Raw genomic sequence first — 127,909 nt, forward strand, 5'->3', positions numbered from 1 at the left:
TTTTCTCTAGTTGGGTAAGCAGAGGATACTCTCTAGCTGTGGTGCATGAGCTTCTCATTGCAGTGGCTTCTCTTGTTGCCAAGCATGGGTTCTAGAGCACACAGACTTCAGTAGTTGCAGCTCGTGGGCTCAGTAGTTGTGGCTCCCAAGGTCTAGAGCACAGGCTCAAAAGCTGTGGTGCAGAAGCTTAGGTGCTCCGGAGCATGTGCAATCTTCCTGGATCAGGGATCGAACCCGTGTCTTCTGCACTGGCAGATGGATTCTTCACCACTGAGCCGCCAGAAAAGCCCATCGTTATAATTTCTGATGCTTAAATTTCCCCATCTTTGGCCCCTTGTAACAGTTCAACAGCTTGTTTGCTCTCTAACACACATTCCCAGCTCATCCTGTACATTACTTGCCCTCAGACTGGGATTAGTCATTTCTTCAAGGAATTCTATGATCTGTTAGCAGAAAATTATATTTAGAAACCACTGTTGGGGCTCCTCAGTAATTACATTTAATAGACCTCTTTAGTCAACAGAATTGGGCAACACATTTTCTGTTTGAAAAAGAAAAATAAATTGTGTTCTTATTAATATTTCTAATTTAAATTTAAGATTACAATGTTTTACTTAATCCTTTTGATTTTAGATCTATATATTTCTCTTTCACCAAAAATGTTGGTTCTCCTGCAGTGGCAGACAGATTCTTTACTACTGCACCACCTGGGAAGCCATAAATCTTGGTTCTAAGGCATAATATAACCACTCTTTTTTGCTCTATCTACAGGAAGATATGCTATTGTTGTTGTTCAGTCGCCAAGTCATGTACAACTCTTTTGTGACCCCATGCACTGTAGCCCACCAGGCGTCTCTGTTCATGGGATTTCCCAGGCAAGAATACTGGAGTAGGTTGACAGGGATCTAGGGTATCCAGGGATCAAACCTGGGTCTCCTGAATTGGCAGGTGGATTCTTTGCCATTGAGCCACCAGGGAAACCCCCATATACAGTTTTTTTTAATTTATTTTTTATTGAAGTGTAGTTGGTTTACAATGTTATATTAGTTTCTGATGCACAGCAAAGTGATTCAGTTATACAGATGCATGCACACAAATATATATTCTTTTTCAGATTCTTCTCTATTATAGGTTATTACAAGATATTGAATATAGTTCCCTGTGCTATACAGTAGGTCCTTGTCGTTTTATCTATTTTATATATAGTACTGTGTATCTGTTAATCCCAATCTCCTAATACCTCCTCTTCCTTTCCCTTTTGTTACTGTTATTCAGTCGCTCAGTCATGTCTGATTCTGTGTAACCCCATGCCAGGCTTCCCTGTGCCTTCTCTCCTGGAGTTTGCTCAAGTTCATGTCCATTGAGTCGGTAATGCCATCTATCTGTCTCATTTTCTGTCACCCACTTCTTCTCCTGCCCTCAATCTTCTGCAACATCAGGCTCTTTTCCCTTTTGGTAACCATATATTTATTTTCTATATCTGTATAGTTTTTAAATAACAACATCAATGTTTTTACTGACCTGTGATTACTAAATATCATTTAAGATTTTTCTGTTTTTAGGATATAGCCTATTGGGAAAATGTAGGATTAATGCCCTACAAATAGTGTGTTTTAAGTTCACTTGAAATTTTTATTTTCTCTGTGGTTGAGCCACTAATTTGATACACGATGTCATAGGCTAGGTCCCATAGAAAACATAGCCTGAATCAAAAGCTTACCTGTTTATACTTTACTGGGGAGTGCAATTCCAAGGTATCGGGTGTGACAGAACAAGGCAGGGAGGCAAGGAACAGGGAGAAATATAGAAGGAAGGAACTACACTGCTCCATCCCATAGGTCTGCCTCCGAGAGACCATCTGAATGCTTGCATCTTAAGACAGCTCAACACGGAGCAGGAAATGAAAAGTTTTCATTTGGTAGATATCAGCTGTCAGAGGTCAGGGTTTTGCCCCACGGGACATGAATTCTCCCGCACTTCTGTGTAGTGCATGGGTGGACACTGTGCTGGCCCACAGTGTCTCGTACTCCAGTGGTAACAGGCAAGCTGTGGGGTGGGAGGCGCACCCACGAGGTGAAGCTCTGTCAGGTCGTGTCTGTGTAAGTGTGTCACCCTGGTGGTGACTAGATAGGACCCATGTAGAGCTGGTCACCACAGAAGTGGCTTAGGCGAAACAAGTGACCAAGGGCCTTGAAGACAGGTAAAACTGCAAAGGTCCAAAGTGAAAACATGAGTCGTCTGACACAGTACACCCTTGGGCCCTCAGTGTTGTTCATTCCCTCTCATTATACCTGGTCTTATCTGACAATATGGGGTCTTCTCTACTGTGGGAACAAAAGGACCGCACTGCTTCTGAAAGGCGGGGTAAAAGTCCAGTCATTCATAAAAATCCCTGAGACAGTTGGGTAGCTTCTCCGACTCAATGGACATGAGTTCGAGCAAGCTCCGAAAGATGGTGAAGGGGCAGGGAAGTCTGGCATGCTGCAGTCCATGGGGTCGCAAATCGTCAGACATGACTGAGCGACTGAACAACAACAAGCCACAATCTCTCTTAAGACTTAGGAAAAACGAGTTAGCAAGGCAAGTTACAGTTCTCTGCAGCTGAGGCTGGTTCTGAAGCTCTAAGTGAACATTACATCATCTCCTTCCTACCATTCAGTCTAGATTTTGTCGCTCTCAGCTAATACTTAGCTGCTGCTACTGCTGCTAAGTCATTTCAGTTGTGTCCGACTCTGTGCGACCCAATAGATGGCAGCCCACCAGGCTCCCCTGTCCCTGGGATTCTCCAGGCAAGAAAACTGGAGTGGGTTGCCATTGCCTTCTCCAATGCATGAAAGTGAAAAGTGAAAGTGAAGTTGCTCAGTTGTGTCCGACTCTTCAAGACCCCATGGACTGCAGCCTACCAGGCTCCTCCTCCATCCATGGGATTTTCCAGGCAAGAGTACTGGAGTGGGGTGCCATCGCCTTCTCCGAATACTTCACTAATACTTCCCAACTTGTCGGTCTGATTGCTTTCCTGAGGAGATATCCAGACTTTGATTTCTGCGGGGTCTGCGTTGCCTCAACCGTGTCAGGTTATAGTTGTTGCAATTGCTTCTTTTCTGTTAGAATTGGGTACAGAAGCGTGCAGATATGTCCCAGGGAATCTGCTGGGCTCCAGTCCGACTTTTCCTGACTCTGTTGTGTGTAACAGCAACCCTGGTCCCTCATTGTAATGGGAGGGAGGTTGCCCTGGCAGTATGTTATGCTTCCGTTTCCATGTTCATTGGCATATTGAGCCCAAAGTATCCAGATGGTAATCTGAGCATCTGGTTCAGTGGAACCTACACGATATCTTTGGGAAACATCCTCCCCTCTCCTCCCCCAAGCCAGAGTCTAAGATTGTAGGGACAATTTCAATGCATCTGAGTTACTGAAACCATCTGTAAATAGGTCTCCTTCTTTCCCTTCCTTTCCCACTCTGCCAACTGAGGTGTCGTTTGAACTTGTTGACAGTTCACAAATCATGTAATTTTTTTTTATGAACATGGGGTTTTAAAAGAGCAATAAACTATTTCTTCCTTAAAAAAGAATATCTACCTTAAAAGTCACTGCTATTAGGATCCTTTCCTCCATTGGGCAAAACTTAGGTGGTCCTCCTTTTCTTCTCTATTTGAGATGCTGTGAGTAAAGACGTTCCATCTACATCCCACAGGTAGTAGCTTTATTTCCTGATTTAGTTCCCAAGGCTGTATTCCCATAAGTCCATCTACATTCATGAGGTCTTTTCTCTAAGGATCTAGCCTGGGCTCAATATTTATAGGCCTTTGACTCTATGCCCAGTGTAGCTCTCAGTACTGGGCGCTCAGTGGTGGCCCAAGCCAACTTGGCCTCTCTTTTCCTCCTGGAACACAGAGCTTTGAGATAAATGGATAAACAACACAATAGCGTCTAGTTACTAGTGATGTGAAGAAAACGGACATTTTAGGTTTTATCTGAGGTTGTTATACTCATGCACTGAGATCTGAACATCAAAAGGGACCTGTGATGTGAGGACTCAAGCGTTCCAGGCAGAGGGTTCTAAAATGCAAAGTCCCTGAGGTATGAATAAGAATAATGAGGTGGATGTTTGAGAGTAATGAGTTCACAATAATGAGGCCCGAAAAGGGTAGGGTAGGGTTCCTTGTTGGTCACAGAAAGGAGCTTGGATTCTACTCCAAGACAATGGGAAGCTAATAGAGGGTTTGGAGTTGAGGAGCGAAAGGATTTGACTTACTTTTTGAAAAGCTTCTCTGACAGCTGTGATGAGAGGGGCAAGAGTAAAATCCAGGAGATCAGTTAGGAGGAAACTGCAGTGTTCCAGGGAAGAGATGAGATTGGAAGCTAAGAGGTCCTTTGTAACAGATGGGGCTTCCCTGGTGACTTGGACAGTAAGGAATCCACCTGCAATGCAGGAGACCCAGGTTTGATCACTGGATCATGAAGATCCCCTGGAGAAGGGAATGGCTGCCCTGTCCTGTATTCTTGTCTGAAGAATTTCATGGACAGAGGAGCCTGGCAGGCTACAGTCCATGGAGTCACAAAGAGTCAGACCTGACTTAGTGATTCACGCACACACACATGAAAGATACAGTCTATTACCGACTGTATATCTTTGGGGCTCTGTCATTTCCCAACTGATACTGCAGTTGACTTCCTGTTATTCTAGGAGATTCCTGAGGCTAGGCTACCTCCAAAGCTAAGTAAATGTAAGACAGTAACACATGTTGAGTCAATCTATAGCAAAATCTAACTTCTGCAAAAGGCTTTAGCAATAATAAAGACTTTTCTCTTTTAAAAAATATTTTATTGAAGTACAGTTGATTTACAGTTGTTGTATTGGTTGAAGTACAGTTGTATTAGTTTCTGGTATATAGCAAGTGATTCAGATATGTATGTGCACATGTGTGCGTGCTAAGTCACTTCAGTCCTGTCTCAACCCTATGGACTGTAGCCCGCCAGACTCCTTTGTTCATGGGATTCCCCAAGGAAGAATGCTGGAGTTTGGGGTTTCCCAGGTGGTCCAGTGGTTAAGACTCCGTGCTTCCACTGGATTCAGTCCCTGGTCTGGGAGCAAAGATCCCACATGCTGCATGGTGTGGCCAAAAAGATAAAAAGTAACAAATAAATAGATAACTTTTTTAAAGAATACTGGAGAAGGAGATCTTCCTGACCCAGGGATCAAATCCATATCTCTTACATCTCTTGCATTGGCAGGTAGGTTCTTTACCACTAGCACCACCTGGGAAGCCCATACATATATGAGTGTGTGTGTGTGTGTGTGTATATAGATATAGTCTTTTTCATATTCTTTTCTATTATGATTTATCACAGGATATTGAATAGTCCCTCTGCTATACAGTAGAACCTTGCTTATCCATTCTCTATGTAATACTTCACAGCTGCTAATCCCCAACAACTCCAATCCACTGCTCCCCAACCCTCCTGCCCCTTGAAAACCACAAATCTGTTCTCTGTGTCTGTGAGTCTGTTTCTGTTTCATAGATAAGTTTATTTTGTTGTATCTTGCATTTCACATATAAGTGATATCAGGCGATATTTTGTCTTTTTCTGATTTACTTCACTTAGTTTGAGAATCACTAGGTCCATCCAGTTCAGTTCAGTTCAGTCACTCAGTCGTGTCCAACTCTTTGCGACCCCATGAATCGCAGCACGCCAGGCCTCCCTGTCCATCACCAACTCCCGGAGTTCACTCAGACCCACGTCCATCGAGTCGATGATGCCATCCAGCCATCTCATCCTCGGTCATCCCCTTCTCCTCCTGCCCCCAATCCCTCCCAGCATCAGAGTCTTTCCCAATGAGTCAACCCTTTGCATGAGGTGGCCAAAGTACTGGAGCTTCAGCTTTAGCATCATTTCTTCCAAAGAAATCCCAGGGTTGATCTCCTTCAGAATGGACTGGTTGGATCTCCTTGCAGTCCAAGGGACTCTCAAGAGTCTTCTCCAACACCACATTTCAAAAGCATCAATTCTTCGGCACTCAGCCTTCTTCACAGTCCAACTCTCACATCCATACATGACCACAGGAAAAACCATAGCCTTGACTAGACGGGCCTTAGTCAGCAAAGTAATGTCTCTGCTTTTGAATATACTATCTAGGTTGGTCATAACTTTTCTTCCAAGGAGTAAGCATCTTCCATGTTGCTGCAAATGGCATTATTCCATATTTTTCTATAGCTGAGTCATATTCCACTGGGTAAATATCTCACATCTTCCTTATCCATTCATCTGTGGATGGACATTTAATTTTTCCTATATCTTGGTTATTCTGAGTAGTGCCAGATAATACACTGTTTCACTCTGTCCTCTCTCAAATCTACAAGGTGGCTATAATAAGGCCATAAATTTTACATGTTCTCTATGATTTAATCATTGCTACAAACTATGAGGTAGGAATTATTCATTTACAGCTAAGAGATGAACAAACTGAGACAGAGATATTCACTTGCCAAAGCCACAAAATCAACAGTACAATACTCAGGTAAGAAAAGGCAGAGGAACCAGAGATCAAATTGTCAACATTCTTTGGATTGTGGAGAAAGCAGGGTAATTCCAGAAAAACATCTACTTCTGCTTCATTGACTATGCTGAAGCCTTTGATTGTGTGGATCACAATTAACTGTGGACAATTTTTTAAAGACATGGGTATACCAGACCACCTTACCTATCTCCTGAGAAACCTGTATGTGAGTCAAGAAGCAACAGTTAGAACTGGACATAGGACAAATAACTAGCTCAAAATTGGGAAAAGAGTATTTCAAGGCTATATATTGTCACCCTGCTTATTTCACTTCTATGCAGAGTACATTATGCAAAATACTGGAATGGATGAATTATAAATTGGAATCAAGAATTCCAGGAGAAATATCAACAACTTCAGATATGCAGATGATACCACTCTAATGGCAGAAAGTGAAAAGTAACTAAAGAGCCTCTTGATAAGGGTGAAAGAGAAGAGTGAAAAGGCTGGCTTCAAACTCAACATTAAAAAACTAAGATCATGGCAACTGGTCCTATCACTTCATGGCAAATAGAAGGGGAAAAAGTGGAATCATTGCAAATTTTACTTTCTTGGGCTCCAAAATCCATGTGAATAGTGACTGCAGTCATGAAATTAAAAGACATTTACTCCTTGGAAGGAAAGCTATGACAAACCTAGTGTGTGCATGCTAAGTCACTTCAGTCATGTCCAAATCTTTGACCTTATGGACTGTAGCTGGCCAGGCTCCACTGTCATGGGATTCTCCAGTCAAGAATACTGGATGGGTTACCACGCCCTCCTCCAGGGGATCTTACCAACCCAGGGATCAAACCCACATCTTCTGCATTTCAAGTGGCTTCTTTACTACTGAGCCACCAAGGAAAGTGGAAGTGAAAGTTGCTCAGTTGTGTCTGACTCTTTGCAACCCCATGGACTATACAGTCCACGGCATTCTCCAGGCGAGAACACTGGAGTGGGTAGCCTTTCTCTTATCCAGGGGATCTTCCTAACCCAGGGATTGAACCCAGGTCTCCCACATTGTAGGCAGATTCTTTACCAGCTGAGCCACAAGGGAAACCCAAGAATACTGCAGATGGTAGTCTATCCCTTTTCCAGCAGATCTTCCCAACCCAGGAATCCAACCACAGTCTCCTGCATTGCAGGCGGATTCTTTACCAACTGAGCTATAAGGGAAACCTGGACAGTGTGTTAAAAAGCAGAGACATTAGTTTGCCAACAAAGATCCGTGTAGTCAAAGCTATGATTTTGCCAGTAGTCAAGGATGGGATGTGAGAGTTGGACCATAAAGAAGGTTGAGCACCAAAGAATCGATGCTTGTGAATTATGGTGCTAGAGAGGACTCTTGAGAGTCTCTTGGACAGCAAGGAGATCAAACCAGTCAATCCTAAAGGAAATCAACCCTGAACATTCACTGGAAGGACTGATGCTGAAGCTAAAGCTCCAAAACTTTGGCCACCTGATACAAAGAGCCAATTCATTGGAAAAGACTCTGATGCTAGAAAAGATAGAAAGCAAAAAGGAGAAAGGGATGGCAGAGGATGAGATGATTAGATAACATCACCTACTCAATGGACATGAATTTGAGAAACTCTGGGAGAGAGTGCAGGACAGAGGAGCCTAGCATGCTACATTCCACGGGGTCACAAAAAGTTGGATATGATTTAGCTACTGAACAGGGACTTCCCTAGTGGCTCAGAGGTTAAAGTGTCTGCCTGCAATGCGAGAGACCTGGGTTCGATCCCCCGGAGAAGGAAATGGCAACCCACTCCAGTATTCTTGCCTGGAGAATCCCATGGACGGAGGAGCCTGGTGGGCTACAGCCCATGGGGTCACAAAGAGTCAGAAACGACTGAGCAACTTCACTTTCACTTTCACTTTAGCTACTGAACAGTAACAACTTATGTCTCCCTGGAGAACAGGAGATGTACTTCGTGACTTACATAAGGCAAAACTTTGTTTCCAAGCTTAATTTATTTTCATCACTCCAAACACCCTTAGCATAAGCCTGAGAATCTAAAATACACTGTTGGGTAAAGGTATTTCTTTTCTCAATTCTCCTACTTTTTGAATGAATCTAGTTGAGTCCTCTTAATTCCTGCTGGTGTCACTTAACCTATAATGAATAATTTGATGGACAGAAAGCCAACAAACAAAAAACTGCTGCTGACATCTCAATGGTCTGCTTTACTCAGCAATCAAAATGCCGTGTCCCCAACTGATAGAAAATACCTTATGTTCCAGCTACTCAGAAACTGAGGGCTTGTTCTAGGATTTTCATTACTCAGTGGGACAGATTTCATCCTTATCAGGAACAAAATGGTAAGGAGTTAACAAGTCCTTATTACTAGAATTAGAGAAACAATTTTTCATTAGATTCTCTTAGCTCTCAGTGACATATCCCACTGTGTTATAGGCAAAAAACTGAGACTCAAAAATCTCTCTCTCAGTCTCTCTCTCACACACACACACACACACACACACTCTAGTCCAGAGACTGATGAAAATTCAATTAAATTTTCATTAAACTATGTATTCTTTCAAGAACAGTGGCTGTGGCTTGTTTACCATTCTAGCATCTGGTCCAGAGCCTGGCTCAGAACAAGCATTCAATAAATGTTTGTTGAATAAATTAGCAAAATCTGAAGATGCATATAATTTTTCAAATTTTATTGAAATATAGTTGATTTACAATGTTATGTCAATTTCTGCTGTACAGCAGAGTGATTCAGTTACACACACACACACACACATACATATATACTTTCAAATTCTTTTTCTTTTCATCTTCTTTTCCATTATTCCAGGATATTGAATATAGTTCCCTATGCTATACAGTAGGGCCTTGCTGTTTAGCAAGGCCCTACTTGCTATGCTATATACAACACTTTGCATCTTTTAATCCCATTACCAATCTTTCCCTCCCTCACCCACCTTCCCCTTGGCAACCACAAGTCTGTGCTCTATGTCTGTGAGTCTGTTTCTCTTTAGTAGATACATTCATTAGGTACATGGTAAAGTGATTTAGTTATTCATACATGAGTGAGTGAAGTCGCTCAGTTGTGTCCAACTCTTTGCGACCCCATGGACTGTAGCCTACAAGACTCCTCTGTCCATGGAATTTTCCAGGCAAGAGTACTGGAGTGGGTCGCCATTTTCTTCTCCAGGGGATCTTCCCAACCCAGGGATCGAACCTGGGTCTCCCGCATTGCTGCTGCTGCTGCTGCTAAGTCGCTTCAGTCATGTCCAACTCTGTGTGACCCCATAAACGGCAGCCCACCAGGCTCCCCCATCCCTGGGATTCTCCAGACAAGAACACTGGAGTGGGTTGCCATTTCCTTCTCCAATGCATGAAAGTGAAAAGTGAAAGTGAAGTCGCTCAGTTGTGTCTGACTCTTAGCTACTCCGCGGACTGCAGCCTACCAGGCTCTTCCACCCATGGGATTTTCCAGGCAAGAATAGTGGAGTGGGGTGCCATTGCCTTCTCCCTCCCGCATTGCAGGCAGACGCTTTACCGTCTGAGCCACCAGGGGAGTCCCTTATTCGTGTATGTATATATATATAAATCTGAAAAAGAACACACATATTCTTTTTCAGATCATTTTCCATTATTATCATAAGATATTGAATATAGTTCTCTGTGCTATACAGTAGGACCTTATTGCTTATCTATTTCAGATATTTACCTGTTTTTAAAACCTTTTTTTTTTTTTTTTCAAAAACTTGTTTGGTTTTGGCTGCACTGGGTCTTTGGTGCTGCCCCCTAGTTGAGGCATATGGACTCTTCCCAGAGCAGGGATTGAACCCCTGTTGAACCCTGAACTTCAAGGCAGATTTTCAACCACTGGACCACCAGGAAAGTCCTAGTTTGTACCTGTTAACCCCAAATTCCTAATTATCCCTCCATTGGCCTTACATGGAAGCCAGAAACTACAGCTAAGAAGCAGAAACTATCTTTGCTCATGGAATGGACTCTCCAATTTGCTATATCATATTCCTACGGTATTTTTTTTTAAGTAAAATATTCTTATAACCACATCATTCAAAGAAAAGGGAAATGTAAATTAAGAGGGTGTATGAAAAGCAGAACATTGAATGGTGTTTAATACAACTGCAAAATTTGTGCATGGAAAGAATACATCTTAAATCAGAATTATGCAACAACTCTAGAAGGCAACTGACTTTGCAGTCCTTCATCTAGTTCTTCTGGATCCATCCTGATCGGAGATGTTGAATAGTACTGCATCTCCTTTAAGCTTTGAATTGATGTTAAAAAAAAAAAAAAGTCTCTCAAGTGGCTGCTATTTGCTTCCAATTAGCTTAAAGTTCTAAGAAAAATTCCAGGATACTGTCATAAGGTTTGTGCAGACTATCGGTTTAAAAAAAGAAAAGTCACAACTTAAATGTTGAGAGTTACATTTTATTCAGCAGAAATTTTTAGGACTTAAGCCCAGGAGGCAGCATCTCAAGTAACCCTGAGAGAACTGCTCGGAGTGTGGGGAGGAGTCTGGTCATACGGAGGTTTGCAATAAAGGACAGGAAGTCTGAACATCAAAGGTATTTTTGTGAATTAAAGAAAACCAGATATTTCCAGTTAAGGAATTTGGTGAGTTTCTATACATGAGAAAATGAGAGTCTGGGTTTACGGAAATAATTTCTTTTGTATGCATCTCAGCTATCTAGGGCCAGTACCCTGCCTTTTTCCCTCAGTGCTAACCTTAGCAAGTGGCTGCTGGATCACAGGTTGTTCTTCCTTGTTGCCCTGGAGGCCTAGAATCACTGATGACTGTGGCATCCTTGTTTATTGATATGGCAGGAAATACTCCATTTCTCAAGACCTATTATAAGACCAGATTCAGGCTGGAAAGAAATAGCCAAAACTTTAGTCCTTCCATCCCTTAGTGTACTCTTCACAGAGCTTTAGTTTTCAAAAATCCTTCGGGTTCTGTCTCAGCAATTTAAATGCTGTGAAATTGGTGGGGTGAGATACCACAGATAGGGAGGACAGTGGGGCCCAGGAGGCTGAGTGCCTTGCTAGGAGTTAGACAGACACTTGATGGAAAAGTAGGCACCAGACCCTGACACCTCTGCCTCCCAAAGCCTTCTGGAGATTGGACAGAAAAAACAGGTGGCCGGAGAAAAGAAGTGGAAATGAAAATAGATCTGAAGAGAGGTGGAGAGTTTGAAGGGGAAAGGAAAGTGCAGAAGAAGGCAGACATTGAGAGGTGGAGATAAGGTAGTAGAAAGGGTGAGGGGCTGCTTCCAAGGAGAGGGAGATAAGGCAGCATATCTGGGGCTGCCGGTGAACCTCATTCCCTCAGTGGCAAAACTAGACCAGAGAGGAGGAGGTTTGCTCAAGGATGTCCGGTACTTTGCCACGTGGACACTGGAACCTGAATCCAGGTCCTCTGATCCCACTCATAGGATCTTCCTTCGGTTGCTCACAGAGAAAACGGGGCAGAGGGCAGGGACCCGAGAAGGCCTCCGGCAGGCAGGGGCAGAGTCCCAAGAGGAGTGGACAGAGAGCTATGCCTAAGTCTGGCAGAGCCCGGGTGGCCGAGTCCCAACAATTTTCATGAGCCCCTAATCTTCCAGCTTCTGGTTCGAAGGTGGTGAGGGGAAATGCCTCCCGCCCCTGGCTCAGTATTCGGGGACTTTCGGAACCTCCTGGAGATGGTCAGGGGCTTTTGGAAACATCATGGCAGGAATCAAACATCAAATGACTGATATTTCTGAACGGCCACAATTTCTTAAGAAATATTCTGAAACACTGGAGATGAAAATGCTTAAAGAGCAGGCAAAATCTGTCCAGTGGCATTCGGGAGTTACCAAAGCATTCGGAACCTCTTGGCTCTGCGGTCTATTCAAGGGTCATAAGTCTGGAAGATCCTGACTTATTCAATTCATCTCAGTTCAGTCACTCAGTCAGTCGTGTCTGACTCTTTGCAACCTCATTGACTGCAGCATGCCAGGCCTCCCTGTCCATCACCAACTCTCAGAGTTTACTCAAACTCATGTCCATTGAGTCGCTGATGCCATCCAACCATCTCATCCTCTGTCTTCCCTTTCTTCTCCTGCCTTCAATCTTTCCCAGCATCTGGGTCTTTTCCAATGAGTCAGTTCTTTGTATCAGGTGGCCAAAGCATTAAGAGTTTCAGTTTCAGCATCAGTCCTTCCAGTGAATATTCAGGACTGATCTCTCCTTGCAGTCCAAGGGACTCTCAAGAGTCTTCTCCAACACCACAGTTCAAAGGCATCAATTCTTCGGCGCTCAACTTTGTTTACTCTCACTCCCACGACTACTGCAAAGACCGTAGCTTTACTAGACGGACATTTGTTGGCAAAGTAATGTCTCTGCTTTTTAATATGCTGTCTAGGTTGGTCATAACTTTTCTTTCAAGGATCTATCCTGCCTTCGCCTGACTCCAAAAGGCGACTTGCCCACACAGTTCCTCGACTATTTTCGGAAGTATTCGGGCTCTGCACGAGAGAAGGCGCCCTCTGGCGGCGTAAATTATCACCATTTCCACCCCTCCCCAGCCCCTGGGTTGGGCCGGCACGCGCAGACGCAGTTGAGCGCCGGCGGCCGTTCAGACCGGATGTGGTTGCTGCTGAGGTCACTTCCGGCGGGTGACGGTGCGGACGGGTCAGAAGCGTAGAGGCGGCGGCAAAATGGCGGCGCCTGAGGAGCGGGATCTAACCCAGGAGCAGACAGAGAAGCTGCTGCAGTTTCAGGTAGCAGCGAGCACTCGGTGCAGCGAATGTTGCCGCGGGCTAGGGAGTGGGCCCCTAGAGGAGCCCAGAACCCTGCTCAGATTGGGCCCGAGATTCTTCTCAGACCAGCAGAAGGTCCCCCTCCCCCCCAGCCGCCAACTGCCCTGCTCGGTGCCCCCGGCCTCCGAACCTCTGTCTGTCCCCGGCCTTCCAGGAATGGCTGCGGCCAGACCTGCTCTCGCTCTCATCAGAGGGTCAGCTCTCCAGGTTCCCCTTTAGCAGTGCCCGTCCTCAGCCATCCTTTCCAGCCAGGTTACCGGTTGGACCCTCTCCGCCCACGACTGTGGATCCGCTGAGATGCTTAATCCCCACCGTGGAGTTGGCCTCTTTTCGGGTCTCTGTTAGAGCCTTTCAGCAACTTCCCATACCATTTCTACAAACATTTATTGATGGCTTTTTAGGTGCCAGGTCCTGTGTTGGGCGCTTTGGTAGGGTGGGGGCAGAAATGGCCCCCACCCTAAAGGTGTGGGAGGACACCTCGTATTGAAACAATGCAGCGTTGTACATGTCATCTGTGCCTTCTGAAGGGGTTTATTTCCTGGAGCTGATTCTTGGACTCACGCGCTTGGCTCTGCTTGAGGAGAATGGATGGTACACTTGCTGCAGTCTGCCTCGTTTTAGTGGATGTGTAGGTTAAAAACTTTTGACACTAAACACCTTATCCCTGAGCTGGAGAATCCGGTTGGAGGAAACTTAGGTTACCTTGGCTCTGTGTTACACTAGTGGGTACCAGTTTATTTCTGTGGTACATATCTTAAGTGTTTACCCCCTAAGGACGTTGTGGAGATCACAGTGAGTTTATGGATGTTTAAAAGGGCTTCATAAACAGTAAACTTCTCTCAAACAGTATTGCAACTGTTAATCCTTATTTAACTTAGGGTAGAATTAAAGTTAGTGGTACACTTATTTCCTAATATAAACTGTGCTAAGTATTCATTAATTCCACGGTATTTACCAAGAACTGTAGTGCTCAGGCAATAACACCAAATGGTTAGAACACCATTTATTGAGTGTGGTGTTGTAAGTACTTTGTTAAAACATTTGGCACACTAATGTATTTTATACAAGAGTTTAATTGTTAATACAACAATTGTATTTAATACAATGGCCCTATGAGATTCATATAGTTACAGTCTCTATAAAGATGAGGGATATGAGGCTTAAGAAGTAACAGGCCTGGTTTACACAACTAGTAGGTTATGGTGTCAGATTTAAAGCCGGGTCCCTTGCATTTCCTCAGCATTTCCTGCGTTCTTGAGGTGATGCTATGCAACACGTGGGAGTAGCAGTATACAGCTGAAAGTGGAATGCCAGTGCGCTAATACTTTTTTTTTTCCTTTTTGTAAGTTCTAGCTTTTCTGTGGTTTCCTTGATTTCACTGCAGTTAATTTTGAAGTGTTTTCTCTTAAATCAAGCAGTGGGTTGGAAGCATATAGATTGGAAAATACTATCATAGAAGTAGGTGACATTTGATTGGAGTTCTGAGTAGAGAAATGGATGACACAGCAGATTAGAATTAGAATGAATAAAGAGCAGACAACTAGCTTCCACTTCCTGGTAGACCACTAATTTCAAAGTTTTCTTTAACTTTGGCAGATCATTTTATTCCTTACAACTCTTGAGGGATAAGCCCCCATATGGTTTTAAAGTCTAATGAGGTGATGTGAACCGTAAGTCGTGAAGTACTAAGTCTGGTCCTGGAAGAACATGAATATGTGGTAGCATTTCTGAGATAAAGTGCATGGGAACCTCTGTTTTTGTCTTCACTGGATATTTCTATCAATAAGAGAGGTGAGCGGCAGGTTAGAATTGTATTAAGATTGCTTTATTTAATAAGGCAAGTACATTTTACATTTGTGTGTTCTCTAAGCAATTGCTTGGATTAGATTCACCATCCGGATTACCATTAACACTCCGAAATTTACTAGGTGTCAAGCATTATACCAGGTATTTGATGTACATCAACTGTTTTAAACCTTTTCATAACACTGTAAGGTGTTAACCCCAATTCAGTGTATTAACGAAGAAACAGGTTCTGTGAGGCCAGGTAATTTGCTGAAGTAGTAAGTGACAGAGATTTAGAAATCCATACCCATAGCCATCTTGCCTATAAGCTAATGGAGAAGCCAGATATATACATAAATAATGGATATTTTTCAGTATATTAGTGCTCATAAGTATAATAAACATAGTGGTATAAACGAAGGAAATTTAGGGAATAATAGTATTGATGAAGGTGGGAGGGGTAAAGAAGATGGCTTAGTAGTTACCATTAAGTTTCTACTGTGCCTCAGGCATGGTGCTAAACAGTTTATAATGATTATGCTTAATTCTCACAATAGCCTTGTAAAGGTGCCACAGGTGGTATGCCTCCTAGGTAAGGAAATGGGTCTTTTGAAGTATTTTCTCCAGATAATTAAGCTATTAAGCAGTGGGGATGGAATTAGAAATCTAGTGGGTCTGGTCTGAACTTAAAGGACTCCTTCCACTCTTCTGTGCCACTTTGAAGAACAAATGAAATGATTGGAGGTGGGCAGGAATATGTTCAGAGCTGAGATATGACTGTGAAATAATGTGGAATGTGTTTGTTGTAATGGATTTGGAGAATTGGAAGTTGAAAATAAGACTGGAAAGGTAAATTAGAGCCAGATTTTGGAACCCTTTCAGAGCAATGTTCAGTGGTTTAAAGCTTAATCTGTAGGCATGAGGACCCACCAAAGGTTTTTTCTAACTCTCTCGTGAAATAACACTGGGTTTCAAGTTTGCATCACTAAAAGTATGGAGCATGTGCTTGGACTCTCCACAGGGATCAGAACAGGATGATACTGCTAGGAGTCGGTTTTTAATTTGTTGCTTCATTTTATATATTGAAATTAGCAAAAAGTGAAATATTTTGGAAATCTCAGGTTTCTTCTGTTTCACCGTTTCTGTGACATGTGATTTGATTGGAACTGCTTAGGGTATATTTATCAGATTCTGAGTCTGTCTTATGTCTTTTAAGATTTTTCTAGTTATTTTCTCCTCTTTATTTTGGATCTAGTTGAATATGAGTAACTGATGCCATGTTTGTTTTAGGCTGCTTCAAATAGGAAATAATGAGTTTTTAGAGGAGCTAATGCAAATATGGGAAAGGTCATTTGTATTGAAGTCCATTTTTCCAAATTTCCAAGTGTAGCAGACTTCCCTGGTATACTGCCTCTAGGTTTTGTTTGAAAACCCGGAGAAGAATGACATGGGCAAAGAGAAGGGACTAAAGGAGCTATTCGTGGCCAGTAGAGAAAGAGTTCTTTTCTTCTTGTACAGGAGTATGAAATTTGAGGTTTGAAGGTGTTTTTATTTTTATGTTGTTTAAACACTTATTGGGCTCCCCTGGTGGCTCAGATGGTAAAGAATCTGGCTGCAGTGCAGGAGACCCAGGTTCAATCCCTGAGTTGGAAAGATCCCCTGGCGAAGGAAATGGCAACCTGCTCCAGTATCCTTCCCTGGAAAATACCATGGACAGAGCAGCCTGGCAGGCTGCAGTCCGTAGGGTTAGAGTCAGACATGGCGGACTTGAGTGACTACCACATACACACAAACACTTATCGAACATTTACTTTATCCAAAGTGCTCTAGATGCGTTGTATCATTAAGTCCTCCCAATAAGCATGGTGTAGGTTCTGGTGTTGGTGAGTAAACTAGGATCAGGATATAGTTTACCTAAGGTTAGTGATGAGCTTAGAATCCAGAAGTCTGGTGCTGTTTCCTGTCACCTAACACTACCTCTCTGGGTTTAGGTTTTGATTTTGTTTTCAACTACAGGTGAGTGAGTAGGGCCAGTGGAAATAGTATGGGACACTTTTAAGACAGAGAACACAATAAAGAAAGTCCAAGAGTGTGATTCTAATCCTGGAAATCATTGCTAATGTGAATTCTCTTAATCTGCTCTACATGAAGATGGACTTTTTAAGGAGAAGGGAAGAAGAATCCCCTAAAGTGGGAATGAACAAGGAGCACCATTCTCTCACTTACATACCCACGGGTTTGAGAGAGAAAATGGGAGAGAGGGCTTCAGAGCGAGTATTTTTAGGGAAAAGCCAAGCTTCAGTTAGAGCATGAAAGTGAAGAAGTGCTCAGGGAATTTAAGGATGGATCTAGGGGATATAGCTGATAAAGCAGGGCTTTTAATTCTAAACAGAATCCTAAAAATGTGCTAGACTACTTTCCAGGAAGTTTTGGCAGCCCACAGTCTCACCAACAGGATGTGAGATGACCTGTTTCTCCACATCCTTGCCAGCATTGGATGGTAGCTTTTCAGTTTTTGTCAGTCTGATTAAATTTTGAGAGTCCTTTTCTCAACTTGCATTCTAGTGATAGTGGTAGTTATAATTCTTGATTTTTGTTTTGCAGTCACTTGAATTTGAACAGCTAATGCAAACACTTGTTTTAAGCTATTTCAGATGGGAAAGAGTAGGAACATAAGAGTGACGGATTGGCTTATCAGCCTCTGTTTTTTAAAAATAGAGATAATGCATGTGTCCCACATTATATAGAAGTTATGTTTTCTGGTTGCCAAATAAAATGTGCTGATTTTCAAATTCACTGTTTTATAAACTCCTGATTGTGGATGAGATTGAAGTTCTTTTGGCCATTTACGGTTAGTTATTATATAAATTCCCTGTTTATCTTTTTTCAATTTCTTTTGGATTATTTGACATTTTCTTATCAGTTTGTACAAGTTCTTTACACTGGACATGTATAGCAAATATTTTCTTCCATAACATCATTTATCTTTGCTTGTTATCTCTTCACTTACACTTGTTTAAAATTGTTGGGTTTTTTTGTTCTTTCTGGCCTTTTGATTGTCTATTTTGTGTAAGAATGCCTTCTACTTAATGAGCTTATACAAATGTTCTCTGTTGTTTTCAAAATATTTTACAGATTTATTTTTAAAACCAGGTCTTTAATCCATATGGGATTAATTTCTGTATATATAAGATGAGAAACCAACTTCATATTTTTCCAGTAAAGACTGTAGGTTAGCTAAATAGTCATTTCCTCCCCCAACTGATTTGAGTAGTCCTCTTATCATACTTCTCGATAACCTATTTGCTAGTAGCATTACTGAATTAATAATACCAGATTTATATCAGATTTTAATATCTGAGCGGACAGGACTCTTTCCCTATTCTTTTTTTAAATTATTGGTAATTCTTACAAGTTCTTTCATGTACATTTAAAAATCATTTTGTGCAGCCATGGAATTATAGAAATTGCTTAAAATAATATATTAATTTGGGACTGGTTGAAGTTCAGGAACGTGTACATTTCTTTATTCAGATGTCACATGTCCTTTAAAATATTTTTGGTAACTTCTTTTAGATTTTTGTACCTTCCTTATTAAACTTATTCCTAGGTATTTTGTAATTTTGCTCACCCTGGGAATGGGATACCTGTTTATTTCTAAGTGGTTGCCAATAGAAACACTGTGGAATTTTGTATATTTATCTAGATTTTTTTTTTACTTTATTTTCTGTACAGTTTCTTATGTTTTCTGATCATTACTAATTTTCTAACCGCTAATGTTTTAGTTTTATGTCTTGGGCTCTTTAATAGCAGTTTTATTGAGATATAATTCACATATCATAAATTAACCCTTTTAAAATAATAAATTAATCCTTTTAAAGTATGCAGTTCAATGGTTTTAGTATATTTACAAAGTTGTGCAGTCATTACCACTGTTTACTTCCAGAGCATTTCTGTCACCTCAGAAAGAAACCCATTAGCAGTCACTCCCCATTCTTTCCTTCTAACCCCGGGTAACCACTAATCTATATTCTGTCTCTATGGATTTTGCCAGTTCTGGGCAGTTGGTATTAATGGAATCATACACTACACAGCCTTTAGTGCCTCACTTCTTTCATTTAGCATAATGTTGTCAAAATTCATCCATATTGTAGCCTGTATCAGTACTTCATTTTTTTTTTTATGGCCAGTAATATTTCGTTGTTTGGATAAAACACATTTTGTTTATCCATTCTTCAGTCGATGGCCATTTGTAGTGTTTTCACTTTTTAGCTTATTATTGCTGCTACAAATTTGCATACCAGTTTTTATTGGGACATGTTTTCATTGCAACTAGGAGTAGAATTGCTGGGTCATTTGGTAACTTTAACTTTGGAGAAATTGCCAAAATTTTTCAAAGTAGTTATACCATTTTCCCTAGCAATAGTATGTGAAGGTTCCTGTTTCTCCACATCCTTACTAACATTTATTAATCATTCATCTTTGAAACCTTCCTAAAAGTGTGAGATGTTATCTCATTGTTTTGATTTGCATTTCCCTAATGACCTAAATGGATTTCCCTGGTGACTCAGATGGTAAAGCGTCTGTCTACAATGTGGGAGACCCGGGTTCGATCCCTGGGTCGGGAAGATTCCCTGGAGAAGGAAATGGCAATCCACTCCAGTACTATTGCCTGGAAAATCCCATGGACAGAGGAGCTTGGTAGGCTACAGTCCATGTGGTCGAAAAGAGTCAGACACGACTGAGTGACTTCACTAGTTCACTAATGACCTAAATAATGATGAGCATCTTTTCTTATGCTTATTGGCCATTTAGGGCTTCCCTGGTGGCTCAGATGGTAAGGAATCTGCCTGCAATGCAGGAGACCCAGGTTCGATCGCTGGGTCAGGAAGATCCCTGGAGAAGGAAATAGCTACCCACTCCAGTATTCTTGCCTGGAGAATTGGACAGAGGAGCCTGACGGGCTGCAGTTCCTGTGGTCGCAAAAGAGTCGGACAGGACTTAGCAACTAAACAAAAAAGATACTGAATTTAGTTCCGTGTGTTACGCAGTAAATCCTTGTTGCTTGTCTATTTTATGTATGGTAGTTTGTGGGTTTTTTTTTTTTTTTTTTACAATCCAGGTCTTTATTTTTACACCCATCAGGCCATGAATTCATAGGGGATGGGCTCCAACAGTTCGGGTTCCTTTCCATTGGTCCTCACAAAGTGTGCTTCTCTAGGTGGAGCAGGCTGGCGCTTCAGCTGAACCCAAGTGCCTTTCTCTTTGGCTTCCTTCTTTTTCTGATCATTTTCCTTCATACGTTTCAGGAAGCTATCTCGGCTCTTAGAGTGCTTAATATGCTCAATACGCACATTAATTCTCTTGGCAAGAATCTTGCCCTTAACTTGTTTGTTTACAATGATGCCAACAGCATGCTGGGTAACATTGTAGACTCTCCCAGTTTTGCCATGGTAACATTTGTGGGGCATTCCTTTTTGAACAGTACCCATTCCCTTGATACCTACAATATCACCCTTCCTGTAGATTCGCATGTATGTGGCCAAAGGAACAACTCCATGTTTTCTGAAAGGCCTGGAGAACATGTAGCGGGTGCCCCGCCTCTTTCCCTTTGTGTTGGTCATCTTGGCAAATCATCCTGAGGGGCCGGGGGAGAGACGGGAGGCGGCAGGAACCACGCGTTGGCCTTTACCTGGAAGATCAGTTTGTGGGTTTTAATCCCATTCTCTTACTAACTTATCTCTCATCTCTCCTCTTATTCCTTTGCCTTTTAGTAACCATGAGTCTGTTTCTGTTTTTTGTATATAGATTCATTTGTATTACTTTTAGATGCCATAGATAAGGGATATGATATTTATCTTCTTCTGTCTTCAGTTCAGTCACTCAGTCGTGTCTGACTCTTTGCAACCCCATGGACTGCAGCACGCCAGGCCTCCCTATCCATCACCAACTCCCAGAGTTTACTCAAACTCCTGTCCATTGAGTCAGTGATACCATCCAACCATCTCATCCTCTGTCGTTCCCTTCTCCTCCCGCCTTCAATCTTTCCCAGCATCAGAGTCTTTTCAGATGAGTCAGTTCTTTGCATCAGGTGGCCAAAGTATTGGAGTTTCAGCTTCAACATCAGTCCTTCCAGTGAACAGTGATCAATGATCAGTCCTTCCGGCCATGTGGAGATACCGCATGTCCAAGGTCAGAGAAACCGCAGTAAGACTGTAGGTGCTGGAGTAGCTCTGAAGAGATACCCCACGCCCCAGCAAGATGGTAGGAGGGGCGATTTCGCGTTTAGAATCAAACCCCATTCTCACCAGAGACTGCTAGAAGGCTCAAACAAACCTTGTGCACACCAGGTCCCAAGGACCCCACAGAGACTGAGACAGAACTGTGCTTGAGCATCTCCTGTGGAGGTATGGGTCAGCAGTGGACTACCTCAGGGACAGGGGCTCTGGGTGTGGGTGTGGCATAAGTCCTCTTGGGGGAGGTCGCCATTAACCCCACCATAGAGCTGCCTGAACTTAAACAGGACTGGGAAATAGACTCTTGGAGGGCACAAACAGAACCTTGTGCATCAGGACCCAGGAGAAAGGAGCAGTGACCCCACAGGAGACTGTCTCGGACTTGCCTGTGGGTATCCAGGAATCTCCGGCAGAGGTGTTGGTTGGTGGTGGTCTGCTGCAGGCTGGGGCCACTGAGTGTAGCAGTACATGCATGGGATCTTTTGAGGGAGGTCCCCATTATCTTCATTACCTCCACTATAGTTTCAGTTCAGTTCAGTTGCTCAGTCGTGTCCGACTCTTTGCAGCCCCATGAGTCGCAGCACACCAGGCCTCCCTCTCCATCACCAACTCCCGAAGTTTGCTCAGACTCAGGTCCATCGAGTCGATGATGCCATCCAGCCATCTCATCCTCTGTCGTCCCCTTCTCCTCCTGCCCCCAATCCCTTCCAGCATCAGAGTCTTTTCCAATGAGACAACTCTTCGCATGAGGTGGCCAAAGTATTGGAGTTTCAGCTTTAGCATCAGTCCTTCTAAAGAACACCCAGGACTGATCTCCTTTAGAATGGACTGGTTGGATCTCCTTGCAGTCCAGGGGACTCTCAAGAGTCTTCTCCAACACCACAGTTCAAAAGCATCAATTCTTCGGCACTCAGCTTTCTTCACGGTCCAACTCTTGCATCCATACATGACCACTGGCAAAACCATAGCCTTGACTAGATGGACCTTTGTTGGCAAAGTAATGTCTCTGCTTTTCAATATGCTCTCCGGGTTGGTCATAACTTTTCTTCCAAGGAGTAAGTGTCTTTTAATTTCATGGCTGCAATCACCATCTGCAGTGATTTTGGAGCCCCCAAAAATAAAGTCTGACACTGTTTCCACTGTTTCCCCATCTATTTGCCATGAAGTGATGGGACCAGATGTCATGATCTTCATTTTGTATGTTGAGCTTTAAGCCAACTTTTTCACTCTCCTCATACTGATTTTGATAATTGTAGAATGATCTCTGTTGTTTCCAAGGCAAGCCATTCAATATCATGGTAATCCAAGTTTATGCCCTGACCAATAATGCTGAAGAAGCTGAAGTTGAATAGTTCTATGAAGACCCGTGAGACCTTCTAGAACTAACACCCAAAAAAGATTCCTTTTCATTATAGGGGACTGGAATGCAAAAGTAGGAAGTCAAGAAACACCTGGAGTAACAGGCAAATTTGGCCTTGGAGTACAGAACGAAGCAGGACAAAGGCTAATAGAGTTTTGCCAAGAGAATGCACTGGAGTTTTGCCAAGAGAAACACCCTCTTCCAACAACATAAGAGAAGACTCTACACATGGACATCACCAGATGGTCAACACTGAAGTCAGATTGATTTTCTCTCTTACTTAGTATGATATTCTCCAGGACCAGCCATGTTGCTGCAGATAGCAATATTTCATTCTTTTTTATGGCTGAGTAATATTTCATTGTACATATATGTGTATGTATGTGTACACACTGTATCTTTTAACTGAAGTGTAGTTGGTGTACAATATTATATAAGCTACAGGTATGCAATATAGTGATTTGCAGGTTTTAAAAGTTTACTCCATTTAATAGCTATTATAAAATATTGGCTGTATTTCCTGTGTTGTACAGTATATTCTTGTAGCTTCTTTTACACATAGTTTTTTTGTACTTCTTAATCCCCTATCCTTATATCATTCCTCCTATCTTCCTTCTCCCCACCAGTAGTCACTAGTTTGCTCTGTCTGTGAGTCTGCTTCTTTTTGTGTTATATTCACTAGTTTATAGTATTCTTTAGATTCCACATGTAAGTGATACTGTATAGTATTTGTCTTCCTCTCTTTGACTCACTTAGCTTAACGTAATACCCTCCCAGCCTGTCCACGTTGCTGCAAATGGCAAAGTGTCACCTCTTTTAATACATCAAAAATTTTAAATTAATTAATTATTTTGATTGTGTTGGGTCTTAGTTGCTGCACCGGACTTTCCCTAGTTGCCAAGCAACTCAGGGTCTACTGTCTGCTTGCAGTGTGTTGGCTTCTCATTGCCGTGGCTTCTCTTGTTGCAGAGCACAGACTTCAGGGTGTTTGGACTCAGTAGTTGTGACACGTGAGCTTAGTTGCCCCGCAGCATGTGGAAATCTTCCAGGACCAGGGATCAAACCTGTGTCCCCTGCATTGGTAGGTGGATTCTTTACCACTGGACCACCAGGGGAGTCCACATTTTGACCTTTTTTGTTTTGTGTTTTTCAGGTATATACTCAGGAATGGAATTGCTGGCTCATATGGTAGTTTTGCTTTCAGTTTTTGAGAAACCTGCATACTGTTTTGCACAAAGGCTACACCAATTTACATTCCCACCAGTGGTGTGCAGAGTTCCCCTTTCCTTTACATCCTTGCCAGCGTTTGTTATTTGTGTTCTTTTTATGATGGCCATTCTGAGAGGTGTGACGTGATAACTCATTTTGGTTTAGACTTTGCATTTCTCTAATAGATAATGATGTTGATCATCTTTTCATGTGCCTGTTGGCCATCTGTGTGTCTTTGGAGAAATGTTTATTTCAGTCTTCTTCCCATTTTTTGATTCCGTTATTTGGGGGGTTTTTTGATGGTGAGTTATGTGAGATGTTTGTAATATTTTGGATATTAAACCTTTGTTGGTTGCATTATTTGCAGATATTTTTTGCCATTCCTTTAGGTTGCTTTTTTTTTTCCCTTTTTTGATGCTTTCTTTTGCTGTGCAAAAGCCTTAACCTTTGATTAAGTCCCATTTGTTTATTTTTGCTTTTATTTCTTTTGCCTTGAAAGACTGATCTAAGAAAACATTACTGTGATTTATGTCCAAGTATTTTTGCCTGTGTTCTCTTCTAGGAGTTTTATGGCTTGGTGCGTTATATTTAGGTCTTTAAACCATTTTTATTTTTGTGTATGGTGTGAGGGAGTGTTTCTGATTTCATTGTAGCTGTCCAGCTTTTCCAGTACCACTTGTTGAAGGGTGTCTTTTCCTTTACATATTCTCGCCTCCTTTGTCATTAATTGACTGTAGGTGAGTGGGTTTATTTCTGTCCTTTGCCCATTTTTTAATTGGGCTATTTCTCTTGTTGTTGAGTAGTAAGTATTCTTTATGTATCCTGAGTACAAGTCCTATGTCAGATATATCATTGGCAAAATATTTACTCCCGTTCTCTGAGTTGTCTTTTCACTTAGTGGTGTCTTGGAAGTTTTTTAATTTGATTAAGTCCAATTTACTTGCTTTATCTTTTGTTGCTTGTCCTTTGGCAGTCATATCTAAGCAACCATGGTGTAATCCAGGGCTACAAAGATTTACACCTGTTTTCTTCTAAGACTTGTAGTATTAGCTCTTACGTATAAGGTCTGATTCATTTTTAGTTAATGGATTTTAGATCGGGGTCTAACTTCGTTCTTTTGGATGTGGATATCCAGTTTTCCCAACACCATTTCTTGAAAAGATTATTCTTTCTCTATTGAATAACCTTGAAACCCTTGTTTAAAATCAGTTGACCATAACTAAGGATTTATTTCTGGACTCTCATTTCTATTTCATTGGTATCTATCCTTATGCTGTTACTACACTGTCTTTGACTATTGCAGTTGTGTAATAGTGGAAGTCAGAAAGTAGTCCTCCAACGTTGTTCTTTTTCAGAACTGTTTTAGCTATTCTAGATCCTTTTCATTTCCAAATAAGTTGTAGCATCACCTGTGTCAATTTCTGCAAAAAAGGTAGCTGGGACTTTGATAGGAATTACCAGCTGGAACTTTGATAGAAATTGCTGTTTACCCTAGATCAATATGGGGAGCCATGCTATCTTAATACTAAATCTTTCAGTCCAGGAATATGAGAATCTTTCCATTTATTTAAGTCATCTTTAGTTTCTCTCAATGTTTTGTAGTTTTCTGTGTACAAAACTTGTACTTTTTTTTATTAGGTTTATTCCTACATATTTTATTCTTTTTGATGATACTGGGAAAGGAAAGGTTTTCTTAATTTTATTTTCAGGTTCATTACTAGTGTATAGAAATACAGAAATATAACTGATTCTTGTATACTGATTTTGTATTGTTCAACTTAGTTGAACTCATTTTTAGTTCTCTATTCATTTTTTTTTAACTTTTAGTTTTTTCTATATATAAGATTATATTATCTGTGAATAGTTTTGCTTCTTATTTTCCAATCTGGATGCCTTTCCCCCACTTCTCGCTTAAGTGTTTTAATATAATGTGGAATAAAAATGGTCAAAGTAAACATCTTTGTCTTGTCCTAATCTTAGGATGAAATCATTTAGTCTTTGACCATTATTATACTAGCTGTATTTTTTTTTTTACTTATTTATTTTTAACTGAAGGATAATTGCTTTATAGTATTATTTTGGTTTCTGCCAAGCATCAGCATGAATCAGCCATAGGCATACCTCTGTCCCCTCCATTTTGAATCTCCCTCCCCATCCCTTCTAGGTTGTTGCAGACACCTGGTTTGAGTCCTTGAGTCATGCAGCAAATTCCCACTGGCTGGCTGTTTTACATATGGTAATAACGTGTTTCCATGTTACTGTCTCCATACAATCCACCTTCTCTTTCTTCCTCCCCTCTCACCCCCCTTGTCCACAAATTTGTCCTCTGTGTCTGTGTCAGCTATGAATGTTTCTTGGATCAGGGTGAGAAAGTTAACCTTCTATTCCCAGTTAAATTTTTATCATGAAAGGGTGTCTTGGATTCTTAAAGGCTATAAGATAGTGCATGTAAAGTACCTGATAAATACTAGGGCTCTATCCAAAAAGAGGCTGTTTGGGAGAGTGTTCGGTTGTGCACATTTTTTTTTACATTTCTGTATTTTTCCAGGGAATATTTGATAAAAGAGTAGAATTGAGAATTTGTAAGAATGTTGTCCTTTTTTAAAATTGGAATTAGAAGACAAACACTTATCAACTAGCTTAACATATACTTGCGGAGAAGGCGATGGCACCCCACTCCAGTACTCTTGCCTGAAAAATCCCATGGACGGAGGAGCCTGGTGGGCTGCAGGCCATGGGGTCGTGAAGAGTTGGACACAACTGAGCGGCTTCACTTTAACTTTTCACTTTCATGCGTTAGAGAAGGAAATGGCAACCCACTCCAGTGTTCTTGCCTGGAGAATCCCAGGGGCGGGGGAGCCTGGTGGGCTGCTGTCTATGGGGTTGCACAGAGTCGGACACGACTGAAGCAACTCAGCAGCAGCAGCAACGTATACTTGAAGGAGTGCAAGTCCTCTTCAAAAAGAATATATACAGAAAGTATTTTAAACAGAAGACTTGTCTGGTATTTTTCACATATACAGAATTAACTCTGATTTGGGAATTAAAAGTGTTAATTAAACTTTGTAAAGTTTTTTCACTTGAAAACTCAAATCTAGCTTATAGTTTTAGTATCCTTGGATACATTTTCTATAAGCTTAATATTAATACATTATATTTCATTAGATTTTACCTAGTCTTTTCACATGCAATGTGATGACGTTTTGATTCTGTCTTCCTTTGTTTGTTAATTGGGAGTCTTCTATAAAGATATATGTTCCCTCACCTGTTTAGTTACACTAAGTTATAGTATGTATAGGGCTTCCCTGGTAGCTCAGCTGGTAAATAATCTCCCTGCGGTGTGGGAGACCTGCGTTCAAACCTTCGTTTGGGAAGATCCCCTGGGGGAGGAAATGGCAATGGACTCCAGTATTCTTGCCTGAAGAATCCAAGAGAGAGAGGAGCCTGGTGGACTACAGTCCATGGATTGCAGAGTAAGACATGACTAAGCATAGCACATAGTATGTATAATAAAGGCAAAATAAACATTTAATCCTTTCAGTTATTAGTTTTTAAATAATGAGTTGATTCCCAGCATCCTAGAAAGTAACCAGCCAGATTTTTTAATTTTTAATTGTAAATTTTTTTAATTTGCAATGAAGTCATGGATGTAAACATATTTAATGTTGTACATTTCATGCCATTGTGCTTATTGATGCTTAGATTGGGCCATCTTTGACAGTTGTGAGTGTTAGATTGGTTCCCGATGACCTTTTTTTAAGGAAAACCTAATAGATGCACAATTTTATTTTTTCAGAATCACAGAAAATATTTCCCTTTTGAGTTTGTAAGAGCCTCGTGTTTCTGTTCCTAAAGACTTTTTATTATATTGTCATGGCCCCAGTAGCCTTTGATAGCTTTCTAGCTTTCTGATGTTGTGAGATGTTTGACTCATCTTGCGCATTTTCTACCTAAATCTTGAATTAGCCATTTCTCCAGGAAATGTGTGTGTGCCTTGGCTCATTGCTCTTGGATTGTTCTAGAACTTTTTAGTTAATTGAACTAGGAAATACATGACACAGACACACACATATATTTGTATTTATTTAATTCATGATGAAACAGTTTTATATTTCCAATTCAAATTCAGGACTGCTAGTTAAAATTCTGCACTGTGTTTCCCCTCTCCTTTCTCTATACCAAAAAATGTGGTTCTTAATGAGGTTAACATGATGATTCATTTGCTTTATCACATAATCATCACTTTAAGTGTCTCAAAATAATACCCTTACTAGTGACAACAGTATGATTATTTGAAACAGTTTAAGCCTTTTTATTGTAGAATGTATAGTCAGTTGCGTGTGCATGCTCAGTTATGTCCATCTCATTATGTCTGCAGTGAGACAGACATAACTGAGCATGCACACGCAACTGATTCCTCTGTCAGTGTAACCCACTCACCAGGCTCCTCTGTCCATGGAATTTTCCAGCAAGGATACTGGAGTAGGTTGCAGTTTCCTCCTCCAAGGGATCTTCCTGACCCAGGGATTGAACCAGTGTCTCCTGAATGGGCAGGCAGATTGTTTACCACTGTGCCACCAGGGAAGCCAATTTTACTGTGTTTTCAAGTCATGTGGCATAGTTTTGAGTTGTTACGCTACTGTCTCTACATTGATATTTACTTGTGATGTTTAGGGATTGTTGGTGCTGCTGTTTTTTAAATTTTGTTTTATAAAACAGCAATATGATTCCAAAGTCAAATCTACATGTAGCAATATATTTAAAGAAATCTAACTCCTTTTACTCTCCCTTATTCTCTGTTCTGTTCCCTGCCTTCTCCTACTCCTATATAAGCTTAGAATTAAAAAGAGAACAAACCCTTTTATTTAAAAATGTAAGTATTAACTAAATATATTTATGACTCCCCCGATAAGTGGTGATGTTTATTACACACTTTTCTCCACCTGCTTTTTATACTTATTATTTTCTTGTGATCACTGCATGGCAATGTAGGAAATTCTCTCTCTTTGATATTTACAGCTATGTAAATATATGGTATACATACCATAATTTAGCCCCCTCCTGATGGATATTTGGGTTACTTTTCATTATTTGTTATAATAAATAACATAATGGTAAGTAGCCTTGTGCACTAACATTTTATTTTTTTAGTATTTCTGGGTCAAAGGGTTAAATGTATATATATACATATAAATATGTAACATTGCTAGATATTGCCAGATTTTCTTTCTGAGGATTGTACCATTTTATGTTCCCACTAGCAATGTTTGAGGGCCCCAACAACCTGACTAATAGAATATGTTGTCAAATTTAGTGTAGTTTTTAATCTACTTTTCCCTTATGAGTGAGGTTGATCAACTTTTATATTTTTAAAGACCATTTGAGTTTATTTTTCTATGAATGGTCCACTTACCCACTTGTGTAGCAAGTTATCCTTTTCTGGTTTTTTTTGGCCTCACTTTGAAGCATGTGGGATCCCAATTCCCTGACCAGGGATTGAACCCATGCCCCCTGCAGTGGAAGCACAGAGTCCCAATCACTGGATCACCAGAGAAGTGCCATCCTTTTTCTTCTGTATTTTTTTAAATTCATACATTTGGGATGTTAACTGTTCACCTAAATAAGTTGCAGGCATCATTCTCAGCTCTTTTCATTTTGTATGATGCTGTTTTTTGACCACACTCATGTTGTGGTTTTTTTTTTTACACAGAATTTTATTTGTGTAATACAAAATCGTTTCCTTTATTGCTTATGAATTTTGAGTCATGGTTAAAGACTTCCCCACACTTAGGCAGTAGAAGAATTCACTTATGTTTTCTTCTAAACAGTTGTATGGTTGGGCTCTTAAAATTGAGCAGTAAAGAAGCAACTCAGTTACAAAGTGGGGTAAAGATCTGAACTGATACCTCACCAATGAAGAAATATACAGGAGATGATAAAGAAACATGAAAGATGCTGAACATCAAGTATCATTTAAGGAATTGCAAACTAAAACAATGAGATAGCCACCATAAACTGTTAGAATGGCTAAAATCTAAAACACCGAATGCAAGGATATGGAACAACAGAAATTCATCCATTACTAGTGAGAATACAAAACAGTACAGCTACTTTGGAACAATTATGCAGTTTCTTAAAAAAGTAAACATAGTCTTAGGGAATTCCCTGGTGGTCTAGTGGTTAGGACTCTGAGCTCTCACAGCCTGGCTTCAATCCCTGGTCAGGGAATGAGGATCCCACAAGCTGTGCAGCCAAAAAAAAAAAGAAGTAAACATAGTCTTAACCATATGATCCAGCAATATTTACCTAAATTAAATAAAAGTAAAATAAAAATACTTTACGTCCACACAGACACCTGCACACAGATGTTTATAGCAGCCTTATTCACAATTGCCAAAAAGGTGGAAGAAACAAAGGTGTCCTTCAGTATATAAATGGATAAACAAACTGATACATCCGTACAGTAGAATATTATTCCGTTGGGGCTGGGGGGAAATGAGTTCTCAAGTCATGAAAAGACACAGAGGAACCTTAGATGAATATTGCTAAGTGAAAGAAACCAGTCTGAAAAGCTTCTATAGCTGACTCCAACTATATGCCTTTCTGAAAAAGGCAAAACTATAGAGATAGTATAAAGATCAGTGGTTGCCAGGGATGGGGGTTAGACAGGAGAGAACAAATGGAGCATGGAACTTTTAGGGCAGTGGAACTCTTTATGGCACTATGATGATAGATACATGACATTATGTATTTGACAAGACCCATAGAGTGTACGACAAAGAGTGAACCCTAATGTAAACTGTGGGCTTTAGTTAATGCAGTTATAACGTGCACAACACTGCAAGACGTTAGTAATGGGGAAGTGGATATCGGGAAGGGAGTATAGGAACTCTCCATACTTTCTATACAGTTTTCCTGTAAACCTAAAGGTAAGAAATAGGGTCTGCAAGCGTTTTTCTTTGTTTTTGTTTATTTTTAAACTCTCTTTTGCTCTTTGTTTTGAAATTGTTTTCTCAGTACAAAATTCTGTATGCAGTTAAGTCAGTTCCTCAACTTTCTTTTCTGTTCCATTCATCTTACACATACTACTCATAATTGTATCGTGCAAACTCAGGGAGATAGTGAAGGACAGGGATGCCTGGTGTGCTGCATTTCATAGGGTCACAAACAGACATGATTGAGCGACTGAACAAGAGATAGTATATTTTAATCTAAAGAGGTGGTCTCTTTGCTGCTCTTTTTCAAGATTTTCACAGATTTTCTTGTTTACCTGCTTTTCCAAAAGAATTTTATAATCAGCTTCATAAAATTGAAATTTTATTAAATTTATAAATGAATTTGAGAGGATGTGATTAACATTTTGTGTTGTTGAGTGCTATTACTCAAGAACACAGTTATTGTCTTCTTGTAAGCTTTTGGACAAACTGATTCTGTAGTTCTTGCTGGGCTTTTGTTTGTTACATCTTTATGTAACAATTACAGGCATTTGTGATCAAGTTGATTCAAGTTTGGGGTTTCTTCAGAGTGAGCTGGCCATCATTTATACATTCCTCTAAGTGTTTTCAGGAATAACATTTGTGTAATTGGCAGAGCAGTATAAATTCAAATTACTGTGAGTGGAGGATTATCTGTACTGCAGATATTCTTTTAGAAGCAAATCTGTGTGTGTGTGTGTGTGTGTGTGCGCGCGCGCGCACATGTATGCTCAGTTGTGTCCGACTGCAATCCAATGAACTATAGTCCTGTAGGCTCCTCTGTCCAAGGAATTTTTCAGGCAAAAATACTGAAGTAGATTGCCATTTCCTTCTCCAGGGGACCTTCCCCACCCAGGGATCAAACCGTCTCCAGCATTGTAGGCAAATTCTTACTTGCTGTGCCACTGGGGAAACCCTGCCTGTCTTTGAGGTGAATATTGGTAAAGATTAATTTTGTCAATTTTCTTTTGGGCCAGTTAACGGTCTTTTAATATATTTAGGAAATCTTAGTGGCCATTTATCCATATTATATTTTTTCTTAAAATGAATAGCAAAAAATAAGTAATAAAACTGAAGATTTGATGTTAATGCTTGCAGTTGTATATGTGTGTCTTTAAACTCTTATTTCATGAGAGTGTCAGTTTCTTGGAATAAATTTAGAAGAGAAAGTGTTTTCATGCTAAATATCTGTGGAATTTTTTTTTCAGTATGTATGCATGTGTATATGTATTAATGTTTATAAATTCATGTTGGAGTTGAATGTTGTTGTTCAATCCATATGTCATGTCCTGCTCTTTGCAGCCCCACAGATTATAGCACAACAGGCTCCCCTGTCCTTCACCATCTCCCGGAGGTTAAACTCATGTGCATTGAGTCACTGATGCTATCCAACCATCTCATCCTCTGCTGCCCCTTTCTCCTTTTGTCTTCATTCTTTCCCAGCATCAGGGTCTTTTCCAGTGAATCAGCAGTTTGCATCAGGTGTCAGTATTGGAGCTTCAGCTTCAGCATCAGTCCTTCCAGTGACTATTCAAGGTTGATTTCCTTTAGGATTGACTGGTTTGATCTTGCTGCCCAAGGGACTCTCAAGGGTCTTCTCCAGCACCACAGTTCAAAAGCATCAATTCTTCAGCACTCAGCTTTCTTTATGGTTCAACTCTCATATCTGTACATGACTACTGGAAAAACCATATTTTTGCCTAGACGGACCTTTGTTGGTAAAGTCATGTCTCTGATTTTTAATACACTGTCTAGGTTTGTCATAGGTTTCCTTCCATGGAGCAAAGGTATTTTAATTTCATGGCTGTAATCACTGTCTGCAGTGGAGTTAAATCAAACCAAAAAATCCACCACACGCACTCTATCTGCATTGCCTCTACCCTAGTTTATACTTACATTTCAATATACTTTGAACTATGTCAGTAACTGTACCAGTGCTCCTGGTTTCAAGTCTCTCTCCTCTTCAATTTAGCCTTCTTAGTTTTTCCAGAATAATCTTTCTAGCAAAGATTTGATTGTGTCACTCATTAAGATTTTTTTGTTTGCTTTGTATTGATTAAACCAGCATGAAATCTTTCTTTACTTCTCATGATCTGACTCCTATTTCACTGTTCAACTCTATCATATTCTACCCTTTCTATTTCTATTCCAGGGATATTTTTTAGTTTCCCTAACATGACATTCTTTCTCATTCCTCTATGCCTCTGTGCATATTCCTCTGTTGTCCTGAAACACCACCTCCTACCAGTTTCAGCTCAGAACTTTGATATCATCCTGAGTCCCCTGGAACACTTGGATTTGTTTACTACTGGTATATGGTCATTGTCATAATCTAATTATTTACAAGTCTTTTTACGCCACAAAGTTATTGGGGATCAGAACTGTGATTTTTTTGTGGTGCTTGCCACATGATGTCAGTTACTGTTTGTTGAGTGAATTTAATAATTCACCAGAAACTCCACTTCCCAGAGGGGTTTTGTTGTAGTGGTGTGCTTGTCTAGTTGTGCTCAGTCTTATCTCCCAAGGCGTGTGGAATCTTAGTTCCTTGACTAGAATCGAGCCTATGTCTTCTGTATTTGAAGGTGGATTCTTAACCACTGAATTCACCAGGGACTTAATCAGGGAAGTCCCAGTGCAGTTGTTCCTGATGTTTCTCTCTCTTTGTTAAAGCAATTCCTGCGGCTTTAAGTATCCCTTTTTTAGGAGGAAGGGGAAAATAAAAAAAATCAATTTATTTGATTCCTAGAAAACAAAATAATCTGATTGTAGTACTTCAGAACCTTTTAATCAAGTTGAAGTTCATCTCACATCAAAAATGTGTTTTTCCTCCACTTTTTAAAACATGGTAAAATACATAGAAAATTTACCATCTTAGCAATTTTAAGTATACAATTTAGTAATAGCAAATATATCTGTAATGTTGTGCAACCATTATCATTCATCTTTATAACTCCTTTCATCTTGTGAAATTGAAATTACACCCATTAGACAGTAACTCCCATTTCCACCTTCCTCTAGCCCAGGGCAGCCACCAGTTTACTGTCTTTCGCTATGATTTTGAGTGCTCCAAATACTTTATAGAAGTGGAATCATGTAGTAGTTGTCTTTTTATGACTGGCTTGTTTTTCTTAGCATACCATTCTTAAAGTTCATCCTTCTTGTAGGATATTGCTAAAGTTTCTTCTTTTTAAAGGCTGAATAATACTCCATTTTACGTATACATACATTTTGCTCATTTGCCTTATCTGGCAATGGACACTGGGTTATTTCCCGTCTTAGCTGCTGTGGACAGTGCTGTGAGCGTGGGTGCACAGGTGTCTCTTCACGACCGCGTTTATTTCGGGTACACACGCGGAAGGGGAATCGCTGTGTCATATGATAGTTCTGTTTTTGATTTATTGATGAGCTGCACATTGTTTTCCACAGTTGCTGTAACATTTTACATTCCCACCAGTGGTGCACAAGGGTTCTAGTTTCACCACATCCTGGCCAGCACTTTTCATTTCCTGTTTTTTCAGTAGTAGCCACACTAACAGGTGTTAAGTGGTACCTTATAGTTTTGATTTGCATTTCCCTAATGATTGGTGATGTTGAACATCTTTTCATGTGTGTGTTGGTTATTTGTGTATCTTCTTTGCCAAAATGTCTGGTTAAGTCCTTTGCCTAATCAAGTTGTGTTTTTGTTGTTGTTTTAAGAGTTCTCTATATTCTGAACGTTAATTCATTATCAAATACATAATTCACATAGTCTCTCATTCTGGGGTTGTCTTTTTACTCTGGATAGTGTCTTTTGTTGTACAAATTTTAAAAATTATCACAAAGTCCAGTTTGTCTCTTTTGTTTTCTTGCCTGTGCCTTTTGGTGTCACTTTGAAGAAATTGTTTCTAGGACTTCCCTGGTGGTCCAGTGGTTAAGGCTCTGAACTTCAAATCAGGGTCCACAGGGAACTAAGATCCTTCATGCCGTGCAGCCAATTTAAAAAAGCAAAAGAAAAATCATTCCCAAGTCGAGTGTCAGGAAGTTTTTAGCTTATGTTTTTTCCTAAGTGTTATATATATATAGCTTTAGGTTTTACTTTTGGGTCTTGGATCCATTTTGAGTTAATTTTTATAGATGGTGGGCTTCCCTGGTGGCTCGGATGACAGAGAATCTGCCTGCAGTGTGGGATACCTGGATTCAGTCCCAGGGGAAGATCCCCTGGAGGGCATGGCAACCCGCTCCAGTATTCTTCCCTGGAGAATCTCCATGGACAGAGGAGCCTGGTGGGCTACAGCCCTTGGGGTCGCAAAGAGTCAGACACGACTAAGCACATGGTATTAGGTAAATGAGTAGGAAAAGCAACTCCTCTTTGTTTCTCCTTTACTCTAAACAGATGTGTGGGTTTTCCACACATCAAGCAGTTCTCTCAGATTCAATTTAGTTCTGTTTGGACACTGTCTGCCTGAAGTTAGCATCAGATCCCACAAGTTAAGCAATCAGCCCCACAGGACTGCCCTCACTTCCAGTGCCACCTGAGCTTCTTACTGACCAGCTATAAATTCGGGTTCACTTGACCCCCATTTGGGGTTTGATAATTGGCTAGAATGGTTCACAGACCTCAGGGATTCACTTTTGTTTATTGATTTATTACAAAAGATATAATAAAGGATACAGAAAAACGACCAGATAAAAAGACATGTAGGACAAGGTCCAGAAGGGTCCCAAGTGCAGGGCAGCTTCTGTCCCAGAGAAGCTGGGATACGCCATCCTCCTGGCATGTAGATGGCTTAATCTCTGAATCTCGTACTATTAGGGTATTATTTATGGAGGCTTTATTGCTTAGGCACAACTGACTATTAACTCCATTTCCAGCTCCTCTCTGGAGATTGGGAGGTAGGGCTAAAATTTTTTTTTTTAATTCTTTATGTATCTGGCTGCCTCAGATCTTACTGCAGTGCGCAGGCTCTAGTGTACCCAACCTTATCTGTGGCATATGGGACCTTAGTTCCCTGCAGATTCTTAACCACTGTACCAGTAGGGAAGTTCTGGGGCTGAAAATTGAAGTTTCTAATCACGGTTTTTCTGTCTGATGACCAGTCCGTATCCGAGAGTCACCTTATCAGAGCAAAAGACAAGGTTGTCATCCAAGAAATTCCAAGGGATTTCGGATGTCTCTCAGGAATCAGGGTCAGAAAACAAATATTAGAACACAAGATGCTCCTAGTGTTCTTATCCCATAGGAAATTACAACAGTTTTGGACACTCTGAGTCAGGAACTGGGATCAAAAACTAAATGTTAGAACGCGAGTCTTGTGGTATTTGCAACAAGCTGTATATCAGGAACTGGGGGCCGGAGACCAATGCATATGTATGTCAGTCTTCATGTCTGTGCCACACTATTTTGATTGCTGTAACTTTATAGTAAGTTTTGAAATCAGGAGGTGTGAGTCCTCTATCTTTGTTCTTCTTTTTCAAGATTACTTTTGGCTCTTCAGGGTCCCTTGAGATTCCATATGAGTTTGGGTATTGGTTTTTCTATTTTGGCACCCCAAAAAAAGATCATTGAGATTTTGATAGGGATTGCTTTGAATCTGTAGCTGACTTTGGGTTGTATTGACCTTTTAACAGTATTAAGTCTTCCAATCCATGAACACTGGGTGTCTTTCCATTTATGTAGATCTTTTAATTTCTTTCACTAGTGTTTTGTAGTTTTAATTGTATAAGTCTTTTACCTCCTCAATTAATTCCCAAGTATTCTTTTTGATGCTATTATTGATGGAATTGTCTTCTTACTTCCCTCTTTAGAGTATTCATTGTTAGTGTAAAGAAATGCAACTGAAACTTCTATGTTGACTTGTATCATGCTACTTTGTTTGATTCATTTTTTAGTTCTAACAGGGATTGGGAAGATCTTTAGGGTTTCCGTATATAGGAAGTTATGCCTCAATTGATTTTAATAGACAGCTATCATACAAATTAGTTTCTTAAACCACAGTGTGATTAAGATAGAAATTGATAACAAATAAAATTGAAAATTTCATGAATTTATGTAAACAGCACACTTAACCAATGGATGAAAGAAATAATCACAAGGAAAATTAGAAAATATGTAGAGAGGAATGAGAATGAAAATACAATGTGCCAAAGCTTACAGGATGCAGCAAACAGTGCTTGGGGAGTGGTAGGGGGCATTTGTAGCTTTTAAACATGAATGTTAAAAAACACAAAAGATCTTAAATTTTAAAAAGTAATAATAAAAGGTCTTCCTGGCATTTCAGTGGTTAAGATTCCATGCTTCAGTGCATGGGGCACAGGTTCGATCCCTGATCAGGGAACTAAGATCCTGCATGCTGCCAAAATTCAAAATATAGTGTAGTATGGTACAGTACAATACCAGAAGATTTCAGATCAACAACCTAACTTTATAATTTAAGAAACTAGAAGGGGAAGAACAGACTAAACTCAGAGCTAGTGGAAGGAAGGAAATGTAAAGGAGAGAGCCTAGGTAAACAGCAGAGAGAATAGCAAAATAAGACTGAAAATCAGTGAAGTCAAAAATTGGTCCTTTGAAATCAACAAAGTTGACAAACTTTTTAGCTAGGTGGAATGAGGGAAAAAGAAGATTCAAATTACTAAAACCAGAAAGGAAAATGGGGGAACTTCCCCAGTGGCTTGGTGGTTAGGGCTCTGCTCTTCCACTGAAGGGGTCATGAGTTCAGTCCCTGGTTGGGAAACTAGGATCCCACATGTCCCACAGCCAAAAGAAAAAAAAAGAAATGGAGATATTACCAGTTCTGTTTAAAAAAATGTTTTGAAGTGAGTACTGTGAACAATTGAATGCCAACAAATTAGATAACCTAGATGAGATAGACAAATTCCAAGAAATACAAAACCTACCAAGACTAAGTCACAAAGAAATAGAAAATCTGAATAGACCTGTAACTAGTAAGGAGATTGAATCCATAGTTAAAACTCTCCCAACAAAGAAAAGCCTTGGACCCAGTAGCTTCACTGGTGAATTGAACCAAACATTTGAAGAACTGAAAAGGAGGGGAAAAGGATGGGAACACATTCTAAGTCATTCTTTGAGGGCAGCATTAGCCTGATACTCAAATACTACTGGAAAACTACAGACCAATATCCCTTATGAACATTAATGCAAAAATCCTCAAGCAAGTACTACCAAACTGAATTCAACAGCATATTGAAAGGAGTCTACACCATGACCAATGGGATATATCTCTGGAATGCACAAGTGGTTCAGTATATGAACCAATCCACATAATACTTCACATTAAAAAACAAAGGGGAAAAATCCACATGGTCATCTTAATTGATGTACAGATGTCTTTCTTGTCCTCATAAACCAAGGTCCATTATAACATTCTCAGAATCCCAGGGACAGAGGAGCCTGGTGGGCTGCCGTCTATGGGGTCGCACAGAGTCAGACAAGACTGAAGCGACTTAGCAGCAGCAGCATGTTTCTTAAAAATAATAGCTAAATTGAGCATTGTACACTTACTCTTTACAACCTAGTGAGTTAATGAGTATTTTTATTTACATTTTACCAGTAAAGAAACAGAAACTCAGAAAGATATTTAAGGGCACCAAGCTAGTGAATGGTAGAGTTAGAATGAAGGATTGTTGAAGACTGGAGTGTCTTCTAAATTTCCAACAAAGTTCCATCCCTTATTCCACCTACTCGTAATTGCTTGGATAAATATTGTGGGTTTGTTTAAGAAGCTGCTATGTGTGTATGGTTAGCTCTTGATTCATATGGAACATTAATTTGACATCTCTTGATTGTCTATACCTGTGGTTCACAAACAGTTCTGTAGGAAAACTCTTCAAACAGATATTAGTTTGAGTTCTTTTAAAAAAAAAAAAAAAACTTCCTTTATGTGAAGTTAAAGGTTTCTTTTTTTTTCTTTTTAACTGAAGGCAGGAGTTTTCAAAGCCTTTTTAAAAAAATGTATTGGGAATTTCCAGAAAGGAGATTTGATAAGCAGCATTTTCCAGTCTTACTTGACACCAAACTATATTCAAAGAACAAATCTATGCTGATTATTTGTTGACCCCAGGCATAAAGGAAAATAATTTTATGTACATTTATGAGCTGTTACTTAGCTGCCTGTAGATACAATGAAGAAAGAAGAGACTGGGAATAAGACTGGATAGTTCTACCATTCTCTTGCTCTGTGACTTGGGAAAGCTTGTTCACTTTGCTAAGCCTTAGTTTCCTTTTATGCAAAACAAGGAGGTTGAAATATTGTGTTCACTTTATCATTTCTTTAATGTGAAAATAGAAAAAAAAAATTCCAGATGTTGTATTGTCAGTTGAACAAAAATTTTGTTGAAAATTTCCAAATTGAGAATTTATTGAAAACTTCTTGTTTTTAACATGAATTAACTAAATAATGGGAGGCAGTGTAGCATAGGAGACAACCTGGACTTTGGAGATTGTTACTCAAGGTTTTAATCTTGGCTGCACCACTTATTATTCTTAAATAAGGATATTCTTATACAGAGTACATGCCCTCTTGAATACTTGGGTTTCTCAGTGGTGAAAATGAGGTCTTAATTACTTACAGTGCTTATTACATAGGAATAGGTGCTTAGTAAGTGGAATCTGCAGGTATTTAATTTGGTAAATCAGTAATTAAATGTAAATAATAAAGATTGAGTGTAAAAGCTTTAGTTACAGATGAGAGCCTAGGTTGAAAGCCTAGCCTTTCACTTCCTGAAAGGACTTCACTTTCCATTTCTCCTGCTGCTACCAAAGAGGGCATATTGCTTATTGTATAAAGCAAAGCTATCTGTGTTGGAGGAAGGAGAGAACAGAGATCTCTGCTTTCTGCTAAGTTTCTCTCTGGGAATAACTGAAAACAAAAGTTAAAATATGCATCCTCACTAGGAATAAAACTACCATCAGTTCAATTCAGTCGCTCAGTCGTGTCCGACTGTTTGTGACCCCATGAATCGCAGCACGCCAGGCCTCCCTGTCCATCACCAACTCCCGGAGTTTACTCAAACTCATGTCTATCGAGTCGGTGATGCCATCCAGCCATCTCATCCTCTGTCGTCCCCTTCTTCTCCTGCCCCCAATCCCTCCCAGCATCAGAGTCTTTTTCCAATGAGTCAGCTCTTCGCATGAGGTGGCCAAAGTATTGGAGTTTCAGCTTCAACATCAGTCCTTCCAATGAACACCCAGGACTGATCTCCTTCAAAATGGACTGGTTGGATCTCCTTGCAGTCCAAGGGACTCTCAGGAGTCTTCTCCAACACCACAGTTCAAAAGCATCAATTCTTCAGCGCTCAGCTTTCTTCACAGTCCAACTTTCACATGCTTACATGACCACAGGAAAAGCCATAGCCTTGACTAGACGGACCTTTGTTGACAAAGTAATGTCTCTGCTTTTGAATATGCTATCTAGGTTGGTCATAGCTTTTCTTCCAAGGAGTAACCGTCTTTTAATTTCATGGCTGCAATCACCATCTGCAGTGATTTTGGAGCCTCCCCGCACCGCCCCCCCCCCCCCCCCCCCCCGCCAAAAAGTCTGACACTGTTTCTACTGTTTCCCCATCTATTTGCCATGAAGTGATGGGACCAGATGCCATGATCTTCGTTTTCTGAATGTTGAGCTTTAAGCCAGTTTTTTCACTCTCCTCTTTCACTTTCTTCAAGAGGCTTTTTAGCTCCTCTTCACTTTCTGCCATATGGATGGTGTCATCTGCATATCTGAGGTTATTGATCTTTCTCCCAGCAATCTTGATTCCAGCTTGTGCTTCTTCCAGTCCAGCGTTTCTCATGATGTACTCTGCATAGAAGTTAAATAAGCAGGGTGACAATATACAGCCTTGACATACTCCTTTTTCTATTTGGAACCAGTCTGTTGTTCCATGTCCAGTTCTAACTGTTGCTTCCTGACTTGCATACAGGTTTCTCAAGAGGCAGGTCATGTGGTCTGGTATTCCCATCTCTATCACATTTTATTGTTTATTGTGATCCACACAGTCAAAGGCTTTGGCATAGTCAATAAAGCAGAAATAGATGTTTTTCTGGACCTCTCTTGCTTTTTCCATGATCCAGCAGATGTTGGCAATTTGATCTCTGGTTCCTCTGCCTTTTTTAAAACTAGCTTGAACATCTGGAAGTTCACGGTTCACATATTGCGGAAGCCTGGCTTGGAGAATTTTGAGCATTACTTTACTAGCATGTGAGATGAGTGCAATTGTGCGGTAGTTTGAGCATTCTTTAGCATTGCCTATACGACCCAACAATCCCACTACTGGCCATATACCCTGAGGAAACCAGAATTGAGAAAGACGCATGCACCTCAGTGTTCATTGTGGCACTATTTACAGTAGCTAGAACATGGAAGCAACCTAGAAGTTCATTGGCAGATGAATGGATAAGGAAGTTGTGGTACATATACACAGTGGAATATTACTCAGCTATTAAAAAAAGGGAATGCATTTGAGTCAGTTTCAATGAGATGGATGAACCGAGAGCCTATTATACAGAGTGAAGTAGTCAGAAAAAGACAAGTATCATATATTAACATGTATATGTGGAATCTAGAAAGATGGTACCAGCTATCCTATGTGCAGGGCAGCAAAGGAGACACAGCCATAAAGAACAGGCTTTTGGACTCAGTGGGAGAAGGAAAGGGTGGAGTGATTTGAGAGTATAGCATTGAAACATACATTAGCATATGTAAAATAGATAGGCAGTTGGAGTTTGATGTATGATGCAGGGAACCCAAAGCAAGAGCTCTGTGACAACCGGGGTGAGGTGGAGAGTGAGGGGGATTCAGAAGGGAAGGGACACATGTATGCCTGTGGCCAGTTTGAGTTGATGTATAGCAAAAACCATTAAAATATTGTAATTATCCTCCAATTAAAATAAATACTTTAAAAAAAAATGTATCCTCAACAAGCTAGAGCCAACAAGCCAAGTAAAATTTAGAGAGTACTTAGATTTCAACTGAGATTTTGCCCCAGCCTCCTCCAGTGTTTGTTAGTTATAAACAGATGAGATGTGGAAAGAAACACTTCTTAGGAAAGCACTCTATAGTGATTACGTTAGAGTGATTAACTCTAGTTGCCCAGTCCCTTTCCAAGTAGTTGAATAATATATCTGGTTGTGATACCTTCCTTGAGTTACGCTTAAGCAAGAGGTGAAGGATCAGAATATTTCAGAGGTAGGTTGCCAAGTAATGTTGACATCCTATTATCAGCTGACTTGGGAAAGGAGGAAATTAGACCAAGGCTGGAGTAGAAGGATATCGAATAGTTCACACACTTCGCTTTAATCTCCATTATGCATTTTGTTGTTTAGAGATTGATTGGAGTTCAGGGTGTTTTTTGCCCTAATGATAAATAACGCCTTTCTCCTACTAATGCTGTCGGTCTGTTGTTACTGTTGTTGAGTTGCTAAGTCCTCTCCAACTCTCTGCAACGCCGTGGACTATAGCCGGTATACCAGGCTCCTCTGTCCATTGGGTGTTTCAGGCAAGAATACGGGACTGGGTTGCTGTTTCCTTCTCCAGGGGATCTTCTTGAACCAGGTATCGAACCCTGGTCTCCTGCACTGGAGGTTGATTTTTTTTTTTTTTTTAATCACTGAGCCACCTTCTGTTACATTTGTATAAATTAATGAAACTAAGTGTAGCATTTGTGCTACATCCTTGCTGGGGGCAGTTCCTGGAAGAGGAATTAGCTCTGGTGGGGAGGAGGAAGGGAGAGACCATCTTGGAACCAGGGATGACTGTCAGTAAGACAGACTTGGGCAAACCTGCCCGAGTAGGGGATTTGTGGTAGACACTGGTCCTGAAAGATTAGAGGGTGCCAAAGTTAAAAATTTCTACATATTGAAACTATTTTGCCAATGCCATCTCATGTCACCTCAGATGTCAGTAGATGTGAATGTAAAAGCAAAATTCTGAAGAGCAAGCCAGTCAGGTGAGATTACAGATTTAGTTGACCTTCAGTGAGCACTTACTGTGTACCTGAATTAGTGTGGAGTGTCTTTCACATAATTCTTTTTTAAAGAGTCTTGATATTCTCAACTGATACTGGGTATGATGATACCCATAGGATTGTTGAGGAAAATATATAATTCCTTACACAAAGTAATAGTGAAAAGAACAGTACTTAAAAACTAGAGAGGGATGAAGTAAAAGTTGATCACTGACATGAGAACAGTGTTCGTTTAAATATTTTCTGCTGTATGCTAAGGTACTGCACTGGATCTAGGGGATAGAGAGAGAAGTGGGTCTCTTTTCAAAAGAAAGTTCTTTTTAAAAATCATTTACTTATTTGACTGCACTTGGTCTTCGTTGCTTTGCTCAGGCTTTCTCTAGTTGTGGCAAACAGGGCTATTCCTCTTGTGGTGTGCCAGCTTCTCGTTGCGGTGGCTTCTTTTGTTGCAGAGCAGAGGCTCTCGGGTGCGCAGGCATCGGTAGTTGTGGCTTGCGGGCTCTAGAGCACAGGCTTAATAGTTGTGGCTCACCTGCTTAGTTGCTCTTCGCCATGAAAGATCTTCCTGGACGAGGGATCGAACCCGTGTCCCCTGCATTGGCAGACAGATTCTTATGCTTTGTGCCAGTTCCTTTTAAGAGAGAATTACAGGAGCCTCCCTGGTGGCTCAATGGTAAAGAATCTGCCTGCCAATGCAGGAGACAATGGGTTTGATCTCTGGTCCAGGAAGATGTCACATGATTCTGAGCAGCTAAGCCAGTGTGCCACAACTATTGAGCCTGCACTCTAGAACCTGGGAGCCGCAACTATTGAGCCCGCATGCTGCACCTGCTGAAGCCTGTGTGCCTGGGAACCGTGCTTCACAGTAAGAGAGGCCACTGGGGTGAGAGGGCCACGAATTGCACCTAGGGAGTAGCCTCGGCTGGTGGCAGCTGAAGAGAAACCCATGCAGGAGCGGAGACCCAGCAGGCCCAAAATAATAAATGAAGGAATAAAATTTAAACAAGAGAATTACAGCCTGTTGGGTTCTAAAGAAATCAGTTTGGGAGGAGCTTGAAGCCAATAACTGAAGTTATTAAATATAACGTTCCCTCAGCTTCTTTGTTTTACTTCTCTTCTTTATGTGCTTACAGCTAAATGTGTTGGAGGTGAGGAAAGAATTGGTAGCAAAGCTTATGTAGTGTCTCAAGCTATACCTGTTACAGTCTTTCTTTTTGAAGAAAGCTGGCATTGCAAAACTTAATTGGCATGAAATGATTATTGGCTTGAGACATACTTAGCTTTTGACTCACATTGAAACCAACCCTAATCAGTGTAAATTGGAATGGTCCTTTTAAAGTGCATTTTAGTGTGTTTTAGCAGTATGTATCAAGAACAAAAATATGTACATTCCTTGGCCTGTAATTTTTAGCTGGATCCTCAGGGGGAAATCCTCAATACAGAGAAATTTTATAAACAGAAGTGTTCATGAGAATGCTGTCTTAATAGCAAAAAGTCAGAAGCACTTATAGCATCTGTATGTCAATTGTTTTTGCCAATTGACATATTAATGTGACAATTAAAATGATTATGAACTTTAATTCTTAAGGGAATATTCTGCAAATAGGTATTTTTAACTACTAGTTTAGCCTCTAGTTAGAATATTTGGAGTTTAATTTTTCAAAAAAAACTCAGGGTATTAATGTACAGTGAACTTTGGTGAGAATGTCTAGAGAGTTTCACTTAATAGCTATGATTATTGAAGCTTATCCTAAAAGGTCTTTTTAACTTGGACAGCCTTTTTCTGTAACCTTTTAAGCCCTTACTGTGTACCAGGGGTAGGCGTGTGTGCATGCGTGCACATGCGCTCGCTCAGTTTTGTCTGGCTTCTTTGAGACACCATGGACTGTAGCCCACCAGGCTCATCTGTCCATGGAATTTTCCAGGCAAAAATACTGGAGTGGGTTGCCATTTCCTTCTCCGGAGGATCTTTCTGACCGAGGGATCTAAATTGCATCTGTTGTGTGCAAGGTACTGGGGAGCATTATATAGAGATGAATCACATTCCTTGCTCTTAAGGAGCCTGCATCCTGTAATAAGGCAGTAGAATGAGTGTAAATAGCCATAATAGATGATAGAAAATGATAGGTGTATAAGAGAGGTAGAAAATATTTTTGGTAAAGACCCAGTGGTCATTCATACCTTGAGAAGAAGGTAAAAGTAAAGTCCAGTTCTTAAGGAGAATATGTAGAGAAGTGGAACCCTGACATCCCGGTTCTCTGCAGTGGATGGCAAAGAAATCAAAAGTTAAAGGAGATTCTATTACTAGCTTGGTACAAAAGTAGTTGTAATTTAAAACTGTGACTTAAAATTTTTTTTTTATTTGGCTGCACCAGGTCTTAGTTGCGGCTTTCAGGATCTTTGATCTTTAGTTGTGACATGTGGGATCTAGTTCCTTGACCAGGGATTGAACCCAGGCCTCCTGCATTGGGAGCAGGGAATCTTAGCTACTGGACCACCAGGGAAGTCCCCAGACTGTGAAATTTAAATCATTATAACTAAGTTCAGACACATCTTTATTGATCAAAATAGGAACCATTACTGTCAATGCATTTTTGCCAACAAGAAATAAATTTGTTTATTCCTGTAGCATAAAAATCCATGCTTTGGGATTCAGCGGACTCTTGGAAAGCATTTTCTGCATCCTGCTGGTTGTGGAAGCGTTTTCTCTGCAAAAAGGTGTCGAGATGCTTGAAGAAGTGGTAGGTGGTTGGCAAGAGATCAGGTGAATATGGTGGATGAGGCACAATTCTGTAGCCCAGTTCAGTCAACTTTTGAAGTGTTGGTTGTGTGACCTGCGTCATGCATTGTCCTGGAGAAGAATTAGGCCCTTTATGTTGACCAGTGCCAGCTGCAGGGGTTGCAGTTTTCTGTGCATCTCTTTGATTTGTTGAGCATACTTCATGTGTAATGGTTTAGCCAGGATTCAGAAAGCTGTAGTGGATCACACCAGCAGCAGACCACCAGACAGTGACCATGACCTTTTTTGGTGTGGGTTTGGCTTTGAGAAGTGCTCTGGAGCATCTTCTCCATCCAGCCACTGAGCTGGTTGTTACTGGCTGTATAAAATGCACTTTTTGTCACATGTCACAATCCAGTCGAGAAATTGTTCATTGTTTCATAAAACAAAAGGAGACAACACTTCAAACCTTTTTTTTTTTTTTGATTTTCCGTCATCTCGTAAGGCACCCACTTAACGAGCTTTTTCACTTTTCCAGCTTGCTTCAAATGCCAAATGATCATAGCATGGTTGACTTTGAGTTCTTTGGCAACTTTTTGTGTAGTTGTAAGAGGATCAGCTTCTGTGATTGCTTTCAGTTGGTCATTGTCAACTTATGATGGCTGGCCACTATGCTCATCTTCAAGGCGCTTGTCTCCTTTGCAGAATTTCTGGAACCACCACTGCATTGTATGTTCATTAGCAGTTCCTGGGCCAAATGTGTTGTGAATGTTGCAAGTTGTCTCCCTGCTTTATGACCCAGTGAGCTCAAATTTAAAAATCACTCGAATTTGCTTTTTGTTTAACATCATTTCCCTAGTTTAAAATAAATATAAAATAAACAGCAAGTAATAAGTCATTAGCAAAAAAAAGAAAAGTGAAATGCACATTAAAATGATGTATAACATCACCACATTTATTTAAGAATGTATTCCGATATCAAACAGCACAGTTCAATGAAAAAGTGCAGTTACTTTTGCACCAACATAGTACAAGCCAGAAGGGAATAGCCAAACTAGTAAGAGGCCCAGATGGTCAGGAACCAAAATTAAAGATGATCAGAGATGTCATAGCCATCGGTTCTTAATAGATCTCTAGAGTTCTTAACAGAGCTTTCTAATTTTCCAGTATTTTAAACATAAAAATATATTAACAAAGTTTCTATACTGTGTAATTTAAATTTTTTTAAATTTCTGTGTAATTTTTAAAAATAAACAATTGCATACCTAAAGAATGCAAACTTTAATTTTTGTTTTGTTCTTTTAAGCTCTGGAAAGGATATTCAGTCCAAATTAAATCCCTCGTGTTGTACATAAAAGAAGCTGGAATTCAATTATGTCTGATCCTTGAATCATAGGTTACAGAACCAAAACAAGAATCTCAGCCTCTTGACTCACCAGTGCATGTTACCACATTCTTGTCAGGTTGAGATCAATCTCTTTTTTCCAGTTGCTTGCCGGTTATTAAGAGGGATTTGTTGAGGATAGAGACTGCGTATTTATCCCTGTATCCCTGGATATAGTAATAACACAGAATAGACAATAACAGTAGACATAGGCTGCATGAAAAGGATAGATGGGTAGGTTTGGCTTCTCTCTTAGACCTTGAAGGAAGGCTAGGATTTAGCTTTGTGGAAGTTCTGGTCATTTGGTATACACAGAAGCTGTTAGATTTGTTGAGTTTTGGATACCTAAAGGAAAATAGAAAATAATGCCGAAATCTAGGTTGGGGCTACATTGTAGGAACACTTGAATTCCAAGCTAAGAATTTTGGAATTTATTATCCAGTTAGCTGAAAAGTTTTGAGCAGAGAAATAACACACACACACACACACACACACAGAAGTGGGGAGACCAGGGGAGGTGGGGAAGAGTTAGGAAGAGAAATTATTTTGACCATTCACTTGAGGTATCATAAAAGCTTGATTGAAGATGCTAGCTGTGGGAATGGAAATATGGTTATAGATAGAGAAAACCATCAGAACTTGGTTACCGATGGAAGTGTGTAGTTCAAGGTATAGAGTACTCAGAGATGCGACTGAGGATCCAGATGTCATCTTTGCTTGTATAGTTTGGAAGGTGGTGGTGTCCTTAACACATACAGTAGTTTTAAATGATATATTTGAGGTACTTGTGCCACATCTAGATGGAAATGTTGAATAGGCTATTGGAAATGTGCTGCCAAACTTCAGGAGAGAAGAAGTACATTTAGGAGTCATTTGAGTAGAAAGGATCATTGAAGGCTGAGGATTAAATGAGATTGCCAGGAAGAGGTAAAAGCCAAAGGCACATCTTCAGGAAATGTTCTACATTTAGAGGGGGATGAGAGAAGAGTCCTCTAGTCGAGGCTATGGTTTTTCCAGTGGTCATGTATGGATGTGAGAGTTGGACTGTGAAGAAGGCTGAGCGCTGAAGAATTGATGCTTTTGAACTGTGGTGTTGGAGAAGACTCTTGAGAGTCCCTTGGACTGCAAGGAGATCCAACCAGTCCATTCTGAAGGAGATCAACCCTGGGATTTCTTTGGAAGGAATGATGCTAAAGCTGAAACTCCAGTACTTTGGCCACCTCATGCGAAGAGTTGACTCATTGGAAAAGACTCTGATGCTGGGAGGGATTGGGGGCAGGAGGAGAAGGGCGCAACAGAGGATGAGATGGCTGGATGGCATCACCGACTCGATGGACGTGAGTCTGAATGAACTCCGGGAGTTGGTGATGGACAGGGAGGCCTGGCGTGCTGCGATTCATGGGGTCGCAAAGAGTCGGACACGACTGAGCGACTGAACTGAACTGAGAGAAGAGTCAGAGCAGATTTATTTGATCATAGACAAAGTGAAACCTAAAAATCGTGTAAGGAGAAAGGAGTAGGGAGAGTACTTACAGGAGGGAAACATCTGAATTACAGATTCTTTTTAATAAAAAGTTTTACAGTTTGTATTATAAGCTAAGTCTTATGCTGATAGGTAAGGTATGTAAATTAGTAAAAGGCATGTTTTGCAGAAAACCTGCATTATATGAGTATATATTATAAACAGAATAGATGTTTAACATTGAATAAGACTTTTGCTGAATGTAGAAGTTGAAATCTTTCATTTTTTAAACTTAAATTTGAGAGAATATAGTCAAGTAGTCTTTTTAATTAAAAGCCTTGAATTTAAGACAGGAAATTTTTTGTTTGTTTTAACATACATGATAACCATTTGAGTGAATTCTGAATAGTGATGTTTTACCATACTTGAATATCTGTTTGCCTTCAGCACTTGATAGAGTATTTCCCCTGCAGTATTTATAAGTATTCTAATAAGGGTAAAAATATCCACCATGTACTGTTGGTTTTCCCTAAGTAATTTTTTGTTTTTATCTTTCAGGATCTGACTGGCATAGAATCTATGGATCAATGTCGCCATACCTTGGAACAGCATAACTGGAACATAGAGGTATTATAGGATTCATTATGAGTGTACTTATTTCTTACTCAGTGCTCTGAAAACAGATCTCAAAGACATGTACGTTTCTTTTTTTCCTTTTCACAGCAAAAATCTTCTCTCAATAGTTTTTTTTTTAATTTACAGCTCTTTAGTCTTTAAATTACCCACTCCAGTGTTCTTGCCTGGAGAATCCCAGGGACGGAGGAGCCTGGTAGGCTGCCGTCTATGGGGTTGTACAGAGTCGGACACAACCGCAGTCACTTAGCAGCAGCAGCAGCAGCAGCAGCAGTCTTTAAATTTGTGTGAAAGGTGAAGATTATGATCAGAGTATATAAAATCACAGAAAAGATTGTGACCAAATCCCTCAGTATAGTGTCCCTCCCTCTTTATTTTTTCTTAATGACTCTTTGGGGAAAATACTGGTTTTTATATATTTGATTTACAGCCAGATTCCATAATGTGAACCTTTTTATTAAATATTTTAAAATTTATTTTTCTGAATTTTCTATTTGGTTATGTTACCTGCAGCTCGATTTTTTTTTTTTCAGTATATGGATCTTTTGTTTTATTTAATGATGAATTGGCTAGTACTTCAGAATAATCTCAATTAATAATGGTAATGGCAAACACCTTGTCTTCACTATAATGCCTCCAGTGTTTTATTATCAAGTGTAATGCTAGTTATTGTTTTGAGATAGAGCTACTAGAATGGAATAAGCTACATGAGAGCAGAGTGGTTTTAGTTTTTTTGACTGCTGTATTCCAGCATCTAAAATCGATCCTAGTATATCATAGGCTCTCAAATATCTGTTGACTGTTATTCTTTTCTTGCTTTATTAGTGGATGTTGAGTTTAATCAAGCACACTTTTGATATCTGTTGAACTTAACCATTTAATTATGGTATATTATTTGAATAGAGTACTGGATTACAAGTGGTATTTAGTTATTCAGCGCTATTTTTGAGCAATTTTAGGCTCTGGCACTATGCCAGCAAATAAGACTTAAGTCCCTATTCTCATGGAGCTTCAGTTTGTAATAAATGCTGTGAATAAGATGAATACAGAAAATAGAATAAAGAGGATAAGGAAAGTCATTTTAATAGGGTGGTCAAGTAAGGCCTTTCTAGGGAGGTTATATTTGAGCTAACACCTGAATGATGAAAAGGAATGATGAATGTGAGATTTTAAGGGGAATGCATTTTAGGCAGAAGGCATTATGTTGCTCTGTATAATACTTTGGTATTGTCTCCTTGTTAGACTTTTATTTCAAGCATATGCTGGCTTTTAAAAATGACTGACTTGATAAAATGGGTTGAGAAGCCTAGTTAGCATAGATTCAAAAGAAAGCAGTTTAAAACTTGCTTCTGCCTTTTCTGTATTAACTTCTTCATTTTCCTCCCATTATTCATGATCTATTTGTTGCCCGCTTTTTTGTTGATAAGCTTTCTTGAGGATCCTTTTTTCTTCGAGATTTTCAGGATAGGTTTAGAGATTAGCATAGGCTATCCCAAGCACTATGTCATTTTCTCTCTTCTGTGTTTGTTCTATTATTCCCTCTTCTCATGGTTTTTATTATGCTTACTTTCCTTTTTTTAAGATGAGATTTGCTGGAGACTTATTTTACTTGTTTTGTTTATAAAAAACTTTTGTATTTATCAGTTCTTTTTACTGTTTATAAAACAAAATCTGACATTAATGAATTTTACCATACTTTTGTAGGTTTGTGTTCTTTTTTTTTTACCATTATGCTTTTTGCAGCTTTGTTGATTTATTTGTACTCTTAAATTTAAGCCTGTGAATTTTCTTCTGAAACTATTATTTTAAATGTTTTGTTTTCTTCTTTGGTCCAGGAGTTATTGAGAAACATTTTTTGTTTGTTTATATAGCTGTATAGATTTGTATATAATTTTCTTGTTACATAAATGGGATTATGCCATATTTACATTTTTTCACTTTCAGTAACTCCTAAAAATAATACATAAAAGTAACTTTCATTTGAAGTTACACAAAAAGATGCTCAGTATCACTTAAAACTATTACAGAAATGCAAATCAGGACTACAGTAAGGTGCCATCACATACAAGTCAGAATGGCCATCATTAAAAATACTACAAATAACAGATACTGGAGAGGGTGTGGGGAAAACAAATCCTCCTGCCTTGCTGGCGGGAGGCAGGTTGGTGCAGTCACTGCAGAAATCAGTGTGACGGCTCCTCAGGAAGCCACAAGCGGAACTGCCATGCGTTGCGCAGCCCCTGGCTGTGCGCCCACAGAGACGTGCACCTGCCAGGCTCAGCGTGATTCTCCGCAGGAGGCATGGGGACAGCCTGCAGGGATGGAGGAAGAGCATGCCATGTGTGTGTGTACAGTGGGATACTGCCCAGCCACCAAAAAAGAAAAAAGAAGTAATGCCATTTGCAGCAACATGGATAGAGCCGGGGATTATATCATACTAAGTGAAATAAAGAAACAGAATGGTCCCTGTTCGTTTCCAAGGCAAACCAGTCAATACCACAGTAATCCAAGTCTGTGCCCCAATCACTGGGCACAGACTGAAGAAGCTGAAGTTAAATGGTTCTATGAAGACCTACAAGACCTTCTAGAACTAACACCCAAAAAAGATATCCTTTTCACTATAGGGGACTAGAATGCAAAAGTAGGAAGTCAAGAGATAACCTGGAATGACAGGCAAATTTGGCCTTGGAGTAGAAAATGAAAAAATGAAACATCAAAGGCTATCAGAGTTTTGCCAAGAGAATGCTGATCATAGCAAACACCCTCTTCCAACAGCACAAGAGAAGACTCTACACATGGACATCACCAGATGGTCAACACCAAAATCAGATTCATTATATTCTTTGCAGTCAAAATGGAGAAGCTTTATATAGTCAGCAAAAACAAGATGGGAGCTGACTCTGGCTCAGATCATGAACTCTTTATTGCCAAATTCAGACTTAAATTGAATAAAGTAAGGGAAACCACTAGACCATTCAGGTGTGACCTAAATCAAATCCCTTATGATTACACAGTGGAAGTTACAAATAGATTCAAGGGATTAGATCTGATAGAGTGCCTGAAGAACTGTGGATGGACATTAGTGACATTGTACAGGAGGCAGTGATCAATACCATCCCCAAGAAAAAGAAAGGCAAAATGGTTGTCTGACAAGGTCTTAAAAATAGCTGAGAAAAGAAGAGAAGCTAAAGGCAAAGGAGAAAAGGAAAGATACACTCATTTGAATGCAGGGTTCGAAAGAATAGCAAGGAAAGAAAAGAAAGCCTTCTCAGTGATCAATGCAAAGAAATAGAGGAAAACAACAGAATGAGGAAGGACTAGAGATCTCTTTAAGAAAATTAGAGCTACCATGGGAACATTTCATGGAAAGATGGGCACAGTAAAGAACAGAAATGGTATGGACCTAACAGAAGAAGAAGATACTAAGAGCTGGCAAGAATACACAGAACTATACAAAAAAGATCCAGATAAATATGACCCAGATAAGCACAATGGTGTGATCACTCACCTAGAGCCAGACATCCTGGAATTCAAAGTCAGTGGGCCTTAGGAAGCATCACTATGAACAAAGCTACTGGAGGTGATGGAATTCCAACTAAGCTGTTTCAAATCCTAAAAGATGCTGCTGTTAAGGTGCTGCAGTTAATATGCCAGCAAATTTGGAAGACTCAGCAGTGGCCACAGGACTGGAAAAGGTTAAGTTTTCATTCCAGAGCCAAAGAATGTTCAAACTACCACACAGTTGCACTCATCTCACATGTTAGCAAAGTAATGTTCGAAATTCTCCAAGCCAGGCTTCAATATAGTATGTGAACCATGAACTTCCAGATGTTCAAGCTGGATGTAGAAAAGGCAGAGGAACCAGAGATCAAATTGCCAACATCCGTTGGATCATGGAAAAAGCAAGAGAGTTCCAGAAAAACATCTACTTCTGCTTTATTGACTACATGAAAGCATTTCACTGTGTGGATCACAACAAACAGTGGAAAATTCTTGAAGAGATGGGAATACCAGACCACCTGACCTGCCTCTTGAGAAACCTGTATGCAGGTCAGGAAGCAACAGTTAGAGCTGTACGTGGAACAACAGACTGGTTCCAAACAGTAAAAGAAGTACATCAAGCCTGTATATTATCACGCTGCTTATTTAACTTCTATGCAGAGTACATCATGAGAAATGCTGGGCTGGAAGAAGCACAAGCTGGAATCAAGATTGCTGGGAGTCTGATAACCTCAGATATGCAGATGACACCACCCATATGGCAGAAAATGAAGAACTAAAAAAGAGCCTCTTGATGAAAGTGAAAGAGGAGAGTGAAAAAAGTGGCTTAAAACTCAATATTCAAAAAACAAGGATCATGGCGTCTGTTCCCATCACTTCATGGCAAATAGATGGGGAAACAGTGGAAACAGTGAGAGACTTTATTTTGGGGGCCTCCAGAATCACTGTAGATGGTGATTGCAGCCATGAAATTAAAAGACAGTTGCTCCTGGGAAGAAAAACTATGACCAACCTAGATAACATATTAAAAAGCAGAGAGATTACTTTCCCCACAAAGGTCCATCCAGTTAAAGCTATGGTTTTTCCAGTAGTCATGTGTGAATGTGAGAGTTGGACTATAAAGAACGCCAAAGAATTGATGCTTTTGAACTGTGGTGTTGGAGAAGACTCTTGTCCCTGGGATTACAAGGAGATCAAACCAGTCAACCAAGACTCTGATGCTGGGAAAGATTGAGGGCAGGAGGAGAAGGGGATGACAGAGAATGAGATGGCTGGATGGCATGATCGACTCCATGGACATGAGTCTGAGCAAACTCCAGGAGATTGTGAAGGACAGGGAAGCTGGTGTGCTGCAGTCCTTGGGGTTGCAAAGAGTCGGTTATGACTGAGCGACTGAAGAACAATAATATAGATGTGTATAAATGAATCACTTTGTTGTGCAGCAGAAATTGATCAATTATACTTCAATTTTTAAAGATCAATTAATAGAAGAAGAAAATTTAGCTGAAAAAGTTCAAACAAAGCCTAAGATTAAATATGAAAAAATCTGGCTCTGATCACTTCCCTACCACTGTCTCACAGTCCTACATTCCCAACATAGTAGTATTAACAATTTCTTTTGCTTTTTTCCCAGATATTTCTGTGCCTCTCTAGAAATATTTGTGTGTCAAAAGTGAAAAGTGAAAGTGTTCGTTGCTCAGTTGTGTCTCTTTGTGACCCCATAGATGAGCCTGCCTGGCTCCTCTGTCTGTGGAGTTCTCCAGGCAAGAATACTGGAGTGGGTAGCCATTCCATTCTCCAAGGGATCTTCCTGACCCAGGGATCAAACCTCGGTCTTCTGTATTACAATCAGATTCTTTATGTTTGAGCCATCAGGGAAGCCCCAAAATATGTATGTTGTTCTCCAGAGAGCTTTTATTTATATAGGCTGTATCTGTTTGTTTATTACCATGTTGCTCTGTTCAGTCACTCAGTTGTGTCCGACTCTTTTTGCGACACTATGGACTGCAGCACGCCAGACTTCCCTGTCCTTCATGATCTCCTGGAGCTTGCTCAAACTGATGTTCATCAAGTTGGTGATGCCATCCAGTCCTCTTATCCGCTGTCGTCCCGTCTCCAGTCTTCAATCTTTCCCAGCATCAGAGTCTTTTCTAAGAGTCTTCTGTTCAGGTGGCCAAAGTATTGGAGCTTCAGCATTAGTCCTTCCAATGAATATTCAGGGTTGACTTCCTTTAGGATTGACTAGTTTAACCTCCTTGCAGTCCAAGGGACTCTCAAGAGTCTTCTCCAACACCACAGTTCAAAATCATCAATTCTTTGGCACTCAGCCTTCTTTATTGTCAAACTATCACATCCATGCATGACTGCTGAAAAAACCATAGCTTTGACTATACGGATAGTTGTCAGCAAAGAATGTCTCTGCTTTTTAATAAGTTGTCTAGGTTGGTCATAGCTTTTCTTCCAAGGAGCAAGCGTCTTTTAATTTCATGGCTACAGTCACCATCTGCAGTGATTTTGAAGCCCAAGAAAATAAAGTCTATCATGGTTTCCGTTGTTTCCCCATCTATTTGCCATGAAGTGATAAGAACGGAGGCCATGATCCTCATTTTTTGAACGTTGAGTTTTAAGCCAACTTTTTCCCTCTCCTCTTTCACCTTCATCAAGAGGCTCTTTGGTCTTCTTTGCTTTCTGCTATAAGGGTGGTATCATCTGCATATCTGAGGTTATTGATATTTCTCCTGGCAATCTTAATTTCAGCTTGAGCTTCATCCAACCCAGCATTTCACTTGGTGTATTCTGCATATAAGTTAAATAAGCAGGATGACAATATACAACCTTGACGTACCCCTTTCCCAGTTTTCAACCAGTCCGTTGTTCCATGTCTGGTTCTAAGTGTTGTGTCTTGACCTGCATACAGATTTTTCAGGAGGCAGATAAGCTGATCTGGTATTCCCATCTCTTTAAAAATTTTCCACAGTTCGTTGTGATTCACAGTCCAAGGCTTTAGTGTAGTCAGTGAAGCAGAAATAGATGTTTTTCTGAAACTATTGCTTTGTCTGTGATCCACAGGATGTTGGCAATTTGATCTCTGGTTCCTCTGCCTTTTCTAACTCCAGCTTGAGCATCTGGAAATTCTTGGTTCACATACTGTTGAACCCTGGCTTGGAAAATTTTGAGCATTACTTTTGCTAGTGTAAGATGAATGCAGTTGTGTGGTAGTTTGAGCATTCTTTGGCATTGCCTTTCTTTGGGATTGAAATGAAAACTGACCTTTTCCAGTCCTGTGGCCACTGCTGAGTTTTCCAAATTTGCCGGCATATTAAGTACAGCACCTTAACAGCATCATCTTTTAGAATTTGAAATAGCTCAGCTGGAATTCCATCACCTCCATTAGTTTTTTGCTTAGTGATGCTTCATAAGGCCCACTTGACTTCACACTCCAGGATGTTTGGCTCTAGGTGAGTGATCACACCACCATGGTTATCTGGGTCATGAAGATCTTTTTTGTATAGTTCTTCCGTGTATTCTTGCCAGCTCTTCTTAATATCTTCTGCTTCTGTTAGGTCCTTGCCATTTCTGTCCTTTATTGTGCACGTGTTTGCATGAAATGTTCCCTTGGTATCTCTAGTTTTCTTGAAGACTTCTCCAGTCTTCTCTCGACTTCTCTAGTCATTGTGTTTTCGTCTGCGTCTTTGTATTGATCACTTAGGAAGGCTTTCTTATCCCTTCTTGCTATTCCGTGGAACTCTGCATTCAGATTTTCTCCTTTGCCTTTCACTTCTCTTCTTTCCCACATATTTGTAAGGCCTCCTCAGATAACCAATTTGCCTTTTTTGCATTTCTTTTTCTTGGGGATGGTTTTGATCACTGCCTCCTGTACACTGTTACAAACTACTATCCATAGTTCTTCAGGCACTCTATCAGGTCTAATACCTTGAATCCATCTGTCACTTCCACCATATAACCATAAGGTCATATCGGAATGGCCTGCTGGTTTTCCCTACTTCCTACAATTTAAGTCTGAATTTGGCAATAAAGGGTTTACAATCTGAGCCACAGTCAGCTCCTGTTTTTTGTTTTTTTTTTTTCTGACTGAATAGAGCTTCACCATCTTGGTCTTCAAAGAATATAATCAGTCTGGTGATGACCATCTCGTGATGTCCATGTGTAGAGTCATCTCTTGTGTTGTTGAAAGAGGCTGTTTACTATGACCAGAAAGCTTTGGCACAACTCTGTTAGCCTTTTCCCTGCTTCATTTTGTACCCGAAAGCCAAATTTGCCTGTTACTCCAGGTATCTCTTGACTTCCTACTTTTGCATTCTAGTCCCCTATGATAAAAAGAACATCCTTTTTTGGTGTTAGTTCTAGAAGGTCTTGTAGGTCCCCATAGAACCGTTTAGCTTCTTCTCCATTAGTGATTGTGGCATAGTCTTGGATTACTGTGATATTGAATGGTTTGCCTTGGAAACAGAGATCATTCTGTCGTTTTTGAGACTGCACCCAAATACTGCATTTCAGACTCTCTTGTTGACTATGAAGGCTACTCCATTTCTTCTAAGCAATTTTTGTCCACAGTTGTAAATGTAATGGTCATCTGAATTGCCCATTCCACTCCATTTTAGTTCACTGATTCCTAAAATAATGATGTTCACTCTTGCCATCTCCTGTTTGGCCACCTCAAATTTACCTTGATTCATGGACCTAACATTCCAGGTTCATATACAGTATTGTTCTTTATAGCATCGGACTTTACTTGCATCACCAGACACATCCACAACTGGGCATTGTTTCCACTTTGGCTCAGCCTTTTCATTCCTTCTGGAGCTATTTCTCTGCTCTTCTCCAGTAGCATATTGAGCGCCTACCGACCTGGGAAGTTCATCTTTCAGTTTCATATCTTTTTTCTTAGTTTAGTATTCATTTTTAAAATAATAAACTCATTGTATGTTAACATGAATGTTTGCAGATATTTTTGTCTGGCTGAGTAAAAAAAAAGCTGGATCTTCATATTCACTTCTGCTTTTAATCTTTTGTGATATATAGTTTTAGTTGAAGTATGTGAAGAACATCTGGCTTCACCCAGGTATGTAATTTTTAAGGGGCAGTATAATTTAGTAACATTAATTTCAGTACAGTTGCATTGTTGTACAACAATTAACCACTATCCATCTTTAAAACTTTTTCATCTTCCCAAACAAACTCTCTACCCACTAAATCAGTTATTTCCCATTACTGTCTCTGCCCAGCCTCTGGTAACCACAACTCTACTTTCTGCCACTATAAAACTAGACTATTCTAGATACATCATATAAGTGGAATCAAACAACGTTTGTCCTTTGGTATCTGACTTATTTCACTTGGTTATCCATGTCACAATATGTATCAGTTTTTTAACTGTCAAATAATATTCTTTGTATGAATATACCACGGTTATCTTTATCCATTCATCAGTTCATAGATATTTGGATTGTTTGCACTTTCAGTTTTTATTATTAATGTTTCAGTGGATATTAGTGTATAAGTTTTTGTGTGGGACATATGTTTTCATTTCTCTTGGGTATGTATCTAGGAGTAGAATTGCTGAATCATGTGATAACTCTAGGACTTTCCAGGTAGCTTAGTGATTTAAAGAAAAAAAAGAATCTGCCTTCCAATGCAGGAGACAGAGCAGACTCAGGTTCAATCCCTGGGTCAGGACGATCCCCTGGAGGAGGAAATGGCCACCCAACTCCAGTATTCTTGCCTGGAAAATCCCATAAACAGAGGAGCCTGGTGGGCTACAGTCCATGGGGTCTCAAAGAGTACCTTTTAAAGAACTGCCAGACTGCTTCCAGAGGTTACACTGTTTTATACCCCCTAGAATAGTGCATGATGGTTCCAGTTTTTCTACATCCTCACGTGCACAGGTGCTCAGTCACTAAGTTGTGTCCTCTTTTGTGACCCCGTGGACTGTAGCCCACTAGGCTCCTCTGTCATCTCATCCTCTGTCGGCCCCTTCTCCTCCTGCCCCCAATCCCTCCCAGCATCAGAGTCTTTTCCAATGAGTCAACTCTTCGCGTGAGGTGGCCAAAGTACTGGAGTTTCAGCTTTAGCATCATTCCTTCCAAAGAAATCCCAGGATTGATCTCCTTCAGAATGGACTGGTTGGATCTCCTTGCAGTCCAAGGGACTCTCAGGAGTCTTCTCCAACACCACAGTTCAAAAGCATCAATTCTTCGGCGCTCAGCCTTCTTCACAGTCCAACTCTCATATCCATACATGACCACAGGAAAAATCATAGCCTTGACTAGACGGACCTTAGTCAGCAAAGTAATGTCTCTGCTTTTGAATATACTATCTAGGTTGGTCATAACTTTTCTTCCAAGGAGTAAGCGTCTTTTAATGTCATGCCTGCAGTCACCATCTGCAGTGATTTTGGAGCCCCCCAAAATAAAGTCTGACACTGTTTCCACTGTTTCCCCATCTATTTCCCATGAAGTGATGAGACCGGATACCATGATCTTCGTTTTCTGAATGTTGAGCTTTAAGCCAGTTTTTTCACTCTCCTCTTTTACTTTAATCAAGAGGCTTTTTAGTTCCTCTTCACTTTCTGCCATAAGGGTAATGTCATCTGCATATCTGAGGTTATTGATCTTTCTCCCGGCAATCTTGATTCCAGCTTGTGTTTCTTCCAGTCCAGCGTTTCTCATGATGTACTCTGCATAGAAGTTAAATAAGCAGAGTGACAGTATACAGCCTTGACATACTCCTTTTCCTATTTGGAACCAGTCTGTTGTTCCATGTCCAGTTCTAACTGTTGCTTCCTGACCTGCATACAGGTTTCTCAAGAGGCAGGTCAGGTGGTCTGGTATTCCCATCTCTTTCAGAATTTTCTACAGTTTATTGTGATCCACACAGTCAAAGGTTTTGGCATAGTCAATAAAGCAGAAATAGATGTTTTTCTGGAACTTCCTTGCTTTTTCCATGATCCAGCGGATGTTGGTAATTTGATCTCTGGTTCCTCTGCCTTTTCTAACTCCACCTTGAACATCAGGGAGTTCACGGTTCACGTATTGCTGAAGCCTGGCTTGGAAAATTTTGAGCATTACTTTACTAACTTGTGAGATGAGTGCAATTGTGCGGTAGTTTGAGCATTCTTTTGCATTGCCTTTCTTTGGAATTGGAATGAAAACTGACCTTTACCAGTCCTGTGGGCACTGCTGAGTTTTTCAAATTTGCTGGCATATTGAGTGCAGCACTTTGACAGCATCATCTTTCAGGTTTTGAAACAGCTCCACTGGAATTCGACCACCTCCACTAGCTTTGTTCTTAGTGATGGTTTCTAAGGCCCACTTGACTTCACAGTCCAAGATGTCTGGCTCTAGATGAGTGATCACATCATCATGATTATCTGGGTCGTGAAGATCTTTTTTGTACAGTTCTTCCATGTATTCTTGCCACCTCTTCTTAATATCTTCTGCTTCTGTTAGGTCCAGACCATTTCTGTCCTTTATCGAGCCCGTCTTTGCATGAAATGTTCCCTTGGTGTCTCTTAATTTTCTTGAAGAGATCTCTAGTCTTTCCCATTCTGTTCTTTTCCTCTATTTCTTTGCATTTATCGCTGAAGAAGGCTTTCTTATCCCTCCTTGCTATTCTTTGGAACTCTGCATTCAGATGCTTATATCTTTCCTTTTCTCCTTTGCTTTTCACCTCTCTTCTCTTCACAGCTATTTGTAAGGCCTCCCCAGACAGCCATTTTGCTTTTTTGCATTTCTTTTCCACGGGGATGGTCTTGATCCCTGTCTCCTGTACAATGTCACGAACCTCCGGCCATAGTTCCATCAGGCACTGTGTCTGTCAGATCTAGTCCCTTAAATCTATTTCTCACTTCCACTGTATAATCATAAGGGATTTGATTTAGGTCATACCTGAATGGTATAGCGGTTTTCCCTACTTTCTTCCATTTAAATCTGAATTTGGCAATAAGGAGTTCATGATCTGAGCCACAGTCAGCTCCCGGTCTTGTTTTTGTTGACTGTATACAGCTTCTCCATCTTTGGCTACAAAGAATATAATCAATCTAATTTCGGTGTTGACCATCTGGTGATGTCCATGTGTAGAGTCTTCTCTTGTGTTGTTGGAAGAGGCTGTTTGCTATGACCAGTGCATTTTCTTGGCAAAACTCTATTAGTCTTTGCCCTGCTTCATTCCGCATTCCAAGGCCAAATTTTCCTGTGTTTTTCCAGGTGTTTCCTGACTTCCTGCTTTTCCATTCCAGGCCCCTATAATGAAAAGGACATCTTTTTTGGGTGTTAGTTCTAAAAGGTCTTGTAGGTCTTCATAAAACTGTTCAACTTCAGTTTCTTCAGTGTTACTGGTTGTGGCATAGACTTGGATAACTGTCATATTGAATGGTTTGCCTTGGAGAGAAACAGAGATCATTCTGTCGCTTTTGAGATCACATCCACGTACTGCATTTTGGACTCTTTTGTTGACCATGATGGCTACTCCATTTCTTCTGAGGGATTCCTGCCCGCAGTAGTAGATATAATGGTCATCTGAGTTAAATTCACCTATTCCAGTCCATTTTAGTTCACTGATTCCTAGAATGTTGATGTTCACCCTTGCCATCTCTTGTTTGACCACTTCCAATTTGCCTTGATTCATGGACCTAACATTCCAGGTTCCTATGCAGTATTGCTCTTTACAGCATCGGATCTTGCTTCTATCACCAGTCACATCCACAACTGGGTATTGTTTTTGCTTTGGCTCCATCCCTTCATTCTTTCTGGAGTTATTTCTCCACTGATCTCCTGTAGCATATTGGGCACCTAATGACCTGGGGTGTTCCTCTTTCGGTATCCTATCATTTTGCCTTTTCATACTGTTCATGGGGTTCTCAAGGCAAGAATACTTCTCCAGTGGACCACATTCTGTCAGACCTCTCCACCATGACCCACCCGTCTTGGGTTGCCCCGCAGGCATGGCTTGGTTTCATTGAGTTAGACAGGGCTGTGGTCCTAGTGTGATTAGATTGACTAGTTTTCTGTGAGTATGGTTTCAGTGTGTCTGCCCTCTGATGCCCTCTTGCAACACCTACCATCTTACTTGGGTTTCTCTTACCTTGGGTGTAGGGTGCGTAGCTCCACCATAAAATCCCATAGCAAAGATACTCTTACCAGGTGTGACGTTGATTACCTCCAGAAGCTGAAGGTGGAGATCAGATTTCCCTTTGGGTAAAGCCAACTTTTCTAACTATACTAGGACAAATATCCAGTTTCAGGGGCAGAGTTAGGAAAGGAATGAAACTTTTTTTTTTTTTTTTTTTACTGAATATCATCTTTGTGCCAGGAATTATATTAGAATTTTGTATGGTCATCTCGTTAAATTTTCAGATTAACCCTGAAAAGTATTGTTTATTTATTTTGCATGTGAGAAAACTGAGGCACATAAGCCAAGCAACTTTTCTCAGTGCTGGAGCTAGGATTCAGACCTAACTTCCTCTGCTCCAAAGCCAAGCTTTCCCTCAATACCAACCGATCAAGATGGCTCCATTGCGCAGTTCTGGGGGCACCAGACACAAACTGTGTCTACAGTTTGCGTTCTCTGTGGGTGGTTTTTCTTATGCTTGTACAGTGAAACACCTTGTAACCTGGCCACCCTAAATAGCGTATACCATCTGAATAAAAGCAGTGAGCTTCCAGACAGGTTCCTTGGACGCCTCTGTATATGAATTATGGAGCCATCACCACACATTGCCTCCCACCTTAGCAAGTTAAAAAAGGTTCATGAGTGTGTACTCCCTGGTGACCTATTTTGACACACCAGCAATAGTTGTCTCTTCTAGGTTGATATGAGCATCACTGAAGTGCTACTGTTTTTTTCTTCTCAGGCTGCTGTACAGGACAGATTGAACGAGCAAGAGGGTGTACCGAGTGTTTTCAACCCACCACCATCGCGACCCTTGCAAGTTAATACAGCTGACCACAGGATCTACAGCTATGTTGTCTCAAGACCACAACCAAGGGCAAGTTATTTCATAGCTGGAACCTCTCCCTTTTTTATTGTAAAAGTTCTCTTACTTGGTTATGTTGATCTCTGTATGATAGGAGCAAAAGGAATATTGAGAATATAAACCTGTTAGCTTGACCTAGCTCCTTGGTAGATTTATTGGGTTTATCATTTTTTTCTTGATTCCTTAGTGAACCAATGAAAGTAACTATTTTTTTCCCTGTTTCTATGCCAGTTACTTGAAGAGTTTTCTGTGCCTTGTTTTGTGTTTATGACACTTTGTCTACATGTATTTATGTGTCTAAAAATGTTTGCTGTGTGTTTAGTAGACCCTGCACTTTTAAATTAAAATGTTTACTGAATTCTTTGCTGTTTCATTTTGCTTAATTTTAAGCTACTTCTAGGGAAATACTTGGAAGTTCTGTGGGAGCCTTGGCCATATCTTTGAAATTAATCTCAGGGCTAGTAGTAGCAAGGAAGTGATTCAGTTATATTCAATTGGCATTTAAGAGTGTTTCAGGGTACTTGATATTTTGCTGTTGGGAATCTAGAGATGAATAAAGAAGCATTCTTCCCTCTTCAGATTATTCATAGTCAGATTAGAGAAGTCAGGTGTGTATACTCACAGTGAACTCCAGAGAACTTTTCGAGTTTCTGTTTCTTATTCTTAAGAGTTAACACTCACTTCTTACACTTGAATTTAAAATGTATTCCATCATTCCTTTTGCAGAGTACTTGGTAAAATTTAAAAAACAGAGTTTCTAAGTAGCTATTTTAGGGTATTTAACAGTAGAAGAGCACAGAATCTTAGAGGATTATATGATTCAAGGAGTAGTTCAAAAGAATTTCTGGCGGTCCAGTGCTTAGGATTCTGCACTTGACTGCATATGTGCCCAGTGTTACTCCAGTTTGTTTTGGGCTTGACTTTGTTTGAGACCCTAATGTCGACTAATAGAGTTCCAGAGCTCTAGAGTTCCCTGGCCATGGACACAAAGAGGATATCAGATTAACATAATATAATATATAATAAATGCTTTGTAAGCTATAGAGCCCTGTGTATTTATTAGTTAATAATAAGAGTAGCAATAATCAATATTGATAAAATAATTAACACTACTGTTGAGACTAGCAGGTATTTGGAGATTTGTAATTGTGATTAATACAATTATTCGTCACTTTTATACAGAGGTCCAAGGTAGTAATATTGGTTATCTTTCTTGTTATTTCTATATACTACATTTTAATGTGTTAACTCTAAAAATGAAAGAATGAATATTTATGATTTGGGGAGGAAAACTTGGAATTGAATTTGACAATTAATGTAAGTAGCTGCACAAAAAGTGTTCAAGCAGATTTAATATAAAAATTATGTTAGTATTAGATGAAATGAGGTCCTAAGTAGTTGGTTTTTTAAGAAAGATGAAGTGGTCCAGGAAAAGAGAACCATATGTGACAGAAGGAGAAATCACATAAAGGACAAAAAATAATGAAAATCTTATCTAGCAATTAAGGTATTATGGGTTGGGAGAATGATATCTAACTTTGTTTTTGGAATTTCAGGGGCTGCTTGGATGGGGTTATTACTTGATAATGCTTCCGTTCCGGTTTACCTATTATACAATACTTGATATATTTAGGTACGTACCTTTGTATCCATGTGTTTAGTAACAACAGGGTAGACTTTGGAGCAGAAACAGATCAGAATAAGGTTTATGCTCTTATAAATTTTGACTTGCCAGTTTATCATCATATTGAATACCTTTCCTAAAGTATTTCATATAGCATGAAAATATTTTCAGTTTTTCAAACGTAACAACAGATTTTACCATTTTCACAAATGAGTCTGCCTATATTTATTGTATCCTCCCTATCCCACCATGTTTTCCCCCTACATTCCTCAGTTAGTCTTCACACCCTTTCTGTTCCAACCTTTGTTACCTTTGCTAGCTTCACACTCCTTGTTAAGTTTCACCCGAATGCATCTTACAACTCATAATTCCAACAGATTGACTTGCTCTGAAATGACCCATTTTTCCCCAGATTCCTCCCATAACAGTTTCACTGTTCTAGACACCCCTTCTGTACATTTCCCTTTGTCTTGACAACCCATAGGTTGCTGGCACTATAACCCTTCCACGTGTGTGTACACCCTTGCTTCACACCTTCACTTTTCTTCTCACTTCCTTCTTTTACCGTTTGGAGAGCTCAGCACAAGAAGCTACAGAAAGACTGCAAAACGTCAGGGGACCCAAGGTGCACATCAGACTTGAGTGTCTGATCTAGAACTCAGTAATAGATGAATCCACACCTAATCTTTATGGAGAACTAGAATGTTTATGGGCATCCAAGCCAATAAATGTAGTCTTGTATGCATACAGCGCAACCTGTACCTGCCTCTGAATACAGGCTAATCTTTACCTTACTCTAGGGAACAGAGCCTGAAGGTATGGACCGACCAGCCTCAGAGGTGCATGTAAAAATCTTTAAAATCATTTGCTATATCTGTTGTTTTGGGTTTTTTTTAAGCTAATTGTCCTAAATTGTGTTGGCCATTGGACTGTTTTGTGATGAGAAAGAACAACAACAAAAGATAATTAAAACCTTTATCATTCATTCATAAAATTTGAAAACTTGGAGTAATAAGATAATCCTAAACTACTTGATTTCAGATAAAGTTATCAAAACATTAATCTTAAGGATTTCTAATCACTCCTCCACATACACAGCTTCTTTCTTTTGTTTTTAATTTGCTTTGGAATGTTTGTGTCAATGAGTTAGATTTGATTATTCAGGAGAAATTCCAAGTGACATTGTGTGTATATGGGGAATTTGTTAAGGGGATAAAGAACTGGCTTAGTATTTGCTAAGGAGAGTATCATAGTGTAGTTAGCTTTTCTATGCTGAATCAAGTATATGAATATTGTTCACTTCCTTGGGGAAAAATATGCATGGCATGTGTTACTAATTTTAATGCAACTGTATCATCCAAGCAACTTGTTTAATGTAATGTAGCACCTTGACTTATCAAGCCCCTGCTCCTTTGCCTTTTATGGAAACCCAAAGGATAAATAAATGGTATTGTACAAATGTGATAAGATGGCCTCTTCAGAAACAGATCTGCCATCTTTAAACTTAAGTAACTGCCAAGTCTTCAACTCTGCCAGGTGTTGTCTAGATCCATTTTATAACTTGCTCTATGGATGCTGTCAACCATAAATCACTGAGCAGAGTTTACTTGCCCCATTGATGAGCAAGTAAATCGTGACTGCAAGTTTGGATTTGAAGTTCTTGTCCATAATCCGAATAGTTTGGGAATGTGGATTCATAACTCAAAATTCCAGGAGAACAGAAAGGAAAGGGAGAGGCAGGTAGAACAACCAGAAAGAGACAGCCCTGTTCTATCTAGAACAGCACTATCTAACAGAACTTTCTGTGATGATGGAAATGTTGTGTATCTTCACTGTCTATTATGGAACCCATTAGCCACACATGGCTGTTGAGCACTTGAAATATGGCTGTTGTGAGTGATGAACTAAATTTTTTGATTGTATTGAATTAATTTTCTTGGTAATTTAGATAGCCATATGTGGCTCTTGGCTGCTGTTTCAGACGGTGCCATTACAAGAGTCTGAGGGCACAGCCTGACTCTTGACCTTTGTGGATATTGTGTCTTCCTTTCCCAGTTCTTTCAGTCCTAAATTTTTCTGCAAAAAGCACTTAATATTTGTTTACACCAGTGTTGAAATTTATAATCCTAGTAGTTTGCATTCTTCTTAAACAGGCAGTGGCACAGCTTGCTGCTTTGTGGCTTTGGAGCCAGACTGTATTCTCAGGTTTGATGGTCCACTCACAGGTGATTCACCTCCCCTTGCTGCCAAGCCTGTGGCTCTGTGTAGGAATCTTTACAAACTGGCCCACTCTGTGTGCACTACAGTAAGCCAATTCATGTGATATTTATTCCTTCCTCCCCAGGTTTGCTCTTCGTTTTATACGGCCTGACCCTCGCAGCCGGGTCACTGATCCCGTTGGGGACATTGTTTCATTTATGCACTCTTTTGAAGAGAAATATGGGAGGGCACACCCTGTCTTCTACCTGGGAACGTACAGCCAGGTCAGTGCCACAAACCATATAGATGCCAATTTATTGATATGGTTCTATCCTCAAAGGAAAGCATAGGCCAGCACTGATCATGTCATTCTTTTATTCAAAACCTTTAAATGACTTTTTATAGCTTATACACACACACACACACACACACACAAACAAGCCCTTTAGCTGGGCCCTCTTTGATCTAATCCCAACCTCTTTTGAGGTCTTTCCTGCATAACTTGTTTCCCTGTACCATGGGTTCCAGCTAAACAATCCGCTTAACACACTCTGTAACGCCCCACCTCTGTGCCTTTGCTTTTACTTTACTGTTTCCTCTATCTGGAATGCCTTCCTCACATTTTTGTTAACTGGAATCTTGCCCATCCTTCACCAGCTCGTGTCTCTCCCCTCTTGTACCTTTCCTGATTGCTGAACTCTACCCTGCCTACTTATAGACTAAAATAGTCTTGTATTTTCATAGTGTTTTTTTTTTTTAAATCTTATAGCAATTTCACAGTCTTCCTTATTTTATAGTTGTTTGTGTTCATGTCTTATCTCCTATACAAACTATAAGCTCCTTGTAGGCAAAGCCTAAGTCTTCTTGGATCCCTCACAGAACTGAATAAGGGCATAGACCATAGACTCAAGGCAGCCCATCTCATTTAACCCAAGCAACACACACCTTTGACTGTGTTTATCTCTCAGGGCGTGAAGATTAGTAGGAGTTCTGTGGGTATTGGGCATACCCCTACTTCACCAGAAACAAATGTAGAAGCAGCATGGTGGGCATGTGCCTAAGAGTGGTTCTGTTCTGCAGCCTCCAGGATTCCTGAATCTATCTGGAAAAGGAGAAAAATGCTGACTCTTGCTTCCTGTGTGATTCTGCCACATCTTTTTTTTCTCACTGGCTGCTCCCACTCCACTCAGTAAGCCTTAAGCACCTACTATATGCCACACGTTGTGCTCAATGCTAGAGATACATTTGTGAATGAGATGGGACCTCTCATACACCCTCTTTGCTGTGATCCTGAGGGTAGACCACTATTGGTCGTTCAGGAAATCTTAATTGAATTGTAATGTGTCCAGGAGTCTACAAATGAAAAAGCATACATAGGAATCTGGGACACTTGCCTTGTTTTTGAAGATCTTTTAAAACTCATGCTCTTTAAAATGCCCTTGGGTCCCTCATTTTCTCATCCGTTTGGCATGTGGCAAGGGATCCAGCTTATCTTCACAGTATTTATTATGCTGTAGCTGCTGCTACTGCTGCTAAGTCACTTCAGTCGTGTCTGACTCTGTGCGACCCCATAGACGGCAGCCCACCAGGCTCCCCCATCCCTGGGATTCTCCAGGCAAGAACACTGGAGTGGGTTGCCATTTCCTTCTCCAGTGCATGAAAGTGAAAAGTGAAAGTGAAGTCGTTCAGTCGTGTCCTACTCTTAGCGACCCCATGGACTGCAGCCCACCAGGCTCCTCCAACCATGGGATTTTCCAGGCAAGAGTACTGGAGTGGGTTGCCATTGCCTTCCCCGTTTTGCTGTAGCTATAAAGTGACAAAATTCTCGTCTCCTTTTTCAGGTCAGATTCTCCTGTTTTTATCTTCCTTTAGACTGTGGGAACAGCTGACTTTTCTGTGATTACATGGGGCTTTTTTCTGTCAGGCTGCTTATTCTTTATTCTCACTTGCCTAATAGAATTTAAATCCTAACAACACTAAAAACTTTTTCATTGAAGCTTATTAGCATATGGACTTTCTGTTGGGAGAGGAATGCCAAGGGTGTGAAGATAGAAGCCCAGGAGTTTTCTGCTTTTCTTGCTTACCTTCTTTCCTTATTTCTTCTTTTGTTCCTAAATACGTAGCTGTATCCATTAGGATCTTTATCCTAATTAAAAGTGTGAGGCACAGTCATCATCATAATTAGTGATCTTCTGTTTCTCACAGGCACTTAATGATGCCAAACGGGAGCTTCGCTTTCTTTTGGTTTATCTTCATGGAGATGATCACCAGGACTCTGATGAATTCTGTCGGTAAGTGGATTGTTTTTTTCCTTCCTCTTTTCTGATCTTATCTGCTGATAGTTGTGGAAAGCAAGTTCCTCTTATGTCATTTTCATCCCTCTCCACAGCAACACACTCTGTGCACCTGAAGTTATTTCACTAATAAACACTAGGATGCTCTTCTGGGCATGCTCCACAAACAAACCTGAGGGATACAGAGGTAAGTTGTGTGGTTATTTTTTCCTCATTGAAATTGTTAGAATATCTTTCAGATAATCTGGACAGACGTGCCATTTATCGCATGACTATTCTGTGGCCAGCCAAACCTCTCAGCAGTCACAAGAGATGGGGATTGTATTACCTCCACTGTATAGTTTAGGTGTTTAAGCTGCTGGCCCAGGATCATACAGTTAGCAAGTTTTGGAGCACGCTCAGGTCTGTCAGACTCTAGCCCACTTATTACAGTTAACCATTGCCAGAACCTGTTTTGTTTTTTAAAATACCCAGTCCTGGCCAGCAACTTGCCTTTAATCTTAGTGGGCTTTTTACCAGAGAGTTTATTCTTGTCATTAGCAATTTTACCAGAGCTTCTTGCACAGTGAGATAGTTGTTTGAGTATGTTGAGTGCCCATAGGGATTCAGAAAGCTCAGATCTTTACTGACTGTAACTAACTCTTGCTGCTGCTGCTGCTGCTGATAAGTCACATTGCCTTCTCCGAACTAACTCTTAACTGGAGGTAAATATCTTTAGAAGTCAGTGTAAGATGTATCAGCTTCCCTGGTCACACAGTCGGTAAAGAATATGCCTGAAGTGCAGGAGACCCAGGTTTGATCCCTGAGTCAGGAAGATCCCCTGGATAAGGAAATGGCAACCCACTCCAGTGTTCTTGCCTGGAGAATCCCATGGACAGAGGAGCTTGGCAGGCTACAGTCCATGAGGTCACAAGAGTTGGACATAACTTAGCAACTAAACCATCATAAGATATAAAGGCATCTAGTGAAGGAAAACAGTTTACTTTGCAGCTACTTCTGTTCAGCAACTTTTGAGTATATATTGGCATACAGGTTCTGTGCTAAATCCTGAGAACCAAAGATGCAGTAGATGGTTCGTCTGCATCCTGGAATCCGAGTTGTTGTTCCTAATTGGTTTTCAAACAGCTGATAAGTCCTTGCATATTTGACATTCTAATATGGCTTTGGAGATGAGCAGTGATAGAAGGAGACTAAGGATATTTTTATAGAAGCTTAAAATCCCTTCTTTTCAAATCATAAGGTAAAACTGTTATGGTACAATCTTGGTTATTTGGAGGACCAACTTTCCAAGCTTGTTCAGAATAGAAAAGCTAGCCCTTTTTTTTTATTGGGTAGCATGTATAGGACATAGGAAAAGGGGATAAGGAAGGGATTGGATAAAAGGAACAAAAGGTAGGGAAGATGATGGTTGAGATCATCACCAGTAACAGAAAACTGGAGAGTTGCAGCCTTGGTCTCTTTAGGCTTGACTCCAACCAGCACAAAGGAAGATTATTATAATAAGCAGTAGCCAGAGTCCTTGTATATCCTTTTTGCTCTGTCAGATAGACATTGTCCTTGAACTCTGCAGCCTGCTCTAGCATCATCATGACAACCACACCCCACCAGAAAAGCCTGCCCTCCTCTAATCAGACTGATTGGACATAGGAACATGAATATATAACAACAACAACAACAACAACAACAAAAAGATTGAGAAAGTAGGGGAGGAAAAAAGGTAGGCAGGGAATAAATGACACCTCCACTGTTTCCCAGTTGAGACTAAAGCAGTTATCTCTTGCTTGTTGTGTGAACTCTTAAGATAATTATTCTGTTTTATCCCTAAGTCCTGCCCTTGATTTTTTGGATCTTCTTTCTGTCAGTCTCACAGGCTTTAAGAGAAAATACCTATCCATTCCTGGCCATGATTATGTTGAAGGATCGGAGGATGACTGTGGTAGGACGTCTAGAAGGCCTCATTCAGCCTGATGACCTCATTAACCAGCTGACATTTATCATGGACGCAAATCAGACTTACCTGGTGTCTGAACGCCTAGAGAGGTACAGGGGAGTTCGTCTCTGGAACTGAGAGACCAGCTGCAGACGTGGATGCCTTACCTGGGGCTTCACAAATCCTGACTTCTTCTCAGTGTTAGGCAACTTCAAAAGCCTTCTCCATTTAATGTTAAAATATTCATATATGGATACTTTGACCTAAATAACTCCATCAGATCATTTGTCCTTGGAGATGTCATTCAAAATAAAGACTCTGTGCTCAGGATTATAAATCATGTCATTTAAAATAGCTGAGCATGATATAAAGAACTTAAATATAAAAACTGAGAAATGGTTATAACTCCCCCCCCCCCATCGTACAAGTAATATTCAGGAATTAATGTAGTAAATTCAGGAAACACAGAAAAGCACAAAGAAGAAATTTTAAATAATTCATAATCCCTAACCACCACTTTAACATTCTGGGATATTTTCTTTTAATTTTACAGACACAGACACACAACACTCTACATAGATACCCAATTTTTCAGAGAGAAAAAGAAGTATACCAAAATGTTAGTGTTTCCTTTTTGATTAGTAGAACTCTGAATAAGGTGTTTCTGTATTTTTCAAATCTGCTAAAATATCTGTATGGTTTTTTGGTTTTATGAAAGCAACATATACAAAAATGCAGTTACCCGAGAAGGTATTTACCTATAAAATATGATATTGATGATCATTTGATGGCAATAATACTGAGTTACTTCTGTTAGGATTGGGGGGAAAGGATAGTTTTACATGAAAAATTAAAAAGAGATGGAAAAGCTCGCCATTTCTTTTTCTGCCAAATTAAATTAAGAGACAGTGCATTTAGATTCTGCTTGCTTTCTTTGTACTCTCTCATGATAGTGTGAAATAGTTATCTGCCGAGCTTGTCAACCTTTTTAACCCCCTAAAAAATTTCAGTATAAGGAAATGCAGGGCTTTGTGAGATTTATCTTTTCCTTTTGTGCTTTTGATCTGTCCACAGGGAAGAACGAAACCAGACCCAGGTGCTGAGGCAGCAACAGGATGAGGCCTACTTGGCCTCTCTCAGAGCTGACCAGGAAAAAGAGAGAAAGAAGCGAGAGGAGCGAGAACGGAAGAGGCGGAAGGAGGAAGAGGTGCAACAGCAGAAGCTGGCAGAAGAGAGGCGGCGGCGGGTGAGGAGCCTGTCTCTGCTTCTGGTGACTCCCAGACTGGTCTTTTCTTAAGTGTGAAAGGGAAAAACTAGATGATAGGATTGTGCATGATTTAAATTCTCTGTGCCATTTTAATATTTACTACATTTTTCACAAAAAGTATTTTTTAAAAAGTTTATTAAAACAAATACAAGAGTAAGTATAAAGGTTGTGTAAAACAACTCTGTTCCATGAAAAGGAAGCATAAACAGACAGTAAACAGTTCAATATGCTAATTCACAGCAGTAGTGTTTAAACATTCAGGTACCAGGGTTAGCTCATCTGACATTTAATTCTTGATCTTGTTTCATCATTGCATATTGCTGCTTGATTATAGCCAGTGTCTTTCAGTCCTTCCCTTTTTTCTACCAGTTGCATACCTTAGCAGTCAATCAGTAACACATGTGATGCAGTGGTGTGTAATCAAGTAAATATAATTTAAAGTGAGGTGTTTCTGACTCTTGCCAAGAAGTTTTTTTCCTGATACTCTCCAGTAAACCTATGATATGATTGTATTTCTTGTTTCCTTGTTCCCTAGTTGGAACCATAGTCTCACCTTTGCTTTGTGTCTCTACAGAATTTACAAGAGGAGAAGGAAAGGAAGTTGGAGTGTCTGCCCCCGGAGCCTTCCCCTGATGACCCTGAAAGTGTCAAAATCATTTTCAAATTACCCAATGATTCTCGAGTAGAGAGACGATTCCACTTTTCACAGTCTCTAACAGTAAGGACTGCCTCAGTTGTGTGAAGTGTTAATGTCTGGGCTGTAGATCTGAAAGCTTTTAAGGACTCTCAAAAATGTTCTTGGTTTATCTGCTGCTCTAATGAACAGAGGAGGAAGGGGGTGGAACAGAGAGTGAAGAGGGCACTGAATTATTGTAGGTTCCTTCAGGTCTAGCTGCCAACACAGAGCAGTTATTAAGATTTCATTATGTCATGTTTGAGCTCTGCCAAAAAGAAAAGATGCCTTACCAAGAAGTTCCACAGAAGACTCAGGTGTTGGAGGTGGGAGGCTCTCCTTGGCTGCTCGGCTTTCACTGGCTTCAGAATCCCATCAGCACCCCTTGCTGTGTAGAAAAGGCTCTATCCCCATGGCCCTAGAAGGACTGGAATTACACAACTGGGTATAAGTGCATGTGCAGTTTTCATGCAGTTGTCACTCTTTCTTTCTTCTCAGGTTACCCCGTAAGCCCCACGTAGTAGGGCTACATTGTATAGCCGGTGTCCATAGGTAGATAGTATTTGTCATTCCATAGGGATGTATTTAAAAGCACAGACAGAGTCTTACAGAATGAGGAGCAAATTCTCATTGTTCTGTTGTTAATAAATGTCTCTCCTTGGTCAGTTTACTTAATCTCTACGCCTCAGTTTCTTCATCTGTAAAATGAGTATAATGGTCACTCTGCAATAGGATAATTAGGATTAAGTTCATATGTAAAGTACTCAATATTGTGCCTGGCTCATAGTAAACATTCAAGTGCTATTTTTGATATTTGTTATCAGAAGGAATTATATTTAGTGTTGGTATGTTGCCTTTATGTTTATATTTTGTTGGCATGTTGCCTTTCCAAATTTACAACTATACTAGATTCTGCCATTTCCCTGATCACTTGAAATAATCAGGAGAAAACTGCATAATTAGACTTCCGTGGAGGCTCGGTGGTAAAGAATCCATCAGCTAAGGCAGGAGACTTGGGTTCAATCTCTAGGTCAGAAAGATCCCTTGGAGCAGGAAATGGCAACACTCCCCAGTATTCTTCTTGCGGAATCCCATGGACGGAGGAACCTGACGGGCTACAGTCCATGGGGTCAAAAAAGAGTCAGACATGACTTAGTGACTAAACAACAACAACAAACCGCATAATAGAAATGTGGCTGCTCTGTGGTTAGGTGAGGCTGGGTGGCACATTGATTACTTCTTCCTGTTTAACTGGAGAACACTGAGCAAGTTACAGAATCTCTTAGAGGGCCTCAGATATATCGCAGATGTGAATGGAAATATAACTTGCCCTCTGATAACATTAAACTGAAGGTATTTTAGGCCCTGTGCTGGGTACCCTGTGAGTTATGCAGGTGAGTAAAGTGTGGTTCTGAAATTCACAGAGCTTACTGACTACTAAGAATGTTAAGATTATTCAAAGAGCTAATTCACAGTAAAACATTTTGAGGCATCCTGGTGAAATAAATAGCTTCTCCATTTTATTTATCTCTCATTTATACACTATTTATATGGAGGAAAGTACTCTTCATCCCTAACTTTGGATATCTTATTTGGGAATAACATGAATGAGCCTCACACAGGACCTACTCTGTTGTAGATGGTCACTATATGTTCATTCCCTTCCCTTGATGTGTCTCCTAACTGCTGTTTTGTGTGTAGGTTTTAGCTTGCAGCCATCTTGACTAACCGTTTCCCTGTAGTATGCCCAAGCTCTTCTGGAGTTTTTACTCCCCAAACTCTGATTACATATATGAAAAGCCCAAACAAAATTTCCTCTCCTCAGAATTTTAGAGTAAAATCTATTAGAATTGGGGAATAGAATAGACTTTTAGTCAAAGGGTAACCAACCCATTTGTTTTGTTAATAAATATTTAATCCTTGTAAGCCTTTAAAAAGATTTGCACTAAAAGTTATTTTAAAAAATAAAAACTAAGATGGAGAAATGAGGACAGGGCTCAGAGATAGGAAAGAAGTGTGATGAGAGGTATAGTGGCACTGTTGGCTTTTCATTTAACATTCGTAGTGTTACAGCAAGTAGCTGAAGAATGAGTTGCAGTTTTTAGTGCCCTTACAGACTGTGATCTTCCTGTGAGGTCTAGTGAGTATGAGTGAATGTTACATGAAATGCATACTCTAGTGAGTATGAGTGAATGTTACATGAAATGCACTGTTTGCGCATGATACTCAACTCTTGACAGTGATTAAATGCTAGGATTGAAAAAAGGGTAAAATGTACGAAAATCTCCCCCTTCTGTGAGTGGGCAGAAAAGTGGCACCTGACTCTCTCCTAAATAAATGCATATAAGAGAGAATCCAAATTAAACTCAGCCCAGAACTCATTTTTCTATCCATTACGAACCAAAAGGGACCTCTAGAGTGATTTTATGTGTTTCTTGATGGTATTAGGGCATTGCCAGTGATAAAGAATGCCAGTGTTGTATTAGTGTTGAGAATTATCAAGCAGTGATTGAAAAAGGAGCAAGATATTTTGCCCTTTTGTAAAACCGTTACTGGGTTCATACCAAGAATACTTGGTGCAAGTCTAACTGATGCATCTCAAGAAAAGAAAAGGAGAATGAATGTTAATGGAAATGGCAAAGACAAAAGGGAACTGAAAATTATTAAGGTTGATGGACCAAAATATGAGAAGTTTGTAAAATCATGAATGGATTAGGTAAGAGGAAAATGAACTTTAAATGGATTTGTAGCTATAGCCCCTTAAAAATTCTAAAGAGGTAAGTTTAAGTTAAGACAAACACAGGAAGGACTGCTTCACCAAAAGGGAATACACTTATATGAGAGGTGGAATAAAAAGGAAATAGAAATAGATTCCCTCAAAAAAAGTAAGAGTAACTTGAATAGTGTGTTCCTGATCTTTGTGAGGGACCTGAATGCAGTGTCCTTCATAGCACATCCCTTAGAGTCTTGTTAGAAATGGAATATGTGGGACTTCCTGGTCTTCCAGTGCATGGGACATGTTCAATACCTGGTCTCAGACGATCCCACACACCAAGGAGCAACTAAGCCTGCGCACCACAACTGCTGAGCCCACACGCACTGCAATGAAAAGTTCCTATGTGCTACAGCGAAGATCCTGCATGCCACCCCTAAGACTTGACACTGCCAAATAAATACTTGTTTAAAAAACAAAAAACAAAAAAAGGGGACTTACCTGGTGGTCCAGTGGTTAAGATTTCATGCTCCCAACACAGGAGTCCTCGGTTCCATCCCTGGTCCGGGAACTAGATGCTGCAACTGAAAGTTTGCATGTCTCAACTAAGAGTTCACGTTCCACAGCTAAGGATTCCACGTGCCACGACTAAGACCCAGCGCAGCCAAATAAATGGTTTTTAAAAAGAAATGGAATATGCTATGAAGAGGACCATAGATCAGCCAGGGTGTGTATTCCTAATGGGTGGAGTTAAGAGAGAGGGGAAAATAAGAATTTACCTGTATCTTGTTAGAGCCAAACTAGAGTTAAGAGGGCTTTCTCAGAGGAGAGGTCCACATGGAGGGTGCTGGTCCCGATCTCGATCAAGTTAAGGAGGTATCCACTTACGGGGACCAGTGAAGAGAAGTCAGAGCCCAGGTGGCCTGGGAATGGAGTAGATATTAAAGCCAGAACCAGGTAAGGAGGGTGTACATTTGGAAAGAGGAATCAACTCTTAGCATTCAGCATATATAGAGGGAGAGAAAGATACAGATGTGTATATGTGTGTACACATTGCCTAGCTTTCTCCACAGAGAGTGCCTAGGAACATCAGCACCCCAGTAGCAGTGAACATACTTTTGGTACCTGGATCATGGTTTTTATTTATTTTCTTATTTTTTTCTTTGTTTGGCTACATCATGCAGCATGTAAGGTCTTAGTTCGCTGAGCAGGGATTGAACCTGTGCTCCTTGCAATGGAAACATGGAATCCTAACCACTGGTCCACCAAGAAATTCTGTAGATCATGGTTTTTAAATGCCATTGTCCATTAGGAGGAAACAGGGAATGTCCCTGGTGGTCTAGAGGTAAAGAATCCACCTGCCAATGCAGGGGACGTGGGTTCAATCCCTGGTCCAGGAAGATACCACATGCTGCAGAGCAGCTAAGCCCGTGTGTTGTGCCATAACTACTGAGCCTGAGTACTGCAGCTGCCAAAGCCCATGGGCCTAGAGCCTGTGCTCCACAACAAGAGAAGCCACTGCAGTGAGAAGCCTGTGCACTCCAAGGAAGAGCAGCCTCCATTAGCCACAACAGGAGGAAGCCTGCATGCAGCAGTGAAGACCAGTGCAACCAAAAATTTAAAAATGTTTTAAAAAGAATAATCAGGGCTCCTTGGAGAAATGGCTGATTGCAGGGCTAGGATGGAAAATACAAATTCACCTGTAATACCTTGTGCCCACAAAGCAAGGAATTATTCAGAGAACATGGGAGACATGTCAGAAATACACAGAAGCCAGCTTCATTGGGCTTCTCAGACTCCATCAGAAACAGTTTGAACATTAAAACCTATTGAATGAAATAGGAAAGCATGGCTCTATGTAAATAAGTTGAAGAAAGTTTGAGGAGCAGAATGTTTCTGGAGTTTCAAAGTACTTCCCCACAAAATATTCCTTAGTTACAATGGAGAAAAGACTAAGAGGGAAGAGGCCTGGCAGGTCCCACCTTAATCAGGTGATCATAGTGGACATCATAGGTAATAGAGCAAATTGAAATTATACTCCACCTGAATAGGATGCATTGAATAGATCACATCATTTCTATAATACTCCTGCCAAAGATGCATAACTGGAATTAATCGTGAATAAACTTCAGATAAACAAATAGGCCAAATAACTGACCGGAAGCCTTTAGTAGTGTCAGGGTTATGAAAGTTAAGGAAATCCTGAAAATCTGTTCCAGGCTAAAGGAACAGACTTAGGAGATGTGACAGCTACTTAATGCAACACACAATTCTAAACTGGATGCTTTTGCTCTAAAAGGCAACTGCCAGTACTTGAATGGGGCCTGAATGAAAATTTAATGTATATTTTTATAGTAATATATCAGTTAAGTTTCCTGATTTTGCGGGTTTTGTATTATGAAGGTAATTGCCCTGTTTGTAAAATATACACAGGTATTCTGGGATGATGGGACATTCAGTTGGTAGCTCACTTTCAGTGGGTTCAAAGAAAAAATTCTATACCTATGATTTCAACTTATCTCTAACTCTTGACTATTCCTAAGTAAAAGATGTTTAGGGCTTCCCTGGTGGCTCAGTGGTAAAGAACCCATCTGCCAATTGAAGAGATGTGGGTTCAGTCCCTGGGTCAGAAAGATCCCTGGAGAAAGGAAATGGCAGCCCACTCCAGTATTCTTGTCTGGGAAATACCATGCACAGAGGAGCCTGGCGGGTGACAGTCCATGGGGTTGCACCGGCTAGGACTTAACCAACTCAACAACAGCAAGGTTTGTTGTTTATATCAGACCAGTTTTCAGAGAAAGAGATGTATCAATTCATAGCAGGACTGGGTAACAAATCTCTTAAAAAGAGCTTCCCTGCATGTTTGCTCTGTGAAATGGATGGATTTTGAAATGAAATTTCACTGTAATGTGGTAATTTTGTATCTCCAAGTCATCCTGGAGAAAGCTATATTTGATGTCATAGTTGGGGGGTGTGTGTGTGTTTTCTCACTGCCCTTTTTCTCTCTGACCTCTGCAGGTAATCCACGACTTCTTATTCTCCTTGAAAGAAAGCCCTGAAAAGTTTCAGATTGAAGCCAATTTTCCCCGAAGGGTGCTGCCCTGCCTCCCTTCAGAGGAGTGGCCCAACCCCCCAACGCTGCAGGAGGCCGGACTCAGCCACACAGAAGTTCTCTTTGTTCAGGACCTAACAGACGAATGACACTTTTTCTTCCTCTTCTCTCCCACCCCAATCCCCGAAAGAAATGGAAAAAAAAACAAAAACAAAAAAATAAGAGAGATTGATATTATTATTATTATAATACAATATTTTTTTTAAAGACTGCTGCGTCCTAAGGAAGGATCAGAAACCATGCTGCCTGCAAGAGTCACCACCTGTGTGCGCATGCGAGGTTAGCAATGAACGTTCCCGCTGGCAAGCCCACCCTTCCCTACTCCCTCTGCACCATACACCTTCCAATGAAAGGAGACTCTTCACCTCCAACCCAGCCGTTGTCCCAACTGGGGAAGGGGACATTCCCACTAGATCTCATGCATTCTTGCTTTTATGGAAAATAAAAGTGAAAACCTTCATCAAACAGCTACTGCAGCATCTCCTGAGGACTCGCTTCTCCCACCTCCAGAGAAGAGGGGAGAGAAGGCACAGAGCGGAGAGATGTTCCTCAACTTCTTACAATTCATGAATAATTTTAATTTTTTTTCTGTTGCTTTGTAATGACCAAAGGAATGAGGCTGACATAGATGTATTTGTTTTCCTTAACATTATTTGATAAGGAGCCAGTTTTTAAACCCATGAATCCTTGCCCTGGGCTCCTTAGCCCATAAGAGTGTAATAAAGGTTCCCTGGGCTGGTTTATGCTTATTTCTGCCATTGTCCCTCTCACGTTCCCAGAGAGGTTATTCTTTTTGGTCCAACTCTTGCTGTCCTTTCTTGCCACCTATGCACCCCACTTGGGGCAATAGGAGGAAGTCCAGGTTTGTACCCCTGCAAAGGTGGTGAATGTACCAATGGACCCGTATATATGGTATGAACTCCATGTAGATTTACCTATACATAAAACTGCAGCTTCTCCTTGGAATCTGGATCAGTGGTCATTATGGGGTCTGAACCAAAGGATGGCAGTTCATTCCTGTTCTGACATGTGCATGCTCTTTCTGCCCGGCCCTGAGCCTTCCTAAATTGCCAAGCTTGGTGCCTTTCCAAAGGACTAACAGGGCCTGTGATGCAACCAACAGAACCATGTGAGAGGACCTTGCCTGTCTCCTTAGGAATTGGCGGTAGTGGTGGTTTAAGGATTGAAAGAACCATAGGCTTGAAGGAAGCCAAGACAGAACTCAGCCTGTGTAAATTGTTAGAAGGCACAGTTCAGTTTTTGATGTAGCCGCCTGCTGTGGAGACAAGTTTTTATCCTCTCTATTGCTGTTGAAGTAGTAGGGGTTTTTAGCCTCTGGATGTCTTGTCTGTGGTTGAGTTTATGGTAGTGGGTACATGGGTTAGGCCGTGTATTAGCATGAGCTGACAAGTATTCCAAGGTGTTCTGTGGTAGACTGGTGTAGACCCAGCACTGCAACCTACTGAAGTTACCAGTTACCTAGCATTTGGTGAGGCCAGGGGCTCATACCAAAGTCAAGCACAAGTTGCTGGATTTTCAGTCTCCAGAGGCTTATCTCCTGCTTAGCTAAACCTGAGGGCCATCCTTTTAGGTTGCACTGACATGGCTGCTATTTTCTGCTGCCCTCAGTGATTGGGGTAAATACCAAGGGCCGGTGGGGAGCCCCATAGGGTGTCACCTGAGGACCTTGAGAATTTCGCAGTGGCCTTGGCACAAGTGTCAACAGCACAATCTCCAGGAAAATGTAACCCCGCTCCTGCTTCTGTCATCCTTCCACTTTGTTTCCTGCCATCCCATGACCAGATGAGTGGGAGATTGCTGGCTGTTGGCATAAAATGTTATCTGAAGTGAATTCCAGGATAAACCATGTTCTCCCGGCCACCTTCTGTGAGAAGTTTGCTTCTTGCTGACAAGCACGCAAAGAGGAATTTTTTCAGTTAACTCAGAACCAACCTGCCTGCCTAGAATTTGCATTTCCCTGGCAGGACCTTTGCCAGGCTGGATGTACCAAGTCTGCTCAATAATTCGATCTGCATCTCATTCTACAGTGCTCAGGATGGCCTGTCAATTTGCTTTGTTTTGCTTTTGTCCTTTTTTTTTTTTTTTTAGCGCTGCTTTACTCAGAGCAGTTCCTGCCTTCTTGCTGATCAAGACCTGCCACTCATCCCACTCCTTTACTCCATGAAAGGTGCACATTTTGTCAATGCCGGTACAATCTGTATGTTATTCCCAAGGACCTCTGGGAACTTGATGGGACCTTCAAGCGAGAAAACAGAAGCTGGTGATCCACAAGCGTTTGCTCTTGTTTCCAAATCGCCTGATTATTTCAGCTGTTTTCAAATGCCAAGTCATCAGCTAAACAAAAACACTTGTTTCCAGTTTTGTTCTGCATTTCCAAAACTGAAGTAGTAGATTCAACTGAATTTCCGTAGGGAGTGACCAAGCAAAGATACCCAATTGGAGTCAGTTGAATTTCTGTAGCCTCAGTTTTTTCTTCAACACCTGCAGAATTTCCTGCAGCAAATACTTCTTTCTCCTTGCTTTCACTATAACGTTTGGATAAAAAATGGCCAATGGAGAATACTTATTTAAAAAAGAAAAACAGACTATAAACACGCTAAAAAGAACCTAGAATCTTCAACTGAACAGTCGTTATGAACATTGCAAATGGTGCCAAGGCCAAGGAAAAAGTTACGGAAAATGACTGTGGGAAGGAGTGATAACCCCCAGAACGCAGTCAGGGGAGTATTAATCTGGTGCTTGAACAAGGAGCTCCACTTTAGAACTGGTTTTGTTTTTTTTTTTAAGGACTTGCGAGAGACGCAGCAACAAGAAATCCATCCCCCAAGGATGCAGTGCCCAACTTGTACTGCACCTGAATAAGTTACGTGACAATTTACTGAGGAAATCTAGTGTACTTTAAATTTTTTTCATAAAAGTTTACATTGTATTGTAGGTTAACATTAAATGTTTTATAACAAAATTTTCATACCAAGTTGTGGGTCTTTCTGTCTGGGGGAGATGTGGTTCTGTCTGAAGGCAAGGTTGGAAAACATCAGGGAAGGGAATATTGCCAAGAAGTAAGAGAGGGTCAAAAAGAAGCAGGGAGTCAAAATAGACCTATGATGTGTTCCTGTGAAAATGGCAGCTCAGGAGTGAATAGAAAGCTGGCGGATCTGTGTTCAGATTGTGGTCTGTCACTTGTCAGTCTTGTGAGCCTCTGTCTCGGGTCCCATGAGCTTTAGTTTCACCCAAATGTAAATGAAGTTAATACCATCTGCCTCAGGATGGGCTTGCAGATGAAATCAAGTAAATGGAGGGGGGAAAAACTATATATATATACACATATATAAAAGCACCTGATGCAGGTGTCGTTTGTTCCCCTTTCTCTGAGGAAGTGTATTTTGAAGGTATATTTTCTGGCGTTAATAACGATCAGTTTATTAAGGAATGTCATTTCTCCTGCCTGTACAGACCTATGTTCTTGCAAATGAGTGGCTAGAGAAGAGTCACTTTGGATCTAACAGATTCTTGACTTTTAGAACTACCCTCCTAGTCTATTTTTGCTCTCATTTTTATTTCTGAGGAGATTTAAGCCTCCGTTCTTTGCCTCTTTCCTACTATCTGTCCTGGGCAAAAAACTCATTTCTATAAGTTTTTGTCACCTGCAGAGTCTGCTCTGTTGCTTACCCAAAGATACATATATGTATTTTTTAACCCACATCTTAAGTGCAAACTAGAATGTCTTCTCAGTCTAGTAAGTCTGCAATAATAGTTAATTCACCTTAGGTCAGAATCCCCTAAAAATGAAAACTTCACAGTTGATTGTTCACAAGATTTGCTTGATTGCTGACATACAAAATTTGTTTCATCTATTAATAGTCAAGGAAGATGCAGAGTCTGATGCCAGGTACATCTGGTCACAAATCCTGGCTGTGGCTGTGAATTTGGCCAGCTAACCTCAACTCCCTAGGCTGTCATCTGTAAGATAGGTCCAGACGTAGCATTTCCACGAAGATTCAATAAATTGCTGCTGCAGAGTGCCTGGCACACAAGAAGTGTTGGGCGAAAGCTCCTGTTACTGTTTTCCAGTTTGTAGCTGGCCCACTGCTAGCAATTCATCCCCATGCAGATCAAGGAAGGAAAGAAACGGGAGCGGTTGAGATTTTGCTTATGGGCAGATAGTGCCTGACACTTTTTCTTGATGCACTTCCATCACTGCTGCTGGGACTCCATGTGTGCTTTCACCTTGATAGAGCCACAAGTCCTGGGCCCCCCGAGTTCCTTCCTCTTGCCTCTTCTGCCACTTTGACACGCTGTCCTCCAAGGCAGCTCCCAGAGCACATGCCATGTGCTTGGACTACTATACCCTGTTGGTTGCTACTGGCCATTCTCCAGATGTTGGCAACTGATACTTTTTCCACCAGCAACGTGCATGACTCAACACCTACCTATGTGGATTCCCTAAAATTCCAGCTCCACTTGCGTGGAGCATAGTACTCAACTTCTGTGGCAGTGTAGTATTGCAGGAAGCAGCTTTGGAGTCAAATCTGGATTTGAAACTGCTTCCTGCTGGCAAGTTTCCTCTTACATAAGCCTCACAGCAGGATCCTTGCAAAGTCCAGGTGCCGTTTTGCGGTATCTTAGTTCCCAAACCATCCCAACCCCTGGCAATGAAAACGCCGAGTCCTAACCACTGTACTGGCAGTACGGTCCCTCCAGATGCCATTTAAAGGAACTGGTATCTGTGAAGTGCTTGGACTGGGTACATGGACACAAAGTTGAGTGGTCGCTTTTCCCCTTCTATGCCAGCAGTCCTAGGCTTTGAGTATGGCCTTCATTCAGAACTGCCTCACCCTCAGGACTTAAGAACCGACCCTCCTCACTATGGCCGTTACCGTTCCAACTCCACTGTCCCTGCTCTGCCCTCAAAGCCTTTCTGTCCCCTTCTCTCTTCAGTGTCTGTATGGAATCATGTTGGCTTCACATCTCTCCACTACAAGCCAGTACTGACTGTCACAATTCCCAAAGGAAACTCAACTGTTAGATTTCCCTCTTGATCCTTCAGCTGCAGAATCCTAGCATGTATCACAGTGAGTTGAGGAGCCCTAGGGGTTGGTGCCCTCTCCTTTGATCCAGCTCAGGGAAATTCACACATTTGTACCCCCACTGGCACTCCATCACTGTGTCCCCTTTCTCAGATCCAAGCCCACGTGCATCCTACTCACTCTTAACGCCTACTGCAACAGCCTACTTCCTGAGAAAACGAGGTCTTGCCCAGAACTTCCTCATCTCCCTTGTTCACCTCAAAATGGTTCTGTGTTTTGTCACCTGCTTCCTGTTTCTCTTCTGTCCTGTGGGTGTACTTTCTCTCAAAAGAGATATAATTAACACAGTAAGATGTCCAGCTCATAAATCCACAGCTTGATACAGTTTTACTTAAGTGTACACCAAAACCAAGGTGCAGAATACCTCGCCCCCAGAAAGTTCCCTTGTGTGTCTTCCCAGTCATTGGGCTCTCAGAGGTAACTATTCTGACTTTTTTCACCATAGTTTTGCCTGTTCTTAAACTCTGTATAAATGGATTCACTTTATATTTGTGCGTATGGGCTTCCCAGGCGGTTCAGTGGCAAAGAACCTGCCTGACAATACAGGAGATGCAGGAGACACGGGTTCGATTCCCAGGTTGGGAAGATCCCCTGGAAGAGGAAATGGCAGTCCACTCCAGTATTCCTTCTGGGAAAACCCCATGGACAGAGGAGTCTGGCGAGCTATAGTCCTTGGAGTTGCAAGAGTCGGACTCGACTGAGCATGCATGCATGTATGATTGTATAATTTTATAAGTTGTTTTCATGATGGGAATTTAAGGAAGTTCAAAAAAAAATTATAATTACCACACTGTCCAGAGATATCCATTGTTAATATTGTGATGTGTATCTTCCTAGACTTTGCATATAAAAGCATTTTTAATACAGAAATGGGGTAATATTATAAATATTGAGTTATCTCTTATTTCACACATTCTTCTATATCTTTTTAAATGGCTATGCAGCATTTCCCTGAATAGATGTACCACATATTGATCAAAAGCCTCTTATGACATTTAGATTGTTAAACTTTTTCTTTGCTTTTCTAGATAATAAATTGATGAACATCCCTATAGCTAAGTATGCATGTCCATGTTTATTTTCTCAGGAAAAAAAATTCTAGTAGTGAAACTACTGAGTCAAAAAGGAATGGAAATTTTTACTTTTTAAAATGTTTGTGTTATCTCTAAGTTGTAATCCAGAAAAGTTATTTTATACTCTTATCAGACACCATCTGTGTTATGATCACCAGATCTTTACCAAAAACTATTCCCTTTTCAGTTGCTTGGATTGCGTTATCTTCTACCACAAACTATTTGGCATCTCCTCCCTTACAAAATCTTGACCTTGCTTTACCCATAAAATCACCTCCCTGTCTCCTTCCCTTCCAAGATAGTTTGCACAACCAGCCCCTGCTTCTTCCTTAACCTCCTGTTAATTATACTTTCATCTCCACTTACCATCTCTTATGGTCACCCATGACCTCTTTTTTTCAATTTATTTAATTTGGCTGTGCCAGGTCTTAGTTGTGGCATGTGGGATCTAGGTCCCTGACCAGGAATCAAATGTATAGGCCCCCTGAATTGAGAGCCGGGAGTCTTAGCCACTGGACCACCAGGGAAGTCCCCCCATGACCTCTTAATCACCACTTTCACTGGCCTCTTACAAGACCTTTTGGAATGTAGAAATTGCCCAGTTGATGTTTGACACAGAATAATTGTTGTCGTGTTTCCATTCCCTCAGGTTGGGTGTCAGAATATATGAAGAGGTTAAAGAATTCACACTTTATCCTGAAACCCATTGAGAGCTTTAAACAAGGGAGGCACGTTGGATTAGGGTTTTAGAAAGTGGATTTTCTCACTGGGGAGACTGGACGGGAGAGGGCAAGATAAGTGACACGATGGAGTTGTGTATCAGGAGCAGCCTAGGGATGGTGAGAACCAAAGAATTCATGCTTTTGAACTGTGGTGTTGGAGAAGACTCTTGAGAGTCCCTTGGACTGCAAGGAGATAAACCAGTTAAACCTAAAGGATTAACTTTGGAAGAACTGATGCTGAAGCTGAAACTCCAATACTTTGGCCACCTCATGCGAAGAAGTGACTCATTGGAAAAGACCATGATGCTGGGAAAGATTAAAAGCAGGAGGAAAAGGGGACGACAGAGGATGAGATGGTTGGATGGCATCACCAACTTGATGGACATGAGTTTGAGCAAGCTCCAGGAGTTGGTGATGGACAGGGAGGCCTGGTGTGCTGCACCCATGGGGTTGCAAAGAGTCGGACATGACAGCGACTGAACTGAACTGAAGGGATGGAGAGGCTAATGATGGACTGAGCACAATTTAGGAAAAATAGTGGCCAAGACTAGGAGGTTGATTAAATATGGAGGATCAAGGAGAGTGAGAAATTGAGAATGTGCTTATGTGTGCTTAGTCCCATGCCTGACTCTGCGACCCCATGGACTGTAGCCTGACAGGCTCTTCTGTCCATGGGGATTCTCCAGGCAAGAATACTGGAGTGGGTTGCCATGCCCTCCTCCAGGGGATCTTCCCAACCCAGGGATTGAACCCAGGTCTCTCACATTGCAGGCGGATTCTTTACCAGTTGAGCCACCAGGGAAGCCCATGAATACTGGAATGGGTAGCCTTTCCCTTCTCCAGGGGATCTTTCTGACCCAAGAATCAAAAACAGGATCTCCTGCATTGCAGGCGGATTCTTTGCCAGCTGAGCTACTGGTTTCCAAAAACTGAATTTAGGAACAAAGGTGCTATTTCAATGGGGGAAGATAGTGTCAGAGACAGAAGTAATACATAAGAGGTGAAGTGGGAAGATCAAATGTAGGCAGCTCTAACAGAATTTGTCAGTGAAAGTATGGGGGGAAATAGGAACCAGGACTGAGGAAGGGTTATTTAAAGTAGGAGAGACTTTGTTATGTTTAAATGCTAAAAGCGGAGATTTTAGAGAAAGGTTGAAAATGCACAGAGGAGGGACAATAGAGAAAGATGCCACCGGAGTGGTGGGAGGCATTGGCCTTAGGAGGAAGGATGGGAACAAAAGAAGTCAGTGCATTCTGACTTCTAGAATGTAGGTTTGAAGACAAGTCACGGGCGTCCCCATGTTATGATGTCTGTTCACTCTGTCAGGTTGGGGGGAGTGATGAAAGTGATGGGGCCAGAGATCTAATTAGACTGAGAGATTTGAAATGTCCGTTTCAGAGAGCAAGACAGAGTGTAGGAAGACTTAGAAGCCTGTCTCAGCAAACTGAGGGCCCAGGCGAGATTAAGCCCAGAATACACTGTGCGAGTAGGCATGAAAATGTACTAGTCTGCCTCCCTCACTGCTGCCAGTTGGTTTCTGAAAAGAGAGGTCATGTAGGAACATCCAGAGGCTTTCAGCTCCCCAGGCTGGAAGTCGGGGCCTCAACTCTGGGGCCCTGGTGGAACATCGTAATTTCATTTTTCTCTGTTCCTCCATACAATCACACTTAAGTAACACACATAGATCTCTTGACTCTTTCACCCCAGGCATTTGCCTGCCTAAAGTCAGACCAAGACAACTCACACTGGATAGAAAAGTTTTCAACAACATGCTGTCAATTTTTCGAACTCCTCTGATTGCCAAGAAGGCAAGTACCTAGACTACATGATTCTAGTCTTCCAGAATCATACTGATATGACTCTTGTTTAACTCTGGCTTCATTATCACCCAGGTCCTGGCAGGAGAGTAGATGAAAGTCGTATTTGGCCTAGTATGCCATTTTAGACACACAGGACTCCACACACCTGGGTTTGCTCATGTAGTTCTTACCTTCTGTATCTAAAGAGATCTGTAGTTGATAAGTAAAGTTAGTCACTTCAGTTGTGTCTGACTCTTTGTGACCTTATGGACCTGTGTAGCCTACCAGGCTCCTCTGTCCATGGGATTCTTCAGGCAAGAATAATGGAGTGGGTTTCCATGCCCTCCTCCAGGGGGTCTTCCCAACCCAGGGATCAAACCCAGGTCTCGCACATAGCAGGCAGATTCTTTACCATCTGAACCACCAGGGAAGCCCTTTAAAGAGGTCTGTAGTTAGCAAACAACAACAAACCCACTGTAGCTAATTTAAGGAAAGTACTAGTGTGTCGAAAGACTACAAGGTAGGTCCCAGAATGGAAAGCCAGACCTCAGAAAGGGTGGGGTCCAGGTCTCAGAAAGGGTGGAGCACAGTTGTGGGATGGGGGTTGTGACAGGTAGAAGGCACATTCAGATGTCAGGGCTCCCGCCTCTGGAGCATAACGCAAGCAGATGGGGTTTTTGTTTTTAGTTGTGCCCCATACAGCAGAGGCAGAGCCTTTTCTTTTAAAATGGTGCAGAAAAGTGCAAAGGAAATAACCGTCGTTCACATTCCTACCACTCCAAAGAATTAACACTGATATTTTGGCATATCTGCTTCAGGTTTTCGTTTTTTTTTCCCCTGTTTATACTTTGGTTAGAATCACCTAAAATGTTTATATGTTTACTGCAAAGAAATCGTTTTATCCTCTAGCCACAGATGTGGCTAGTTTCTGGCTGATCTGGGCCCTGGCACCAGCCTCTCCGGCGACCTGCTGTGGCCTTGCGTCTGCCTGGCCGGCCAAGAATGATGGCTTTCCCAGCCTGCACTTCTCTCTCATAAACTTCATCTGTGCTCGGAATAACGGTGGAGGATGATGGTGTGTCCCAGCTCGTCAGTGGAGGCCAGGGAGTGGACATCATCATACAAAAACTAATGTGAGAGAAAACAGTTAATTTCACTGTCTCTGGGACCACAAAAGGAGAGGGCAGGGCCTGTAGAAAATCATCTGGGCCCTGGGACTGGGGTTAACCTCCCATGTCTTTTCTTAACAGCAGCTCACTCATTTATTCACTTATTCAGTCATCCACTCAGAAACCCTCACCAATGCCTACTGTGTCCTTGCCCTTTCGTTAGGGTCTGGGAACGAGGCGAATATGACGGTCCTTGGTCTGGTGAAGCAAAGTCATGGGCAACCAGCAGGACTTCTAACAGGTGAGACATTCACATGGTGTGCAGTGGAAACCAGAGTAGAGTGTGGCCTGCTCTGGCTTGAGGGAGGGGTCTGAGGAGGGGTCATTCAAGCTGGGCTTTGGGAAGGGAGCATGTGTACCAGCAAGAGAGAATTTAAAGCCCCTAAGGCATCTTAGTGTGATTCAGGGGCCAAGGAGGCAGGGGGCACATGGCAGCTCCTCTAACCAAGCCTCAGTCAGCCCCCAGTTGCCCCAGTGAGGAAGGTATAAACAGTTTTACAGTCAAGAACATAGAAGGATCGTGAGAGAAATACAACAGTGTGGTGGGTGCTCACTGAATGTGAATGGTCTTCCAAGCAGAGAGAACAGCACGCACAGCAAGGGGGTGAAAACAGGGCACTTTGGGAAAAAAATGTAAACAAAACTCCTGTGGCTGCCAGCCCCCAAAGGACCCCTCCTAGGGACAAAAACCTTCTACTCCCGGTTCATCCAGGAAGTTTCTGGTGGCAGTGGGAGAGAGCTTGCCTGGAGCCTGGAAGAAGGGGAAGAAGAGACCAAAGAGGTCACCATTTGGGCTTTTCAGAAGTGTATTCTCTGACTTTGGAGAATTTACAAGTGGAGACTGCAAGGCTATCTTGATTCTCCCATTTTCTCCCTGGGCCTAGCCCTGGTCCCCTCTGAGCTTCAGTTCCTCCAAATAAAATCCAAAGATAATAAATACCTCAACTCAGGGTGTGGAAGAACAAACGAAACACTGTGGGAGCTGGCCCCTGCTCCTCTCCAACTTCACCCTGCCCAAATTCATTCTTGCCTCTGGGCCTTTGCATATTCTGTTCCTTCCCTCCAGAATGCTCTTCTCCTGACCAGCTCCTTCTCAACACTCAGGTCTCATTAATCTCAATATTGGTTGCCTCTTCTGAAAGCCCTGTATAGAGGTGCCCATTCTCTTTCATGGCCCTTGTTATATTTGAAACGGTGGTTTTCGGGGTTTTTAAATATTGTTTGTTTCTCCTGGAATGCCGATTTCCTGGTGACAGGAACTTAGTTTCATTCACTGGAGTCTCCCCAAGGCCTAAAACAGTGTTTGGCTTGGGGCAGAGGTACTCAACCAGTTTTGCTGAAATGACAACCCAAGAACCCTACCAGGCCTCGAGGACTGAGGGGCAACTGAACTGTCTAGACTGTTACACCCTCTGTGCCCAGAGAAAAGCCCTGAAGGTTCTACATGTCAGCATATAGGCTGAGCTCAAAGGACACTTGAGCCCAAAAATGGTGAGAAAACGTCCAGTTCTGGGCAGACCCACCCTCCTCCTTCCAAGGACACTTTGTAGTGTATGACCCTTGAAAAGATGCTGCCAATTATACCAACTGTTAGTAAAATAACTGCCAATTAATTCATTCCCCAAAATGGCCACCATGGGGCCAGGCATTGTTGTAGTTGGTGGCAGGCAGAGCTTTTAATAGGAGGTAACCAGAATGACCACTTCAAGTGACAGAATGGGAGCCCAGGGATAATATAATTTCACTCTGATTCATAATGTCAAATCTTTATCCAATTTCCCTTTTTTTAACTTTGAAATAAATATACATTTATAGGAAGTTGCAAAAACATTACAAAGTTCTTAAGTACATTTACTTTCCCTCAACAATAACATCTTTTTTTTTTATAATTCAATACAAAATATTTAATAAACTTTATATTTTTCTTTTTGAACTTTAAAGGCTCCAGCTCTTTGCTTCATCAAGTGCCTTTTGATGGGTTTGTGCCAGGTTAAAACAAAGATACCCACATCATTATTGACAATCCTATAGTGATGGAAAAATTAGTGAGTGGAAAAAAAAATTTTTTTGTTTTTTACTTTAAAATGCATATTGGAATTTATTTTAAAATCCAGTAAATTCTCCATATGTAGTTAATGGTAACAAATGTTCTATCATGGGACAATAACATCTTATATAAAACCAGAAAATTGATGTTGGTACCATCTATAGTGATTTTGGCTGATATCAAATTACTCCAGGAGTATTTGCTGAAAAAAATTATTCATCGAATGTTCAAAAATCAGTTGGTTGTATGCATGCAGGTCTATTTCTGAATTCTTTTTTTCTGTCCTATGGATCTATTTGGCTATCCCTCTCCTGATAAAATGTCTTGGTTAATGTGTCTCTACAGGGAAGTCTTACAATCAGGAAGAGTGGTTCTTCTCATTTGATTATTCTTTTTAAAAATTGCCTTAGCTACTCTGGTTTCTTGACTTTTTCATGTAAGATTTAAAATAAGCATGTCAGTAAGTCAAAAAAAAAAAAAAAAGCTTTGCTGGACTTAAATGGGAATTGCATTAAACCTAGAGATCAATTTAGGAAGAAGTGACAATTTACTATGCCGAGTCTTCCAATCTAAGAATACGACAGATTTCTCTATTTATGTAGGTCTTTGCCTTGTTTCATCAGTGTTTTGTAGTTTTCAACATAGAAGTCTTATGTTTTGTTGGATTTATACATTTCATTTTCTCTCAAGTGATTTAAATATTATCAGGTTTTTATTCTTGAGTTCCACGTGTTCACTGCTAGTATATGGAAATACAATTAATTTTTGTTTACTTATGTTATAGCCTGACAAACCTGAAAAACTCATTTAGTTCTAGGTATTTGTAGATTCTTTGGAATTTTCTACGTAGATCTTCATCATATCATCTACAAATAGTGTTAGTTTTATTTCTTCCATTTCTGCATTCCTAATTTCATTTCCTTTTTCTTGCCTTGTTGTGCTGGCTCAGATTTCCAGTATGTTGAATAGAAGTGATGAAAGCAGATATCCTTGCCTGTCCTGATCTCAGGATTGGTAAGCAACTAGTCTTTCACATCATAAAGGGTGATGTTAGCTATAGGTTTTGTATAGATGACCTTGTAAAGTTTTATTATTTAGAATGAATGTTGCATTTTGTCCAAAAAATTTTTTTTTGCATCAGTTGTTATTATCTGTGTTTTTTTCTTTCCTACAGGCTTTTTGAAATACTGAAAAGGAGCTTAGAGACTTCCCCATCTGACAATTTGCTCAGTCTGGGAACTCAGCTTCTACCACTGGTCTAGCTCACCATGCCCCAGTGTGCTCAAGAATGCAACCTGGACCTGCATGTGGCTAAAGCAGCCTAACACAGGAAATGCTGCTCAGAGTGTATATGCACTGCTATAGATTCACAGCAGCACAGCCAAGGCTCAGAGAAGCCCTGTGATAAAAGCTGACTCTCAACATGGAGTTTCCCAAACTTACTTTATCACACGGCAGTTTTTTTACACAAACCCTATTAATGTTTCATGAGACTTTCTCTGAAACACTTAGGGAACCACTCAACTGAGTCTGTCCCCTAATTTGCAAACTATTCAAAGGCTGAAAGACAAGTGCCCTGACCAAGGTCACAGATGGTGACATCACAGACACAGCAGGTCTCCTGTCCCCAGCCGGCCGCTCCTGCTCCCAACCATGCTGCTCTGACACACTAACAAATCAGCAGGCAGCCCTGCAATGCCACACGCCATCACGGAGAAGAGGGACGCTCCACCTCACCAGTCTGGTCCCTCTGGTGGCTCTCAGGCCCTCTGTCCCCACTGAGCTCGAGGATGAGCAGCTTAATTTTTGTAGGTTCAGTGGGACCCATGAGTGGGGATGTATGTAATGCAGCTGGGCCAGTCATGCTGTTCTAACTCCCTAATGGTAGCACAGGGTTCAGGAATGGGTGTACAACCTGCTGGTTTAACAAGACTCCAGATCAGAAATTATTAGAATTACTAATAATTCTACTTAAGAATTAGAAAAAAAAGTTTTTGAATGGAGATGATGCTAAATTAGGAGACACTGAACTAGAGCAAACTCTTCAGAGTCTGGAGAAAACTTTTGAGAGTCCCTTGGACTGAAAGTTGGCTTAAAGCTCAACATTCAGAAAATGAAGATCATGGCATCTGGTCCCACGGCTTCATGGGAAATAGATGGGGAAACAGTGGAAACAGTGTCAGACTTTATTTTTCTGGGCTCCAAAATCACTGCAGATCGTGATTGCAGCCATGAAATTAAAAGACGCTTACTCCTTGAAAGAAGTTATGACCAATCTAGGTAGCATATTCAAAAGCAGAGATATTACTTTGCTGACTAAGGTCTGTCTAGTCAAGGCTATGGCTTTTCCTGTGGTCATGTATGGATATGAGAGTTGGACTGTGAAGAAGGCTGAGCGCCGAAGAATTGATGCGTTTGAACTGTGGTGTTGGAGAGGACTGCAAGGAGATCCAATCCATTCTGAAGGAGATCAGCCCTGGGATTTCTTTGGAAGGAATGATGCTGAAGCTGAAATTCCAGTACTTTGGCCACCTCATGTGAAGAATTGACTCATTGGAAAAGACTCTGATGCTGGGAGGGATTGAGGGCAGGAGGAGAAGGGGATGACAGAGGATGAGATGGCTGGATGGCATCACCGACTCGATGGATCCGAGTCTGGGTGAACTCTGGGAGTTGGTGATGGACAGGGAGGCCTGGCGTGCTGCGATTCATGGGGTTGCAAAGAGTCGGACATGACTGAGTGACTGAACTGAATTGAACTGGACTGCAAGATCAAACCAGTCCTCAATATTCATTGGAAGGATTGATGCTGAAGCTCAAACTCCAATACTTTGGCCACCAGATGTGAAGAACTGACTCTTTGGAAAGACTGATGCTGGGAAAGATTGAAGGCAGGAGAAGGGGACGACAGAGGATGAGACGGTTGGACGGCATCACCGACTCGACAGACATGAGTTTGAGCAAGCCCCGGGAGTCGGTGATGGACAGGGAAGTCTAGCATGCTGCAACCCGTGGGGTCGCAAAGAGTTGGACGCGACTGAGCAACTGAACTAAGCTAAGCTAGAGCTACCAGGAAGCACTATGCAGAACAAAGTTGTAACATGAAGTGAGACCTTGGTTCCTTATAACAAGACCGAGTTGGATCTAGTCAGGATGAAGCAAAACCTACCTCCAGAATGTAAATGACAAGACTAGGAAGTGCCCTCTTCCTCAAACCGGTGAGATGGAATCTTGTCAGTTGCCAACAGAATCCTACCTAGTTTGCCTGTGAAGCAGATTGGCTCAGAGTAAGTTATCACTGAACTGGATCCACAGACCCCTCTCCATCAAGAGATCATTTTCCCTAAGGTTCCAAAGCGAAGAACAATCTTTTCTGCCTGTCTCATCCTGGGCCCCTACCCACTCTCAGACTGATGCCCCCTGCCCTATTTCCCATTAAAACAGTAAGGACACAGGCAGCCAAGAGCAGCTTGGGCAATACTTGATATACATCATACATTTATTAGTGAATATCCCTCTGAAATCAGCAACAATATTAAAAAAAATAATGATTGCACTACTTGGTCAAGCAGAACTAGCAACTTTCATTTTAAAAAAAGTACAAATCTGTTAAAAATTTCAATCGGTATACACATATATAATACAACATACTAGTTATGTTAAATGCTACAAACCAATGTGAATCCAATGGAATGGAAAAAACCACACATTTAAGCTTTAAGAACCATTTTTTTTTCTCTATATATTAGCATTTTCTCAAATACATACATGGGAAAAATGAGGTAACTGTAAAATGTGCAAGGAACAGGGCCCCCCCAAATTACATGTTTATATATATATATGTAACTATATATATATATATAAAAGACCTTTCTAACACAGGACACAGGTGCTGGGCCCAGCCAGGGCTGGGGGATGGAGCCCACTGTCATGCCTAGGCCAGAAGTTGGTAAATAAAACAGTAAACAATGACAAGCCCCCACCACAGGAAATCATTGGTAACATGGCATCTATAGCAAGGTCGGCAAATCACAAACATCCTAAATAATTGTCTTATAAATCTTTTTTTTAAGTGATTTTTTTTTAATGTTGTTTCCCCCCCAATAGCTGCTCGCTGGAATCACTGCTGCAGCCGACACACAATCCGTGAGCCTGTTTCCGCCTGCCCCAGGAACTGGAAAGGGTTCTGAAAACCTTTTTTGGGGGTGGGGAAGGGAGGGGGGTTGGAGAGGGTGGTTCTCTGTGTAAAATGTGGGGTTTTCAACACTGCTATAAATATAGAAATGTCACCTGGAGTTATATACAGTAAGACTTTGGGTTCTCCACGGGGTGGGGCCAGGCTGATGGGGCCCCATGGCAGGCTGGGGGGTGGCGGGAAGCCAGGGCCGCTGCTGAACGAGGGTGGTTGGAGCATCCCTGAGGCAGCAGGCGCCAGGGGCTGCCTGCTAGGATGTGCCGGCCCCACACGCGGTTCGTTCAGGGCAGCAACCCCAGCTGGGGGTGAGGAAGAGAAGGAATGGGACCACGAGGGCGAGGGTGGGGAACTCAGCCAGACCCTATGGGGGCTCCTCCAGACCTTGGAGGGCAGGGCTCAAGCTGGGAGGGGGCCCCTGGAGGTGGGTCCACACCCTCCCTGGACCCAGTCCTCCCGGGACTTGCTTGGAGGAGACACGCCCAGGCAGGTGGGAGACAGGTCCTGGCTAGAGGGAGAAATGCCCTGAAAAGCGTCCGGTCCCGGGAGGCTCTGGGGACGTGTGCAGTACAGTGCATGGCAGTTATCAGCTGAGCACAGACCCCCCAACCCCACCCACGACCGCCAGCCACCCGGCCCAGCCCCGGCCGTGCACATGCATGCAGGCCAGGCGGCATAGCACAGACCATTCCCTGCCCCTGGGGCACTTGGTCCTGGTTGGTCCCTATACCCCCGTTAAACCAAAAAAAAGAGACTGTTTAAAAATCCACACCCTCAGATCCTACACGCAATTTGGGGCCAAATGATCAACAAAAACTGCTGCTCCTCACGTTCATGCAAAACGACAGAAAGGGGAGATCGAGCACGGGTCTGGGCACCGTCACTGCCAGGGAGGGCAGCCACCAGAAACACAGGAGGTCACTCTCCCCTCTCAAGAGGGCCCATCTGCCTCAGCTCAGAGCCTGCCTCCCACCTGCTTGGGAGGCTGGCTCTGATGCTCCCCAGCCTGGGCTTGCGGCCGGAATGTTGTGCCCGGGCTGAGGGCCCTCTAGGGAGCCAGCCCAACCCTCACAACGGCCTGGCTGCCTGAGTCTGCCTGGGGTCAAGGCGGAAGGACCCACTTGGGCTTCCTGCCACCATCTGTCCACGCCTGTCAGTGCCACCTGCACAGAGGGCATGCCACTTCAGTGCAAGAGACCAGGCGACCCCGGACAGCTCCCCCTTTGCCCATCTTGGGGCCAACGATCTCCACCGGCCACACTAGGGGAATGGACCCTGGCTCCCAGTGCTGGCAGGAAAAGGAGACAGACCCGAGGGCAAACAGGAGAGAGACTGAGTCGCGGGCGCTCAGGCTGCTCCCGGGTGGGTAGACGGGTGGGCAGACGGGGAAGGAGTCTTTGGAGCTTGGCAAATGCAGGGGCTTATTGCAGGGGCTTCTCTCGGGCTGACCCTGACACCAGCTCTGGAGAGGCAGGCAGGAACGGCAGGGCAGGCCAGGACCACGCCCTCCCTGGGGCCCCCAAGTTTCCAGAACTTTGGGCAGGGTTCTCCGGGGTGGCTGTGGGGCCTCACTCAGCCTCCCTGGGCACCTCGGAAGCGTCGGCCCGGCAAATGGGACACGTCCGGTTGGCCTGGGAGAAGCAGCCGCATGTCAAGACTCCACTCTCGCCCAACCCCCATCCCATCGGAGGCTCTTCTGCTCCCTGGTAGGGACCTGGCTCCCTGAGTGGAGCCAGAACTCCTGGATGCCGAAGGGACACAGAGGGAAGCCCTCCAGTCCCCCTCCTCCCTCCCCACACCTGGGAGCAGCATGGGAACCTTACCTTCAACCATTTGTCGACACACTTGGTGTGGAACTCGTGGTTGCAGGGGAGGACCCGGAGCAGCTGCCGCGCCTCGAAATCACTGAAGCAGACAACACACCTGGGAGGAGGCACGGAGCGTCACCCCCACACTGAGGGCAGGGCAGACTCACGGCGGGGCACGAAGCCCCATCCGGGAGATTAGAAACCTATCTGTGCTCAGAGAGGCTTGGGGAGGGGGCTGGAAGAGGAGGCCAGGGCACTCACAGTGTCTGCTCTGACTGGTGACTGTCCGGGTGAAAGCGGTACGATGGAAGCTGCTCGATGTCCGCTTTGGTGAGGCCACGGGGTTTGGCGTCTCCCAGCCGCTCGGCCAGATTCAGGAGAGCCTGGACGCGGGCAGGAGGGGAAAGTCAGCGGCGGCCAGGGCTGGAGGTCCCCCAGGCCCCCACTTCCCAGGACCAGGCTCCACGGGACCTCATAGTTCTCCATCTCCACGTCATCCACATCAAGATCCAGGCTGATGGTGGGCCCCATTGCTGTTGGTGACATCGGCAGCATCGAGCTAGTGAGAGACAAGCATGTGGACCCAGGGTCAAGGGCAGTAGGCATAGAGGGCGTTGCGGGGCTCCCCTGATTCCCACCATGAAACCAAGCCCAGAACTCTGAACTGTTCACACCAGAGACCCTATTGGGGAGTGTGAGTGCGCAGGTCTGGTCTACTGGGGATGCTGGGGGGTGGGAGTAGGGGGGCTCGAGCAGCCCCGGGACCTCTGTGGGACCCTGTTTGGGTCTAACCACTAACGGCCCCAGAAGAACACACCCCCCAGCTCTGGAGCAGCTGGGCAGGTACTTACAGGAAGTAGGGCAGGAAGCTGGGGTAATATGGTGGTGGGGGCGGCGGCGGGGGCGGTGGGGGGAGCGGCTGCTGCAGGCGGAATCTCTGGGTGCTCAGTCTCCGAGGCATCACGTGGGAATATGGCTGTGAGAGGGGGGCCAGGGGCAGGTCAGCCACAGACCTGTCTCCCTGGTCACCCTCAAGCCAGAGCAGGGGTGGCACTCACCACACCGAAGGACAGCTCCTGGTGCAGGGTGTCATGCGGCAGGTAGTGCATGGGCACGGACGCCGACAGGGTTGGGCCTGGGGCCGAGGTGGAGTAGGTGAAGCTCCCCAGGGGGTGCTGATCCCCCCGGAGATCCACGTCATTGTCGAGGCGCTGCAGGGGCTGTGGGCGGGGGGAGGTGGGGTTTGGCAGAGTCAGTGATGAGGGGAGTCCCCTGGGCCCCGCCCCACCCACCATTCCCTGTAGCATCAGACCCGTTGCCGGGACTCACCATGCGTGGGTGCTGTGTCTGCAGGGACACAAACTGCCCAAGAGGCGCCATGTGAGCGGGCTGGGGGTGTGGGGCTGGCGGCGGGGGGTGCAGGATGTAGTGGTCACTGGAGATGAGGTGGGGGTAGGCCTGATACGGCACAGGGAGCTGCTGCATGGTACATGCCTGGATCAGCTGCTGAGAAAGGGGGCAGAGGCTGGAGAACATTCTTCTGGGCTCTGGGTTGGGTCTTAGGTTTGTGGGACCAGGGCCAGGGCCAATTCCACCCAGCGAGAAGTCCTCTGGACCATCTGGCCCTGGCCTAGGCCTCCCAGGCAGGACATCTTGCTCTGAAGGCCCACAGTGACTCCTCCAGACCATACAGCAGGCCCTGGGATGCAGGGCCAGCCCTGAGCTCTGCAATGCCCTTCCACTGGACATGAGTACACATACACTTTTCTGGACAAGGCTGTGGCCTGGAGCCCAGGGTATTCAGACAGCCTGACTAAGGGCCGTTAAGTGCAGCTCAATTTTGCTACAGGCCCAAGCCCGAGTGCTCACTCACCGGGGGCGGAAGGCAGCAGAGCGGGTAGTGCTGCCCACTGAACATCACGGAGCATGCTGGGAGCTGCTGAGTGCTGCAGCCAGGGATGTGCTGGCCTGTAGGCAAGGGGAAGCCTTGGGTGGTCACCGTGGTGACTGTGTAGGACAGAGGGACAGGTCCCTGGTGCACCTGCAGAAGAGAGACCCAGAACTGTGGGGAGGCCACTCGGCTGGCCCCGAGCTGAGACAGTCCCGCCAGGCCAGCTCTCTCCCTTTCTCTAGCTGGGGCCTACCCACCGTAGACCCAGCTGCTACCTCCTGCCCCAAGCCCCAGAGAGTCCTCTGGGAACCCAGGAGGGGCTTTCTAGCTCTATCACTCATCCACCGTGTGGTCCCAGGGAAGGTCCTTCCCTTCTCTGGGCTTCAATGTACCAACCTGTACACCAGGGCTAAAGATGCCTCCCCGAACGGAGCAATGAGTTCAGCAAGGTGAAGTCAGGGTATTGCTCCTCTGCTCCTTGGCCCGACTTGCCAGAGGCCAGGGCGGCAAGGCGGAGTGCGGGGTTGGGGGTTCTGCCTACCTGCTCGTGGAGATCAACCATGAACGGGCTCTGCTGGGAGGCTGGGTGCAGCATTCGGGGGCTCCCGCCGGCAGGAGCCGAGGCTCGGCGCTCCTCTACGGGGAGGTGTGCTGGTCGGGGCGGCAGCTGCTGGGAGGGGAAGCGCTCATCCTGGGCAGGCGGGCTGGCAAGGGGGCCCTCGCGGCTGGGGCTGCACCAGAGAGGAGGCCCCAGTAGCACTGACGGGGGCTGCTCATTCACAGAGCACGGAAGAAGCCAAAGGTCCACTACCCACTGGGGAAGGAAGACAGCTCAGGGCCCTGGGCCCACCGCCCCCGGCCCCTGTGCCAGGCTAGGCTGACAGCCCCCACAGCAGTGGCTCCAGGATCCATAGGACTGGGAGGTTCCCTCCTACCTTCCCCAGAGCTGGCCCGGGCTGCTGCTGGGTCCTGCAGGGAATCGCCGCTGACCCCCAGGGGCAGAGGGTGCCCACCTAGTCACTGCCAGAACCCATGGTTGCATCAGGGGTGGCAGAAGGCTGGAGGGGCTGGGCCAGGGCACACGACCCTAGGAGGCAAACCGACAAAGGGACTAAGGCACAGAAAGTTCAGTCCCTTGCTCCATGAGCGGTCAGGGAGGGAGGATCAAACCTCTGCAACCCGGTTCCAGAAGCCCACTGATGCCGCCCGCCATGCCCCTGCGCTCCCCTGGCAGCACTGTGCCCTGGCGCTGAGGTTCAGGACGGACGGACAGACCAGAGAGAGCCTTGGCCTGCAGGGAGTCCAGAGGGCTGGCTAACATGCTTCCAGGCCAGGTGGCTCTGGTGTAAGGCTCCCTCCGGGTGGGTCTCCAAGGAACCCTGTCATGGTGCAAGGGTCTACAAATATGACCTACAGGTAGTGGGGTTCCTGAGAGGACTCCAGCTTCCTCCCTTCCACCTGCTTGGCTCAAGAAGGACTATACTCCTTCCACTACTAATATGTGAGAGGTTCTGACTTGGTTCCTGCCCTTGAGGGTTCTCAGTCCAAGACAAGCCAGGAGTCATCCCTCAGTATCCATGGAGCACTGGTTCCAGGACTCCCATGATACCAAAATCTGAGAATGCTTAAATAATCCCTTATGTGAAATGGTGTAATATTTGCATATAACCTATATACAACCTCCCCTGGACTTTCTATCATTTCTAGATTACTTATGATACCTAATACAATGTAAATGCTAGGTAAATATGATGTAAATGCTACCTAAAGGGCAAATTCAAGTTTTGCTTTTTTCAACTTGATGGATTTCCCCCCCAATACTTTCAATCTACAGTTGGTTATATCTATGAATGTGAACGCATGGATAAAGAGGGTCGACTGTGTACTTTCTTTCCATAATCTGTTACCACAGTGCCCACCCAAGTGAGACTTCATCTACTCTTAAAAGAAGGAACTGTCAGCTCCATTTTGCAGAAGAGAAAACTGAGGCTCAGAGACAGGAAAGGACTTGCTCAAGGTGCCAGAGGAAGTGTCAAAGCGGGGAGGTGGGCTGACTACAGCCTCTTGCTGTACCCTGCTGCCAACAGGAAAGGGTCCAGGCCAAGAATTTTGGCAAGACGCAATGAAGTGATAAAAGAAGTCAACCTCTGATGGACTGGTGGGTCTGGCATGCAGCCAGGCCCTCTGGGGCAGGAGGAAGGGGTTGGAGGGGGTTGTACAAACCTGACCCAACACAGCCCACAAGTGGGAGGTAGGGCTTGCTGAGAAAAAAGAGGAAGCAAGAGCCTAAACCTAAGGGAGGAAGCTGAGTGGGAACGAGGCGGGGCAGGAGCTGGGGTCCAGGTGGGGCAAGTTACGGAGTAAGGGGGGGCGGGGAGGGGGCGGCATTAACTTCAGAGGTTGGAATGAGGCCCTCGCAGGGAAAGTTCTGGAATCTGTCAGGCCCTGCAAAGCTAAAGGGCACGTCTAGCAGGACCAGCCCTTGGCTGCTCCTACCGCAGGGACCCCGCCTCCATAGAACGCAACTCCTATGCTTCCTCCACACACAGCCTCAAGTGCTGCCTCTCTGTTCACACAGTTAGGAGTGTGTGTACTGTCCCCTCAACTCCTTGTTCCTCTCCTCTGCGCTGGGCTTTATGTGCATGGGCCCTAACCTTCACAATGAGCCTGAAACGGGGTACTCCTCTCTACCTGCTAAGACAGCACAGGGCCCAAGGCCACGGAAGAGCTGGAATTCATGCTCCTCCCAGCCAGCACCTGGCAGAGGGGTGGACAAGGCCCAGTAGATTGCACCCAGCACAGGGTAGGCCTGATGTGGTAAATGCACCCAGGAGAGCTGATAGGTCTAAGGTCTATGTAATCAGTTTGGCAGCAGTGAAGTTAGTGCCAATGATTAAAAATTGGGAGATTACATAAAAATTTGGCCTTTCAGAGAGAGTGGTGTGTGTGTGTGTGTGTGTGTGCACGTGCGTGTGTGTGGTGAAGTAGAAAATCTGGTCCCTCATTCCTGCTTGACTCCCTCACTCTGAGCATGAGCTTTCTCTCCAGGCCACCCCAGACCCATTCCCCGCCTGCCCACCACAGGTGACTGGGGCTGTAACCGGGGTTGTAACCCCTGGTGTGGCCCAAGTGCACATCCTAACACACATGTGTACACACATGCACACAGCCTTGATTCCTGCTGATGATCCAGCCGAGCAAACATAGCCTAAGAGAGATTCAGAGGAAACTCCCAAGTAACTGAAACAACAAACTCCTGACCCACCCTAGACATTTTCAGTTAGAATCTTAAGAAGGTTGGGGAACAAGAGTGCCTAGAATTCCACCAAATTCCCCAGCAGTTTCTATAGCACAGGCAGTGCTTAAGAACCTCTGTTCTAACTGACCTCAGAGATCCTGAGAGACCTCAGTCCTGCTGATGGGGAGTTATTAACAAGAATTACAATACTTTCCATGTGCCATCCCAGTTAAGTCCTCATAGCAACCCTCAGAAGTAGAGACACTGAGGATGAGATCTCACTGAGAGAAGTGAGATCCAAGGCCAGTCAGCTGGAGTTGAGTGCCCAGGGACATAGCAGTGGCCTCAACTGCTCCTCTTATGCCATGCTGTCTTGTTGAAGGCTGGGCAATGTCAAGGCTCAGGGGTGAAGAACCACAGAGGCCCAGGCCCATGGGATTCTGCTCTGGCCAGCCTCTTCAAAAACGCCCACAGAGCAGGAAAGGGAAGTGGCAAGGAGCTGGGAAATCCAACCACTAGACAGAAGCCCTCTAGCTGTGGCCAATGGTGCCAAAGGTAATAGTGTCAACCCTTGCATTTTATTAACACATGATGCCCTGATCTCTGGCCAGTATTGGTTGAGGACTGGGCACTTTGCTTCCCCTCTCTGAGCCACAGCTTATTCATCTGTAAAATGGGAACAGGCCAATAATCAGCTCCCAGGGGACTGGTAAGGACTCCCCAAAGGCCACTGCAGTGATTTGTAAAGCTCAGGTATCAGCTGAGCTTTACACTATCAGAAAGTCAGACAGGCTCCCTCAGGGAATACCCCAGCTAGCAAGGAGGGGGCCCTGGTTCTTGACTGGGAACAGAGATGGCCCAGGGGGGAACTTACCCACTTTACAGTTGAGCAAACTGGGACCCAAAGAAAGGAAGTAACTTACTCCAGACTATAAAGCCAAAGCGGGTCAGATTTAGTCCTGGCTGGTCACCTAGGCCCAGGCTTCTTCAACTCTGGCTTCCATTACCATCAGTACCCTCAAGAATTACTTAATGCCAAATCTCTACTGCAGGCCCTAAAGGAGATCAGGAGAGCTTTCTCTTTCGGGCATCCTGACCAGCCCTATTGTGGAGAGAAGTAAGTGAGGCCCAAAGTTGGAGCCAGCAACTTGCTCAAGGTCAAACAGCAAAGCTACCACCTAACTGCTCTGCCTTTTACCACTTGTCCTTTGGGCTGGGTTTTTAATAAGGTCTCTGAAAAAGAGCCCTAAAGGTCCCATCCCTAAATCCAATCTTGCCCAGAAGCAGGGACTGCATCTTGCATCCATCTCCTCCCCCAGGCACTTTCAGTGCCCCAAGCAGCTATCCTCATCCTGGTAGAGGGAGACCCTAACATATAATTTGGGCCTGGCGGCTGTTTGTAGGAATAGGGGCTGTTTTGCAGATGATAAGCCAAGTGAGGCCCTGAGGACAGGAGCAGACTGAGGTAGGCTGAAAAGCACCCCTCCCTACTCCCTCCCACCAGCCCCCCAAAAGAGGCATGCTGGGCCCAACACTGCCTGGAAGACAAGCAAAGCTACCCAACTGTGGTGTCTGGTGGCAGCTGAGGGCAGGACCACCAAGCTCTGAGTTAAGTAAGAGTCGTGCGCCAGCCCAGACTCCCTAGGTGACCTTGGTCAAGGAAATCTTCCCTTCTGAGACTCAGTTGCCACAACTGTAAAATGGGGGTGGAAATCTCTCCTTCCAAGAGCTCCCAAATAAAGCCACAATAAGCAAGACGCAAGAAACCAGGTGGTCACATTACAGGGGAAGGAAACCAGTGTCCCTAAAGGGCAAGCCCCTCCTCAATGTGGGCCAGGCGCAGGTAGAGGGGTTCGAGGAGCTTCCTCAACCAACCCTCCCTGGGAAAGAGGACAGGCGTGGGGGAGGGGCCGTGGTACGGATACTCGCCCGGAGCGGGGCCTCCCGCACCCCCTTCTCACTCCTTTGTGCTGTGCTCAGAGGAACATCTGGGACGAGAGGCCAGACTGCGGCGTCGGGGCCAGAGCGCTGTGACTTTAAGAGCCGAGGATCCCGGACCATGTGCTCGGCGTGAGACAAAAGCAACAACAAAGGAAGTGGCGGCTGCAGGGGGAGGGGGCGGCTCCTTCCTCTCCAACCGCAGCGCTCAGCCTCTGGAGAAGGAGACTCGGCCTGGCCTTGGGGGGCGCTGGGGGTGGGGAGGGGTCCGGATTCTAGAGGCCTCGCAGTCCCCACTCCGGACTGCCCGTGATTAACTCCTGCAGAGCCAGCTAGATCACAATACCCAGTCCCAGGGGAAGGAGGGCAGGAGTTCTAGGGATACAGAAATCGGGAGTTGGGGGCTCAGTCCCCGACTCACCTTCGGCCACACCGTGACTCCTTTGTTCCCGATCTAGAACGGCCAAGCTGGGCAGGGGGCGGAGGTGGGGGTGGGAGTATGCTGCCTGGACCCTTTAAGAGCCCCCGCCCTGCGGAACAATGTGCTCCTTTCCCCACCCCCTAGTCCGGGGGCTGTCCGGATCCTTCCGGGGCCCTCTTTGTTGTCCGTCCGCCGACCGTCTGCCTCGCGAGGCCCACGCGTGGCCACCTCAGGGAAGCAGGAGGCAGTGCAGGACGCGGCCGGGTTTGCGCAGCTGCCTGCGGCTGGCCCTTTAAGAACTGTCCGCGGCGGCAGCGGAACGTAACAAACCCCACATTTGATTCACAACATTCGAAGCGGCGGGGTCGCGCGCCGGGCGGGAGGGGAACTCGCGGGGCCGCGCCGGGAGGTTCCGGCAAACAGTAGCCGGCAGCTGCCCGCAAGGGCCCCGCCCCTTGTCAAGAGCTCCTCCCCCCGGGGGTGCCAAGAGCCAATCACCAGCCGGGACTCGGCACGTGATTAGTGGGTCGCCATCTTGAGGGCAGATTTTTTTTTTTTTTTAAAAACTCCTTCTCGGCCCCACCTCCTCACTTAAAGTGACCGCAGCCATCACAAGCAAGGGGCGGGGCCACATGGCCTGACCTAAAGATGGAAGACCCTCTACGGGGGTAAGACAAATTGGCTGCAACTCTAACTTGCTATGCAAACTCGCGAATCACTCATGCTTCTGAGGTTCTGTCTCCTTGCCCGAGAAACGGGTCCCGCCGGGAGAGCCGCAGCCCGGACTTACTGTGTCATGGTTCCCTCCTCGGCCGCGGGCGGCGCCTGGGACACTGAAGTGCAATGAACCAGACCTTCGACGGGGCAAGAGCGTCCCTTAAGCCAGCCTGAGTGGTTAGGAAGGCTCTAACAGCCCTGGCCCGACAACCTCCCCGGAAATGACGTCAGCTCTGAGAGCTACTGCGCCGCGATGACATCATGGCCTGGCCTGTCCGCATCTTCTTGTTTATACTGCGCGGTGCCTTTAAATAGTTGGGCGGGCCTGGCTTGCTCAACGAACCAATAAAGGGCAATTCATGCAAATAAGCTAATAACGCTTACAGGGAAGGGGGATTGGCCCGGCGCGCGCTGACGTCACAAACACATTTAACCGGCCCGCCCCTAGCGTGGCCAGGGAAAGGGGCGGGGAACAGTTTGAAGCTAGAGTAGGAGGCGTGAAAAGGAAGTGTTAATCCATCAGTCCTGTCCGATTCTTTGCAAGCCGCTAGGCTGTAGCCCATTAGTCTCCTCGGTCCATGGAATTCTCCAGGCCACCTGCGCTCTAATTGCTCTAGGCGAGGCGTAGGAGAGCTCCTTGCCTAGGTGGATAGTGTAACTAAAACCAATGAAGTCTTTAGTTTTCTACAATATTCCTATAAGACGGATTATTACAACCTGCCCATTTTACAAAGGTAAAGAACATCAAGAGGGGCGTCATTAACCCAAGGTCACACTGCTGAGGTGAAGCTTGAATCCAAGACGAAGCCTAGCTTCGTTCCCCTTTGCCTCCATGTCTGCCTGGGGACATTATACAAAATGGGGTATTACCTCCATATCGATGGGGGGAAAAAAAGAGAAATCAATAATATTTAAAATATTCAAGAGCTGGGAACAGGCCTAATATAAACTACACACATAATCCATAACGACTCCTCTAGATGGAGCTGCACTGACACAGGGCTACCTCCGAATCAGCCCTACATGAGATACCAGAACGAATGTTAAAACATCTGCTAAGCCTGTGTAGTGGGGCTGCTGGGCGTGTGCCTGTGTGTGATTTTCTCTGCTGCTTTGGTATATTTCATAACCCCAGATTTCAAAACTGAAAGATACTGAACTGAGGGTAGCAGTATCAATGTTTTTTAAAATAGGATATATTCGGTATCAGAATAGAATATTTTTGGAAGGGTATACAGGAGACTGAATAACTGCCCTCATGGAGAACTGAAGGAGAGCACTGGGCCAGGAGGGAAAATTTTTAATTCGATATGCTTTTGTATATTTGCTGTTAAAAAAAAATATTCTGTATAACCTACTGAAAATTCTAGAGAAAATTACTGCAAAACAGTATGTCTTAAGGATTTCCAGTCATTAAAACTTCTGTTCCTTTAGAGGCATCCAATAGAAACAACTCTGAAGGAAGTCTGGGGAACAGACATGCCTATCCATGTAATGTTTAGAGCAGCAACAATCTGACACCATACTGTGGATGTGCAGCCAGTAACACAAAAACTGAAAATGGTATCCAGGTGCTATTTGCAGACCTGTAGGGACAAGAGATCAAATTCAGGAGGCATGCTACAGATATTACCTGGAATGCCAAACTCTCTCCATCACAATTAAACTATGGGTGCATGAGAATAAATGGGGCTGCCTTTCTCTAACCATCCCCTTAACAGCAACTCTCCCTCCCCCTAAATCCCTTCCAACCTTTTATTTTTCTCACTCCATAAAAGCAATCAGAAAATCTGTCCTACACTCAAAGTGCCTACACAGACCAACCCCTGCTTGCCTGGATAGGGGTAGAACCTGCAATGGCTCCCTAATGCCTAGCTTTCAGGGCTGTGCTTAACAAGACAAGCTTCCCCCACCAAACTTTTCAGGCTCACTTCTCCCCAGCCTCTCTCCCACAGCTACATGGCTGTGCTCCCTCTGGCCTTCCCTGCCTCTCTCTTCCCTTCTACCAATCTATTCCTCTGCTCTGCCCCTTGAAGCTTGGCTCCCATCTCACCTCTTACAGGAAGCTGCGAAGTCTCTAGCTTGTGCTGAACTTCCCTATCTTTGAATTCAGGCCTAGATGCACCCTGACCTTCACTTCATGGCTCTTGATTTGCACGCAGTCCTGTCATGATCACTTCAGTAATCTCACTCAGTAATCTCCTCCTTGCCTGAGAGGATTCAGCATTTTTAAGTGCACTGACATTCAGCCTTCACTGAGACACCACAGGGGTAATCTCATTTTACAGGTGAGGATCTGAGGCTCAAGGAAGGGAAGCGATTTGCCTGAGGCCACAGTGTGGGAATCCTTACTAGGCTCAGATGGTAAGAATCTGCCTGCAATGCAGGAGTGAGTGAGTGAAGTCACTCAGTCATGTCCTACTCTTTGCGACCCCATGGACTGTAGCCTAACCAGGTTCTTCCGTCCATGGGATTTTCCAGGCAAGAATACTGGAATGGGTTGCCATGGAGAGAGAACCAGGTTCAATCCCTGGGTTAGGAAGATCCCCTGGAGAAGGGAAATGTACCCACTCCACTACTCTCGTCTGTAGAATTCCATGGACAGAGGCAGACTACAGTCCATGGGGTCTAAAAGAGTTGGACACAACTGAGTGACTAACACTCTGGGATTCCCTCATAGTTCAGTTGGTAAAGAATCTGCCTGCAATGCAGGAGACCTGGGTTCAATCCCTGGGTCGGGAAGATGCCCTGGAGAAGGAAATGGCAACCCACTGCAGTATTCTTGCCTGGAGAATCCCATGGACAGAGGAGCCTGGCAGGCTCCAGTCCATGGGGTCGCAAGAGTCAGACACCACACCACACAGGAAGTGACTCCAGTTATTACTCCATAATCTACTTACTCCTTTGAAGAAACGAGCGCTCTGATTGTCCCATTCTCTCTGCCTAAAGTGTCCTCAACATCCCCTCCTCACCTGTGGCCAAACTCTGCTCAACCTTAGGGGTTCAGCTCAAAGGCTGCCTACTTGGAGCCTCTCCTGACCTGTCTCCTGGTTTCTACAATACATAGCACGCCTATTATCTCACCGCATCAGGACAGCAGAAGGCATCTCATGGGGCTGCTCCTTCTACCCCCAGCAGGGCCTGGCTCACACTGGACGGTGGATGTCCAAGGAAGGAGCTCTGGGTTGCTCTTCCTTGCCCCTAATGCTTCAGGGCCAGGAAATCTTCGTCCTGCCTTATCCCACACGTGACCCTCTGGTTTATGTCCCTGAGACACCCTCAGCAAATCCCCACAGCCCTCAAGTTTTCCACCACAGGACCAGAGGCCAATAACACGTCTCCCACTCCCCTTGACCCAGTTCCCAGAAGTGTGGCCCAAGGAGCTCCAGAAATGACCAATAGGGGTGGCTCACTCTTGGGTAAGCACCTCCCATGAAGTTCTGTGGAGAAATCGGGAGTTCTGGCCAATAACATGTCCACTCTAACCCTAACCTGAAAAACTTTCCTGGGCACATGCAAAATCACTCTGGAGCAAGCGGGAAGGAGGCTCAATTTTACCCAATTTCCCAGGGAAGTCAGGAATCTGGACTTTCCTCTCATCGATGAATCTTCTGCTTTGGAACCCCAGTGTGGGCCCGTGGCCTATATACCTACTGTGTGCCTCACCCTCATCACCCCACCCTTGCCCCTACCCTTCTGAAGGCAGGTTCTGTTACTTTCATCTTACAGATGAAGAAAATGGCTCAGGAAATGACTCCCCTTGACCCAGTTCCCAGAAGTGTGGCCCAGGGAGCTCCAGAAATGACCAATGGGGGTGGCTCACTCTTGGCCAAGCACCTCCCATGAAGTTCTGTGGAGAAATCAGAGTTCTGGAGTCTCCTGCATGATCTGAGTAAATCCTACCCTGATCATCTCATTGGTCCTCCCAGTGACCTAAAGCTAGGTATCAGTGTGTGCTCCACTTTACAGATGAGGAAGCTTGGGCAAAAGAGGACATGACTTACCCACCATTACATAGCCATGAAGGGGCAAACATGGGTCACATTTTAAGCTAACATTAAGTTTGGTTCACGCAATGCAAATGCCAACACAGGGTCTCCAGGTGTCCAATAATCAAAAGCACAGATGTCCTTGGGGAAAAAGCCTCTCCAGATCACAGACTGGAAGAATGGCAGAGAAGGATTTGAACCCTGGTCCCTTGAAGGAAAAGTACTGGATTCTACCTACATTCCAGCTTCCACCCCAGGACTCTGCGAGAGATGGATCCTGCTGAGGCCTCCCCTATTCCACCTGCCTACCTAAAACCCTGGATAGCTGGCTGCCTCCTTCCCTCCATCAGGTGTCAGAAAGTACTCCACTCCTTTCTTCTAAGACCCCTCAAGCCCTCCTCCAGATGCAGGGTCCAGCAGCCTTCCCAAGTGAAGCTGGCAGAACACAGAGATTGAGGGATGGTCCAGGAACACACAGCACAGCTTGGTAAAGCCAGCTCGGGACACAGACCTCCCAGCTACCCCAGAGCATCAGACTTGAGCCTCACACACTAGGGTAGGGGTTGATGGGCCCCACTCTGCCAAGTCCTTGCTGCTTAGGGCAGGCTTGAACACACCTGAGCCCCAAACTTCGGTTGCCCTAAAAAGCAGAGGCTGTTTATGCATATGGGGGAGGGTGGCCTGTCTATAAAGGTGTTCCTAGGTCCCGGTTCAAGGCTGCAGCACTCTGGCCCCAGCTCTGAGTCTTGGTCAGTGATGTGGCCTCTCTCTTCCTCAGTCTCACTTCTGTAAAACCAGGATGATGACAACAGTAGTGACAGATGACATTTCCTGAGCACTTAGTGTGTGCAGCACTGCTGTTCATCTTCTACAGGCTACTGAGAGGGCAGCAGATACGGATGGTTAAGTGCAATGCCTCAGAAGCCAGCCACCTAGACTATGAGAAAGCTGCCACCTCTGTGAGGCTCACAGTTTGTCCAGTGAAAATAGGGGTGACTGTGAGTCAACAGTGGCTTCCACTGTGTGCTCATTTTCCACGGTACTGGAAGACACCGTGCGCTTGAAGGGTGTGAGCTTTGTGGGTAGGGCAACGGGAGGGGATCCCCTTTCTGACTCCGTCCCTGCTATAGCTGTCACCCGTGGAACCCATAGGGTCCGCAAAGGAAGGAGCGGGTATGGGTCACCACAGCATCCAGAGATGAAAATCGGGGCCTCCAAGAATGTGGAAGCCTGGCAGCTCCCGGGAGATGAGTCCAGCTGAATTCCCCATTTTCCCTCCAACAAGGCCAGCTTGCTACACCCACATCGTCTTTCTTACCCCGGCCCCATCTCGACTCGGGCTTCATAGCCCTCAGGCAACAGAATGTGTGACCTTGGGCAAGACACAGACCCTCTGGAGCCCCCGCGCCTTCCTTTACCCTCAAAGCAGTACCCACGCCGCTGGCGTGCAGTGGTCTGTTCTTCCGACCCGAGGCAGCCCCAGGGCAAGGTTCGAGTCGCGCTGGATCCCCAGCAGCTGGGATAAGGAGCGCTGGTAAAGTGTTTGGGGCAGCCCTAAGGAGGCCAAAGCACTGCAGCTCTGTCCCGGACTCCTGGGCTCCAGCTCTAGCCGGGACTCGCCAGGGGTTGCGATCGGAGCATGCGTGGAGCGCAGGGCACTCTGGGAGTTGTAGTTCCCAGGGGCTCCCCGTACGGGAACACTAGACAGCGGGCGGAGCGGCGGTGACCCAGAGTCCCAGGACTGCAAGCTCCCGCCCAGCGGACGCAGCCCGGCGGACTCTGGCCTCCCTGGAGGTCCCTGCGCTACACTGCCAGCCCACTGCCGCCCCCTATCGCTCCATCCTCGTTGGCCCTGCGCCTGGGGCGCACGGCCCAGGGTCCAGGCCGTGCGTTACCTGGGGCCGCGGCGGGGCTCTAACCCCACCGGGCGGCCGGCGCGTTGCTCCCGCTGCAGCCCGGGGTCCTGGTCCGGCTGCGGCCCGAGCGCCGCCTGCCCGCGGTCCCCCCTCTGGCCCCACGCAGTGGAACGGTCCACAGACCTCTTCACCCGGGCGCGCGCGCGCGCGCGCGGGGTCTACAGCAGCAACGTAGCTTCACCCTCGCTCCCGCGCACGTATGGAAGTACCTGGACTGCACCAAGAGCGCGGGAGCGGAGGGTGGAAGGAGGCGGAGCGTGTCTCGGCCACGCCCACTCAGTGTCCGGCCGCAAAGGGCGCGCAAGGGCGAGGCTTACAGGGTCTGGCACCTTAGGCGACCCCTTTGGTACCTGTGTGACCTTGGATGAGTGACTAAATAGGAGAGATAATACGAGCCTGTGGCCGTTCAAAGACCCTTTGCTTCGCGGAGAGTTTGTTTCCCTCCCTCAGCTTTGGAATTTGTGTGTGTGTGTGTGTGTGTGTGTGTGTGTGTGTGTGTGCGAGAGAGAGAGAGAGAGAGAGAGAGAGAGAGAGAAAGAAAGAAAGAGAGAGGTGTCAGGGATCTACATACAAAGAGCAAAGACTCTGAGGTCAGCAGATCTTGGTTCCTCTCTGTGGGTCATTCTCTGAGCTTCAGTTTCCTGTTCTGTGAAATGGGAATGATGATAACCTTCTTCGGGATGTAGGGAGACTAGCGACAAGAGAATGCTTCTGTCCATTGCTAGAGCCAACCTGGAACAAAGTGTGAATACCTGCTCAGGCCTGGGATGCAGAGGGCATCCCCGCCGACTGCATCCTAGGGTGTAATTAGCCTGCTAGGACTACAACTCCCATCGCGCCCCGCTCCATCAGGGTCGTGCTGGGAGCTGTAGTCCCTGCAGACCTTACTCTCACAGGCTGCCCTCTTTCCTCAGCCCAGGATTTGGCACCCCCTGCCAAGGGAGGGCCCGCTGCCTCGAGGCCGCCTTATTTTTTAAAGCTTACATTTGTTGAGTTCTACCCAGTGTGGGAATATTATTATTGTCCCTGTTTTATAGATTCGAAAGCTGAAGTATAGTGAGCTGAGAGATTTTTGCTAGGAAGTGACAGGGCTCAGGATTTCTGTCCAGGCCTAGCATCCAGAACCTGCTTTCTACCTCACTCTGGTTCATCCTTTAGCAAACACAGGTTTTGTTTTCTTCTTTTAAAATCCGAACTACATTAAAGCCTAATTTAGGACATGCTTTGTAGCTATACAGTAAAATAAAGCTTATGTGTACATTCTTCATAAATGTATACCTCTGTATAACTAAATTCTAATCAAGATCTAGAACATTTTCATCACTCTGGAAAGTTCCCTCTTACCCGCTCCAAGTCAGTTTCCTGAAATCACAACTATGGACCTGCTCCCTGACACTGTAGATTTGCTTTTGTGTCTAGAACTTCATATCAGTGGAATAACTCTCTGTGTAAATGCTGTCTTCTTTCATCCTGCATCATGTTTTTTGAGATCCAACCTGTGGTAGATGTCAGTAGTCTGTTCTTTCTTGCCCCCAGCTTTATTGAGATCTAATTGATGTTGACATAGAACGTTTTGTAAGTTTAAGGTGTACAGTATTATTCAATACATGTATATACTGCAGAATCTTTCCCAAAATAATGTTAGTGAACACATCCTTCACCTACATAGTTACCATTTTGATGTTTTGTGGTTGTTTTGTGCTACTCTCAACAGTACCTTTCAAGTATAAGGTAGATACAGTATTATTGACTATAGTCACCTTGCTATACATTAGATCCCCAGAATTTACTCATCTTATGTAACTGAAAATTTGTATCTTTTGACCAACACTTCCTGGTTTCCCCCACCCCCCAGCTCCTGGCAACCACCATTCTACAATCTGTTTCTATGTATTTGACTTTAAAAAAAAGTTCTGCGTATCAATGAGATCATGCAGTACTTGCCTTTCTCTAACTGACTTATTTCACTTAGCATGTGTCCCTGTTTAGCATGTGTCACTTAGCATGGTGCCCCTCAGGTCTGTCCATGTAGTTGCAGATGGCAAGATTTCTTTATTTTTTAAGGCTGAGAAATATTCCATCGTGTGTCTAGGTATATATGTATATACCACAGCTTATTCATTCATCTATCTTGGACACCTAGGTTGTTTTCAAGTATTGGCTATTGTGAATAATACTGCAATGAACACAGGCAGGTTTTTGTTGTTGTTCATTTATTTTGTTTTACTTTCTTTTCTAACTTGATGGCTAGCAACTTACTGAATGAATGTGCAATGGTTTTTGACACCCAATCCTTTGAAGAAATGATCCCCGAGTTCCAGCCGCCCTGATCTTTCAGTTCTCCCAGGAGCCAGGTTCTTTCCTTAGTGGGGCTTTGAACACACTATTTCCTCTACCTGGGCTTCGCTTTCCTTCCTTGTGGCCTGACCTACTCTGCTGTCACACAGAGCTTCCCTCTGTGGGGGCAGGGATACTTGTCCCCACCCGGCCAGTGTCCTCCGCCAAGCACAGTGCCTGGACGAGGTGAGCAATCAGTTCCTGTCCATTGAAGGGACACAGAAGAGGCAGGGGACCCCAGGAGGGGCATGTGACACCAGGTCGCATTCCTGGGGGGCTCAGAGGCCTGTTCCATCTCAGAGACAGCCATGTGTTATTTTACTTCCCCCTATTTTCCTGATGTGGAAACTGAGGTTGAGAAGAGCTGGAATGGGAACATAGGTCTTCCTGGCTGTGACACCTTCCCGGGATGGTGGTGGTGAGGAGTGTTGAGAAGAACCTGAGGGAAGGCTCTGGGGAAGTTGTGGCAGAGCAGAGAGGGGAAGTGGGGCCTGTTACTCCCTGAAGTCAAGCCCAGTGGAAGTGTTCAGGCAACTCTCAGCTCCATAAAAACAAATACAGTTGGGGCCACAGAGTGAAGGTCGGGGGAAGGGGTGAGCTCCCCATCACTGGAGCTGTGCAAACTGTGGCAGAGCAGCCCTGTGGAAGGGGTCCTTTAGAAAGAATGTGTACCCTGGGAAGGGGCTCAGAGGCCTGGGGGGCGGGGAGGTGAGGAGTTGGTCTCATGGGTCCTCAAGTTCTTTCTAGGATGGGAGGTCGTGAGTCTGACACCAAGGGGCTGTTTATATATTAATACCTTAGGCTGGTTCCTCAGCTATAAGACAGAGTGATGAAGGAAACTTGTATTCTGCAAAAGTTTGTGAAGCTGGAAGGTTGAGGAAGGGTTGGACACACACACAGCAAAGAGACACACTCAGCCCAGGCTCTCCAGGTCACCTCTGAAGCCATACACTGTTGAGGTGTGAGGGGGACACTCCATGTTTCAGATGAAGTTGTAGCTCAGGGAGGAGTGACTTGCCAGACACCACAGGACAAGTCAGGGCTTGATTTCAACTTGATTAATTTCTGAGCACGGAGTGAGTGCACAGAGTAGATCGCCAGAAAAGACAAGCAACGAGACATTTTTCAGATCAAAACTTTTAAAGAGACTTCCCTGGTGGTCCAGTGGTTAAGAATCCACCGGGCAATGCGGGGGACACGGGTTTGATCCCCGGTCTGGGAAGATTCCGCATGCTGTAGAGCAACTAAGCCCGTGCACCACAACTACTGAGCCTCTGTGCCTTAGAGCCTGTGCACCACAGCAAACAGTAGCCTCTGCTGGCCCAAACAGAAGAGAGCCTGTGTGCCACAGCCAAGACCCAGGGCAGCCAAAAATAAATAATAATTTTTTAAAAAAATCTTTTAAAAACCATGCACCTGAGACAGTGGCTGTGAAGAAACCCTGGTGTGGGTCCAAATTGCTACCGCCTCTCTATCACTTGCCCTGTGCTAGTGCTTTAGTGCACGTGTGTGTGCTAAGTTGCTTCAGTCGTGTCTGACTCTTTGTGACCCCGTGGACTGTAGTCCGCCAGGATCCTCAGTCCATGGGATTCTCCAGGCAAGAATACTGGAGTGGGTTGCCAGGCCCTCCTCCAGGGGATCTTCCCAACCCAGGGATCAAACCCATGTCTCTTGTGTCTCCTGCACGGCTTAGGGAGTTTCTTTACCACTAGCACCACCCTGGAAGCCCCAGTGCTTTAGCGCATTTCCTGCTTATTTTTTATAACAAACGTAAGGGTTGGCTTCTGCAGTTGTGCCCATTTTACAGATGAGGACATTGAAGTTTGGGAGATGAACTCTCTTGCCAAGGCCCCCAGCTGGTAAGCTGTGGAGAGATGATTAGGACCTAAGTCATCTGAGTTCATATTCTGACCTCTTAGGCCTATTTTGTGGCTGGCCACTTGCCACTCTCTGAAACTGACACATACCTGGATCAATTACAGCCCAGAGCCCAGTGAGCTGCTCAGATCACCTGATGGCAGGCAGACAGGTGCCCTTGAGATGGAAAAAGCACCATCTGGCCACACCTGGCTCATCCACACACTGGCCAAAGGTCTGGGAAGGCCAGGACACACCCTGTAAGGGCCAGAGCAGTGACTCAGAGCTGTTGGCCCCAGGGGTCAGAGCAGGAGCGAGGGCAGGGGCTGGGGCTGGGGTTTGTCCTACATGGTCCTAGGCAGAGAGACCAGGCTAGCTCCCTTGGCCTGGGGTGGGCCTGGAGGCTTGGGCAGAGGTGCCCATCTCTCCTCCTACCAGCTAGGCCCCTAGTGATCTCACCACACCATTACAAAACTAACATTCTGTAAGCCTTCTCTCTGTGTTGGTCGTTGTGACTCTAAGTGCATGAGTTCATTTTCATCCTTACCACCACCTTCTGAGGTAGATTTCATATATTACCCATAATTTACAGATGAGGAAACTGAGGATTCAGGAGGTTCTGTAATTTGCCTCATTACAATTGAACTCAGGTCCAGATCCTGAACCTGGTTTCTTAGCAACTACATTTTAATAGTCATGTCAAGTGCCATCCAACATCCTGTAGCATCCTTTTCTTGGAGACACACAAGAGGTAAAACCTATTAGGTTAGGAATTACACCACAATTCCCAAATCCTCGTGAGGTTTCTCTCTCTCTCTCTGTATGTATGTATGTGCGTTGGATGGATGTTGGGCTTAATGGATCTCAGATCATGTTTCCCTCTTTGCCTTGCCTGCTTGGAGGCTCAGAACCCAATTCATGGGCCACCTCTGACAATTATCTGGAACGTCAAGGCAAATATTTAAATGTTTTATGGACTCTATAAGGGCTAACTTCTCATTTTTTTCATTGGTTTTTCCTTCATCCAGATTTCATCACTTTTTAAGCTTGTTGTAGCACATAGTTTTTCAATTTTAAAAAATTATGGTAAAATAAATAATATTAAATTTACTATCTTAACCATTTTCAAATATACAGTTGTATTAAGGATACTCATATTGTTGTGTGTCACTGCTCTTCATCTCCAGTTCCCATTCCTCCCGCTCTGGCCCCTGGTAAGTACCATTCTCCTTTCTGTCTGTGATTTTGACTATTCTAAATAGCTCCAATAAGTAGAATCAGTTTGTGTCTTTAGGTGACTGGCTCGTTTCACTTAGCATAACAAGGTCCATTTGTATCATAATGTGTTGAAATTCCCTCCCTTTTTAAGGCTAATAGTCCATTGTATGTATAGACCACATTTTGCTTATGCATCCTATACTTTGGCCACCTGATGCAAAGAGATGACTTATTGGAAGAGACCCTGATACTGGGAAAGATTGAAGGCAGGAGGCAAGGGGACAACAGAGGATGAGATGGTTGGATGGCATCATCGACTCAATGGACATGAGTTTGAGCAAGCTCCAGGAAATGGTGAAGGACAAGGAAGCCTGGAGTGCTGCAGTCTATGGAATCACAAAGAATCGGACATGACTGAGCAATTGAACAACAACAACAAACCCGTCTGTCAATGGACACTTGGATTGCTTCCATGTTTTAGTTATCGTGAATAGTGCTGCTTTGAACATGGGTGTGCACACAGCATATGTATTTTGATAATTTGTTTTAAAATTGGGGGTTTGGGGAACAAACATTCTGTTAAAGTGTCTGTCATATCATAACTGCCTGATACATCTATCTACTGAGTCTAAGTCAAGTGTGATTCCTGCCCACGAGGAAAAGGCCACCCAGGATGATGACAGGACAGTGGCGTGTGTGCTGAGCAAACTACGGATTCAGTGCCCTGGGAGTTCAGATGACTGGTGGGCGGGGTCCATGCTGTGTTCCAGGCCCCAAGCCAGGAACAGTATTCCAGTCATCTGGTTTTGTCCTCACAAGAATCCTATGAAGAAAGTAATACTATTCTCCCCAAATTATGAATGCAGACATCCAATATCAAGTTATGAGGAGAAGCGGGAACTCCAGGAGGCTTAACAGGGAGTTGGCCAAACCAAGTTCGAACTCTTCTCTCGCTTACCGTAACTCTGTCTGTGCTCCTCCCTTAGCATCTGGGTAGGGTGGTGTAGGGATGAGGAACTTCCTGCCTCAAGAGCACTATAATGAGGACAGATTAATTCAACCAGACATAGCAGGAAAAGGAGTGTATTGATTCAGTAACTGAAGAGTCTTGCGGTGATGGCTTCAGGTGTGGCTATATCCAGGGGCTCGCATAAGTCATGAGGAATTCACGTGTCTCCATTTTTTAGTTCGGCTTTAACTCAGCCTTGGGTTATTTCTCAGTAGCCTTTCTCCTCATGGTAGTAAGACAGACAGCTGTTGGAAGTCACTTTCTCAGACTTGGACATCCCAGTGGGGAGGAATGAGGTTCTTATTCGTAACAGTTCCAACAAAAGTCTTTTATTTGAGTCTCATCAGTTCTATCTGACCCAATTTTGGTCACATGCCCAAACCCAAACCAGAAGCTCTGGCCAGGGTGGTGCTGTGCCTGGCCTCATCATACGCCCTCCATCGGGGTAAGGAGGGGTTAGGTGAGGAGGTTCCACAGAGGAAAACTTGGTCTTGTCACCAGGGAAGCCAGGAGAACTGCTGGGCAGCCAGAACAGGGGTTGGATAGGAAGTGTGGAGGATGCCCTGCTGGGCGAGGAGACATGGGGAGGGGTGAGGCAGGCCGGGAGAACTCTTCCCTCATCGAAGGCCTTGGTGCTGTCGTCAGAGCCAGTTCCTGGCTTCTGGTCACTTCCCCTTTCTGAGCCCCATCATCCTTTTCTGCAGCACTCCAGGCTCCCTGTCCCCATCTCTCAGAGTTTGCTCAAATTCATGTCCACTGAGGTGGAGATAAAGCATACTGTGGGTGCTCAATGAATTTGATTCTAGCTCCTCTCAGGAGGCACGACCTCCTCCCCCCAGGACTTTCCTGGAACTGAGAGCATATTTGCATCTCATGGTCTCTTTTGGTTGTTCCAGGCCTTACTGAATGCCCCTCCTGGCCCGAGTGTCTCCCTGGCTGTCCTCACCTGCCCCTAGGGTAGGAGGACCCAGCACCCCCTGGTCCAGACACAGGGAGTGTGGCTGTGTGGCTCAGGGAGGGGAAGTGATTTAAAATCAGCTCTGGTGGCGTGGGGGGGGGGGGTGTGGTGGGGATGGATGAACCCTGGGAGAGGGTGGGGGCCTCAAAGGAGGGCACCCATCATGGTTGCCTTCACTGCTCTCTGAAGACTTCATGTTGGATTATCACACTGTTTTACTACTTCCCTCCCAGAACCTATTGCCTTTCTCACCTCCCTCACGGGTCCTCTGCCACTGAGGGATCTTATGGCAGGGAGGAGATGGAGGGCCCAGATGTCACCTGCCTCCTCACACACGTGCCCCAGGGCTGGGGCCGGGTTCCTACCTCTTGTGGGCTCGGCTCTGCTGGGCTCTGGCTCCTGTGGCTTAGGCCTCTGGGCCTGGGAGCAGGGGGTCCCCGCCTCAGTCCTGCCCTTGTACCCCCTCTTCAGCTGTGGTCCGAGCCTCCTGAGTAGTCCTTCCCATCCCCGGAGGTGTGGTGTCTCTCAGGGTTAATGATTTCTCAAGGGAGGCGGAGATGGTGCCAAAGTCTGCTGACTGTGCCACTGCAGGCCCCAGACGGTGCCCACCTGGCCCCAGCGCACAGCTTCTGCCTCCAGGGACCCTCCTGGGGGCGCAGGTAGGGATGGCACAGCTTCTCTGCAGCAGGGGTGTGGGGTCTCCTGGCCAGGGGTATGGACCAAGTGGGGTCGCTGGGGCCACAGTGAGCTTTGGGGGGGGGGTCTCCCCCTCAGCTGTGTGGGGGCACTGGGTGGAGGAAGTGAGCTCTGGGGCCTAGGTAGGTGGACCTGGAGTGAATCCTAGCCTGGCCACAGGGCCTCGGTGTCTTCTGCAGTGTAGAGCTGCTGCTGCTAAGTCGCTCCAGTCGTATCCGACTCTGTGCAACCCCACAGATGGAAGCCCACCAGGCTCCCCCGTCCCCCATCTCCAGGCAAGAACACTGGAGTGGGTTGCCATTTAACACCTATTCCCAAGGCCCTGATGCCCCCCTTTCCTTTCAAGGCCTTAGGTGATTTGGATCCAATAGGTTTCTTCTCAGTACAGAAGGGAGGCAGGTCCCCTAGAGAAGTGACTTCACCTGCCTCAGCCCCTTTCATGGGAAGCTTGAGGGGTTGAAGACAGGGTGGCTGAGCCAGGCAGCACCAGCACTCAAGGAAGAAGGACTGGGCTCCAACTCCAACAGCTTGGGTTCAGATTCCAGTTCCCTCCTGACTTTGAGTGGGCTCCGTGACTCTTCTGGGCCTCAGTTTCCTCATCTGTAGAATGGGGATGGTTATAGAGCAGGAAAGAACCTGGAGAGCCCCAAGGAGTTTGGCCTGTGATCAGTAACAAAGCTCGGTGCCTCCTCAGCCAGACTAGGAAATGTCCAGCTGTTACTCACTACAGGCACCCTCCTCCCAAGCTCTGGCACATCCCGAGGCCCTGACACATCTCTTTGTCCTGGGGAACCAGGTAGAGACTCAGCTGAGAGCTGGGCTGGGCCTGTGCCTCTTCAGGAACTGCTGGGCTGGGGCACCAGACACAAAGCAGGGGCCTGGAAAACACTGAAATCCAAATGATAGAGACAGGCCGTGACTCCTGTGTGTACTCTGGTTCTTATCCAAACCCTGTTTCTCAGGAAGGAGACTGAGGCAGGAGGATGAGGGCAGGTCTGGGAACCATGAACTGCGGCGATCAAAACTCAGGGCCATCTGATTCCATGTGTATTTGCCAGGGAAGCAGCCTGGAGCTGGGGCAGGAGGGCCCTGGTGGCATCAAGGGAACCCCAGACCAAGGCTTGCCAGGAAATCTTGGTTTGGGAACCAGTCTGGGCCTAACCTCTGGGGCATCCCTCTCTGAGCTTCTCTGGGCCATGGTTTCCTCACCTGGACCCTGGAAAGTTGATTGCTTACAGATGGGAAATACCTATGAGTAGTAAATAAGAAGGTGAGAAAGAGAAAGTGGGATTCTGCGGTCAGTTGGAGGTGGTGGTATGGCTGGTGGTGGAGCCAGCCCACAGGGACGGGCCTGTGGGCGAGGAGGGCCACCTCCCTCTCTGGCCCTCCTGGAGGCCCCAGGCAGTCCTGGGGGCCCCATTCCCAGTGCTTCCAAATTCTAAAATGTCTTGGAGCCGTGGGCTGTTGAGAGCTGTTTGCCGCCGGGGTGGGTACGCCTCTCCCAACCGGACAGGATTCCCCAAGGGCCTGCACGTCTCAGAGGGTGGAGGCCAGAGTCACTCTAATTCCACGTCCTCTGTGAACCCATCTCAAGCACCTTTTGAGGGTAGGGAAAGGGCGGGAGTAGAGGGATGTCGGGGAGAGGGGTTGGGGGAAGAGAAGCTGTAATTTCTAGAATGTACCTAGTCCCATTTTTCAGAAGGCAAACTGAGAGGCAGAGAGGAGCGAAGCAGAGCCCTGGGCTCAGCCGTACAGGGACTGGGCCCTAAAGAAGGCTGAGCCTCCTTCACTCTCAGGCCTCCGCCTGGGGCTGCCAAGCACAGCTGAGGCCTGGGGAAGGGACGGGCCTAGATTCTGTTGGGTCCCCGTCCCAGTCAGGCCCTTGGGTGACTACATTCACTTCTTCTTTTTTTAAATTGAAGTATAGTATTTGCAATGTTGTATTAGTTTCAGGTATACAGCAAAGTGATTCAGTTATATATACATATATATCTTAATATGGGGCTTCCCTGGTGGCTGAGTGGTAAAGAACCCGCCTGCCAATACAGGAGCTGCAGGAGACGCGGGTTCGATCCCTGGGTCTGGAAGACCCCCTGGAGAAGGAAATGGCAACCCATTCCAGTATTCTTGCCTGAAGAAGGCCCTGGACAGAGGAGCCTGGCAGGCTATAGTCCATGGGGTTGCAGAGTCGGACATGACTGAGCACGCACGCATACACACATATATAATCTTTCTCGTATTCTTTCCCTTAGAGCTTTTACAGAATATAGAGTACACTTCCCTGGGCTGTACAGCAGGTCCTCGTCGGTAATCTGGTCTGCTCCACTCACTTGTTCATCTGTGCCTGCTCTCTTACTCCTGCTGACAGACCAGAAGCTTAGGGGCCAGTGCAGGGACCGACACCTGTTCTGGGCACCACACCTAACTTGGCCTTGGAGGATAGACAGAGTTTGCACATATGCAGAAGACTGGGGAAGGTGTTCTGGGTGGAGGGGAGGGTATATGCAAATATCTGGAGGCAGGAAAACAGGTGTGGCCTGAGGATTGGATTGGAGGATTGGAGCCAGCTGCTGTGAGGCCCTGCTTGCTCGCCTGGCGCCTGGGGGAGAGACAGGAAGTGGGCTCCGCAGCCAGCGGGAGCCATGGCGGAGGCTTGAGCGTGGGAGTGGCCGTGCCAGTGAGGCGGGAAGGCTCCCTGTCAGGGCAGGTTCAGCCTGTGCCTTCCCAGCTCTCACGGGCTCTGTGCATTTTTCTCAGGTGACCAAATCCAGATTGTTAGAACTTCGGCCTCATGATGATCAGATGAGCCTGTGTCTATAATGAGCGTGTGTCTCCCATGACGAGGAGGAGGCAAGCCTGCGTGAAACCCAGGGCCCCAGCAAGGCAGGGAGAAGGAGCACTGGACCGGGGAGGCAGAGGGCTGGAGTGGCGTGTTGAGCAGGAGCCGGAGCCTCCCTGGGACTCCGGCCTAAAGGGCTTGACAGCCCTCTCTTCCCTCCCCGGGAATGAGGCAGGCTCAACTCAGGGCAAAGACTGTGCCTTACCCAAAACGTAACAGATAGCATTACTCTGAGGATGGGTCACAGGCTTCTTGAGGGCCCGTGAGAATGGGAGGGGGTGTCAGAAGAAACTCTGATGAAAGGTGAGTAGAGCTGGGTGTGGGAAGGGTACGTGGGGGTGGAGGTCCCAGGGACCCTGCAGAATGAAGCCCCTGATTAAGGCTGTTCTGCCTCTGCCTGGACCCCGGGGCTTTGCACAGGCCTGTGGGGAGGGCATGGCCGAAGGAAAAGAGAAAACCAGAAGCCTAGCAGAGGACAGCACGCGGGTCCTGTTCTGGGTTCTGATCCTGTTCCTGAGTCATGTCCCTTCCTGTCTAGGACTGCGGTGTGCTAAGAACTCAGCGGTAATGGGTGCAAAGTTCTAGCCACATTGGCCATCCCTGCCAGCTCCCTTCCCCTTGGGACCGGAGCCCAGGGCAGGAGTCTCTTATCTTCTAATTACACTTCAACTTGGGTGAGGTGCACACTTACTGGCAAACGGTCTTGTGGCTCTGGGCTCACCTCTAAAGGAGGGCAATGGAGAGAGAAAAAGAGGTGAAGGGGTTAAGTCCAAGATCACACATCCAAGGGGGTGCCGGGGCTAGCTTCGTCCAGGCAGGGTTAAGTGCCCTGAATTTTGCTCACGCAATGGATGCCGGGAACCTGTCAGCATCACCAAAACCCTAATCTGTCTTCATCTCCTCTGTCAGCCCACCACCATCGCAGCCTCCAGCTCCAACTGCATCCCCCCCGACCCCCGCATCACCACAAGGCTCACTGTTGAATCCATCCGCACCTCATCCCTGCCACCATCACCACTCTGTCCCCTCTGCCATCCCTGTCCCCACCCGGCCCCCAGGCCACCAGTTCCTCACCATGTGCACGCATGCACTGCTGCTGCTGCTGAGTCGCTTCAGTCGTGTCCGACTCTGTGTGACCCCATGGACTGTAGCCCGCGAGGCTCCTCTGTCCATGGGATCCTCCAGGCAAGAATACTGGGGTGGGTTGCCATGCCCTCCTCCAGGGGGTCTTCCTGACCCAGGGATGGGACGTCTGTTACGTCCACCCTCACTGGCAGGCAGCTTCTTTACCACTAGCACCACCTGGACCTCAGTCCCAACTCCATCATGTCAGCACCTCACATGGAATAATCTTTGTCTCACTGACTGTGGCTCAGCACACAAGATTCTGAGGACTGAGGGCTTATCAACTCCTCCCAAGAAACCAGGTCCATCTGCATTTCCCAACCTGGCTGAGCGTAACCCTGCTGTCCTGCACGTGGGTTGTCCCCGCTATCATATTTGGGGACCTTGGCAAGCCAGGGGTTTTCACAGCCGCTTCCCTAGGAGCACAGGCTAGAGTTCCATTGCAGATAATGACCCAGAAATATAGTCCTTGGCCTCATCCACAAGAACAGCCCTGCCCTGTTCTTGACGTCTACACTCAATCTCAGGGCATGGGCAGGGTGTGGGGGGACAGGGAGAGACGGGAGCAGTTTCTGTGGTGACGGCATGGGGAGTAGCAGTCAGAAGGTGAAGATGGCCCCACAAGATGCAAGAGAAAGGATTTGCATTTGCCAAACACCTACTGTATGCCAGGCACTGAGCTGGCATGTTCTACTACCATTTACCTGCCCCCACCCAAATTACCACTTATTGGAGGTATCATTCCCATTCTACAGATGAAGAAGCGAGCTCGGGGAAGCTCAGTGAACTGCTCAGCACAGCTGTGTAGCTTCTCAGTTCTGTAAGCACAACCAAGGCTCTTCACTCCTCTGAGCTTTACTTTCCCCATCTGTAAAGTGGGTATAATGGTTTCTACCCTGAAATGTTCTTGTGAGAATTAAATAGCACCCAGCCCAGGGTCTGGCACATCGTGGGTGTTCCTTTCGTGGCAACGTTTGCTGTTCATCGCCATGCTGTCTAAAGCCTGCCAAACATTCTGCCAAGTGCTTGGCTACATTTTTCTTAGCATTTGCTTGTGTTTCATATTTAGGTTACTTCCATTTTCCAAGGTTAGAAATCATCGCTTGTGAGGAACAACTTTTCTGCAAAAAGTTTCTTTATTTTAGGTTAGTTAGATTACTGGGTGTAAGAGGGCAAATGTTTTAAAGATTTTGAGTCCATAGCTGAACAGGGGTTTTCCTCTTGTGCTGGGATCTGAGGGGAAGGGGAGGGCTGCACCCTTCCCTCTGTGCACAGAAGAGACGGGAGCCTTGAGCTTGGAGAGCTCTGTTTGAATCCCACTCACTTTTAGCTGTGAGATCCTCAGTGGATCAATCTGAGCCCCAGTTTCTCTGTCCGCCAAAGTAGATTAAATTATGTGACTTCCTAACATCCAGTCTCCAAAATATATCTCTACTCTCACCTTTCCTCTCCAGCCTTGGGATACCATTTCAGTCCACTGGCACACAGAAGCTGAAAGATCTTTAAGAGAAGTAAATGAGTCCTGTCACTCTCCTGCTTCCCTGAAACAAGCTTCTGTTTATCTTAGAATAAAACAAAACATGTCTTAAAGGGCCCAGCATGATCTGGCCCCTGTCTCCTTCTCCAACCCCATCTCCCACCCTCTCCATTCTGTCCCTGTGCTCCACCCTCACAGTCCCTCTTTCAATTCCTGGGACATACCTCATTCTCACCTGATCCGGGGCCATCTCTTGTATTATTCATACAACCTGGAAGAACCCTGTAACAGTGATCTCCCTATCAAAGTAACATGAATATTTATTGTAAACATTCCAAATAATACTACAAGGTTTAGAACAAAAACCAGCCTCTGAGTTGCTTTCAGTTCAGTCGTTCAGTCATGTCCGACTCTTTGCCATCCCATGGACTGCAGCATGCCAGGCTTCCCTGTCCATCACCAACTCCCGGAGCTTACTCAAACTCCTGTCTGTCGAGTTGGTGATGCCATCTAACCAACTCGTCCTCTGTCATCCCCTTCTCCTCCTGCCTTTAATCTTTCCCAGCATCAGGGTCTTTTCTAATGAGTCAGTTCTTCGTATCAGGTGGTCAAATTATTAGAGCTTCAACTTCAGCATCAGTCCTTCATGCCAATGAATATTCAGGACTGATGTCCTTTAGGACTGACTGGTTTGATTTCCTTGCAGTCCAAGGGATTCTCAAGAGTCTTCTCCAACACCACAGTTCAAAAGCATCAATTCTTTGGTGCTCAGTTTTCTTTATAATCCAACTTTCACATCCATACATGACTACTGGAAAACCCATAGCTTTGACTAGATGGACTTTTGTTGGGAAAGTAATGTCTCTGCTTTTTGATATGCTGTCTAGTTTGGTCATGGATTTTCTTACAAGGAGCAAGTGTCTTTTAATTTCATGGCTGCAGTCATCATCTGCAGTGATTTAGGACCCCGAGAAAATAAAGTACTGTCACTGTTTCCATTGTTTCCCCATCTATTTGCCATGAAGTAATGGAGAAGGCAATGGCACCCCACTCCACTACTCTTGCCTGGAAAATCCCATGGAAGGGGAAGTCTGGTAGGCTGCAGTCCATGGGATCACTAAGAGTCGGACATGACTGAGAGACTTCACTTTGACTTTTCACTTTCATGCATTGGAGAAGGAAATGGCAACCCACTCCAGTATTCTTGCCTAGAGAATCCCAGGGATGGGGGAGCCTGGTGGGCTGCCGTCTACGGGGTCGCACAGAGTCGGACATGACTGAAGCAACTTAGCAGCAGTAGCAATGGGACTGGATGTCATGATCTTGTTTGAATGTTGAGTTTTAAGACAACTTTTTCACTCTCCTTTTTCACTTTCATCAAGAGGCTCTTTAGTTCTTCTTCACTTTCTGCCATAAGAGTGGTGTCATCTGCATATCTGAGATCATTAATATTTCTCCTGGCAATCTTGATTCCAGCTTGTCCTTCATCCAGCCCAGCATTTCGCATGATGTACTCTGCATATAAGTTAAATAAGCAGGGTGACAATATACAGCCTTGACATACTCCTTTCCCAATTTGGAACCAGTTCGTTGTTCCATGTTAGGTTCTAACTGTTGCTTATTGACCTGCATACAGATTTCTCAGGAGGCAGATAAGGTGGTCTGGTATTCCCATCTCTTTAAGAATTTTCCACAGTTTGTTGTGATCCCCACAGTCAAAGGCTTTGGCGTAGTCAATAAAGTAGATGTTTTTCTGGAACTCTCTTGCTTTTTCAATGATCCAACGGATATTGGCAATTTGATCTCTGGTTCCTCTGCCTTTTCTAAATCCAACTTGTACCTCTGAAAGTTCTTAGTTCATGTACTGTTGAAGCCTGGCTTGGAGAATTTTGAGCATTACTTTGATAGCATGTGAGATGAGTGCAACTGTGCAGTAGTTTGAACATTCTTTGGCATTGTCTTTCTTTGGGATTGGAATGAAAACTGACCTCTTCCAGGCCTGTGACCACTGCTGAGTTTTCCAGAATTGCTGGCGTATTCAGTGCAACACTTTAACAGCATCATCTTTTAGAATTTGAAATAGCTCAACTGGAATTCCATCACCTCCACTAACTTTGTTGGTAGTGATCCTTCCTAAGGCCCACTTGACTTCACATTTCAGGATGTTTATTTCCATACTTTTGTTTGATTTGGTTTGGGTTTTTCAGTGTCTGGATTTTTCAGCAGGTTTCCATGATTTGATGTACTTGCTTGTTTCCATTGTGTAAATACTTCCATCACTGCTGATTTCAAGCTGCGACATAATCCCAATCAGTTTGCAAAATTCCTGAAAAGATGGCAGTTTTCAGTACAACACCCTGGCTCTAACTAAGAAGGAGACTCCAAAAAGTTGACTGGGGACCTGTGGGACTTGCTTCCTGGATGTGGAAGGATCCAACAGAAGCCCCACATTTCAGAATCTGTGGGGGTTTTCTCTTAGGTGGGTCAGCTGTCTCTACTTTTTTATTTCTGGTTGTTGGGGGAAAGGTCATATTGGTCAGTGCTCTTGGGACTGATTGGGGGAAAGAGCTGAGGGAGTCACCATTTAGAGTGTGCTCTTTCACTTAACGCCCTGTCTTGCTATGGTGCCCCCATCTCCACCAGGCCAAGGGTCCCTGAATCTAGATCTGTCTGATTCAAACTCCCCAGGAAGCAGCCTCCTTGTGCTCTAGGGTGGGGATGAGGAAGTAATGTTTGGAATCTTAATTGCTTCTTGTGCAGCCAGTCTCCTGCCTCCAGGCCACTCCACACCTCTGCTTCTGAGGGTCCTAAGCTCCCATCCTGCAGGCTTGCTGTGGTTTGGAGCTTGTTTTCCTGGGCTTCCCTGGTGGTGCAGACAGTAAAGACTCCACCTGCAATGCAGGAGAGCTAGGTTCAGTCCCTGGGCTGGGAAGATCCCATGGAGAAGGAAATGGCAGTATTCTTGCCTGGAGAATTCCATGGACAGAGGAGCCTGGCGGGCTCCAGGCCATAGTGTTGAAAAGTATCAGACATGACTGAGCGATTTTCACTTCACTGCCTGTGCGTGCTTCTTACCCCCATCCTTACTCTGGTGTGAACCATCATTAGTTTGATAAGGTGATCATCTCTCGTCAGTTCATTCCAATTCTAAACTCTTTACCATCATTTTAGTGGGGTTTCAAGAGGAAGGACGGTGTTGAACTGTCCATGTTTAACAGGAACCTCCCTCCACCACGCCTCACACAACATTTCTTCTCACCCCTCAGATCTCTGCTGACTCTTCACCTCCTCAGAGACTCCACCCAATGTGTTCCCATTATCCACTCCTGCAAAACAAGCCACACCAAGGCTCACTGGCAAACAGCAATAACAGTCCTTTATTATGCTGAGGAATCTGCCGCTTGGACAGGGCTCAGCAGGGATGGCTCACGGAGGAGGAAGGACCATTTCAGGGTGGTTCACTTGCATGGCTTGCTTACGTAGGTGGGCTTTGCCTGTCAGCTGGAGCTTGAAGGGCCTGTGGGCCAGGCGCTTTGGTTCCTCTCCACAGGAACCTTTCCATGGAGCTGCCTGGGATCCCGTACAGCATGACTGCTGAGTCCCAAGAGGCAGGAAGGGGAAACTCCCAGTATCATGAGACCTGGGTCTGGAAACTGGCACAATAGAATAAATATTTTATTGATCAGTCAGTGAATCTGCCCAGGTGTCTTAAGCATAAAACATGTAGATTTTTATTTTTTTAATTGAGATATAGTTGATGTACAATATTGTATGTTTCAGGTATAAAACATAGTGATTCATAACCTTTAAAGGTTATATTCCATTTCTAGCTATTACGAAATATTGGCTATATTCCCTGTGTTGTACAATATATCCTTTTAGCTTATTTGTTTTCTGCCTAGTAGTTTGTACTTGGTCCCCTACCCTTTTCTTGCACCTCCCCTTTCCTGTCTCCACTGGGAAATACTAGTTTGGTCCTGTACCTGTTTCTTTTTTGTTATGTTTACTAGTTTGTTTTATTTT

General features: G+C 44.0%; 3 protein-coding genes across 3 annotated transcripts; 1 reads left to right on the forward strand and 2 right to left on the reverse strand.

Annotated features, from left to right (window-relative positions):
- The first annotated feature begins 13,187 nt into the window (after positions 1–13,187).
- On the forward strand, positions 13,188–81,232 carry FAF2 (Fas associated factor family member 2). Its single transcript, XM_068979756.1, has 11 exons — positions 13,188–13,273; positions 48,961–49,029; positions 62,408–62,542; positions 64,087–64,163; positions 66,499–66,637; positions 68,559–68,644; positions 68,743–68,834; positions 70,510–70,687; positions 71,652–71,823; positions 72,419–72,562; positions 78,249–81,232. The coding sequence occupies exons 1-11, from the start codon at positions 13,211–13,213 to the stop codon at positions 78,429–78,431; spliced, it is 1,338 nt and encodes a 445-aa protein (XP_068835857.1). The 5' UTR covers positions 13,188–13,210; the 3' UTR covers positions 78,432–81,232.
- Positions 20,232–20,788, reverse strand: LOC138086109 (large ribosomal subunit protein eL21-like). Its single transcript, XM_068980891.1, has one exon. The coding sequence runs from the start codon at positions 20,719–20,721 to the stop codon at positions 20,239–20,241; it is 483 nt and encodes a 160-aa protein (XP_068836992.1). The 5' UTR covers positions 20,722–20,788; the 3' UTR covers positions 20,232–20,238.
- Positions 81,233–93,748: 12,516 nt separating the features above from the next.
- Positions 93,749–110,538, reverse strand: RNF44 (ring finger protein 44). The gene is made up of 11 exons (XM_068980263.1): positions 110,494–110,538; positions 99,087–99,238; positions 98,693–98,882; positions 98,134–98,301; positions 97,590–97,763; positions 97,319–97,480; positions 97,112–97,236; positions 96,732–96,819; positions 96,522–96,643; positions 96,276–96,375; positions 93,749–96,083 (listed from the first exon to the last, which is right to left on the reverse strand). The coding sequence occupies exons 2-11, from the start codon at positions 99,191–99,193 to the stop codon at positions 96,021–96,023; spliced, it is 1,299 nt and encodes a 432-aa protein (XP_068836364.1). The 5' UTR covers positions 99,194–99,238; positions 110,494–110,538; the 3' UTR covers positions 93,749–96,020.
- Between the last annotated feature and the right edge of the window lie 17,371 nt (positions 110,539–127,909).

Source organism: Capricornis sumatraensis, chromosome 9 (genome assembly GCF_032405125.1).
Source record: "Capricornis sumatraensis isolate serow.1 chromosome 9, serow.2, whole genome shotgun sequence".
NCBI lineage: Eukaryota > Metazoa > Chordata > Mammalia > Artiodactyla > Bovidae > Capricornis > Capricornis sumatraensis.

What these genes read in the sequence shown, in the direction of transcription:
- FAF2 (XM_068979756.1), top strand. Translation starts at nt 13,211, where the DNA reads ATGGCGGCGCCTGAGGAGCGGGATCTAACCCAGGAGCAGACAGAGAAG. An exon ending in AGAAGCTGCTGCAGTTTCAG is followed by an intron (nt 13,274 to 48,960) that starts GTAGCAGCGAGC and finishes TTTATCTTTCAG; the next exon opens with GATCTGACTGGCATAGAATC. An exon ending in CAAACCTGAGGGATACAGAG is followed by an intron (nt 68,835 to 70,509) that starts GTAAGTTGTGTG and finishes TCTTTCTGTCAG; the next exon opens with TCTCACAGGCTTTAAGAGAA.
- LOC138086109 (XM_068980891.1), bottom strand. Translation starts at nt 20,721, where the DNA reads ATGACCAACACAAAGGGAAAGAGGCGGGGCACCCGCTACATGTTCTCC.
- RNF44 (XM_068980263.1), bottom strand. Translation starts at nt 99,193, where the DNA reads ATGCAACCATGGGTTCTGGCAGTGACTAGGTGGGCACCCTCTGCCCCT. An exon ending in TCTGCTGCCTTCCGCCCCCG is followed by an intron (nt 97,764 to 98,133) that starts GTGAGTGAGCAC and finishes CTTTCTCAGCAG; the next exon opens with CTGATCCAGGCATGTACCAT. An exon ending in AGACACAGCACCCACGCATG is followed by an intron (nt 97,481 to 97,589) that starts GTGAGTCCCGGC and finishes CCCCGCCCACAG; the next exon opens with CCCCTGCAGCGCCTCGACAA.